Source organism: Megascapheus bottae, chromosome 28, assembly GCF_031878675.1.
Source record: "Megascapheus bottae isolate mThoBot1 chromosome 28, mThoBot2.hap1, whole genome shotgun sequence".
Classification (NCBI taxonomy): domain Eukaryota; kingdom Metazoa; phylum Chordata; class Mammalia; order Rodentia; family Geomyidae; genus Megascapheus; species Megascapheus bottae.
In genome coordinates this window covers 13,944,067-14,088,245 of record NC_143536.1, presented here as the reverse complement: position 1 = coordinate 14,088,245, position 144,179 = coordinate 13,944,067, and the positions used below count along the sequence as shown (strand labels likewise).

The following is a 144,179-nucleotide window of genomic DNA, read 5'->3' as shown; positions in this document are numbered from 1 at the left end:
AGTGGTAGGATACAAAAAATTAACCTTCAAAAGTCAGTAGCTTTTCTGTACACCAACAATACACAAACAGAAGGAAAAATCAAGAAAATGATCCCATTTGCAATAGCCTCCAAAAGAATAAAATAGTTAGAAATTAACCTAAGCAAGGATGTAAACGAATTATTTAACAAAAACTATAAAAGCCTAAAGAAAGAAATCAAAGAGGATACCAGGAAATAGAAAGACATCCCATGCTTATGGATAGGGAGAATCAACATAATGAAAATGGCCATACTGTGAAAATCGATACACAATTTCAATGCAATCCCCATCAAAATCCCAAGGACATTCTTCACTGAAATAGAAGGAGTAATACAAAGGTTCATATGGAACAACAAAAAAATCTAGAATAGCCAAAGCAATTCTAGGAAAAAAGAGTAATGCAGGTCGTATTACAATACCAGACTTGTAACTCTACTATAGAGCCATAATAACGAAAACAGCTTGGTATTGGCACGAAAATAGACCAGAAGATCAATGGAACAGAAAAGAAGATCCAGAAATAAAAACACATACCTATAATCAACTAGTATTTGACAAAGGAGATATATAGTGGAATAAACAAAGCCACTTCAATTATTGGTGTTGGGAAAACTGGGAAACCACATGCAGAAAATTAAAAATTGATTCCAGCCTGTCGCCATGCACAAACATTAACTCAAAATGGATCAAACACCTCAATATCAGACCTGAAACTGCTATACAACAGAGTAGGAGAGACACTGGAACTGATAGGCACAGGCAAAAACTTCTTGAACAGAGTCCCAGAGTCACAACAGATTGGAGAGAGACTTGACAAATGGGACTACCTAAAAATAAAAAATTTCTTCACAAAGACATACCTACTAAAAAAGACAGCCAACCAAATGGGAAAAGATATTTACCAATAATACATCAGACAAATGCTTAATAACCAAGATCTACAGGGAACTCAAGAAGCTAATCCCCCGCAAATCCAACAAACCAATCACTAAATGGGCAAAGGAACTAAAGAGAGACAAAAGAAGAGGTTAAATGGCAAAAAAAAAAATGAAAATGCCCATCATCTATGGTCATAAAGGAAACGCAAATAAAAGAAAGACCATATCTCAAAATAGCCATTTCACAAAAGGAACCGGAGGTATAGTTCAGCAATAGAGCACCTGCCTAGCAAGCACAAGCCACAAACTCAAAGCCTAGTACTACTCCAAAAGTGAAGAAATCAGAGCAAGTTGCCCAAGAAAGTACACATCTACAATCCTAGCTATTCAAGAAGTATAGATACCCATTTTCAACTACTTCAGTCTCTTACTGATACCTACAGCACTGTCCAAGACTGACCTGTGAAAAGTCACAGACCTAACCTGAAAGACAAAAGAAAAAGGGGGCATAGCTCAAGTGGTACATTGCTTGCCTACCAAGCTCCAGGCTCTGAGTTCAAATTCATGAGTCACAAAAAAAGAAGGAAAGAGAAAAGGGGAAATGGGGAAAGGGAAAGAAAAAAGAAAAGGAAAGAAAAATGCAAAAACCAATTAGCAACCACCATCAGCAGGAGTTTCAAAAAGTGATGATTGACAATGATGGCTTAGGTGTGGATAAGTAAACAAAAATACCCTGTGCCATTCAACAGGCACTTGCTGACGTACAGTCCCCACACACCACAGAAAATACTTGCCCTGGAAATGGTTCAAGGGGTATGGCAGTAGCCTTGTGCTGAAGTGCTCAGGGGCAATGCCCAGGCCCAGAGTTCAAGTCCCATGGCCACCAACAACAACAATAACAAAAATAACTGCTGTTGTCTAACCATCCAACTCAAAGATTATAACCTGAAGGGAAACCAAGATAAACCAGTTTTCCAGGACTGTCCAATTCTGGTCCACTTCTCCTAATAACGCAAAGTAGCATAAACAGACATTGTGAATGGGGCTACAACTTGAGAACAAGGGCCCCAGCGTACTAGAGCTGCTTCTTGTAAAACTGATTTGAACTCAGGATGTCATGTTTGCTAAGCAGGTTCTCTATTACTTGAACCAAGGCCTAGTCCTCATTCACCTTAATTATTTTTCAGATGTGGTCTCATGTTATTGTCCTAGCCTAACCTCCGACTGCAGTTCTCCTACCTAGTAGGCCTTTTGTGTAGCTGAGGTAACAGGCCTACACAACACTCAGTTTACTAGCTGAGATGGTCACTGTCATTCTCCCAGTCTCCATCTCCTAAGTAGTTAACATGCATACACCACTCTGCCCAGCCAAATGATCCTTCCAGCAATACAGCAAGACGATACATTTGCACAAAATGGAAAAAGATAGTGGGAGGAAAATAAAGATTTTTCCTACTTCCCTAAGAGATGCTTCAGGATAGAGTCTCTAGCTACCCAGTGGCAAAAGACAAGAAGTAACAGGTGATATCCAGGTACCTGAAATAACTGAGGACTACCTTACCTGATAACTTCTTCCACACCAGCCCAATTCAGACTGCACTCCAGCACTCTGATATTTCTTCCTCGGGATGTCCTGTCCTGCCAGTCACCAGCTTCTGCACAAGTCTGAGAATGGTAAGAACATGCTCCAAAAGCAAGGAGACTGGTTTTAACACATGTAGTCATGGTGTAGCCCTGATAAAACTACAGAGGAAAGAAACCCAGCTCGGTAGACCCCCCCCCCCCAACTTGACCTCAGGGAAATTCTTCTCCTTTGATTAACTGTGATGCAAAATCTCTAGTCTTGAACCCTCTATCTTCCCAAGTTCTACATTCATAGTTTTCTGTTCTATACCCAGCTCAAGCCTCCTCTTTCCATTCTGCACCGGTCCCGGGGCTTGACCTCAGGGCCCAGGCGCTGTCCCCGAGCCGTTAATGCTTTCCCAGAGCGTGCCCTCGTCCCATCTAGCTCTTTGGTGGTTAATGGGAGACGTGAGTCTCTGGGACTTCGCTGTGAACCGCAATCCTCCTATCTCAAGCCTCCCGAGAGGTCAGGGTTACAGGCGTGAGCCACGGACACCCGAATCCAAAGCCTCATCCTCACCTCCCTGTCTCCGCACCTGCTTCTCCTCCGCTGAGCCCGAGGCCCACGTGAGTGACAGCTCTGTCCTCAAGGCCGCCCACCACGGTCCCGCCCGAGTCCCTTCTCCCCGGCCCTCGCTCCTGCGCTGGGGACCCTCCCGGGAAGACACCCCGTGTCTCTGCCCCTCGCCCCCGTCCGGAGGCCTCGGCTCTCGGAACGCCGGCCTCTTAACACCCCAGGCCATGGCCGCCTCCCCAGGGCCGGGGCCGCCGACTCATGGAGGCCCGGGGGGGGGGGGGGGGGGCGCTTCGCGTCACCCCGCACGGCCACGGCCCCCGCTTCTGAGGGGAAAACCGGGGACCCGGGGAAGCGAGGGGACCCGGGGTGGCCCTGCGGCCTGAATTTACCGTCTCTTCCCCACCGTGCCTCGCCACCCTCCACGCCTCAGCTATGGCTGCCGTCGTGGTGGGAACCGGAGGATGATTCAGCACGTTTGCCAACTCTCGCGCGAGATCTCGCGAGATCCCATGGCCGGGCGCCTGGAAGGAGGGAAGCGGGGGAGAAAGCGGGGGAGGGAGGTGGGGTCTGGGTAGGCCTGTGACCCTGCCCACCCCCGTCTAGAGGGCGGGCTTGGAAGGAGCGGGGTGCCAGAGTGGGTGTTGGGGGCACGGAGAGTGGAGGCTGAGGCGGGAAAGAAGGCCCAGAGCCAGGGTGGGGAGTGCGGGGAGGAAAGGGGCAGCGCTGAGGAAGGCAGCTGGAAGACAGGAGGGGGAGAAGCCTGGAGGCGGCCAGGGGTGTCCGGAGAAGGAGGGAGACGCTGTGAGGAGACCGAAGGGCAGGGCTCGGGATGAGGAGGGTGTGGGTAGGGAGAAGGGGGGGGGCTCCTGGAAAAAGGGAGGAAGAGGGCCAGGCCTGGACCCATTCTGCCCTATGGCACTTTCAGTTTCTGCCATCAAGTTAGCACATACTTAACTGTGTATGCCTGAAAACACTTAATATCTATTCTCAGAAAATTCTAAGTATATATTTTCCATGAAATAAAGAGACAATTTGTAACTCTGAATCCAAATGATTCGACACAAATATAAAAAAGGAGAAAGAAAGAGCTAAGCTCTCACCAAGATTCCAGTTCTAGCCTCATAGCAGAAAGTTCATACCCAAAGATTGAGTCTAAATAAGCTTTCGCACCACAGAGATCTGTCAGAGAGGAGAAAGGCAGGAAGCCAGCACAAGAAGACAGCGTGACTCGGAGCTGCCGTGGAGACAAAGCCTCCTTCCAGCACCTGAGCAGACAGCGCTTCTTGGCAACGCAGACCTGTCGGCGCCAGACAGAGCCACATAGAGCCTGCGCGAGCCCAGAGCCGTCCCCTGGACGTGGCGCGGACCTGCCAGCTTCATGGAACCTGAGAATCCAGCAATTTGTGAGTACCTCCAAGGAGACGTTTCCACTTCTACTCAGGGAATGGCATTGGGAAGGAATCCCCTCCCCCACCAGCCAGCAGCAGCGCCATCTTGACTGCTGGCGAAGACCCTGCCAAACCAACTGGAGCCTGAGATGTGGTGCTGGCAGCGCCATCATTCAAAAGGGCAAAAGTTTTCCCAAAGGCAGCTTAGCCAGATGACCGCCCCCCCCCCCACGCTAGCGGAAGTTCCTCCCCCTGGGCGGGGCCGCACTCCTGGTAAACAAAGCCGCTGGTGGCTCCACAGGCTCTTTTTCTGCCCAAGCAAGCAAACTGATCGGAAAAACTGCAAAGCCAAATTGCAGGAGAAAAATACTCCTTAAAGTGTTTGGATCCAGAATTTAGTGGAGACACAGGTTTCTCACTCCCCCCCCCCCAAAAAAATAAACTGAAGAATACCCCTTTTTCTCTACCTTTTTTCATTTGCATTTTTCCATATAATTTTTATTGTAATTAATAGAAGGGTTACATTACATTCGCCAGATGGAAGGTGCATTGCTTCACATACATTGATATCCTTTCTCATGTCTTGGTCCCCATTTTCCTCCCCCCTCACCCCTACCCTCATCTTGTTTTCCCCCTTTCCTATCCAATTTCAAATAACCAAATAGGCATATATCCAATATATCGGACAACAAAGTGAAATACTGTAACAATATGAGATAACCAAGGGAAAGCAAAAGAGATGAGAGATAACATAGTACATTAAGGACAACAATCACTCATTATATGGCTTTTGTTTCTATATCTTCATTTGCATTTTTATGTGTTCTTATTTTTTTGGTCATTTTGCCTCCAACTTTTTCTTAATGTTATTTTTTTTCTTTCCATTTTTTTTTCTTTCGCTTTCCTTCTGCCATTGTGGTCATTCCTAGAAACATAGTGACAGCACTGGGTACAGACTGGATACAAATTATATTGTTATTGATACAGTCACCTGCTTTTTAATCTGTTTGTTGTGAACCATAGTATTTCTTGTTTAAGAACTCACAAGTATGTGGGTTCACCCCCCACCTTTTTATTATTTTTTTTAATTTTTTAATTTTTACTTTTTTAAATTTTTATCATTGATCTCTCCTATGTGTACCTTCCTCTTTTCTTTATATATTTTTCTTATTACTCTTCTCATTTTTTATAAGTTTTATCTTATTTTTTCTAAATGTTGTACTCAACTATTTTACCTTTCTATCACCTTAGGTCAGTTATCCTTATGCTGTCCCTTTCCTTCATTACTATATTAATCTTACATTCCTACATTACTCTTTTCTCACCTCCCATCTTGTCTTTCATACTATTTTTCTATCTCTGGTCCTCTGTTCATCCTTCAACTTTTATAATGCATAGATCTACAGTTGATGGTTGTTGAGTAATACTGTATATCTAGGTGTTCAATTATAATATAATTTCAAAGTTACTTAAATATCATAGAGATTGGATTGTTGGGAGATTTTTGGTCATAAAATGGTGATCGGTGGTGGTGGTAGATTTGTCTGTAAGTGAGAGAGTGATAATACCAATCTAAAATTGTGAACTTCTATTTTCTGGCCAGCTAAAGAGCTCTAGTTTGGTTATATCTGAAAAATAGTAATCTTGTGCAGTACTAGTCTTGCTCCCATTTTCAAATGGGCAGAACAAGAAACTCAAGAAAAATGACAAATCAAGGAATAGCATCTCCCACCCAATATAAACAGGTATTGGAGAAGTCAATGGCAAAACTAGTGGAGAGTCCTCTAAATGCTGCACAAATGCAATTGGTAAACATGATTAATGGAAAGTTAGAAACTACACAGAAAGAGATATGTGAATGAGAGGAAGCCATATCTAAATGAGAGGAAAACATAAATAAGGAGATACATGAATGTATGGAAGCCATAAAGGAGGCCATAAAAAATGATTTACGTGAACATGAGGAAGCTAGACAAAGAAAAATGGATGAATTCACAGAATCTAAAGGCAAAAAGCTAATCAAACTCCAACAAATGTCCAATGAGAGTAAAGCTGCTAAGCTAAACAAGACTTCAAAGAGACCACTCAAATGGAAATCAAGGAGTTAAAGAAGTCTACACAAGATCTAAAACAAGAGATGCAAGGCATCAAAAATGACTAATTGAAAGGTAGGGAGATGAAGAACAAAGTAGAAAGTATTAGCAGGTTAGACAATGCAGAAGAGAAAATAACTGGGGTCAAAGATAATCTAGTTGTAATAAGGAACGGAAAGTAAGTCAAATCAAATCTAGGAAATTTGAGAGAATGCTTCAGGATGTCCAAGATACAATTAGGAAGCCTAATTTAAGGCTAATTGGTATTGAGGAGGTCCTGGAGAAAGAGGTCAGTGTATTGGAAATATACTTCAGGGAATCATCTCAGAGAACTTCCCAAATATCCAGAAGAGCAGGCCCATTCAGATACAAGAAGCTTTTAGAATCCCAAGCAGACCTGACCAGAAAAAGGACATGCCATAGCCACATTATAATCTGTACAGGATCAAAAGAGACCAAAGAAAGAATCCTAAAAGCAGCCAGGGAGAAGAGAACAATCAGAATAACCGGATTTCTCAACAGAGACCATGCAAGCAAGAAGAGATTAGAAGGATATATGTCATGCCCTTAAGACAAATAATTACCAACCAAGAATACTGTACCCAGCTAAGCTCATTCATAACTGATTCCAAGGAAAAGCTGCAACATTACGTAGCAACCAAGCCAGCACTACAGAAAATTCTCAAAAATGTTCTACATATTGAAAACCAATACAAACGTGGTACTAACAAAGAAATAGCACCCAAAACTCATACCAGGTAATTACCACAAGAACTGTCAAGCCACAGGCCCTAATGAAAGCTTTTAAAAATGGCAGGAACTAGTAAATATTTTTCAATCCTAACCCTCAATATCAATGGACTTAACTCTCCAATTAAACGGCATAGACTCTCTAACTGGATCAAAAAGCAAGATCCATCGTTCTGCTGTCTTCAAGAAATAAATCTTGCCCCCCAAAATAAACATTTTTTTAAAGTGAGAGGTTGGAATAAAGTTTATCAAGGTAACGCCCCTCATAAACAAGCTGGAGTTGCCATCCTCATATCAGATAAAATAGCTTTCAAACTAAAGTTAGTGATAAAAGACAAAGAAGGTTATTACATACTAATAAAGGAATCGCTCCTCGAGGAGGACATAACCATCCTAAATATCTACACACCTAACCCCAGAGCACCGAACTTCATCAAGCAAACTTTACTTTCACTAAAACTATACATAGATTGAAACACAGTGATTTTTGGTGCCTTTAATACACCACTCTCACCTATGGACAGATCAACCAGGCAAAAACTCAACAGAGAAAGCTCAGAATTGAACAACTGTATAGACCAACTAGATCTAACAGACATCTGCAGATTATTCCACCCACTAACATTACAATATACATTTTTTTCAGCAGCACATGGAACATTTTCCAAAATAGACCACATTTTTAGAACATAAAACAAACCTGTAGAGATTCAGAAACACTGATATTATTCCCTGAATTCTCTTAGACCACAAGGGCATCAAATTGGAACTGAACACCAATTCCCAGCAACAAAAACCATGTAACTCATGGAGATTGAAAAACGCATTGTTGAATCACCAATGGGTCATCAAGGGGGGAAATCAAGATAAGCGGAGGGAGGGCCACGTCATGAGAAAGGGTATCAACTTTTTTGAAGTTATGCACCTTCTATTTGGTGAATATAATGTAACCCTTCTATTAATCACAATAAAAATTATTTAAAAAAAGAAAAAACCATATTAAGTGAAGTAAGCCAGACTCAAAGGAACATAGGCTCAATGGTTTCCCTCATTTGTCACAATCAATAGAAACCTTGGGCTCTCCTAGCAGAGATTTACAATAGAGCAAAACCTAGATACATAAGCCCATATAGAATGACACTAAATGAAAGGACCTCCAGGATATAGAAACAAAAGCCATATAATGAGTGTTGTCCTTAATGTACTATGTTACCTCTCATCTCTTTTGCTGTCCCTTGGTTATCTCATATTGTTTTGGTATTTTACCTTGTTATCTGATATATTATATATATATATATATGTTTATTTGGTTTTTTGAAATCAGATAGGGAAGGGGGGAAAACAAAATGAGGGGCGGGGTGGGGCGGGGAGAGAAATGGGGACCAAGACATGAGAAAAGGTATCAATGTATGTGAATACATGTGTATCTGGTGAATATAATGTAACCCTTCTATAAATTACAATAAAAATATATGGAAAAAACTCCTTCCTCAGCTCTCTCTGGGGAAAGAATCCCAAGAAATACATTCTTCTAACATAGGGGCATTTTTGTGACTCTAAAGCTTTTGCTTAGTATGCAAATCATTTTCCCTACCAGACTACGTGCCATTCTACTAGTGTGAGAGCACTGAGTCACATTAGTACAAGTTTCTTAAAATGGACAATGGTTCTCTTACCTAAGATTGATTTCTAGATCCCTTGAGGTTCCAGTTGCAGTAGTCTTCCCATCTGTTGGCTTCCTGCTTGCCATGTGAAAAGTATGTGATGTTGTAGCTAAAAACAAAAATGAAGTTTAGCAAATTGAAAAGTGACAAGAAACAAGCAAAAGCCACGTGCACACCCATATTCATTGCTGTATAGGAAAATTATAGAAACAGTTCAGATTTCCTACAGTAGACCAATGGATCCAGAAAATAGGAAGATAGGCGCGCCCTCTGCCTCGTCCAACACTGCCACCTCCTCCAGCCTCTGTGGAGCTGCCTGTGAGCTCATTTGGTGCGGACCGGGGACCCCTCTTTTTTGAAGCGACATCTGAGGAGACTCGAGCACTCGCGATGGCCGATGAAAAGGAAGGAGTCAAGACTGAGAACAACGATCATATTAATTTGAAGGTGGCGGGGCAGGATGGTTCTGTGGTGCAATTTAAGATGAAGAGGCACACACCACTAATGAAAGCCTATTGTGAACGACAGGGTTTGTCAATGAGGCAGATCAGATTCCGATTTGATGGGCAGCCAATCAAAGAAACAGACACACCTGCACAGTTGGAAATGGAGGATGAAGATACGATTGACATGTTCCAGTAGCAGACAGGAGGTGTCTACTAAAAAAGGGAACCTGCTACTTTGCTCCAGAACTTTGTTCTTATAGACCAAGAATACATTCTTAATTAGAAAACTGCAATTTGGTTCCACCACATCCTGCCTACTACAGTATAGTTTTCTCTATTCTTTCATTTTCCCCTTCCCCATTCCTTTATTGTACATAAAGTAACTGGTGTATGTGCACAAGCATATTGCTTTCTTTTCTCCTTTTTTCTTTTTTAACTAAATGGCCAATGGTAGATTTTGATTGACATCAAATGGAGATGGGATGGGGAAAAATACTAGTTCTGTGAAAATATCCCCCTTCTCCATTAGTGGCATGCTCATTCAGCTTTTATCTTTGTATTTCAGTAAGTTATTTTGCTCTCACTGTTTTAACAAAAAAAGAAAAAAACAACAAAAATCCTTGCATACCTTGTTTGATTGGAGAATTTTAATGTTTGCATTTATCATTGTAAAACCAAGGATAATTTTATAACTTTTTGTACATAGCTGTTACATGTAGGGCAAATCTGTCTTTAAGTAGGAGTAAATTACTCTTGAAAAAAAAAAGAATCCTAGATAGTTTTCCCTTCAAGTCGAGCATCTTGTTGTTTAAATAAACTTCTTGTTTAAAAAAAAAAGAAAATATGAAGATATTAGCTGGGTGCCAGAGGCTCATACCTACAATACAAGTTACTCAGGATAAAGCAATGTAGGAATTGCAGTTTGGATCCAGCTCTGGCAAGAAAGACTCAACTCCAGTTAACTACCAAAAAACTAGAAGTGGAGCTGTGGCTCAAGTGAGAGAATGCCAGCCTTGAGCAAAAAAAAAAGCTCAGGAACAGCACTCACCCAGGCCCTAAGATCAAGCCCCAGGACAGGTGAAGGAAGGAAAAACGGAAGGCAGGAAGGCAGGAAGGCAGGAAGGAAGGCAGGAAGGCAGGAAGGCAGGAAGGCAGGAAGGAAGGAAGGAAGGAAGGAAGGAAGGAAGGAAGGAAGGAAAGAAGGAAGGAAGGAGAAAGAAAGAAAGAGAAAAAGAGAGAAGAGAGAGGAAAGGAAGGAAGGAAAGAGAAAGAAAGAGAGAGAGAATAGAGGGAGGGAAGGAAGGAAAAAGAGAAAAGAGAGAAAAGGAAGGAAGGAGAAAGAAAAAAGAAAGAAAGAAAGAGAGAAGAGAGTGAAGGAAGGAAGGGAGGGAGGGAGGGAAGAAAGAAAGAAAGGGAGGGAGGGAGAGGGAGGAAGGGAGGGAGGGAGAAAGAGAGAAAGAAAATGTGAAATTCTTATCCAGCAAAAGGCTAGAAGTGAAGATGTAGTTCAAGTGGTAGAGCGCCAACCTTGAGTAAGAATGTGAAGTCCTGAGTTCAAGCCCCAGTACCAGTACAAACAAACAAATAATAATTTAAGAAAGCATAGTGAATGTATCTACAATATTTGTGTTTTTTTCTGCCAGGCTCTTTATCCTCGTTCTACTTGTCATTGGTCTTCTGTGGGTCCCAGTAGTACAGGTATTTCAAAAGGGACAGCTGTTCCATTACCTAGGATCTATTTCCAGCTATCTCGGGGCTCCAACTGCAACAACATTCCTGCTTGCCATCTTTTGTAAAAGAGTCAATGAACCAGTGAGTGAAATATCTTTTTTTTCTGCCAGAGTGAGAAACCAATAATATATCTTCTTAGAAAGAACAATACCTTCCTCGCCTGGATGTGGCAAACATGCTTGTAGTTTTCGCTTCTCAGGAACCTATAATAGGAAAATAGCTTGTGCTCAAGAGATCAGTACCAACCTAGAAAGCACAGTAGAACATCATGTCAAAAAGAACCCCCCCAAAAAATTCATAGGGCCCGGCGCATTGGCTCACACCTATAATTCAGGACACTCTGGAGCCAAAGATTGCAAAAAGTTAGCAAGACAATGTTTTAAGTGGTAGAGCACTTGTCTAACACTTAAAACCAGTATTATCATTAAACAACAACAACAACAACAAATAATCCAGGCACTGGTGGCTCATGCCTGTAATCCTAGCTACTCAGGAGGCTAAGACCTGAGGATCACAGTTCAAAGCGAGCCTAGGCAGGAAAGTCTATGAGACTCATCTCCAATTAACCGCCAGAAAACTGGCAATGGTCCGATGTGGCTTGGTAGACTGCTAGCTTTGAGCAAAAGAGTTCAGGTACAGCTTCAAGGTCCTGAGTTCAAGCCCCATGACCAAATAAAACCAAACAGTATATTCTTTCCATTAGATATATACAAATCAAAGCCCATTTCAAATTCAGTTATGGTAAACCATGACTTCCGTTCCTCACATAAGTGTATAAATATACAGTCCGTACTCATAAAAAAGCCTTTATGTATATCATAAATTATGTGCACTCATGATATAAAGCTGCAAAAAAAAAAACCCCACTTGGCAGCCAAATGTCCAGATTCCAACTATGGCTCTGTCATATCTTTGTGACCTTAAGTAAATCACACGACTGTAGTATGAAAACAGTGATTGTATCCACTTGAAGAGATTGCTAAGGGGATTGAATTAGCTGTAAAATTCATGAACGAAAATATGCCTCACCAATAATAGCTTCACATATGTTTGTTTCTACTATGATATAAAGAATTAATTAATTGGCATGGACCACTTATGTTTAATACGTTGTTTCTTGTTAAGTTTGCTGGGGGGATTGTTTGTGTTTGGGGGTTTTGAATTTGTTTTGTTGCCAGTCCCGGGGCTTGAACTCAGGGCCTTGGCACTGTCCCTGAGCTTTTGTGATCGAAACTAGTGCCCTACTACTTGAGCCACAGCGACATATCTGGCTTTTTGGTGCTTAATTGGAGATAAGTCTCACGTGCATTCCTGCATGTGCTGGCTGACTTTGAACTTCAATCCTCAGATCTCAGCTTCCTGAGCAACGAGGATTATAGATGGGAGCCACCAGTGCCCAGCTTCTGTTAGTGTTAGTACTCTAACTTTCAGCTGAAGAACTGGTAAAGAGAAGCTACGATCCATGTGCCTGCCACATCTTACTTAATAAGCAGCATGCAGATTCAGTCTTCCTCTATCTGAAGTGGTGCTGTAGCTCAAGTGATAAGAGTGTTATAGCCTTGAGCAAAAGAAGATCTGGAACAGTGTCTAGGTCCTGAGTTCAAGCCCCAGGACTCACACACACAGACACACAGACAGACAGACAGACACACACACACACACACACACACACACACACACACACACACACACACACACGTGCACAATCTGTGTATGATTTTTTTTAAGTCAAAACAAACTGCAGGTTTGACCAGAGACATTACATGTCCTTCCCTTACTCTGGAAAGCTTACAGTCATGGTGAGCCAGTGATCTCTCTGTGGAGAAGACAGGCAGGATGGTAGGAGTTATTTGAATAATCCCACCATGCCCCAGTCCTGGGCTTCAACTCAGGGCCTGAGCACTGTCCTTGGGTTTTCTCAAGGAGAGCACTCTACCACTTAAGCCACAGCACCACTGCTGGCTTTTTCTGTGTATGTGGTACCAAGGAATTGACCCCAGAGCCTCATGCATGCTAGGCAAGCACTCTACCACCAGCCCATGCTCTTGGCCTCCCATCACGCTTTCTAAATGTGGATTTTGTTGGTGTTCCTTTGACAGGGAGCATTCTCTGGAGTGGTGTCTGGACTTGTGACTGGTCTTACCTGTATGATCACAGAGTTTACCTATGGGACAGGGTCTTGCTTGGTTGCCAGTAACTGTCCCAAGATTATCTGTGGCGTGCACTACATGTACTTCAGCATCATCGTCTTCTGGGTGACCTCAGTGATCACCCTGGGAGTGTCCCTGCTCCCAAAACCAATCCCTGATATCCACGTGAGTAATGCATGCATGGCTGCATGCTCTTTTGAAAACAAGAGTCCCATTACGCTACTCGTGGGTGGAGATGGGAAGGAGAGAATGGGAGAGAACGAGGGGACAGATGACACTGTATGAAAGGAAATGTACTTATTACCCGACACATGCAAATGCAGCCCCGCTGAATATCACCTCTAAAATAACAATAAATTTATAAATAAAATAAGAGTCACGCCCATTTCAAAATAGGAGCACCTGGCTCATGCTTGTAATCCTAGTTACTCAAAAGACTGCAATAGGAAGATTGCGTTCAAAGCCAGCCAAGGCAGAAAAGTCTGAGAGACTCTTATCTTCAATTAACCACCAATAAGCCCCAAGTGGAGCTGGCTCAAGAACACCAGCCTTGAGCAGAACAGTTAAGGAACAGTATCTGTGTGCTGAGTTCAAACCCCAGTATCAGCACTATTACTACTAGTATTACTATTAATACTATTAATAAATAACAATTAATTCTTATTAATATCAATAACATAGTAAAACTATATTATATAATAATTTATTATAAATTATGTCATAACAAATGTAATATATATTTGTTTCATGGTTATAATATGATTTATATAATTATATTATTATATATTATATGATTCATTAATCTGCATATATATTACATATAACATTACATCTTATGTACCTTGTTTACATAGTATATTATGTATCATAACTATACATTTTCTTATATATTAGTATGTTATAACTATTATTATATATTAGTACTATTATTTCTTCTTTCTTCCTTTCTTTCATCTCTCTCTCCCTTCCTTCCTTCCCTTCTTTCTTCCTTTCTCTCTTCTTGCCAGTCCTGGAGCTTGAACTCTGGGCCTGGATTCTGTCCTTAGGCATCTTTTGATCAAGAGGAGCACTCTACCACTTAAGCCATAGTGCCACTTCCAGCTCTTTTGAGTTGTTTGTTGGAGATAAGGATCTCATAGAGTCTCCTGCCCGGGCTGGCTTCAAATCTTGATCTTCAAATCTTAGTCTCCTGAGTAGCTAGGATTACAGGCATGAGCCTCTAACACCTAGCTAGTTTCTTTCTTTCTGAAGTTTAAACTAGTATACAAGTCTCAGGTCAATGAAATCAGAGCTAGAGACATCTTGAGAGATTATCTCCCAGACATTGCACTAAGCAACACTTTTTCACCCAACACTCTTGAAATAAAAGTAAAGGATTGGAAAATGAGCTGGAGCTTCAAAAACACTCTGCAGTATAGTTAGGAAGTAAACCTGTACTACTATTATAAGAAAAGGGTATATTAGTCTCTTTGCAAATTAAAACATCATAACATTTCAAGACATGAATTAATTTAACAGTCTCTTGGTTCTTATGACTATTCCTTTCCTAAAAGTTAACCAGAAATTATTTCTATTGTCATATGAATTTAACATTTACATGCTTTCTTTGGAAACTCAAATGTGTTCATGTGTCTTTCTATTCAACTCTCAATGGTTCAAAGTCAGTATTAGATGGTATGGGACATTGTATTTCCCCATCTCTAATAACCTGGTCTATTATCTTGGGTCAGTTGTATCGCTTGTGCTGGGCTCTTTGGAACAGTACAGAAGAAAGAGTTGATATAGATGCAGAAGAGATGAGACAAGAAGTTGATGACCCTGTTGAAGATGGTAATCTCTACCTTACATTTGACTCTGTGTCCATGGTTTGGTTTACTGGTGTTTTAGAAAAATGTTATCAAATTCACCTTTTTAAAAAAGCCATTGTATGTGTGATAAATGAAAGCTTTACAATTTTGCTGAGCACTAGTGGTATGGGAATGTAATTTTAGCCACTCAGGAGGCTGAGATCTGAGGATCACAGTTCAAATCCAACCAAAACAGGAAAGTCTATGAGACCTTTATCTGCAGTTAACCATCAAACAGCCAGAAAGGAAACTGTGGCTTATCCTTGAGCAAAAAAAGCTCAGTGCCCAGATTCTAAGTTCAAGCCCTAGGACTGGCACACAACAACAAATTAAATTAAATTTTTACCTTCTCAGCAACCAAGACATATGAAAATGAAATCCATTTATTTACCTCCTGTCCATTTGTCCATCCTTTAATCATCCATCCCTGAAACTGTGCTAGCTGCTAAAATATCAGTTATTCTGTGTGTGTGCACGAATGTGCACACACATACAAAGGCTGGAACTTGAACTCAGGGCCTTGTACCTCTGCTTGGACTCTGTGAGACTTTTTTTTACCAGTCATAGGCTTGAAGTCAGAGCCTGGGCCTGAGCTTCTTTTACTCCAGGCTAGCACCCTACCACTTGAGCCACAAAGATACTTCTGGTATTTTCTATTTATGTGGAACTGAACCCAGGGCTCTGCGCATGCTAGGCAATCACTCTACCATGAAACCACATTCCCAGCCCTCCATGGCTTATCTTTATAAACTAAATTATCTATTAGCCTATGTTTTATGGGACTATCACAACGAGATTGGAATGGTATCTCCACTCAAATTTTAGCATTGTTCCAACAATGCCATTCATGTACTGAGTTGTGTGTATGTGTATGTATACAAGAGAGTGAGAGACAGAGAGTACAAAAGAACAAAATATAAGTTTCTTAAATATTGAACAAATTTAAATGATGACCATTCAGAGTTTCCATAATGTATTTGTAGATTTGTGTTTAAAATATGTTTGCATTTCCTTCATGTCCCTCAGGTACTTTTTCTGACTTTTCTTTTTTATTTAGAAATCTTATCAAAATCTATATTAATCTTACCAAAAAAACTTACATTTGTCTTTTCTTATTATTATCTCCCTATACTTTATCATTACTTTTGTTCTTATTTGTCTATCCTTCCACTTGCATTATTGGGGTTTATTGTATTGGAGATAGCTTTTCATTTAAGTTGAGTATTCTTTTGGTTTTCAGCTGCTTCATTTCAGTCTTCTTTAAAAACAAAAGTCATATATATAGATAGATATAAATATATATAGATATATAAATATATAGATATTTCTCTTAAAGCAATATTTGGATTGCATCCTACATATATATATATGTATATATATTGCATGATTTTTATTACCATTTATTTGTAAGGATTCTCTTCCTTCATAATTTTCACAAACATTTGACTTGACAGATGGGGTTTATGTTTTTTATTTTCAGCAACAAATAGCTTTTTTTTTTCCTTCCTCTGGGCACCAGTGGCTCACTCCTGCAATCCTAGCCCTTCAGGAAGCTAAGCTCTGAGGACAGTGATTCAAAGCCAGTCTGGACAGGAAAGTCTGTGAGTTTCTTATTGCCAATTGACCACCAAAAAGCTGGAAATGAAGCTGTGCATCAAGTGGTAAAGAGATAGTCTTGAGCAAACAAACAATAACAACAACAAACCTCAGGAACAGCTCCCATGCTCTGAGTTTAAGCCCTAGGAGACACACGTGCGCACACACACACACACACACACACACACCACTCACATCACATCACATCACATAAAAAAATCACACACACACACACACAAATTTTTTTGCCAGTCCTGGGACTTGAACAGAGCCTGGGAACTGTAGTTGGAACATTTTTGCTAAAGGCTAGTGCTCTGCCACTTGAGTCACAGTGCCACTTCTGGCTTTTTCTGTGTATGTGGTAGTAAGTAATTGAACCCAGGGCTTTGTGCATACTAGGCCAGCACTCTACCACTAGGCCATGCTCTTGACCCAACCAATCTTATTTTTACAAGTGAAATATCCATCTTAGAAGAGCTCTCGGGCTTTTGTAAGTTTCACACAATGTGTCAGAACTAGAACAAGAAATCCACATTTCCATACTTCTACATAACTGTCTTTCCACCAAAACAAAAAATCCTTATGGCCTATTATTTACTGTGTGGATCCAGTGTTGACCTCTTCAGTGGAACAAATGGATGAAAGTGTGTGTGTCTATTTCCTCCTAGCGGGAGGAAAAATAAAATTATCATATAACTGACCAGCTATAATTTTGTTTCCTTTAATTCAAAAAGAAAGTTGATAACTAGTGTCTCATACCTATAATCTTACTTATGAGGCATAAATATGAAAGATCAGAAGTGGCACTGCGGCTTAACACAGTAGAGGGTAGCCTTGAACTGATGAGCTCAGGACAGCAGCCAGAGTTCAAGCCCCACTACCAACCATATATATGTATATATAATCATATATATGTTTATATATAATCATCATTCAATGTCAGCCTAGACAGAAAGGTCTAGCAGGTACTAGATTCCACCTCCAAAAACAATCAGCAAAAAAGCAGGGCTAGAGGGTAAAACACCAGCCAAGCAAGTGTGAGGCTCTGACCCTCGTACTATCAAGAGAGAGAGAAAGGGGGGGTGGGGAAGGGAGAAGAGAGAACAGCAAAAACATACTAATCTACAAACAGCACTTCAACCTGTCAAGACCCCTAAGATGTTTAATATTATACATATTATACAACCAAAAATAGTAGTGAATTATATATCTAAAATATTATTTCTAGGTAAGAAATATTATTTCTAGGTTGCCTTATTAGGAAAACTATTAGATTTTCTGAATGTTTAAATTAAGAGAATGTCCTTTTTTTAAGACTTAAAAAAATGAAATTTTCTTTTAGATTCTGTAATAAAGATGTGAATAGAAAAAAAAGAAAGAAACAGGTGACTGATTTAAGTTTCTGTTTCAGTTTTATTGTTGGATTGGATTGCGTGTGTTCAGATGTTAGTAATCAAGTAAAGTTGTTGACTACTGAGCCCTATCTCTGCTTTAGGTCTAGACCTTCTAAAATCTTCAAGGTATTTAGAAGACGAGTGCTACTCTAGGTTCTCCTACCTGTGTACTGATGGTGATAAAGCTCCTTGGTCACAGTTGATTTCCAGGTTAAGGGGTTTTATTTTTGGCAGTCCTGGGACCTGGATGCTGTTCCTGAGGTTTTTCACTCAAGGCTAGTGCCCTACCACTTTGAGCCGCAGCTCCACTTCTGAATTTCTGGTGGTTAATTGGAGATAAGAGTTTCACAGGCTTTCCTGGCTGGGATGGCTTTGAGCCTCAATCCTTAAATCTCAGCCTCCTGAGTAGCTAGGACTACAGGCATGAGCCACTGGTTCCTGCTTGCTTTATAAATATCTTTGGCGTCTGTTTGGTCTATAAGATAATTGAAAATTTTTTTGCCAGTCCTGGGGCTTGAACGCAAGACCTGGACACTGTCCTTGGGCTTTCTCAAGGTTAGAGCTCTACCCCTTGAGCCACAGTACCACTTCTGGCTTTTTCTGTGTCTGTGTTCCTGAAGAATTGAACCCAGGGCTTCATGCATGCTAGGCAAACACTCTACCACTGGGCCACACTCCTGGCCTAAGATAGTTGGAGTTTGTTATTTCCTATTGATCTTGTCTGGATAATCCACTTACCATGGGAAAATGTGGTGTTGAATTCCCAACTATTATTGTAGCTGAGATAATAGGCATGAGCCATGGTGTCTAGCCAAACATGGTCTCTCTTTCAGCGACAATCCACCACTCATCATCTAGCATGGGTCCAGGGCCTGGGCCCTCCTATTTGGACTTTCAAACTCCAAAACTGTGGGTTAAATAATTCTCTCTTTTTTTTAAGTTATCTTACCTGAGGAATTGTATTAAGGGAACAAAGTGATGAGTAATGTACAATCCCCAATGTGCATGCAGAGATGAATGAATAAATAAAATAGGACCTATACATGCAATGATCTATTATTCAGCCTTGGAGCTTACTGTAATTCTACTATATGCTACAACATGGAACTTTGAAAACATTATGCCCCATGTAAAGATGATATGTTAAATGACCATTATTGTACAATTTCATTTTATGAGGTCCTAAAGAATAGATAAATTCAAAGAGAATTAGAGAGGGGAAGTTAGGGAAGTTATCTTTTGGGGAGCACAGAATTTGTAATATGGAAAGCTTCTGGAATAATGGTGTCACAACACTGTAAATGTGCTTCCTGCCACCAAATTGTACACTTACAGTGGATAAAAATGGTAATAAAAGGGTTGTCACATGACTTTAGATTGATTTGCTCATTATCAAAATTGTTTTTTTATGCAAATGTTTTATTTGCTTATTAAGCCATGGTTTCCTTATGTTGCTCTGGATTGCAGCCTATGGGACTATGGCATAGAAGCTGGCACATTAAAGTATGAGAGGCTGCAAGGGGCACTGGACTCCTGTGGGGATATCCTGCAGCCCAGTTACAGTGTTAGGTCCCGACAGGCTGAAGCAGCAGTTCTGAGGTCTCCTTACTCAGGTGACAGTGGATCTCACAAGATACAGAGTCCAGTGGACTTTTCAGAGTTGAGCAGGCGGTAGCCACTGCTTCCTTTACCCAAGAAGGGCATCTTGTCTCAGGTCTCCCTTCTTCACCTCTTGAGGCCTTTGGGAAAGAGTTCCTGTGACTCCTGTGATGGATGCTGCCCTTCCTGGCTCCTCTCTGTGAGCAGTGTCTGATCTGGTGGAGGGAGCCTGCGGGCTCTGCCTTCCTCCAGTTCCCGCAGATCCTGGGGCTTGTTTCTCTGGGACTTGCCAAACTGCTCACTGGAGGGTGGCTGGGCAGACAGGCTGTATGGGCCGGCCAGGGTGATCTGGAGCCGCTCCTTGGCCAGCTGGTCCCCCGCTGTGTTGAAACAGGCTCTGGATTTGCAGTAGCTCAGCAACCTGGAAGATGTAGGCAGATGCTTGCTTGCCACCCAGGCCTCAGTGGGGGCCTGCCAAGGGGGTGGCTCGCTCACCACAGTGGGGTGCCCACCATGGGTGCTCTGGTTACCCACCCTGACTCCAACCACCTGGGCCTTAGCCACTGTTCCCTCTCATCGTGAAAATTTCTTTTTTTTCATATATTTTTATTGTAATTAATAGAAAGGTTACATTATATTCACCAGATAGAAGGTGCATTACTTCACAAACATTGATATCCTTTCTCATGTCATGGTCCCCATTTCCCTCCCCCCTACCTTGATTTCCCCCTTCCCTATCCTATTTCAAATAACCAATTAAGCATACATAAAATATATCAGAGGGGTCAGGAGTTTGGCCTAGTGGTAGAGTGCTTGCCTAGCATGCACAAAGACCCGGGTTCAGTTCCTCCCTCGGTACCACATACATAGAAAAAAAGCCAGAAGTGGTGCTGAGGCTCAAGTGGTAAAGCTCTCGCCTTGAGAAAGTCCAAGGACAGGGCTCATGCCCTGAGCTCAAGCCCAGGACTGGCAAAAAAAAAAGTCAGATAAGGTGAAATATTGTAACAATATGAGATAACCAAGGGACAGCAAAAGAGATGAGAGATAACATAGTACATTAAGGACAATAATCACTCATTATATCGCTTTTGTTTCTATATCCTGGAGGTCCTTACATTTAACGTCATACTATATGGCCTTATGTATCTAGATTTTGTTCTATTGTGAATCTCTGCTAGGAGAGCCCAAGGTTTCTACTGATTATGACAAATGAGGGAAACCATTGAGCCTATGTTCCTTTGAGTCTGGCTTACTTCACTTAATATAATTTTTCCTAAGTCTTTCCATTTCCTTACAAATAGGGCGATGTCATTCTTTCTGACAGCAGCATAGAATTCTGTTGTGTATAAATACCACATCTTGTCGATCTACTGAGGGGCATCTGGGTTGGTTCCATATCTTTGCTATGGTAAATAGTGCTGCAATGAACATGGTTGTGCTAGTGGCTTTAGTATGTCCTTGTTTCTGGATGATTGGGTAAATGCCAAGTAGTGGAATTGCTGGGTCATAGGGGAGCTCTATGTTTAGTCTTTTGAGGAACTGCCATACTGCTTTCCATAGTGGTTGAATGAGTTTACACTCCCACCAACAGTGTGATAGTGATCCCTCCTGGCCACATCCCCACCAGCATCTGTTGTTATTAGATTTCTTGATCCTGGCCATTCTAACTGGAGTGAGGTGGAATCTTAGAGTTGTTTTGATTTGCATTTCTTTTATCATCATGAAAATTTCTAGCAGAGCCCTTACCCCTTCCCTCATCCCTCACCCCTGCTCCTGTCATGTATGAGTTACCAAGGTCCTCGTGTGTCCGCTCACACTACGGATTCCACACAAATGGATGACTTGGGAGCCCTTGAAATGCAATAATTAACATATGTTTTCATCATCCTCTAAATGTTTCTTTTTAAATAAAGTTTTATTGCTGTTGTAGACTTGCTATAGAGAAGGGTTGCAGTTACAGGAATCAGGTAATGAATACAATTCTTCTGGATCCGTATCTCCCTTTTCTTCTCTCCCCGTGTTTCCCTCCCATCTCCAATCACAAGATGCACGGTTCATTTTCCACCTTGTGTCTAGTGAGTACCACTAGTATATTTGTGCACCCTTTGCTCTCCCTTTTCGGTGTCCCACCCCTCCCAAATACAAACAAACTAAAAAGACAAAAGGAAAACAATAACAGCAACTAAAAAAGTGTCTGTGGTTTCCTTTTCTTGGAGTTCATTTCCTAAAATATTTTTTTATATATGTACATAGCTATTGAGCCTTTGTCGACCACTCTTATTTATATCCTCTTTTGGCCTCAGTGTATAAATGTCTACAATTCTATATAATTTATCATGTCCCAGTGCGTGCGTGCGTGCGTGTGTGTGTGTGTGTGTGTGTGTGTGTGTGTGTGTGTGTATACAGACCCAGTCCTGGGTCTGAGCACTGTCCTTGGGCTTTCTCAAGGCTAGAGCTCTACCATTTGAGCCACAGCACCACATTCGACTTTTTCTATGTATGTGGTACTGAGGAATTGAACCCAGGTCTTCGTGCATGCTAAGCAAGCACTCATCGCTAGGCCAAACTCCCTGCCCTATATTTTTTAATATCAGGAATTTTCCAGGTATTAATAGCTCATACCTAGCTACTTGGGGGCTGATATCTGAGGATTCTGGTTTGAGGCCAGGTTGGGTAAGAAAGTCATGAGACTCTTATCTCTATTAACCTTCAAAAGCCAGAAGTGGAGCAATGACTTATGTAGTAGAGCACCAGTCTCGAGTACAAAAACTCAAGGACAGTACTGGGACCCTCAGGACACACACACACAAATATATGTATATATATGTATGCATATAGTATATGCATACATATGTATAGGTATATATGTACACACACAAATACACATGTATATGTGCCAGGATTCTTATCTACCTTGTCAAAAAAAATCCCTCTCTGACCCACCACTTTACTTATCTATTCACTTCTATACTTCTCCCTCCCTCTTTGTCTTCCTTTCTCTCTCCTTCGTCATTAACTGAAACTGGTCAAATCTCCTTCAATGTCTTCCCTTTCCACCCAGTGGTCACCCCACTTTCTGTCTCTAATTCTAACCCTCTCTCTGTCCCCTCTCCAGTTTCTACAGCCCACCAAAGTTGGCACTGACCACTTGAGGGCCTGGGTTTCAGAGCTTGGATTCAGAAGAGGTTTAAAAGTCCACCTGCCAAGAGCTGGCTTTGCTATCTCGCCCCACCTGTTAAGGGGCTAATTATTAATCCAGTGCCAATATTAAGGAGTCTGTTGAATTGAGGAGAGGAGCATCTAGAGCCATGGCCAGCACAGTTCACCCCAGCACCAGTTCTGGAGCCCCAGAGCTTCCTGCCTTGTCAGAGCGCATCCAAAATGCTGCTGACATCTCTGTCATTGTCATCTATTGCATAGTCGTGATGGCTGTCGGGCTGTGGGTATGTGGGACTCTAATAGGCTTTCGGGATGGGTACCAGGATTAGATAAAATGTTGTGAGGGTGGGAAAGGTGCCACGGGACGACAAATGGAGTGACATCAGCAGTTCTCACAAATGTCTTTGCTTTTTCTCTCCGAATCATTTTCTGCTGAGTTTCATAAATAATGCTTGTACCGAGTAAACTGGGGTTCACCTAGTAACCCCAGCATTTGAACAGAGACAAACCAGAACTACACTCACTCTTCTTAGTCTCTCTAGCACCCAACAGAATGAACAAAAATGACTTATTTTTTCCTATCCCATGGCACTTACTTGATTGTTTGCTCAATTCCTTTTATGTACCTAAATCAGTTACATTCTGTTCATTCTTTTATCTCTTTTTATTTTTGAATGATGGGTTTGAGGCTGCAAATATTCTTCCAAGGATGGCTTTAGTGATATATCATGCTTGTTTTCACTGATGGAAATAAACAGCTGTTTATGGCATATGGTTTACTGAAGTCCTTCCATCCATGAGTTGCTATAAAACTTGAATGTTTAAGTCCATCAAAACTTAGTGCAGCTATTTACCATAGGAAAGATATGGAAGCAACCCAGATGCTCCTCAGTAGATGAATGGATCAAGAAAATGTGGTATTTATACACAATGGAATTCTGTGCTGCCATCAGAAAGAACGACATCGCCCCAATTGTAAGGAAATGGAAAGACTTGGAAAAAAATCATATTAAGTGAAGTAAACCAGACTCAAAGGAATACAGGCTCAATGGTTTCCCTCACTTGTAATAATTAGTACAAACCTTGGACTGTCTTGGCAGAGGATTACAACAGCTCAAAACCTAGATAACATAAGGCCATATAAAATAGGCTAAATGAAAGGACCTCCAAGATACAGAAATAAGAGGCATATAATGTGTGATTGTTGTTCTTAATGTACTATGTTATTTCTCACCTCTTTTGTGCTGTCCGTTGGTTATTCTTGTATTGTTACACTATCTTACCTTGTTATTTGTTATATTGTATATACGATTATTTGTTTATTTTAAATAGGAAAGGGAAGGGGAAAAACAAGATGAGGGAAGGGGGTGGGGGACAGAAATGGAGACAAAAACATGAGGAGTATCAAAGTTTGTGAAGTAATGCGCCTTCTGTCTGGTGAATATAACTGTAACCCTTCTATTAATTGCAATTTTTAAAAGAAATGTAAAAAAAAACACTTAGTGCAGAACATGAACTTAAAAGGAGAGAAGGACCTGGGAGAAACAGGAAGGATGTGAATCAGATCAAAACACTTTGGACATATGTATTTTTGATATACCATAATGAAACCTATTCTTTTCTACAGTAAAAGCATAGTACAAGCTGACCACAGTAGCTCATGCCTGTATTCCTAGATACTTAAGAGACTGAGATCAGAGGATTGTGGTTAGAAGCTAGCCTGGGCAGGAGTGTCTGTGAGATTCTTATCTTCACTGAACTACCAAAAAGCCGGAAGTGGAGCAGTGGCTCAAGTGGTAGAAGTTTGAGCAAAACAAGTTCAGGGACAGACAGCATTCAAGGACTGGAACACACACACACACACGAAGCAGAGTGTCTATGTAAGAATGTCTCCCTATAGGAGTGCCAAAACATTCAAGTACCAACAACCAGCCAGGCACCAGGGAAGCTGAGTCTTGCCATCCATTCGTAATGATGATGGCACCTGGCCTGACTCTCACACATCTTCCTTTCTGCTTAGGCAATGCTGAAGACCAATCGAGGCACTGTCCGAGGCTTCTTCCTGGCTGGTCGAGATATAGCCTGGTGGCCAGTAAGTGACCCCATTTCCCATAGATAAATGCCCTGCGTGAGTATGGAGCTAAGAACATTAGAGATATTGGTCGGTTTGTTGTTGTTGTCCTTGTGGCTGTAAGACTGGGACTCAAACTTGGCACCTGAGGCTTTGTTCCTTGGCAAGCACTCTACCAACTGAACCATACCTCCAACCCCAATGTAGATACTTTCTGATGTAGATTTGTTGCCCACTTGCTGGTGGCTCTTTACATAAATCACTTAGTTCATGGCTATGACCTGTCATCATTACAGAAAAATTAGTGTCATCAATTGAAGATAGATTTGGTCTTGGTATTTAAAGAACCTCAGCTGAGCTCTGTCCATGGTTTTCCTCTGATCTTCTTGCAGAACATTCTGTCCTAGCTTCTCTTCATTTTTAGATCTGAGCCCAGGACTCCAGCTGGATACCTAATGCTTCAGCACATTGCCTAGCACTCTACCAACTGAGCCATACCTCCAACCCCTTTAAGGGTTGGTCATTTCTTTTCTCTTCCTTTTTTTCTAATTCCTTTAAGGGTTGGTCCTTCCTTCCTTCCTTCCTTCCTTTTTTCTTTTTTGTCGGTTGTGGGTCTTGAACTTTTGGCCTGAGCTTTGTCTTTGAGCGCTTTAGCACAAGTCTAGTGCTCTACCTCTTTGAACCACAGTGCCACTCTAGTTATCTGGTGGTTAATTGGAGATAAGAGTCTTATGGACTATTTGTACCCAGGCTAGCTTTGAATTTGATTCTCAGATCTCAGCCTCCTGAGTAACTAGGATTACAGGCGTGAACCACCTGCACTCAGCTGGTTATTTCTTTTCTTTTTCTGCCCTAGCATCTTACAAGAATCACACATTTCTTCTCTGCTCCCACTGCTGAGCTAATGTCACTCTTCTTTGTCTTTTAGCCTCCACTTTCTGCTTTCTTCCTTGCCTATCTGGCTCTCTCCCAGATCACTGGAGCCTTGCCCTAAATGGCTTTCTAGTCTATCTAGAACTTGCGTTGTTCACGTGCTAATGAAGTGCTAATGAAGTTTCCCTGTAACTATATTCATGGTAATCCTTTTGGGATGCTTGCCAAGTGGGTGTTGACCTTTCTCTCCATCATGGTTATACTGAAGTAGAGGCCATAACTTCCTCCATGAGCCTGGAGACTATTGAATTGTGTTGAGAATAAGATGTCTATTCAGCAAATTCTTCCTTTCTATATCTTCTCACTTATCTAAATGAAATACAAAAGGACATTGGGAAACAATCTGGACAGGGTGATTGGATCAGACTAACTGCAAACTCAAAATGGGTATTTATTTGGGTCACCCAAATGAACAAACATTGCCTTCTTAGTTCACTTATGAAAGAAGCAAGTCTCAACCAATCGTATAGTCACAAACTAACTGCATTCCTCCCAGCCCCAAATATCTGAATGCAAGTGATTTTAGGCCAGACACAGTGACTCATGCCTGTTATCCTAGGAGTCATTTCAGGAGGCTAATTTGAGAGGATCACAGTTCAAGTCCAGGCTAGATAAAAATGCTGATAAGACTCCCATTTTAACAACAATTACGACAAAAAGCTGGGTGAGGTATTATCTACCTGCCATCCCAGCTACGAAGGAAGCCTATAAATAGGGGGAACATAGAGGGATTGTGGCCCAGGTCATCATCAGGAAAGTAAGATGCCATTTAGAATGTAATGAAAGAAAAAAAAATGAAGGGTGTTGACAGAGAAGCTAAAATGATAGAGCATCACCTGCCTAGCAAGCACAGGTCCTGAGTTCAAGCCCCAGCACCAACAAATGAAGAAAAGATGATAAATCAGTTGCATGGTGGGCTGTACAAATAGAGACAAAAGACACACTGTAGAATCTCACTATAATTCTGTTCTCCAGGATTAATGCCGATTTCATAATGTTCTCTCATCTGTGAATCTTAAGGATAACAGAATCTACAGTGGAAAGGGGAATGAAAGAACACCAAGCCAGGCACCAGGGCTCACGTCTATAATCCTAGCTCTCAGGAGGCTGACATCTGAGGATCACCATTCAAAGCCAGCCTGGGCATAGAAGTCTGTGCGACTCTTATCTCTAATTAAGCACCAGGAAACTGCAAGTGGCGTTGTAGCTCAATGTGGTAGAGCAATAGCCTTGAGCTGAAGAGCTCAGAGACAGCACCCAGGCCCTGAGTTCAAGCGCCATCACCAATAAAACAAAGCAAAACACTAAGTCTCAAAAATGGGAGAGTAGAAGGAATTCTCTGCTACACAATTTCAGGGTCCAAAGTGACTGATTCAAGGGATAAGTAAGTGCTAATAGATCTGGCAGGACTTAGCCAAAGACAAGCTCAACCTAGAGAATCAGTAAAGATTCAAGTTTTCCTGTAGAAGGCCAACTTGTAAGTATTGTAGGGTTTTATCAGCCATCAAGTTGATGCAGCACAAAGAATACATTGTCAGTATACTGAAACAAAATACACAGCTTAATGCCAATAGAATTATTTATGGACATTAAATTTTCATTCATTTAACTTCATTTTTTTACATTTCATAAAATATTATCTACCATTATTTTTAATCATTTAAAAATAGGGGGGATTTCATTTATGAACCAGACAAAAATTGGCAAGAGGTTGCATGTAGTCCATGAACCCCAATTTCCTAACGTCTGTCTAACAAAGTTGTAATTGGAACACTTCAACATCTATCCATTTTCAAAAGTTTGATGTGGATCTAAGCATAGTCTCTCTCTTCTTTTGCCTTCCAGATGGGAGCTTCTCTCTTTGCCAGTAATATCGGCAGTGGCCATTTTGTGGGCCTGGCTGGGACAGGGGCAGCTTCTGGGATTGCTGTGGCAGCCTTTGAATCTCATGTAAGTGACATCAAAACCTCTTCCTTTACGGTGAACCCATATCCAGAGCAGGGCACTAGTGGTTCACGCCCGTAATCCTAGCCACTCAGAAAGCTGAGATCTGAGGATAAAGCCAACACCAGGCGGAAAAGTCCATGAGCCTCCTATTTTGCCCTAACCACCAAAAAGCCAAAGTTGGAGTTGGGGCTCAAAATTGGAGCTGGTAGAGCAAAGGAGTGAAGGGACAGGACAGCATTCCGACCCTAAATTCAAGTCCCAGTACTGGCACATTAAAAAAAAAATACTGTAATTAAACCGTTAATCAGGAGAACAATATAAAAGGTAGTATCCATCATCAGTCATGATACATTGTACTTACAAACTGACTTGTTGAACCCTTTGTGCAACTACTTTAAAGTAATAACAATGTATTTTTTACTAACAAACGAACAACAACAAAAATATCCCAAGTCCCTGACTTCAAAACCCCAGCAGCACCAAAATTTAGAAAAGCAGGAAGGAAGGAAGGAAGGAAGGAAGGAAGGAAGGAAGGAAGGAAGGAAGGAAGGAAGGAAGGAAGGAAGGAAGGAAGGAAGGAAGGAAAGAAAAGAGCGATGGAGGAAAGGAAGGAGGGAGGGAGGGAGGGAGGAAAAGAGTAGTCAGAGGCACTGAGAGATCACGTGATGGAAGGTACATCCATAGTGCAATCACAGCTAGGCTAGGTACAAGTCCAAGGAGCTTCCTGGGGCTGGTATACCAGGAAGTCAAAGCTGTCCATGTGAGCTTGACCTTGGAAGTGAAAGGAGAGTAAGGGAGTAAGTTAGTTGAGAATGTACAAGATTGTAATGGAATTCCAAATTGTTCTGTTACCATTTCAAACAGTAGACCTTTTGTTACCTTAATCAGATCCTAAGTTCTTGGTGAATTGGTATTTATCCACTCTTTATGTCATTTATGTCATCATATCACCGAGCACAGAACTAAGTGTGTGGTGAGAATAGCATAGTTCTTGAGTAGTCTGAGTTGTCTTGGTTTTTTTTTAATCTTTTATTTTACCCATCCTTGGGCTTTCTCAAGGCTACAGCTCTATCTACCACTTGAGCCTCAGCACCACTTCCAGCTTTTTTCTATGTATGTGGCACCAAGGAATCAAACCCGGGTCTTCATGCCTGCTAGGCAAGCACTTTAACCACTAGGCCAAACTCAATATTTTTGAGGTAGGGTCTTATATTTTGCCTGGACCTGTGCAGGAACCACCATCTTCCTATTTGAGATTCCTCCCAGTAATTGCAATAACAAATGTATACCACCAGGTCCAGTCTCTCCCATCTTCATAGAGTTATGAACACTTTTGCCCTAGCTGGCTTGAAACCTCAAACTTCCTCCATCTCAGTCTTCCGTATAGCTAAGATAACAGGCTGCCTCACCTTAGTAGAGAAGGGAGTGGAGGTGGGGGCAGGGTTCCTCATGGACTTTTTACCTGTCTTGTCCTCACTCCATGATCTTCTCAATCTCAGCCTCCAGAGCAGATACTATGCAGGCCTGCATGAATCATTACATCCCACCTCTCTTATCCTTTCCAGTATTTTCTAATATACATATCAGTAAGAGAAAGATGAGAGTGTCCAAGAAAGTTGAGTTATAGCAAAAGTTTAAACTTTGGACTCAAGAAGTGACCTGGGGTCATCACAAATCCCTTTGCCCTTTTCTTGTTGAAGATTCTTTTTGCTGCTTTTACTTCACTATGCATCCATCTAAAGGCCAGAAATGCCCTATGGCCTGAGATTGGCTTATCAGAGACTATGGACTCCAGAATGGAAATAGCCTCTAGAAGCAGAACTGAAAGAATGACCTAAGTTAACGAGCATCATTATCAGGCTGAAGATAACTCTGCTTCTTCTCATTTTGCCTTTGACCTTGGGCTTCCTTAATCTCTCGAAGGCCCAGATTCTACCATAACAACTGATCGCTCGTGAGTAGGACTGCAGAAGTAACATGTGGAGACTTTCTGTAAAGCTTGCATTCAAATATTATATTGTATGACTATCATTGCCTTGCCATTGGACAAACCTTAAAGGGTACTTGGAGTTTTCTTTTAAGTTTACATAGGATTTATTGGGATATTTCCATGCAGGCATGTCACGTATTTTTACCTAATTTATCACCATCTCAATTATTCTTTGTTATCTCTCTTTTCTCTTCCTATGTTTTAATCATGTTAATGAGTTTCGTTATTGTCTTCATATATGCATATAATGCATGTCAGATTCATCCCCTATCACCCAAAACATTCTCACTTATTTACTAATTTGTTTACTTACCAACTTATTGTGTGTGCCATTCCAGAGACTTAAACTCAGAGCCTCTCACTCTTACTTGACTTTTTCACTCATGAGTGGGTGATTCTCTACTGCTTGCACCATGCTCCAATTCTAGCCTTTTGCTGCTCAATTGGCTATCCAAGTCTCATGGATTTGTCTGCCAGCCCTGACTCTGAACCACTATCCTCAGATCTCAGACTCCTGAGAGGGAAGATAGCAGGTATGAGCAACTAACATCTGGCTCTTCTGACCAATTTTTTGTTTCATTCTGGAGATTTTTTTTATGTGTGCTGGTCCTGGGGCTTGAACTCAGGGCCTGGGTGCTATCCTGAGTTTCTTTTGTCCAAGGCTAGAGCTCTTCCAGTTGAGCCGTAGATCCATTTCTGGCTTTTTAATTTTTAATTTATTTATTTACTTACTTACTTATTGGTGGCTAACTGAGGATGAAGGCCTCAGAGATTTTCCTGCTCAATCTGGCTTTGAACTGTGATCTTCAGATCTCAGCGTCCTGTAATTGCTGGAATTAGAGGTATGAGCCACCAGCACCCAAATTCTTCTGACCTTTTTTAACCACACATTCTTTTTTTTTCCTTCAAAACTATTATCCTGATTTGTTATTTATAAGTAATACTATTTTTACTAGATTCCAATATTACTACCAATAATAATAATAATAGCAATAATATGTATTGGTCAGGTACCAATGGCTCACACCTGTAATCCTAGCTACCCAAGAGTCTTTAAGGATCTTTGAAGATTAAGGTTCAAAGTCAACCAGGACCAAAAAGCCTGGCTGTTCTAAAATCTCCAATTAACTACTATAAATCCAGAAGTGAAGTGCTGGTTCAAGTGGTAGAGTACTAACCTTGAGCAAAAAAAAAAAAAAGCTAGGGGACAGCACCCAGGCCCATAATTCAAGCCCCAGTACTGGCACACACACACACACACACACACACACACACACAGTATTTATTGCGTGTTCATAAGGCATCCAGTGGTGGTGTAGCTTTTCTTTTCTTTCCTTTTTTGTGGTACTGGAGGTTGAACTCAGCGCCTGGCACTTGCTAGACAAGTACTTGACCACTTGAACCATAACACACATCCTCCCTGTATTTTCATATGAAACTCTCATTTTGAGTCAGAAGATTCAGAGATGATCAATGACTAAAGATCACCAAATGTAGTAAATATCAGAGCCAGGAAGAGATTCCAAGATGGTCATGGTGCCCCCCTGCCCCTGATCTTTGCAGACTTACCACTCTTACAAAGGAACCCTGCCTTTCTCAGCCATTCCCTCCAGTTGTGCCAGGCACCCTGCTTTACTGTCCGGAGTTGCTCAGCCAGTACTGGCTGTCCTTGGCTCTGAAGGTCATTGTCTGAAGGTCACCTGTCATTGTCTGTCTGCAGGTGATGACTATGCCAGAATATCTCAAGAAGAGGTTTGGTGGGAAACGACTCCAGATCTACCTCTCCATCCTCTCCCTCTTCGCCTGTGTGATTTTGCAGATCTCAGTGAGTTTCGTACCTCCTGGTATGGTAGCTTCGAGGATTTGTGAGATGAAGCCAGAATGCTAAGAATGTAGCCCATTCACAGCATGAATGGGGTCCAAGCACACAGGTGTCTTTAGCTCCCTGCCATCTCCAGAGAGATGAGAGCCCTGCATTCATATAGTGTAACAAACTTCTAAATCATGGGAGCCTTTAAAGTGTAAATCCACTCTCTGTATAAAAAGTAGAGGTTGGAGGCCCACACCTGTAATTCTACTTCCTCAGGAGGCTGAGATCTGAGGAGTACAATGCAAAGCCAGCCAAGGCAGAAAATGTCCAGGAGACTCTTTTTGCCAATCAGCCAGAAAGAACAGAAAATCAGAAAGAACAGAACAGAAAATCAAGTAATAATTGTGCAAGTAATAATCACCAGTTGGTAGTAAAAATTATTTCTCTTGACTTTTTCTCTGTCTTTTTGCTTGTGAGTGTGTGTGTGTGTGTGTGTGTGTGTGTGTGGACTCAGGATCTCTTTTTCTTGCTGAACTTTTTCAGGGAGGCTGACAGTGTACTACTTGATTCACAGCCCCACTTCTCCTTTTCCCTTTTCCACAATAACTGTCCTGTACTTTCTCCAAGCCAGTCCATATTGACATTATCATTTCCTATTTCAGTCTCAAATATCTGAGCTAAAAGTCATCCTGTGTTACATAAAATAAGTCCCTGTAAAACAGTATCATAAATAAATATTAAAGCTGGGTGTGGTGGCTCACGCCTTGTAATCCTAGCTACTCAGGAGGCTGAGATCTGAGGATCACGATTCAAAGCCAGCCTGGGCACTAAAGAAGGGAGACTCATCTCCAATTAACCACTAGAAAATGGGAAGTGGCACTGTGGATCCAGGGGTAGGGCACTAGCTTTGAGCTGAAGAGCTCAGGGATAGTGCCCAGGCCCAGAGTTCAAGCCCCATGACTGATCAAAACGAAAAGAAAAGAAAGAAAGAAAGTTAAACTAATTACTCCTAAACTGCTGAGTTCTATAATTTTAGCTATTCAGAAAGCTAAGATCTGAGGATCATAATTCAAAGCCAACCCATGCAGGAAAGACATGAGACTCTTAGCTCTAATTAACCACCAAAAAGCTAGGAATGAAGGAATACCAGCCTTGTGGAAATTTTTTAAAAATAGCTTAAATGAGCATGAGGCCCTAAGTTTGATTCCCAGTACTGACCCCCAAAATTATTGCTATTATTATTCCTTAGAGAAAAACAATGATGAAAGAAGATCTGAACTTCAGCAGCACGTGAAGTTTCCATAGCAAGTGAAGAAAACAAGGCAGGAATAACAGTTTTCCTTGTGTATCAATGACTTAAGAAAATCTCCCCAAACTTGCAGTCCAGGAGAGCTTTCCCAATGTTCATGAAAGAAGAGCTAGCCCTCACAATTGCTTTTCTGTTTGCAAGTCAATCAACTGCTTCAACTGGATGCCATGAACTTTCCATATGCAAAGTGAGCATTTTCTAGCAGGTCCTTACTCATTAACCTCTGTGTTAAGGTATCAAAGATTCCTGAACCACAGCAATTCACCTGACAACAAAGTGATAAAAGATTAGAAGGCTGCACATGAAGTAATTAGCCTGTAGGACAACATGTACAAGTATGCTGAAATACTATCTGAAACAGAGTATGTGAGACAAGCACAGGAGACATTTTATGCCCAGTCAGAAAAGGGCTTGCTCTCGCCTAGGTGGAAATGGGGGTGATCTCTCCAGCAGTTCCCCGGATGGAAAGATTAGGAGCAGAGGAGCCCCTGGATTTCCATAACCTTTGTTGCTTCACATGTCTTCCCCAATGAGGTGAACTTGACAAACTCCCAGCTCTCCTCTAGCTCTGACCTCTATAGCTTTTACGGCTCAAAAGAGCGAGCATGAACACAGTTAAAGGCATAGCTAGCAGCTAAAGGAGCCATTGAGCCAGGCACTAATGTACTAGTTACTTATTAAATTGATCTTATTAAACTTTATGTATAAGAGCTAAGATAGGAAAGATTTTAGAATTGTCCTCTTCCCAGGTTGGAAAAAAAATCCTTATTCATAAACTCTCAACACTCCAATAACTATTAAAAATGGGCTATTCCTGGGCTGGGAGGTTAGCCTAGTGGTAGAGTGCTTGCCTAGCATGCACAAAGACCTGGGTTCAATTCCTCAGTACCACATACATAGAAAAAAGCCAGAAATGGTGCTGTGGCTCAAGTGGTAGAGATCTGGCCTTGAGAAAGCCCAAGAGCAGTGCCCAGGCCCTGAGTTCAGGGTCCAGGATTGGAAAAAAAATGGGTTATTCCAGCCCCCAGTGGCTTACTTTTGTAATCCTACATGCTCAGGAGGCTGAGATCTAAGAATCAGTGTTTGAAACCATCCAAGACAGGAAAGTTTATGAGACTTTCAGCTCTAATTAACCACCCTAAAGCTGGAAGTGGAGCTGTGTGGTTCAAGTGATAGAAAACCAGGCTTGGGTGAAAAAAGCTCTGTACTGGCACTGGGAGGGGGAGGAAGAGAGAGAGAGAAATAGAGAGACAGAGACAGAGGGACAGAGAGAGACACTGAAAGAAAGAAAGGAAGGAAGGAAGGAAGGAAGGAAGGAAGGAAGGAAGGAAGGAAGAAAGAAAGAAAAAAGAAAGAAAGAAAGAAAACTGTAGATATGAAGTATTTAGGGGTTAAGGGTAATCTCTGAATATTTCAGTGTACATTTCCTAAAAACACTTTTTTTTTAGCAAACCACATTGCAAATTTTGAAATCAGGAAATAAACATTGATTGGAACTATTGCCTTATCTTGACTCATTTTCAAATAGTGATAGTAGTTTTAACCTCATCTCTAGTAGCAAAAGGAAACCTTGGGTCACTGCAATTCCTCTTTTTTTTTTTTTTTGCAATTCCTCTTTATGAGAATAAAGATGATATATCTTCATTGTTGTGAATATACCACATTTGAGCAGTTAAGAATCTTCTCATCATACCCATAATCCTAGCTACTCAGGAGGCTCAGATCTGAGAAGTTCAGTTCAAAGCCAACCAGGGCAGATAAATCCAAGAGACATTCCAATTAACTATCAAAAAGCTAGAAGGCGTGGCTCAAATATCCTCCTTCCCAACAAAAACACCATGACTAGTACTCTACTTTTGTTGTCATTTCTTCTACTAACAATTATGGAAATTAATTTGCACAAAGTAGACTAAACACTTTACCCTCTCCATCTACTTGCTGCCAATACTGAGTCCAATAATGGATTCTTGGAAATCTTGGATCTGACTTTCAAGGACTTCCCAGTAGGATTTCAGAGATGACATGTGGAGTAGAGTAAACATTGGTGAGAGATCATCTGAGCTTTCCAGTACAGGCAATGTGTTGGGGAGAAATTAGGCATGAACCACTATTTATGTATATGTATGCATATGCACATGTGCATGTGCACGTGCGCGCACACACACACACACACACACACACACACACCACACTCCAGGAAGTTCTTGGACATGACCTGTTAAATGTAGATTTAGTCATAGATTTTGGTGTTGTCTGGTTTCTTTTCAACCTTACATTCTTATGCATAGGTAATAATATTTTATTGTTTAATAGGCAATTTTCTATTTCCAGTGGGATTAAAATTTTTAATGAATATCTCCAGTGCTTATTGACCAGGTGGCTAGATTCTTTAGAAAAGCTTTTTGCAAGTTTTTCACTTCCATTTCATCTCTTGCCTATGGCTGGTTCTCTACCATTTCAGCTATACCTCGACTCCATAATGTGCTTAGGTATTGTATATATTTGTATGTGTGTGTTTGTGCATTGATACTGGGGCTTAAACTTAAGCTTAGAGCTTGTGTACTCACTAACAAATTCTTTGCTCACAGCTGGCTCTCTACCCTTTGAGCCATACCTCCAGACATGCTTTTTGTTCTTGTTGTTGTTGTTGATTTAGCTTGTCTTTGTGTAGGTGTGTATAAAATCAGTCCTGGGACTTGAACTCGGGGCCTGAAAACTGTCTGTGAGCTTTTTTTTTTCACTACCACTTGAGCACTCTCACTTGAGCCACAGCTTCACTTCTGGCTGTGTGTGTGTGTGTGTGTGTGTGTGTGTGTGTGTGTGTGTCTGTGTGTCTGTCTGTCTGTCTGTGTGTGTGTTTGTGTGTGTGTCATGGAGCTTGGACTCTGGGCCTGGGCACTGCCTCTGAGCTCAAGGCTACTGCCCTACCCCTTGAGCTACAGTCCCATTTCCTGGTTTTCTAGTGGTTAATTGGAGATACAAGTCTCTCAGTCTTTAGTACCGAGGCTGGCTTTGAACCTTGATCCTCAGATCTCAGCCTCCTGAGTAGTTAGGATTATAGGCATCAACCTATAATTCTAACTGCACCCAGCCTTCTGGCTTTTTTAAGTAGTTGGAGATAATCTCAGGGATTTTTCCTGCCCCATCTGACTTCAAACCATGCTCCTCAAATCTCAGCCTCCGAAGTAGGTAGGATTATAAACTTGAGCCACTGGCATCTGACAGTTTGTCTCTTTTTAATTTATTTGTAGGTATTCTTTACCTATTTTCAATCGGAACATTTATTGGCTATTGTGTTACAAATACCTTGCCCTGGTATGTGGCTTACCTTTGGATAAATAGTAGTTTCTAATTTAGATTAGTCAAATCCAGCAAGTTTTCGAAGTATGCTTGTGAAAAGATTTGCTTCCCATCTGTACCTAAGTGATATTAACTTGGATTATCTCGCCAAAGTCTTGCCCAAATTCTCTACTATGTAACTACTGGGTGTTTTTTCTGATTACTAAAACGTCCTGGAGAGATAACTTTCAACCACTCCAGTATCCTATTCCTCTTCCTAACTTTCCATCAGATTTCACATTCATAAATGAGAGTCATCTAATCCCAGAGTCTGCTGTAACGATTGCCAAATGATGGTTTTCGAATTTCAGAACTCCTTCCATAGTTACCAGTAAGCATTCAGCATGCTAAGTGAAAGAGTCACCCTTCCTCCATCCACCGAGCTAGGTGATTAATGTGAACTCCTAAACTGCTATTTGTTGCTGGTTTACATGGGATTGTTATGCATAGTGTGATATTCATGTCATATCAGAGTTGATCTACAACTCTGATTTACAAGTGGTCCTCAAATTGGCTCTTATATAAATAATTCAATCCTCATAATTGACAAAAAAAATGGGTTTCTTTGTTTTTTGTTTTTCATCAGTCATGGAGCTTGAACTCAGGGTTTGGGTGCTGTCCCTGAGCTTTTTCACTCAAGGTTAGCACTGCACTACTTTGAGTCACAGCGTGCTACTTCCAGTTTTCTGGTGGTTAACTGAAGATCAGAGTCTTCTAGACTTTCCTGCCCAGGCTGGCTTCAAACTGTGATCCTCAGATCTAAGCCTCTTGAGCACTTAGGGTTATAGGAATGAGCCACCAGCGCCCTGCTCCAAAAATGTCTTCATGTGGGCCTAGTTTAAGAATTCCTACCTATGGCATTTACCCGATCGTTCAGAAACAAAGTCATACTAAATCCACTAGCACAACAATGTTCATTGCAGCACTATTTACCACAGCAAAGATATGGAACCAACCCAGATGCCCCTCAGTTGATGAGTGGATCAACAAGATGTGGTATTTATACACAATGGAATTCTATGCTGCTGTCAGAAAGAATGACATTCCCCCATTTGTAAGGAAATGGAAAGACTTAGAAAAAATCATATTAAGTGAAGTAAGCCAGACTCAAAGGAACATAGGCTCAAAGGTTTCCCTCATTTGTCATAATCAGTAGAAACCTTGAGCTCTCCTAGCAGAGATTTACAATAGAACAAAACCTAGATACATAAGTCCAGATAGTATGACACTAAATGAGAGGACCTCCAGCATATATAAACAAAAGCCATATAATGAGTGATTATTGTCCTTAAGGTACTATGTTATCTCTCATCTCTTTTGCTGTCTCTTGGTTATCTCATATTGTTACAGTATTTTACCTTGTTATCTGATATATTGTATATATGCTGATTTGATTATTTGAAATTGGATAGGAAAGGGGAGAAACAAGATGAGGGGTGGGGATGGGGGGAGGGAAATGGGGACCAAGACATGAGAAAGGGTATCAATGTTTGTGAAGTCATGCACCTTCTATCTGGTGAATATAATGTAATCCTTCTATTAATTACAATAAAATATATGAAAAAATTCCTGCCTAGCAAGCACAAGGCCTTAAATTCAAACCCCAAAGCTGCCTATAGATATAGACAGATAGCTAGCTAGCTAGCTAGCTAGCTAGCTAGCTAGATAGATAGCTAGCTAGCTAGCTAGCTAGATAGCTAGATAGATAGCTAGCTAGCTAGCTAGCTAGATAGATAGATAGATAGATAGATAGGAAGGCATCCTCATTGGCAAATAAGAATGTAAATTTTCAGACTATAGTTATTGCTTCATCATAGTCAAGAGGCTTCCTGTATGCATTTAGCCTCATGGTATGAAAAATATTCTCCAGATATATCTCTTCATTAGTCAGGAGGCTGAGATCTGAGGATCATGGTTCAAAGCCAACCAGGGCATGAAAGTCTGTGAGACTCTTACCTCCAATTAACCACCAGAAAAGTTGGAACTGGTGCTGTTACTTAAGTGGTAGAGCGATAACCTTGAGCTGAAGAGTTCAGCAGAGTTCAAGGCCCACATGCACCACCACCAACAACAACAAAATAAGTACTTCAATCGAGCAATGATCTAATAACTATGGACATACACAAGGAATTAACAGCTGCTGTTTGAGGCTTTATAAAAGATCTTGCTACAGGGATTAGTCTGTGGTGTCTTGAATGATGAGTGAGAGTCTAGCAGGAAAAGATGGAGCATGTGTACCACCACTGCAGAAGAGAAACCATAGGTCTGAAATACATTTCTCTCCATCCTGACGGGTCCCTGTTTAGGCAGACATATTCTCTGGTGCCGTGTTCATAAAGCTGGCTTTAGGATTGGACCTTTACCTGGCCATCTTCATCCTTTTGGCCATCACCGCTGTTTATACCATCACAGGTAAGTCTGCTGTGTGTGTTACCAAGTCATTGTCTTCTGCTGATCACACACACACACACACACACACACACACACACACACACACACATCACACCACAGAAAGCATAATAAATGACGAACTCTAGTCTTCAATTCACACATTCCCAAAGCTGGAGTGAAAATGGGTTTTGCCAAATTATGGATGATTTTGCTCAGATAGCTATGCTAAATGGAGGAAATGGCAAGATCTTTTTGTTTTCATATATTTTAAATTATCTTTAAGTAGTAATACAATGAACTGAAGTTCAACAAATCAGTACAGTAAAATCTTGATCAATGTCACTCACCCCTTCCATCATTCTCTTCCATCTTTCCCTAAAATGCTCGAATTACATTTATTTGACTGTTTAATTCTGCTAATATTAATATATGCAAATCAAGTGAACGCTGTGTTTCTCTTTTCCCTCTGATTTTTACTCCAGCTGCCCTTGAAATTGAGGGATTAAGGGAACTTTCCTATTAAAATTTTGCCCCTGTCTCGAAGGCAATTTTATTTCTAATTATATTTTTATTATCTTTGAGTAGTCAAAGGGGTTATCTTTCAACATAGCGATTTATAAGTAAAATGTGTCTTGATCAATATGATCTGAATTCCCTCAATTTCCCTAGTTTCTAGACTATGCATTGGATATTCTGACTGAAAATGCACACACACAATGAAACCCCGCTAGAACAAGACAAGGGAAATAGAAGAATCGTGTGCTGAGGAGATATGATATCAAGACAAGTTCGTGGCTCAGGAGCTTTGGCTGTGATTTCTCCTGACTTATTTAGATGATTTGAAGGAGGAAAACCCAGACATGACAGCAGATACATTGATTCGTATGGATAAAAATCAAATGCCCTGGCCCTTTCTCTCTCTTCACAGGGGGTTTGGCCTCAGTGATTTATACAGACACACTCCAGGCCTTCATCATGCTGATTGGATCTTTTATCCTCATGGTATTTGGTAAGAAATGACAATTTGGGCAAAGCATTAGATAACAGTTTCTCTCTGGCTACTTTTTTGCCAGTCTTAGGGCTTGAACTCTAGGCCTGGGCACTGTCCTTGAGCTTCTCTGAAGGCTAGCCACAGCACCACTTTCAGCTTTTTCTGTGTATGTGGTACCAAGTAATTGAACCCAGGGCTTTGTGCATGCTAATCAAGCACTCTACCACTAGGCCACACTTTTGGCCTGTCTGGCTACTCTTGAATATTGCTCTCAACTGTATTGGGCTACATTTCCCTACCATTTACCTAATTCCCATCCATGAAATAATCTGCCTGGCTTTTTTTTTCTTGCTCTGTTACCTCAGCACAAAGAAATAGGACCCGATATTATTTGCTTGGAAAATAATGATTACTTACATAAAAATATCTTCTTGCTTAACATCAACATTCTTAAGTGTTCAGAATGGATAAAATCAATACCATGAGGTTAATAACTTTACAGAAATATTGTGGTGCATTCAAACCAAAGCACAAAAACCCCTCGAAGTTATACAGTTTTGTAAAATGAAAAAATTAATATTTAAACAACTGAAATGTAATTGTGGCAGCATGGAGTGGAAATCCATTAAAATATATCATTTAACTTTTACAAGAATACATAAGCATAGGTTAGATTTCCAATTGTGGCTCTCATTTATCTGTGTCATTAGCTAGCTCCATTTCTTAAGTCATGCTAGCAAGCAATATGTCATATTTTTACTCTGTTATGTATTTATCTTTGAATAGATAGTTAATATAGTAAAAAGGGTAGAGCCTGAAAATAAACATCTCTCCTGGTCTGTTGCCATTACGTCCAATCCACTTGAGCATCATGAAATACAACAATGCACAAGATGTATGCACCTAATCACATAGCTTGAAGACACATGAAGCAAAACCTGAAAGCATTGCAAATCCACAATGGTTGTTGGTACAACACACACTAGGGATGTCATTGGCCACCTGACCCTACCAAATTAAAATTCATTTGCTTATCAGTATTCCAAGTATCTAATATAAAGCTAAGTGAGTGGGAGTTTTATGGAGAGCACAAATACAAACAACTCTATCACTGGAGAACATTTCCATCACAGCATGTTGTAGAGATTAGAACCAGTTCCTGTGTACATTCCATATAGTTATCTAGAAATGTTATGCTTGTTTTTCTCATTTTTCTTCGACAATGAATCTCTGCCCTTGCGTTCTCCTCAGCCTCGCTTTTCTTATATCTTTCGGGTCAAGAGAAATAAGACATTCTTATATCTGAGGTCTTCCAGGTATTTTGTTATGAATCATTTTTACTCAATAAAAGCAAATCCCTTTGTATTGTCTGGCCTTCTTAAACTCATTTTTCACATAATCCCAGCATGATATTTGTGGAAACATATATGTCCAATGAAATAACAAAGAGGAAGAAAGCAGAACTGTATGGCTCAAGTGGTAGGGTGCTAGCCTTGAGCACAAGAGCTAAGGAAAAGTGCCCAGGCCCTGAGTTCAAGCCCCAGTACTAGCACTAATTAGCAATAACAATAATAATAAAGAATGTTAACTCTGTAACTACATGATACTCTAATAAAAAATGCATCCTATTAAACTAAGTTATTCTCAGATGACTGAACTATAATTCTTGTTCACATGTGATTGGCCATTTCTCCTCATCACATACAAATCTGCTTCCTCCAATTTCCCCCTTCTATTGTCCCAACTTTCTTTTCTAATAGTTAAAATAAAGTTTCACACCTGACAATCAAATTGTGAGTTAGGGGCGGGGAGTTTTGCCTAGTGGTTAAAGTGCCTGCCTAGCATGCACAAAGACCCGGGTTTGATTCCTCGGTACCCCACATACATAGCAAAAAGCTGGAAGTGATGCTGAGGCTCAAGTGGTAGAGTGCTAGCCTTGAGAAAGTCCAAGGACAGTGCTCAGGCCCTGAGCCCAAGCCCAGGACTAGCAAAAAAAAAAAATTGTGAATCAGGTTCTGACCAAGATCTGAGTCAGGAAGAAAGGCCATTGCTTTCTGCTTCTTTTTCATAAGAGTTGTAGTTTAAGGTGACTGATTCCATCAGGATTGCTCTGTGGGCTACCATCAGCTTTGACTTCTGCTTTGGAAGACAGAGACAGCAGTATCAGTCTGTTGATTAACATAACATATATATATATACTAAAGTACTATAAATTATAGTATATACTGTAGTATATATACTATATACTAATATATACATATTTATATATAGTGTTTTGTGCTCAAAGCTAGTGCTCTACTACAGCTCTACTTCTGGCTTTTTTTGTGGGGGTCATGGGGCTTGAACTCAGCCTGGGCACTGTCCCTGAGCTCTTCAGCTCAAGACTACAGCCCTCCCATTGAGCCAAGCCCTACTTCCCATTTTCTAGAGTCTTAGCTGGAGATAAGAGTCTCAGGTCCTTTTGTACCCGGGCTGTCTTTGAACCTTGATCCTCAGATCTCAGCCTCCTGAGTAGCTAGGATTACAGGCATGGGCAACTATGCCAGCTACTTCTGGCTTTTTAAATGGCTAATTGGAGATCAGACTCTCAAGAACTTCCTGCCTGGACAATCCTCGAATCTCAGCCTACCAAGCAGCTAACGCCTGTGGATATTGGCCACCCATGCCCGCCTTTAAGAAGTTAGATTTTCACCACGTATTTTCGCTACACATGAAACCAGAAATGTAAAGGGTATCATAAGGAGGAAAGAAGTTTGTTGTTTTGTATACTTTGTGAAAGTCAGTCTGCTACCATGGCTGATGCTAATGAGGTTCTAGAGTGTGGGTAAAGGTCATGAAGAATTTGACCAGGCTAATGGGGTGCTTTTATGCACACCCCCTTAACACAGAGGAGGAATCATACACATTAGATGTCTTAGAATTTCATGGTATTTTATTTTTAGCATTCATTGAGGTTGGAGGCTATGAGAGCTTTACAGAGAAGTACATGAATGCCATCCCATCCGTGGTTGTTGGGGACAACCTGACCATCAGTCCCCAGTGCTACACTCCTCGGCAGGACTCCTTCCACATTTTCCGTGATGCTGCCACTGGAGACATTCCGTGGCCAGGAACTGTATTTGGGATGGTCATTACAGCTGTGTGGTACTGGTGCACAGACCAGGTAAGTGTGTGTGTGAGGAGGACAGGGAGAGAGGGAGGTGAGGAGGGTGTCATAGAGGGAGGGAAGGAAGGAAGGAGTACTTGGACTCAACGAGGTAGAGCAAAAGAGCTCAGGGATAGCACCCAGGGCTCAGGTTCAAGTCCACCACCAAGAAAAAAAGAAAGGAGAGAAGGAAGAATTAAACAAAAAAAGAAAAGAGGAAAAGGAGGAAGGAATAAAAGAAGGGAAGGAGAGTGAGGAAGGAAAAAAGAGAAAGAAAAGAGAAAGGCAATTTGTGGTATCCTTTCCCATCTCATACAAAATTAGGACCTTTTGCCAGAAGCCAATAGCTCATGCCTTTAATCCTAGCTACTCAGGAGTCTGAGATCTGAAGCCGAAGCTAGCCTGGGCAGGAAAGTCCTGAGATTCCTATCTCTGATTAACCACCAAAAAGCTGGAAGTGGAGCTGGGGTTCAAGTGGTAGAGCACATACAAAAAATCAAGGACAATGTGCAAGCCCTGAGTTCAAGCCCTGAATTTAAGCCCCAGGAATGGCACCAAAAGAAAAACAGTACTAATACAATACTGCTGTACCACTCCCAAGCATATATCTAAAAATTATATGAATGCAGAACTATTCATAATAACACACTATGGAATCAGCCTAGATGTTCATCAGTTGATGAAGATGATTGTATGTGTGTGTGCTTAGTATTATCAGTATAATATTATTCAACATAGTATCAGTCAATCATAAATTCAGTTATAAAGAAGAACAAAATTACGTTGTTTAGGGGCTGGGAGTTTGGCCTAGTGGTAGAGTGCTTGCCTAGCATGCACGAAGACCCAGGTTCGATTCCTCGGTACCACATACATAGAAAAAAGCCGGAGGTGGTGCTGAGGCTCAAGTGGTAGAGCTCTAGCCTTGAGAATGTCCACGGACAGTGCTCAGGCCCTGAGCCTAAGCCCAGGACTGGCAAAAAAAAAGAATTACACTGTTTTCAGAAAGACGAATGGAACTCGAAATCATCACATTAAAGGAAATAAACCAGATTAAGAAAAAAACAGATATGTTCACGCTCATAAGCATAATCTATATGTAGAAATGATGAATGACATAAGAGTCTGAAGAGTGTCAGGATGGGAGCCAGCAACAGAGAGTATACAGAGCGGGCGAGGGATGGGAAGGTGATCCTATTTCTCCTTTGTAGTACAGGAGTTTGAACTCAGGACTTAGGGACTTGCACTCGCTAGGTAGGCACTCTACCACTTACACCATGCCTCGTACACAGAATAATATCTTTTTTTTAAGTACAGAAATTGCAGGATGAATTTGATTGAAGTATTTAGAAAGTACTTCCCACATATGAAAATACAAGCATGAAATCCATTCTAATGGTTCTTAAGAGAGGAAAACCAGGTGCCTGCGGCTCATACCTGTTATTCCTGGCTACTTAGAAGGCTGAGATCGAAAGACTGCAGTTCAAAGCCAGCCCCAGTGGGAAAGTCCAGGAGACTCTTATTTCAATTAACTATCAAAACTAAAACAAAGCAGGAAGTGGAGCTGTTGCTGAAGTAGTTAAGCACTTAGCCTTGAGCAAAACACAGCACCCAGGACAACACCCAGGCCCTGAGTTCAAGCCCTAGGACCAACACACACACACACACACACACACACACACACACACACACACACACTCTTGAGGGAAATGATAGAGTAACAAAGAGAGTCACTTTGATCACTATCATATATACATGTGTGGAGATGCCACAATGAAATTAATGAATTAATGTATGCTAATCAAAAAGAGGGAACGGGGAAATGCTGTGTAAAGAGATTAATTCAGCTTCTCGTCTTACTCCAAAGCCCATTACTTCCTGCCTCACCACATTATTGATTATTATTATAACTTGAACTCCTGAAAAAGCCTGCTCACGCTTCTTCCAATCACACTTTCCTGGCAGGTCATTGTACAGCGCTGCTTATGTGGCAAGGACATGTCACACGTGAAGGCTGCTTGCATCCTGTGCGGCTACCTGAAGCTTCTGCCCATATTTCTCATGGTGATGCCAGGAATGATTAGCCGAATTCTCTATACAGGCAAGCTCCATAGCTCCTCCCCTTCAATCTTGAAATGTGAGAGAAGTTGTGTGAGTGTGGTGTGTGTGTCTGTGTCTGTGTGCCAGAACTAAAGCCTGGGCAACTGACCCTGATCTTTTTCACTCGAGGCTGGCACTCTACCACTTGAGCCACAATTCGACTTCTAGATTTTTGGTGATTCATTGGAAATAAAAGTCTGACAGACTTTACTGTCTGGGCTGGCTTTTGAGTCGCAGTCCTCAGATCTCAGCCTCCTGAGGTGTCAGGATTACAGTTGTGAGCTACTGGCTGCTAGCTGAAGCATTTTCTTTTTTTAATATTTTTATTGTAATTAATAGAGGAGTTACAGTTATATTTGCCAGATAGAAGGTGCATTACTTCACAAACATTGCTACCCCGTCTCAAGCTTTGGTCCCCACCCCTTCCCCTCATCTTGTTTTCCCCCTTCCCTTTCCTATTTCAAACAAACAAATAAACATATATGCAATATACCAGGTAACAAAGTCAGATACTGTAACAATATGAGATTAACCAAAGGGCAACAAAAGAGAAGAGAAATAACATAGTACATTAAGAACAACAAGAGAAAGCTCTTGTCCAGTCTCACTAAAAACTTGATTTTGGTAGAAAACCCATTGGGATTGAAGGAAAAACAATATTCCAGGCTAAGAGGATAGTTTCTGCAGCGGAAGTGAGAGGCAGGATGATTTTGGCCCAATTCCTACTGTTTCCCCTATCTTTCTTCTTCTGTTTATGGGAATTTGAGAGTATGGGTCATGTTTTGGTTGCTAATTTCATTTAAAAAAGTCTAGAAGCTATGGAGGAGGGCATTGGGGGACGAGGTAGAATTTGGCAAGTGAGAATTGGATGAGGTGTCCTGGTTGGTGGTGGTGGTATCTTTGAGAACATGTCAGAAAGTATACGTACTTCTTGGACCCTCTGAAACTGGAGACCTGAATTTGAAAACAACAACAGCAACTTTATTCTGGAATCAGATTAGAGGGGATACATTAATTTCTGAACCAGCTGAGCATAACTATCAGTACTGAAACTTTTCCTGGCCAGGAGTTTGGCCTAGTGGTAGAGTGCTTGCATGAAGACCCGGGTTCCATTCCTCAATACCACATACATAGACAAAGCTGGAAATGGTGCTGTGGCACAAGTGGTAGAGCTCTAACCTTGAGAAAGCACAGCGACAGTGCTTAGGCTCTTGAGTTCAGGCCCTATGGGCTGGTAAAAAAGGGAAAGAAATTTCCCTTTGTGAAAATGTATCCTCTTAATTATGAAAAGGAAAGGAAATATAACCAATCTTTCTTGGGGGCTGAGAATGTGACTTAGTGGTAGAGTGCTTGCCTAGCATGCATGAAGCCCTGGGTTCAATTTCTCAGTATCACATACACAGAAAGAGCCAGAGTGGCTCTGTGGCTCAAGTGATAGAGCAAAAGAAGCTCTGGGACAGTGCCCAGCCCCTGAGTTCAAGCCTCAGGACTGGCACAAAAGGAAAAAAATCTTTCTTGGCCAATCAGAAAACAATGAATCTATACTTTTTCTCCATGCAGAATTGGTTTATTTTACTGAAATCTTATTAAGATGAACTTCAAAGTTGTTTCCTTAACTTCATATGGCTACATTGCAGAATTATCCAGAACTGTAAAGAATACATAAATACACATCAAGTAGGGAACAGCCAAATATTTATCATATTAACCAGGTTCCCGTGGCTCATGCCTGTAATCCTAGCTCCTTAGGGGACTGAGATCTGATAATCATGGTTCAAAGCCAGTCCTGGCAGAAAACATTCAAGAGACTCATCTCTACCACAAAGCTGGAAATGAAGCTGTGGCTCAAGTGGTAGCAGCCAGCCTTGAGGAAAAACGCTAAGGGATAGCATCCAGGGCCTTGAGTTCAAGCCTCAAAACAAAAACAAAAAATTGTATGTATATGTATCCTTTATTTTAAAAAATACACAATAGATGTCAAACCACTGTTGCATTCATTATGGAAGAGTCACATCAACTGACCATCGCACATGACCCATCTCCGTGGATGTAGAAAAGAAAAAGTTGATTCTGACTGGACACATCACTTTCTGCTGTGGGGCTGCTGCGGTTTTGCTGTGTGCTGATGTCTCGTGGTTTTAGAGGATGGAATCAGCTACTTCTGTTTGCTGTAAAACTGGGCCATATCCCAAGAGAGTTTCATTCCAAGAATCACAACATGCAATTCCATGGGGATGAGATGCTTGGGTCCTTTTCTGGGCAAAGAGACCCAATCTATCATATCAATTACCAATTTCAATCTTCAGCCACATCACTGCTCACTAACTCACCCATCTGCATTTTCTCTCAGACATGGTGGCTTGTGTAGTGCCTTCTGAATGTGTAAAATACTGTGGTGTGGATGTCGGCTGCACTAACTATGCGTACCCAACACTGGTACTGGAACTCATGCCAGCTGGTAAGTTCACTACAACCCTACAGGCCATTTTTTTTTGCCAATCCTGGGGCTTGAACTCAGGGACCAGGATGTTGTCCCTGAGCTCTTTTTGCTCAAGGCTAGCTCTCTACCACTTTGAGCCACAAGGCCACTTCCGATTTTCTGGTGGTTAATTTTCTGGAGATAAGAGCTTCATGGACTTTCTTGCCTGGAAACCATGGGCCTCAGATCTCAGCCTCCTGCGTAGCTAAGATGACAGACATAAGCCACAGTGGCCCAGCTTATTCAATGAATTTCTTGAGGAACTTTTACAAGCTACTAGCCATATACATTGGGTCTGGAGATGGCAGATGCAGATTCTGGCAGAAGAACCCCTATTCCTTCAGGTTCAAGAGTAACATCCAAGTTCATCAAGAACATTCAGATGGTCTATTTGCCAAGAAAAGACTTACGGTGCCACAAACATATACTCCAAAGCTTAGCGGTTACTCAACTCAGAGAGCTCAATCTATTGACTATGAGTCCGCTTGGGTTCTTAGAAAACATCAGTGCATGAGGAGAAAAGCCCCTTAACTCACATTCAGCTTCATGAGATAGAAAATAAACTACACATATGAAATAAGGAAATTATTAGGATGGCAGGAGGTGACTATGAGCAAGGTACAGAGCTCAGAAACATTAGTTAACCTTTCTCTGACACACAGGAACATTTAGAGGATGAAATGAACCTTATCCACAAGCATGACACCAGATATGCTCTCTTCCTTCTCTGTTCTAAAGCTTCAGAGCCATTACTAATAATGAGGCATTGTGTCTGTTTTTTTTCTTATTAAATAGGATCTCACTTCCTGCTGAGACAGGACTTGAGAGACTGAGATGAAGAGAATCAGGGTTTGAAGCCAGCCCAGACAGAAAAGTTCATGTGACCCCCCCTTCTCAACCAACAGTGGGGCTCTGTGGCATATGTCTGCCATCATCTTAGCTACGTAAGAGGCTGAATGTGGTAGACTCCCGATTCCACCTCGACCATGGCAGGAAATTCCAAAAGATTCCCTCTCCACAGAATAAGCCCAGTGTTGTGGCACATACCTGTCCAATAACTGTAGTGCAAAGCCAAAAGCCGGAAGTTCATAGCCCAGGCAGGAAGTAAGACCCTATCTTTAAATTTTAAAAAATAGACAGCATGCGGGGCCGGGAGTTTGGCCTAGTGGTAGAGTGCTTGCCTAGCATGCACGAAGACCCGGGTTCGATTCCACGGTACCACATACATAGAAAAAAGCCAGAAGTGGTGCTGAGGCTCAAGTGGTAGAGCTCTAATCTTGAGAAAGTCCAAGGACAGTGCTCAGGCCCTGAGCTCATGACTGGCAAAAAAAAAAAAAATAGACAGCATGCCTCATGTCTCTTGGCTCTGCTCCAGTCATCATGGCATCTTACTTCAGCTTTCCACCGGAGCTGATTTGTTGGTATTGTTTTCCTACTCTCATGGCTCAGTCTTCTAACAGTTCTCTGGGTTGGTCTGGCCCTCATAGACCATGATCTCCAGTCCCTAACCAGTACTTACTCCTCTCCTGGCTCCAGGGCTTCGAGGCCTGATGCTGTCTGTCATGCTGGCCTCTCTCATGAGCTCGCTGACCTCCATCTTCAACAGTGCCAGCACCCTCTTTACCATCGACCTTTACACCAAGATGCGGAAGAAGGCATCGGAGAGAGAGCTGCTGATAGCTGGACGGTGAGGGAGCCCCAATTGCTAGTTAGAATGCCTGCAGGAAGCACAGAGGTAGACCTCGTATGGAGCTCCCAGCTCAGCCTTCGGTTAAAAGAATCATGGAGTTCTACAGTGCGAGGAGGGAAAGCAAAGGGCATTTAGTTCTACTTCCCTCTCTCCACATAAAGAAACTTTTTCATGAAATAATTGCTTTGTCAGACTTTCCAGGGCCTCTGATTCTATATCTTTCTTTCTTCTTTCTCTTCTCCCTTCCTTCTTTCCTTTCTTTTCTTTTTCTTTATATGTCCTGGTAACTAAAGGTTGAACTCGGGGGCCTTGAGCTCTTCTTCAGCTTTTTCCATGCATGGTTCGTACTCTACTACTTGAGGCACAGCTTCACTTCTGGCTTTTTGGTGATTTATTAGAGGTAAAATTCTCATGGACTTTCCTGCCCAGGCTGACTTTGAACCTCAATCCTCAGATTTTAGCCTCCTGACTAGCTAGGCATGAGACACCTACCTACACTGGGATTCTACTAGCTTTCATATACTAGAGTACTGAGAGAGTAAAATGCACAAATTACTATTTCTTGTCTATTCACCCAACTATCTACAATATATAACAGCTGTTTTAATTCTTACCTGTACAAACCATGTCCCTCAAGCAAGGAAAAGGGCAAAAATGGAAGTCTGTTTTCTTTTTTATTCAAATAATTGCTTCATAATAAAACTAATATGCTGTTGATTTCTAAAAATATGCTTCACTAGAGTTGTTCACAGGTGGCATTTGAGCTGTTTTATGAGTGGGCATTTATCACAGATGAAGTCATTATGATTGTGATAGAAAAGCAATTGAACAGCTGGACACTGTTGTCTCATGCCTATAATTCTAGTTACTCAGGAGGCTAAGATCTGAGGATCACAGTTCATGAGGATCACAGTTCAAAGCCAGCTCACACACGAAAAGTCCGTAAGGCTCTTCTCCAATTCACCAGATTCTTTTTTGTGGGCCATGGGGCTTGAACTGTGGGCCTGGGCACTGTCCTTGAGCTCTTCAGCTCAAGACTACCACCCTACCCCTGGGCCTGGGCATTGTCTCTGAGCTCTTCAGCTCAAGGCTACTGCCCTACTCCTTAAGTCACAGGCTTACTTCCAGTTTTCTAGTGATTAATTGGAGATAAGAGTCTTATGTTCTTTAGTGCCTGGGCTGGCTTTGAACTGAGATCTTCAGATATCAGCCTCCTGAGTAGCTAGGATTACAGGTGTAAGCCACTGCACCCAGTTTTGTTTTTGTTGTTGTTGTTGTGTTTGTTTGTTTGTTTGTTTAGGTTTTTTTGCCAGTACTGAGGCTGGATCTTAGGGTCCCAGCACTGTCCTTGGACACTTTTTTTTTGTCAGTCCTGGGCCTTGAACTCAGGGCCTGGGCACTGTCCTTGGGCTTTCTCAAGGCTAGAGCTCAATCACTTAAGCCACAGCACCATTCTGGCTTTTATTCTATGTGTGCAGTACCGAGAAATCGAACCAGGTCTTCATGTATGCTAGACAAGCACTCTACTACTAAGCTAAACTCCCAGCCCCCTTGGACACGTTTTGCTCAAGGCTAGTGCTCTACCACTTGAGCCACAGCACCACTTCTGGCTTTTTCTGTGTATGCGGTACCAGGGAATCAAACCTAGGACTTCATGCATGCTTGTGAAACAGTCTACCACTAGGCCACCCTCCCAACCTTTGATTTTTGTTTTGAAACCAATGAATGACACAAGAATAAATTCGCAAACTAACATCCACTGGTGATACATGTAAATGTTTCTGTTTCACACTGAAATCATTTTATTTTCTTCCCAGGGTATTTGTCATTGTATTAATTGTCACCAGCATCTTCTGGGTCCCTTTAGTAGAGGTCTCTCAAGGTGGGCAGTTGATCCATTACATGGAAGCAATTTCTAGCTACCTCGGGCCTCCCATTGCAGCTGTCTTTCTGCTTGCCATCTTCTGCAAAAGAGTCAATGAACAGGTAAGTGAAAACTGGGGAACTTTCCCTACTGGAGTGAGATTTTTTTTTATAAAAAATCATCTTCGCTACTAAGGGTAGCCACATAAATACTTTCTGCCCTACTTCTGCCATTCAAGTCCTATCGCAACACCAGCTGTGGCCACCACAGTTCCTTGTTCTTACTAAAGTGTGAGTGTTCTTTCCATTTCTACTACACCCTTTGTGTTTCTTCCAAAATATTAAGTCCACAGGCATAACACCGCAAGTTCAGGAGATAAATGATCAGGCTGAATGATGCGTCTGCCACCTAACCATGTGATGTTCCAAAACAAGTAACCTCACTTTCAGTTTAATGAAGATAATTGTAGCAGTCCTTCCTATATGGGTAGGTAATCTTACCTATGACTTTTCTGTGAGGACTAAGAGAGAGAACACATAGGAAATGCTGAGAAGAAAATCTGCGCCACAAAGATTCCAAATGCTAATTGCTATTGCAATTAATAATAGGTCAGTTAATTAATCTATAAATAGTTGGTTGGTGTTGGCCACATATATTTAATCCCTTTATTATCTCTGGATATGAGCCTTATTATGATCATTTTCTGATGAGATAACAGATGCAGAGTCATTCTTATCTATGTGCATGCATGTGTTCTTTTTTGTGTGTGTTATTTTAACAAGTGGAGTCTGGTGAATTCCTTTAACAAAGTTATATAGTTAATCTCCATGCAATAGTGTTTGCCTAAGTACAATGTCTTGTACAAGGCAACAAAGGGACACATGTTTCCAGATACCATAGTTTCTTTTTTTTTAGGTCTGAGACCAGGGCTCGAACTTGGTACCTGATGCTTTCCCTTACTGACTAGGAAACTACCAACTGAGCCACACCTCCAATCCCAACCACCATTGTTTCTTAGAGAAAATAAATATGCATCATTACAGACTTCATAGAACTCTCAAAACTACTTGATAACAACTCTACAAGTTGTGTGACATAAATCATAGACTTCTATAAATTCTACAAAATAAATCGCAAGAACCAGGCACCAATGGCTTAGTCATGTAATCCTACCTACTGAAAAGATTGGGATCTGAAAGTTATGGTTCAAGGCCCAGGCAGAGCTTATCTCCAAATAATCACCAAAAACACTGAAGTGGAGCTATAGCTTCAGATCACCAACCTTGAACAAAAAAGCTATGGGAGAATATCCGGGCCCTGAGCCTGGCCCCCACACCAGCACACACACACACACACACACACACACACACACACACACACACACACACATACACACACACCCCTAATATAATTACTATAATAAGAATAATTAAGAAATATGTGTTTAATCTCCAAGCACTGGTGGTTCCTTCTGTGCTACTCAGAAGGCTGTGATCTGAGGATTAACATTCAGAACCAGCCCAGTCATTAAAATTCATGAGACTCTTATTTCCAATGAACCACCAGAAAGCTAGAAATGACATTATGGCTCAAAGGGGTAGCCTTGAGCACAAAATGTTCAAGGACAATACCCAGGCCCTGAGTTCAAACCCCAGATCTTGTACTAAGTAAATACATACATACGTGCACGCATACAACACACACACACACACACACACACACACACACACACACACACACACAGACACTGACACACACGTTTTTATTTGGGCACCCGAGGCAGCCACTTTCCCTAGCTCAGTAACTTGTTCTCTAAGATCCACCATTTCTTCATTTTTAGCTGAGAAAGCAGGCACGGTGACCACTGTGACTTAACCAGCATGATTTTTCTTGTCTTTCCTAAGCTCTCTGGCTTTGTCCTTGTTTCTCTTCCCAGGGAGCATTCTGGGGTCTAATGGTCGGACTTGTGATGGGCCTGATTCGAATGATCGCAGAGTTCTCCTACGGAACTGGGACTTGCTTGGCTGCCAGTAATTGTCCCAAGATCATCTGTGGAGTGCATTATCTGTACTTTGCCATCATTCTCTTTTCTGTGTCCACACTCGTCATCCTGGGAGTCTCTCTCCTAACAAAACCCATCCCCGATGTACATGTAAGTACTGTCTATAACTAGACGTTCCCTCAGAACTCAGAGTTATTGGCCTTCTAAAGTTGCAGCTGGCATGGGAGTGCAGGTCAGTTGGGCCATGGCAACTCTCAGAGTTAGAAGATCCTCAGGGATCAGAATCCAGTCAATCCACTAGACAATTTGTACCTGGTATCTGGGAAGCAACAGTGAATTAAGAAATGTGCCAGAGCCAGATGCCAGTGGCTAACGTCTCTAATCCTAGCTACTCAGAAGGCTGAGATCTGAGGTTCACTGCCAGCCCGGACAGGAAAGTTTGTGAGATTCATCTCCAATTAACCACAAGAAAACTGGAAGTGGAGCTGTGGCTCAAAGTGCTAGAGCACTAGTCTTTAGCTAAAGAACTCAGAGACAGTGCCCAGGCCCTGAAAGCCCCATGACTGACCAAAAAAAAAAAAAAAGGAAAAGTGCTAGCTGGGTGCTAATAGCTCATGCCTGGAATTCTAGCTACTCAGGAGGCTAAAGATCTGAGAATCACAGTTTGAGCAGAAAAGTCTAGAAGATAACTCCAGTTAATCACCAGGGGAAAAAGTCAAAAGTAGAGCTGTGGCTCAAGTGGTAGACACTTAGCTTTGAGCAAAAAAAAAAAAAAGAAAGAAAAAAAAAAAACTAAGAGATGGTGACCAGGCCCCAAATGTAATCTCCAGTCCTGTTTAAATAAATAAATAAGTAAATAAATAAATAGTAGTAGAAGCTACTAGTCACTGGAGGATAGATGAGGAAGTGGGAAGGAGTTCGGATAACAGATACCAAAACTAAGTTAACTTCAGTTAGTCCACAACAACTTACACTACATATTTCATAAAGAACTAACGGAGAGGCGATTACAATTGGAAGGCATCCAACATGGAGAAGAACTGACAAAATGGCTAAGTGCCATGATGATATGTTTATACCTATCATCTGAATCAGCACTCTATAACCCAGAAATGTATACAATTATCATTTGTCACGTAAAATTTTAAATGAAAGTAGTCACTAAACAAACAGAGTAATCATGAAATTGCTACTATTCATTGGATGACAAGAACAATTAGTGAGTCCAGAGCCTTGTATGGGTTAACTACATCTTCAACTTGTCTAAAATTATAAATCCAGAAAGTAGGAGATTGCAGAATTTTGTTTGGAAGCCTTTTTTTATTATTTTTCAAAAGAAGCTGGTATCAATGGCTCACACTTGTAATCCTAGCTACTCAAGAGGCTGAGATTTGAGGACCGTAGTTTGAAAGCCAGCCCCCGTGGGAAAATCCATGAGACTCTTGTCTCCAAGTACTCAGAAAAAGTGATTGTGGCTTGAGCAAAAGGAGCTCAGAGACAGCACCCTGGCCCTGAATTCAAGCCCTCAGGATTGGGAAAAAAAAGTCAAAAGGATTAAAAATAGCGATTATTTTAAATACTCAGTGCATTTTTGGTACATGAGGAGAGTCCAGGGAAATGTTTTCCTTATGACCCATACTCTGTGGTCCAGTTTAATTTCATAAATGATACAACAACATTACTATTTGATGATTGGGCACATTTGCTTTTCATTTGTGTACTATGCATGGTCTCTGGTCAGTTGTACCGCCTGTGCTGGGCTCTTCGGAACAGTACAGAAGAACGAATCGATTTGGATGCAGAAGAGGAAAAGGAGGAAGAAGCTGCTGGTGACACTGAGGAAGGTAATAACTTGGCTTGCATTTTGGTTTTCATAGCTCTTATGCCATCACTGGCCTCTGACCACAATGCCATCTATCCCTTCCACCATAGATAGGAAGACAGATAAACACTGTTGCCCAACTTTTTCTGATGGGGTGGAGTTTCATAGACTTTGTTTTTTGCTTGAATGCAGGGCCTGAAGCACTGTCCTTGGGCTTTCTCAAGGCTAGTGCTCTACCACTTGAGGCACAGCACCACTTCCAGCTTTTTCTGTGTATGTGGTACTGAGGAATCGAACCTGAGTCTTTGTATAAGCACTCTACCACTAGGCGAAACTCCCGGCCCCTCATAAACTTTTATCATGAGACTCACGCAATAATCCTCCCGACCTCAGCTTCCCATGTAGCAAGGATTACAGACTTGAGTCCAGCACTGAGTAAATCATTTACAGAACTAACTCTGTAATAGGATCCATTTTTCCCATTGAATTTTGCCAGTTATATGATTGTCTACAGTCTTGGGAGCAATAAGCATATCTTCCATACTGATCAAATTTATGCAGTGACTACCTTCCCCAAAGAATCAATTTTTTAACTTGCTTTTATGATTACACCACTTTTCTTTATTCCCACACTTTACTAAGCATCAGTTAGTGGTATGAAAGGCATATGGTTCTTTATATACGTTTATTTATGTATATATCTATCTGTGTGCCGATATTGGGGCTTGAACTCAGGACTGTCCCTGAGCTTTTTTGCTCAAGGCTAGTGCTCTACCACTTTAGCCATGGCTCCATTTCCTGGCTTTTCTGAGTTGTGCATTAGAGATAAGAGTCTCATGGCCTTTCCTGTTTGGACTACCTTGCAACTGTGATCCTCAGATCTGACTCCTGAGTAGCTAAGATTACAGGTGTGAGTTACCAGGCACCAGCCACCAGCACAGGCTTTATTTTGACCTGCTCGTATATACAATAGCAGCTTTTGATCAGACTCACTCCTTCCTCCGACCCCGCCCCGACACACACACACACATCTCCTCTTCCCTCCTAAACCAATCTCAGCAAGCTTCAGTGCTCCATGTTCACACATATTTATAAACTGTTTTCATCATATTCATTCTCTTTCATTGTTTCTAATCATCCTGTCCTTTCACACTGGTTCTCACTGTTTAAACTATATTCCCGCCATGCTTTTCTTTAGTATATGTCAATTGTCCAGAGGGATTACTGTAGTGTTTCTCACAAGCATATACAATACTCAAAACAGATTGACAAATACACATGCACTCACTCTCTTACTCTCACTTTTACCATAATACATACTTCTACCCTCTGTTATTCAATAGCTTTCAAAGAGCTTCATTTTGTTATTTTCATTCACAGATGCAAAGTAATTTTTTATGTATTTCATTATCCTTTTGGTCTCATCTGTTTACCTTTCTATTTATATTATTTGGATGTGTCCTGGGGAGGGGGGAATTGGTTAATTTCTACTCTTCTCTTCTAAGCAAGTAACCAAGAATCTTTAAGAAATTTTTTTCTAAGTACAGTCTTACTCTTACTATGATTTTTTTCCCCTAGATATCTGCATTTAGAATGTAGTTTAGTAGTAGAGTGCTTGCCTAGCATGTACAATATCTGGGATCAGTTCCCTGGTACCACATACACAGAAAAGCCAAAAATGGTGCTGCTTCTCAAATGGTAGAGTGCTAGCCTTGAGAAAACCCAAGATAGTGCTCAAACCCCAGGACTGGTAAAAAGAAAAGTTAGGAAAAGCCCTGGCGACTCACACCCATAATCCTAGCTACTGGACAGGCTGAGTTCTTGAGGATCATAGTTCAAAGCCAACCCAGGTAGAAAAGTTCCAGAAGTAGCTTTGTGGCTCAAAGAAAGAAGTATGCCTTAATTTTCCAATGTTACAGCAAATACACACATATATACATATATATATGTATATAGTTTTCTTTTGCTGTCTTTTTGCCCACACATGACTTAGGCATTGATTTTGAGAAGTTTGATTGGTGGATCAAATAATTAATGGCTAACTGAGCAAAGTGGCTCATGCCTGTCATCCTAGCTGCTCAGGAGGCTGAGATCTTAGCCCGGGCACTAAAGACCGAGAGACTCTTAGCTCCAATTAACCACTAGAAAAGCAGAAGTCTCACTGTGGCTCAAGGGGTAGGGCCATAGCCTTGAGTTAAAGAGCTCAGGAACAGTACCCAGGCCCAGAGTTCAAGCCCCACAACTGTCTAAATAAATAAATAACAAGCAAAGCAAAACGAATTAATGCCTACATAATTTTGCTGTATACTTCAAATTCCCCTCTGTAAGACCTGAATCCTGTTTTCCATGTAACAGTGGGTACCAGTGCCTATTTCCATACAGACTCTTTAACATAGTAGCTTCTAAAACATTTATATTTTTTGCTCTGATGAAGACTGATATTTTAGTATCATTTGAGTGTAAATCTCTTCCTTAGTAAGCTTAAAAGCCATTTGCCCTCCAGCACTGGAGACTTAAGCCTGTAATCTGAGCTACTTGAGAAGCTGATAATGGGAGAATTTCAATTAAAAGCCATCAGGGGCCGGGAGTTTGGCCTAGTGGTTAAAGTGTTTGCCTAGCATGCACGAAGATCCGGGTTCGATTCCTCGGTACCACATGCATAGAAAAAAGCCAGAAGTGGTGCTGAGGCTCAAGTGGTAGAGCTCTAGCCTTGAGAAAACCCAAGGACAGTGCTCAGGCCCTGAGCTCAAGCCCAGGACTGGCAAAAAAAAAAAAAAAAGCCATCCAGGTCCTAAAAGTTTGCGAGACCCCCTTCTCAACCCACAGATGAATGCTGTAGCACACGCCTGCCATTCTAAAGTACATGGCAGGCTGAAAGGGGAATAACTGGTTCCAGGATGACCTGGGCAGAAAGGAGGGGGAAGTTCAATGCAGTGGTGTGTGTCTGTCATCCTAGCAACAAGAGGAAGCCTAAACAGGCAAGGAGCATGGCCCTGGTGCTCACCCAGGCAGGAAACGAAATTCTATCTCAAGAATAATGGCACAAAACAGGACTGGGAGCATGACTCCATGGCAGAGCACCTGCTTAACCAGTGCAAGACCCTGGGTTTAACACTCCGAAAAAGGAACCCTTTGTCCTTTTCTTATGTTTCAATTTGTTTATCTTTTCAGTATGCTCAAATGGGGTTGTTGCTGGCCTTTTCTTTCTTGTTTCCAAAAATCCATCATATTTTAAAGATATGAAGCCCTCTGGGATAGAGGGTGTAAATCTTTGGCACATTTCGATGCTTTATGCCGTGCAAGTTTTTTTTTCATTGGTGCCATTTCTGGGGCTGGAACTCAGAGCCTCAGAGTTGTCTCTGAGTTTTTCTTCCTTCTTTTGCTCAAGGCAATCACTCTACCACTTGAGCCACGGCTCCACTTCCAGCTTTTTGGCAAATTGGAGCTAAAAATCTCACTGACTACTGCTCAAGCTGGCTTGGACCCCCAATCCTCAGATCTCAGCCTCCTGGGGTGCTAGAATTACAGGCATGAGCTCCTCAGTTCCCAGCTTTTTTTTTTTTTTTGCCAGTCCTGAGGCTTGAACTCAGGGCCTGAGCACTGCCCTTGGGCTTTCTCAAGGCTAGATCTCTACCACTTGAGCCACAGCACCACTTCCACCTTTTTCTGTGTGTGGTACCAAGGAACTGAGCCCGGGTCTTTGTGAATGCTAGGCAAACACTCTATCTCTAGGCCACACTCCTGCCCCCCTCTCATCTTTTTTTTTAAATATTTTCAATTGTATCTATATTTTCCCCCAGAAGTCCTCTGTGTAGCCATTCTTCAAGTCTTCTGTGACTTCCCATTTCCCATCTGTTGTCATGACTTATTTTTCCCTTGTTTCAGATCGTCCTGAGAAACCTCGTGGATGTCTCAAGAGAGGCTATGACTTATTCTGTGGCTTACAGAAGACAGGACCCAAGCTGACGAAAGAAGAGGAAGAAGCCTTGAGGAAAAAGCTCACGGACACGTCTGAGAAGCCTCTGTGGAGAAATGTGGTGAACGTCAACGCCATCCTCGCCCTGGCTGTGGCTGTGTTTTACTATGGCTACTTTGCCTGAAGTCTTGTCTCAGCCACCGCAGTGTGGGACCAGTATCAGATCACTCTGCATTTTTGTTGCCTTACAACGACAGACTAGCCATTCGATCATGTGATCTAAAGAGGTGACTTCAGACTTGATTGCTTTTTTTTGCTTTTGTTGTTTCTTTATGTCAATTAAAAAAAAAATCCCAATGTGGATAATCTAAGAAATCTAGGAGAGTGACTCCTTACGAGTGGAGGCATAAGTAGCAAATAACAGCTTGTATATATTTACGGTGGGCGATGTGATGATTTGATATGTGTAAACACTGAGAAATGGTTACTGCAATAAAGAAAATTAACACATCCGTCAACTGACTTACCTTCTTTGAAAGAATGCTTAAGATCTACTCTCTCAGCACATTTCAAATACATATAGATTTATGCATATATAATATAATATCGCATATTATATATTTGTAGGTCACATATTAGATTACTTTATATATATCATGATATATGATCATCTATTTCTATTATACATAAACATCATAGTAACATGACATATAATTGTGTTGTTTATAGCATTTGATTATAGTTAATATTTATATGTAATAAATATGATTTGGTCACAAGAAGAATGGACTTATATTGTGCACTGGGAAATGAATGGATCTAGGAGCCATCATATCCAACAAAATGACCTAGACTGTGAAGGGCAAAAGACACATGTTTTTTTAAACACATATACATATATATATATATGTTAACCTGATTAAATTATGGTGTATATATATATATGTGTATGTGTGAGATACCATGGCAAAACCCCTCTGACCAATTAACCTGCACAACTCACATGTAACCAGAATGAATGTTAGGAAGGTGGAGGGAGTCATCTGGGAGGTGAGTGCTGGATGAAGCGTGGAAAATATGATCAAATAGTTTATGCACAAGTGAGAAATGAAACTTGTTGACGTTGGTTTGGGAAGGGAGAGAAGGAGAGAAGGATGAGAGTGGACAAGGTGACTGTATGGAGGGACCGGGAGTGTGGCCTAGTGGTAGAGTGCTTGCCTCGCATGCATGAAGAACCAGGTTCGATTCCCTGGTACCACATACATAGAAAAAGCTGAAAGTGGTGCTGTGGCTCAAGTGGTAGAGCTCTAGCCTTGAGAAAGCCCCAGAATAGTGCTCAGACCCTGAGTTCAAGCCCCAGGCCTGGCAAAAAAAAAAAAAAACATATTGTATGGAGAGACAAAGGTGAACAGCAGTGGTAACCCACTGAACACTAAGTTGAAAACAAACTATACAACTTGTTGGGGGTGGGAGAGAAAAACTGGGAGGGAGAGGAAAGGGGTAACACTGTCCAAAAAAGAAATGTACGCATTATCTAACTATGTAGCTGTAATCCTTCTGTACATTACCTTTATATAAAGTGAGCCAGTGGCTCACGCCTGTAATCCTACCTACTCAGAAGGCTGAGATCTGAGGACAGCAGTTCAAAGCCAGCCCATGCACTAAAGTCCATGAGACTCATATCTCCAATTAACTGCCAGAAAACTGGAAGTGGCAGTGTGGTTCAAGGGGTAGGGTGGAAGCCTTGAGCTGAAGAGCTCAGAGACAATGCTCAGACCCAGAGTTCAAGTCCCACAACCAACCAAAAATATATATATATACATGTATATATACAAATATATATATATATATATTCATGTCCTTTGTCAGTTATGGGGCTTGAACTCAGGGTGCAGCGTTATGTTTGAGCTTTTTTGTTCACGGCTAGAACCCTACCACTTCCACAGTACCACTTCCAGTTTTCTAGTGGTTAATTGGCAGTTACAATCTCACAAGGACTTTTCTGCCCAGGCTGGCTTTGAATGACAGTCCTCAGATGTCAGCCTCCTGAGTAGCTAGGATTATAGGCATGAACCACAGCACCCGGCCAGAAAGTATCCTGTTTTCTTTAATGGGTCAGAAAATGTTGCCTGGGCAGAAGGAAACGTGCAGAACATGTGAGGAATGGGAAAAGTGCAGGTGGCTGGATCACTGGCAGCAAAGAGAGACTAAAAGATGTGGGAAGATGAACAGAAGTGTAGGATCTCATGAGCCTGGCCAGAAGACAGTTGAGTTCCACCCCAGTAGCAAAGGGAAAGCTTTGGACTCTCTAAAGCAGAACACAACCAAGCCATGTAACCTCATCTATTTCTCTTCCATATTTTCTATTGCCTTTAGGTCTTCAATACTTACATAATGATACATACAGGTTCAACTACAACTATGCGTTGAGAAGACTGTTAACTGCCTTTCTTGATCAGTCTTGTTGAAGGCAGAGCGATCGAGTCTGAAGCATGTCCGTACTTATGCCACTAAAATACAATCTTGATTTCTGTAGCTTTGTTCTGTAGTTTGTTCTTGTTATTGTGATTTTGTTTGTTTTTGTCAATCCTGGGCTTGAACTCAGGGCCTGGGCACTATCCCTGAGCTTGAAGCTAGTGCTCTGCCACTTGAGCCACAACTCTGCTTCTGGCTTTGTGTGTGTGTGGATTAATGTGGAGATAAGACTTTCTTGCCTGGGCCGGCCTTGAATCACCATCCTCAGCTCTCAGCTGAGTAGCTAGGATGACAAATATGTGTTACAGGGCAATGGGCTTGTGGGAAGTTTTGAAATCAGAAGTGCTTGACTGTTTTGGCTATCTGTAGCCCTTTGGAATTCCACGTGCTTGCTCACCTGGTACTCTACCATTTGTGCCACAACGCAATCTGGCTTTTTGCTGCTTATTGGTGAGAGGCTCACATGTTTTTCTTCTGGTGAACTCTTCTTGTCTTAAGTTATATTCTCAGTCTTGTGGTTTTTGCCCTGGTGTCAACTTTGGACTGTGATGGTCCTACCTCTGACTCCGATGTTTCTGGGATCACACACTGGTCCCTCAACACCCCGCATATTGTTTGAAATAGTCTCACTATCATTTTATCTTCTTCCCGCCACCTTTTTTTTTTTTGGCGCTGAGTCTGATTTTCAGAAAGGACATTGGACCCCTTTCCTCACACCTTATTTTATTGGTTGCTTTGTGATGGTACTGGGGCTTGAACTCAGGGCCATGTGCTCTCAATTGGCTTTTTCCACTCAAGACTTGAAGTGACCATTTGAATTCATCTGCATCTCCAGGAGCCAATCAAACAATGCCAGCACCCTCCTCCCTACCTTCCTAATCCCACCCCCTACCAACCTGCTAAGAGAATGGCATGTCACTCAAACAATATCATGTCCCAAATAGGATCTAGAGGCCAAGTAAGATTTTCCTAGAGTGAATGGGAAGAAGTATTAAAAATTGCTCCTCCAATTAATCACCATATATGGTTTTTCTCCCAAGATTTGCTTTTGTAAAGGGAAACAAGAAAAGCATAAGCTGCAATGTATCCTTTAGGAGATGGTCAGTTCAGCACTGGGAAAGAGCAGACGCCAGCAGTGTCCAAAAGTAGCATTGTCTGTCTCAAGGAAGTCAAAGGCACCAGGACCCACTTTGTTCTATGGTGAATCATACTTGTCTTTTCATTTTAAGGTATTTCTTTTTCAATTTTAAATAATTATTTGCATTTTAAAGGACCTCTGTGGCCCTATAAAGCATCCTTTTTCATTGCTAAAATCATTTTTTCATGTTTTTCAAAAGCCTCAGAACCAGGTCTTGAACTCAGGACTTTCCACTCTCAAGCAGTTTTCTTGCTCACAACTAGCCCTTTACTATTTGAGCCATGCCTCTGGTCCAGTGCTTTGCTGGTTCTTTAGAGGTAGAGTTTCACAGACCTTTCAGGCTCACTCTAACTCTCCAAGTCACAGATTCCTGAGTAACTAGGTTATTATAAGCATGAGCCCCTGACACCCAGCTACAAACTCAGTATTAATATTCTGCTCCCTATGTAATATTACTTTTAACTTGTATAATAGAACAGCTTTATCTTGTACCTCTAAAATTATTCTAATATTACATATCATTTCCTGGTCCCAATTACCAAATTGGTTCTGCATATTCTCAAGGAACTTTATGCAGGTAGGAGCTACTCACTTAGTAACTTAGCAGACATTTTGCCATTGAAACTCATTCCCAAACTTAGCTACATTTTTTTTGGAGATGGGCTGTGGAATGTTACTCATGCTGGTTTCAAGCTGCTTGGCTCAAGTGAATTTCCGAGTACCCAGAACTACAGGGGGCTCCATGTTACATGTTAGCTGGGTTCAGCTACGTGTGTGTGTGTGTGTGTGTGTGTGTGTGTGTGTGTGTGTGTGTGTCCTGGATCTTGAACTTAGGGCCTAAGCTCTGTTCTTTAGCTTTTTTTGCTCAAGGCTAGAGCTCTACTACTTAATATTTTATTATTATTTTTTGTTTATGTGCTGAGGAATCAAACCCAAGGCCTTATGTGTGCTAGGCAAGCACTCTGCCACTAAGCCACATTCCCAGCTACATCTACCACTTACGTCACAATCCCACTTCCTGCTTTTTGGGTGCTTAGTTAGAGATAAAAGTCTCATAAACTTTCTTCCCCATGTTAGTTTTGAACCACAATCCTCAGATCTCAATCTCTTGGAGCTAGGATCCCAGATATGCACCATTGGTTAGCTAGCTTACATTTTCATTTTTAATTGTTTGAGATGCTCTATTCTATTCTCAACTCTCTTAATCTCTTGCATCCTAATCCATACCTTGTGCTAATTCCAGTTGAACATTTAGATATAATTTCTGCACATTTGAATTTTTAATATGTTTATTAATTTTACCAAAAAAATACATTTTAATTGTTGGCACTTAATATAGCTTAATATGGCAATTTTCTTTTTTTCACATATATTTTATTGTAATTAATAGAAGGGTTACATTATATTCATCAAATAGAAGGTGCATAACTTCACAAACATTGATACCCTTTCTCATGTCTTGGTCCCCATTTCCCTCCCCTCAGGCAATTTTCATGTATATGTCTGCTATCCCTTTTAAAAATGTTCTCTCCGTGCCACATGAGGTAGACCAGATGCCACAGGGGCCAGGGTTCTCCATGCTTTAGAGAGGAAAATTGCACAGTTGAGACAAAATAGCTTCCAATCATGTACACAGCAAAGTCAGAAACTGACCCCCAAGAAATCTATGTAATTACATTTCTTGTTCCATACACGGGTTTTAATACTCTCCCTTTATCCTCTAAAGGCCCCAAACCTACCATAAACTCCAGAGAAGACAGAGCTCTCTGAGAAATACTGGCCATGTGAAATTTTCCGCTTTTCCCTCTTCTCTGTCCTGCATCAAGAGAATGAGTTTAATAGTACTCTCTGTAAGAACAAAGGCCAGGGGCCGGGAGTTTGGCCTAGTGGTTGAGTGCTTGACTAGCATGCACGAAGACCCAGGTTCGATTCCTTGGTACCACATACATAGCAAAAAGCCAGAAGTGGTGCTGAGGTGCAAGTGGTAGATTGCTAGCCTTGAGAAAGTCCAAGGACAGTGCTCAAGCTCTGACCCCAAGCCCAGGACTGGCAAAAAAAAAAGAAGAAGAAGAAGAAGAACAAAGGCCAGACACTGGTGGCTCACACCTGTTGTCCTAACTACTCAGGAGGCTGAGATTTGAGGATCACAATTCAAAGCCAGCCCAAGCAGGAAAGTCTGTGAGATTCTTACCTTGAATTAACTACCAGACAACTAGAAGTGGCACTGAGGCTCAAAGTGGTAATCTAGCCTTGAGCAAAAAGAGCTCGGGATACTGCTCAGGCCCTTAGTTCAAGCCTCACAATTGACCAAAAAAAAGCCATTCCTCTTCCTGCTGAGCTATTTCTATACCAAGATTCCCTCTCAAGCTCATTTCTAAACTAACCTGAAATCACACTAAGCATCTTGATTTTTCTTACTTCAGTGGGATCATGTTACAATATCATTAAGATTTCATAGACAGAAATCGTACTTAATTAAATTGAAATTGAAAAAAGAAAGATTTCTTCTTATAAAATTAGTCCAACAAAACATGTACTCCTAGCTGGGCTCCGGTGGCTCACACCTATAATCCTAGCTTTTTAGAAAGCTGAGATCTGAGGATCACAGTTCAAAGCCAGCCAGGGCAGGGCAATCCATGAGACTCTCATCTCTAATTAACTCCCCCACAAAAGTGGAGATAGTGCTGAGGCTCAAAGTGGTAGAACACTAGCCTTGAGCATAAAAGCTCAGGGACAGCATCTAGGACTGGTACAAAAAAAACGTAAATAAATAAAGCTGCTCCTTTTTGGCTAAAAGACCCAAAAGAAAGAGATTTGCCTTTGTCAATGATGGTTATTAATTTTTTTAAAAAATTCTTGAAAAAAAAAACCGCTGTGTTCCACCAAACATTTGGGAAGAGGACCTCTAGCCAATCAGTTCAATGTGTCTCCGAGAGTGCAGCTGTGCTGAGACGATGTGTCTGCAGGTTCATTTGCTCTGTCAAATGACATGGTGTTCACGTCAAAACCCAAATATCAACATTAATATCACACAGGAGGCAGAGTTGCCGCTGGAAAATGTGTTCCCATTCATTATGGCACCACAAAGCTATGCTTCATTTAGCCACCCTTTAAAATTTAAAAAAAAAAGATTAACAAAGGACCAGGCAAATATCTATAAATAATGCCTTTATTAGTCATTTAGGCAACCATATTCCCTGAGTGACAGAGGTGTCCCAGGCACAGCAAATGCCAAAGTGGATGAACTCTCAAACATGGGATAACATGGACTAGGAAGTGTTTAAGAAGACCAGAAAATGTCCTGGACTCAACATTATGTGCTTCTCCCACTGGCCTGAGATAAGATAAGATCCTGAGACTTGGACTTTGGGCTAAGTAATTCCTTCCAGAGACCCCCGCTACTTCCAAGATGAAATGGCCTAGACCAGCTCACATCTTCAGCATGCACGTGTTCATGGATTTATCAAATTGACTTTTCTTGTTCTAAAGAAAAATAACTTGGAAAGGATGTGACAATGGGGAAAGGGAGAGAGAAAATGAAGGAAAGAAGGGAGGAAGGAAAGAAGAAAGGAAGGAGGGAAGGAAGGAAGGAAGGACAGGAGGGAAGGACAGGAGGGAAGGAGAAAGGGGAGACAGAGAGACAAAGACAAAAAGAAAAAAGAGAGAGAGAAAGGAAGGAAAGAAAGAGAAAAGATGGACTAGGGAAAGTGGGAATGGGAGAAGAGAAATCAGAGATAAGAAATCAGATCAGTAAAGTGGCAAGAACCAGGGAGACAAAATTATAAAAGCAGTATGTAAGAATTAACACCTGGAGCTGACACACTTGGTCTGTCTGAGACCAACTTAGATTGGACAATGGCAAGACTTCTGTTATGGCTCTTTCTGGAGTGACCTGAGTCCATGTTTTCTTCTGCAGCTCTGGTATATATACACATACAAATGACCACCTCACATTCATTTCACATGCCTACGTTAACAAGGGGGAAATAATGAAGTCGGTTTGGTGTTTTTTAATCTTCCAACTAACCTATAATTACACATGTACATGGTTCTCCAACCAGGAAACATTTACAACAGACTGATTTCCCTTCCAAACCACAGGACGGAAGTAAAGGGAGGTGGACGGGAGCCCAGCGTCTGGAGCCTAGAGCTGGAATCAGGCGAAGTAGGCATGGCAGAAGACAGCCACAGCCAGCAGGATAATGCCGTTGACATTCACCACTGTCCTCCACAGGGGCTTCTCCGACGTATCTGTCATCTTCAGTTTCATGGCTGCCTCCTCTTCCTTCGTCATCTTGGGTCCTTTGTCCTGGTCCAGCCCACAAAACAGGTCATAGGCTCGCCGGAAGCATCCTTTTCTTTCTTGAGGAACTTCTGTGTTCAGAGAAAGGCAGGAAACGAATTATTAGATACAAAAGCCACTGGAAACCAGAAACAAACAAACAAAAAGCTTCCAGGCCTATCACGCTGCACCATGGAGCAGCTACCCTTTAGTAGAATTCTCCCAACTTCACTGTACTTTCAAAATATTCATATTTTTCCCAATTCAAATATCCAGGTGAATATATGCCATACTCAAATGACCTTCAGTACAAGACAATGTCATGAGATGACCCCTGTAGCCTTGTGATCAGCAAGCCTGATGCCATTTCTTTAAGCTTTTTGGAATGTATGTATGTGTGTGTGTGTGTGTGTGTGTGTGTGTGTGTGTGTGTGTGTGTGTGTGCGCGCGCATGCGTGCGCGCATCAGTCCTAGGGCTTGAACTCAGGGCCTGGGTACTTAGCATTTTTGCTCAAGGCTAGCACTCTACCACTAGAACCACAGCTCCACTTCTGGCTTTTTTTTTCTTTTAAGGGGTGTTTAATTTGAGACAAGAGTCCCAGGAACTTTCCTGCTTAGACTGACTTTGCATTGTGATTCTCAGATCTCAGCCTCATAAGTAGCTAAGATTACAGGCTGAGCCACCGAGGCCAGTCCAGTTAGTTTTTTGTTCATATGTTTAAGTAGTTGTACACAGGGTTTTCATTTCATTTTATCTATTTATGAGTAAAATGCATCTTTGATCAATGTGACCCCTCCCTCATTCTACCCTAGCCTGAGAGAGGGGGGGGGACAGGAAAGAAGGAAGGAAGGAAGGAAGGAAGGAAGGAAGGAAGGAAGGAAGGAAGGAAGGAAGGAAGGATAGCTCATACTTATAATCCTAGCTACTCAGGAAGCTGAGATTTGAAGGTTAAAGTTCAAAACCAGACCCAGGAAAGTCCACGAGACAAGATATCTTAACTCTAATTAGCCACCAGAAAGTAGCTGGAAGTAGAACTGTGGCTCAAAGTGGTAGAGTAGTAGCCTTGAGCAAAAGAAGTTCAGAACAGCACCTAGGCCCTGAGTTCCAGCCCCAGAAATGGCACAAAAGGAAAGAAGGGAGGAAGGAAGGAAGGAAGGAAGGAAGGAAGGAAGGAAGGAAGGAAGGAAGGAAGGAAGGAAGGGAGGGAGGGAGGGAGGGAGGGAGGGAGGGAGGGAGGGAGGGAGGGAGGAAAAGAGAGTATGATACAAAAATGAATTGGTAAACTAGAGAAAGGCATTTATAAATAAAATATGGTCATATCATTATCAATTTGACAAAGAGAATAAGGATGCTTGTATAGCTTTCAGTCTCCCTCATGCTTTGATTTAGCAGAGAATGCCAATGGTAACAGCCATGGTTTCTCAAGAGAAAATCTGTGTTGTTCCTTAATAGACTAGGATATCAGTTCACCATGAATTCATTTTAAAAAAATTAGAATTCAAGTGTTACCATGAACTTCAGAGGTCACTAAGCTGATTCTCCAGCCTGATAAGATGCCCACTTATCCCTGACCCTTTTCAGGCCAATGTAATTTATAAACTCTGCCCTGAAATCAATCATGACCATGAAAATATGGCCAGAACATAGTCTGGCAGAACATTAGTTCATCCAATGTTTCCAGCAGTATTGTGAGATATGCATTCTCCTTTAGAATAGTCTTACATCAAGAACCTCAGCTTTAGAGAAAAAAATAAACTCATTTGCCCAAAGTTGTGAGAAGAAAAGTTGAAATTTAATTCCAGTACTATCTGATTCCAAACACCACAATTCTACCTCTAAACTACTCTGGCTCTGCATTGCATTACAATTGGATGCACTCAAAGTTCTGGTCACATTATAGCTCAGTGGTAAGATGCTTGCCCAGCATGCATGAGGCCCTGGGTTCAATCCTAGGTACCATAAAAATAATGGAGGGGTTTAGTCTGTCCGTTTGTGTTTAAAGAATAACTCTTCTTCTAGATTAATGACTATCAACTCTCAAAATACTCCTCTGTGATACTTTCACTCACTAGAAGGATGTGTGTGTATGTCTATGCACATGCGCGTATCAGTCCTGGGGTTTGAACTCAGAGTCTGGGCACTGCTCCTGAGCTTCTTTTGCTCAAGGTTAGTGCTCTACCACTTGAGCCACAGCTCCACTTCTAGCTTGTTTTTTAGCAGTTTATTGGAGATCCAAGCCTCACAGACTTTCCTTCCCAGGCTGGCTTTAAACGGTGATTCTCGGATCTCAGCCTCCTGAGTAGTTGGGATTACAGGCGTGAGCCACTGGCATCCTGAAGATACATTTGAAGTTCAAAGAGGTAGGGGGGAGAGAGAGAATGAGGGAGGGAGAGAGAGACACAGAGAGAGAGAGAGAGAGAGAGAGAGAGAGAGAGAGAGAGAGAGAGAGAGAGAGAGAGACAGAGACAGAGACAGAGACAGAGACAGAGACAGAGACAGAGACAGAGACAGAGACAGAGAGACGGGGGTGGGGAGGGCTGTTTTCAGCACCATGGTCAGCTGCCTACGTCTCAACATTCCTCCCTTGCTCAGAGAGTTTCCAAGTTTGGGAACTGACAAGTGCTTAGCAAGCATGAGTAGATTGTAGCAGAGCTGAGGCCATCCACAAGGTTTCCCCCTCAACTTATGTGTCTGTAAAGTGGGGTGATCATATCAAATGATCCCTAGGCATTTAGTGGATCCAGAACTAGGAATGGATGGCATGCCTAATGGTCACATTCAGAACTTGTTCTGCCTCAAGAATGAATGGCAAGCCCTTTATCCCAGTAAAGGATAAACCTGAGCTCCCAGACTGCCTCATGCTCCAGCCATCCATCCTCCATGTGGGCAAGAAAAGTTACAACCCTGAAGCTAAAACAAGGATTGATTTTGCCAGGAGTTTGGCCTCGTGGTAGAGTGCTTGCCTAGCATGCACGAAGACACAGGTTCTGTTCCTTGTTACCACATATGTAGAAAAAGCCAAAAATGGTGCTGTGGTTCAAGTGGTAGAATTCTAGCTTTGAGGAAGCCCAATAGCAGTGCTCAGACCTTCTGTTAAAGCCTCAGAACTGGCAATGAAAGAAAGAAAGAAAGAAAGAAAGAAAGAAAGAAAGAAAGAAAGAAAGAAAGAAAGAAAGGTCATCGAGAGAGAGAGAGAGAGAGAGAGAGAGAGAGAGAGAGAGAGAGAGAGAGAGAGAGAGAGAGAGAGAGTGTGTGTGTGTGTGTGTGTGTGTGTATGCCTAATTGGAAATAAGAGTCTCACAGACTTTCCAGCCCAGGCTGGCTTCAAACTGAGATTCTCTGATCTCAGCCTCCTGAATAGCTAGGATTACAGGTGTGTGAGCCTGGCAGAGCAAACATTAATTTCTAAGTAAGCACTGAGCTGAACGTGCAGCTAAGTAATCACATGTACTAAGTCCTAAGGTCGATCCTGAGCACAACAAAAAAATAATAAAGGGTAAAAGTTTTTGAGTACTAGCTAGACATCATTCTTAGGCTTTCTAAAAAAAATTTTGCCAGTCCTGGGCTTGAGCTCAGGGCCTGAGCACTGTCCTTGGACATTCTCGAGGCTAGAGCTCTACCACTTGAGCCTCAGCACCACTCCGGCTTTTTTGTACATATGTGGTACCGAGGAATTGAACCCGGGCCTTTGTGCATGCTAGGCAAGCACTCTACCACTAGGCCACACTCCTGGCCCAGCTTTCTAAATCTTTTATGGCAAGACACAGGATCTTGAGAACCTCTGTCCCACATACCCAGGGTCATGAGAACTGAAACCATTTTAGTTCCACCATGTCTCCATTTATCATCTAGCCCCTGGCTGTGCCTCAGATCAAAGCAAGGTGGCAACTTCCTTTTCCACTCACCAGTTCACTGAGCAAGGTAAAAATGCGAGAGGTGAGGGAGCTCAAATGACCTGTACTTGGTCTGACTGAACCTCACCATATCCTTTTCTCCATCTCATCCCCACCTGCCCTTTCACTCCCTCCTGGGAGAGAGAAATGGCCAATGATGAAAGCATTGAGTGAAGGCATCGCTAGAGTCTTGCTGTGATTGAAGTAACTTATTGTAGCTTGGAAAATTCACCTAGATCAATGGTCTCCTTCGGGGGCTCAGGAATATCTTCCTTCTCTTCTGCATCCAGGTCAATGCGCTCCTCTTTGCTGTTGCGTAGGGTCCAACACAGACGATAGAGCTGGGGAGAAAACACAAGAGTTTTCTAGAAAGCTCCAAATGAAGTCTTAAGCTAAGAAGTGAGGCGAACAAAGAGATAATGCATCAAGAAATGCCTGTCATCATAGCTACTCAGGGAGCTGGATCTGGGACTCATACATAGTTCAAAGCCAGCCCAGGCAGGAAAGTCGGTGAGACATTTATCTCCAATTAACCAGGAAAAAGCCAGCAGTAGAAGTGTGGCTCAAGTGGTAGAGTGCCAGCCCAGAGTGAAAAAGCCAAATGGGAGTGTGAGACTCTGAGTTCAAGCCCCAGTATACACACACACACACATACCCCACAGCCAAAGACATCACTGCTGAGAACTATGATTCTCCAACTATAAAAAGCAGTGTTTGTTTAAGAAGAATGTTTGTCACAGATCTTTAAATGTAACAATAAAGTTAAAGGTCTCAGGAATCCCATAGGCCTTGTAGCTGTGTATGCACGAGTAAAATGCTAACTGAACCCCTCCCTCTTCCTAAGACTAAATATGACTTTGGATTCGCTTGCTAGCTCTGCTCCCTTGAAAAACATTTTTTAAGAGAGATGGGATGAGCCCGGGGCTAGTGAGTTACAACTATTAAGCCATACTTAACTCAAGAGGATGAGATCTGAGGATCTTGGTTCAAAGCCAGTCAGGGCAAAACAAAAAGTCCATAAGACTCCAATTAACCACCTAAAAAGCCAGAAGTAGCACTGTGGCTCAAGTGGTCGAGTGCTAATCTGGAACAAAAAGTGACAGCGCCGAGGCTCTGAATTCAAGCCCTAATACTAATACAAAAAAAAAAAAGGCATCTATATTGGGTTACCAGACTATGTGCTAAAGGTAACACAGGCCCATAATTGGTCATCTTTACATGGATTGGTAAGGTTATAAAGAACCCTAAACCAGTGATCTATCTAGAGTTAAATAAGAATGGGGAGGGAGGGAGGGGAGGGAAATGGGAACAAAAACATGAGAAGGGGTATCAGTGTGTGAGAAGTAATGCGCCTTCCATCTGGCGAGTATAACTGTAACCCCTCTGTGCATTAAAATAAAAAAGAAGTATACTCACAATTCTTAAAGAGTCTGGTTCAATTGTACATAGATGTTATACTAGGCTTTCAATATCCCCCTCATAAACTCACGTTGAAATGGTGCTGCCATTTTGCCAGTATTAAAAGGTGGAACCTTCAAGAAGTAATTAGTTCATGAGAGCTCTGCCCTCAACACGGCACTTAGGAAAGTGCTATTTGGGTGTTTTGAGGTGTTCAAGGCTGTTATGCTATCACTAAGACCATAGCTCCACTTCCTGCTTTTATGATAGTTAATTGGAGATAAGAGACTCAGGGACTTTCTTCCTCAGACTGGCTTTGAACCACAATCCCCAGATCTCAGCCTCCTGAATAGCTAGGATTGCAGGCGTGAGCCCCCAGCTCCTGGCAACATGGTTCCTTTCGAGGTCCTGTGGAAACCTTGGCCATGGCACCATCACAAGAAATACTGGTGTATGGCTGGTGTGGTAGAGTGCGTGGCTTAACAAGCTCGAGCCCCAGAGTTCAAACTCCAGTAACACACACACACACACACACACACACACACACACACACACAACTTCCAGCAAAGGGAGTTTGTCCACTTATGAGCTCTCATTCTCCATGTGCCTGGACTGGATCTAGAGAGAAGTCCCTCCATAGAGCGCTGGATTATGAAGACTTCCATCTGCCTGATGTCATTTGGCTAGCATGCCCAGTTTCCTGCCTTGAACCTGTCTACATGAAACCAAGCAGACACCACACTGAATGTGTATCTGTGTGATTGTCTTACTGAGCTGCGGCCAGCCAGCAGTGTCACGGCCTGTACATGAGAGATGAGCAGGAAAGGTCTCCAATGTGTATACTCACATGCACATCTGGAATGGGCTTGGTGAAGAGAGAGACACCCAAGACAATGATGATAGTGATGACGAAGAGGATAATGGCAAAGTACAGGTAGTGGACCCCACAGATGATTGTGGGGCAGTTGCTGGGCTCCATGCAGCTCCCAGTTCCGTAGGCAAACTCAGTTATCATCCGGGAAATCCCGATCAGAAATCCAAGCATCAGTCCCCAAAAGGCTCCCTGTGAACGAGAACCTCACGATAACTAACACCCAATCCACAAACAGCTAACAAATAGCCAATCCACTAACATTTCCCAGGAGAGGGGCAAAGGAATAAATCAGGAGAGGGAAATAGGCTCCAGGCCATTCTGAAACCAGAAGAGCAGAGTCAAAATGTCCAGTGAAAGCAAGGGACCCTGAGTTCAAACCCTACTGACAGCACATATACTTACAAATCGAATCTAGCATTTAGAAATGCATTAATAAGGAAAAATAGACTTCTCATTCAACCCTTGTACAGTTATTCCTGCCAATAAAATCTTGATTTCACTTGATTTAAATAGTATCATAAACTTTGTTAAGGATTTCCTTTCTTTCTTCCTTTCTTTCTTCTTTTTCTCTCTTTTCTTTTCTGTCTTTCTTTCTTTCTTTTATCAGTTGTAGGGCTTAAACTCAGAGCCTGGGTGCTGTCCCTGAACTTTTCTGCTCAAGGCTATTTGAGCAGAAGGCTATTCTGCTCCATTTCCAGTTTTCTGGTGATTAATTGGAGATAAGAGTCTAAGGGATTTTCCTGCCCAGGCTTGTTTCAAACCACTAACTGCGAGCTTTAGATCTCAGCTAAAATTACTAGCCAGAGCCACCAGTGCTGGCCATTTTTTTTTCTTTTACGTATTTGTTGATTTGTTTGTTTTTGTGCTGATCCTGGATTTTAAACTCAGAGCCTGGGCACTGTCCTTGAGTGTTCAAGGCTCTACCACTTGAGCCACAGCTCCACTTCAGACTTAGGGGAAGGAGTGCGTGTGTGTGTGTGTGTGTGTGTGTGTGTGTGTGTGTGTGTGTGTGTGGTTTTCGTGGAGATAAGAGTATCACAGACTTTCCTGCCCAGACTGGCTTTGAATTGGGATACTCAGATCCTAGCTCCCTAAGTAGGTAATATTATAGGCTTGAGCCACTGTCACCGGGATCCTCTCTGGTTGGGAAATTAGTCTATTTTTATTCCTGTAGTCTTTATCCTGAAGAGGGCCTTGAAAAATCTAAACACCTTTGACATTTTCCTCAAGACCTGGTCGATACTTGACCCCTCCTGAGAGTTTTCCTGCAATCTCAACCTGCTAGACTGGGCTCCAGTCTCCGGAGCCTCTATGTAGCACTGTATTTGAACGGGCTAGTTCTTTGGGAGTGTCATTCTTTGCCCTAGGATGCTCAGTACAGCTGCAACTCCAACCCATGAGCCTCCGATAGCATTATCAGAACTATAACAAGTGTGTTTCCAGATGTTACTAAATGTCCCCTTTGAAAACATGCCATCACACCCTGCTGTGACACAGTCTTCTTTTTTAATGCTTTTATTGCCTTTATTGTCATTGCACAAGGCACTTCAGTGCAATGTGTCTGTGCATGAATGTAGTGTCTTGATCAGCATCACCCCTTTCCTCATTCTCCCTCATTCTTCCCCCCCCATCCTCTCTAATTTCCTGGCTCCATTTTCATGTATGTACATTTAATATCATGACTGGAAGTGACTCTATGGCTCCAGTGATAGAGCACTAGCCCTGAACACAAAGAGGCTCAGGGACAGTGCCCAGGCCCTGAGTTCAAGTCCCACAACCAACAACAACAACAAAGTTACCATGAATATAATGACTATACTGACCTATTCTTCCTCTCTTCATGTATCTGCCTTCCTTCTAGACCTCCCTACACACACACACACACACACACACACACACACACACACACACACACACCACAACACATATTGTAGGAGTATTCATTTTGTTAACCTGTAAGTTCGTTGTTCAAAGGAGTTATACCTTCACCATCCCCCCACCTTGTGTAGACCATACATTAGTCAGTTTTGTGTATGCATAGAACCCTGTGTGTGTGTTCCTATATGTATAAAATTTAGATCTAACTTTCCCATATGAGGGGGAGAAAACAAACAAACAAACAAAAAACTATGTCCTTCGTGAACCTAAATTCTGTAACCTGGCTTTCTCTTTGCCTTGACCTTCCAGCTGTATCTTTCATTATTCATGTCTATCAACTCACTCACAAGGCAGGTAATATTACTCCTTATAAGCCCCTTACCTTATTTCTATTTTTCCATTTTTACATTTGGACAAGGCTAGTCTCTCCACCTTGAATTCTCTCTTTCTGCTCCAGCTTTAAATCTCTGCAGTCCTATGGCTTCTCAGAAGCTTTCTCTGTCCGTTGGGGCACACAGTCCTTATTCCATGTACTTTGTGTCATATGTTATGACCCCCCTGGCTTTCTATCTTACTTCCTTTCCCAGATAAACCACTGAAGCACAGGACCGTGCCCTTCGATGGACCTGGGAAAGTGTCAGGTAGCAAAGCCAAGGTCACTGCTGAGCTACTGGGAAGTCTGGACTCAGGTCAGAATCACCAAGACGGGCTAGAAAATGTACAATAGCAAATACAACAGGAGCATCCGAGAGAAAGTGGATCCATTACTAACGCTGGGGGAGTTCACGCCAACTCAGAGGGCCCCATGGTTCCTTAACCTTTCTCATACAAAGTTTTAACAACACATATGTGTCTGCTAGGAAAGCCTGGTGCCAGTGGCTCCTGCCTGTAATCCTAGCTACTCCGGAGGCTGAGATCTGAGAATCCAGATTCAAAGTCAGCCAAGGCTGGAAAGTTCATGAGACTCTTACCTTCCATTAGCCAGCAATAAGCCAAAAATGGGGCAGTGGCTCAAGTGGTAGAGCACCAACCTTCAACAAAAAAGCTAAGGGATAGCACCCAGGCCCTGAGTTCAAGCCCCAGAGTGCTCACACACACACACACACACACACACACACACACACACACACACACACATTTTAAAAAGGAAAAAAATAAAAAAGCAAAGAAGACCTCCAGGAGATAGAATCCTCCCCAAGAGACCATGCAAATCTCCAGAGGAATTTCTGTGGTAGACTGGCTTTTCTGGACACATGAGACTGGTACCTACTGGCTCATTGACTCTCTTGCAGAAAATAGCAAGCAGGAAGACAGCCGCAATAGGAGGTCCCAAGTAACTGGTGATTGACTGGATGTAATCAAATAGCTGTCCACTCTGCGCTGTCTGCACCATCGGGACCCAGGCAATACTAATGCCAATCAGCAGGAGAATGAACAACCTGAAATCAAAACAGCACAGTACACTATCAGCAACCACCACAACCAAATCCACAAAACTGGTGCTGCACTCCTGTAATCCTAGCACTTAGGAGACTGAGGCAGAGAGATTGTGAGTTTGAAGTCAACCTGAGGAACATAACAAGACCTTGTCTTTGAAACTCAGACAAACAGGTGGCTCACACCTGTAATCCTAGCTACTCAGGAGGCTGAGATCTGAGGATCACAGTTCAAAGCCAGCCTGGGCAGGAAAATCCGTGAGACTCTTATCTCTAGTTATCCACCAGAAAACAAGAAGTGGTGTTGTGGTTCAATGTGGCAGAATGCTAGCCTTGAGTAAAAAATGCTCAAGGACAGCACCAATGGTCTGGGTTCAAGCCCCACAACTGAAAAAAAACTTGAACAAGTCCTTCAAGGTAATAAAAATATAATTTTTAGCTGGGTACCAATAGTTCACACCTGTAATCTTAGCTACTCAGGAGGCTGAGATCTGAGGTCACAGATTGAAGTTAGCCCAGGCAGAAAAGACACTGTAAGACTCTCTTATCTCCAATTAACACCAGAAAACTGGAAGTGGTGATGGGGCTCAAAGTGGTAGTGGTTAGCCTAGAGCAAAAGAGCTCAGGGACAGCACCCAGACCCTGAGTTCAAGCTTCACAACTGACAAAAATAATAATCATAATAATTTTTAAAACTTAATCACAGGGGCCGGGAGTTTGGCCTAGTGGTAGAGTGCTTGCCTAGCATGCATGAAGACCCAGGTTTGATTCCTTGATACCACATACATAGAAAAAGCCAGAAATGGTGCTGTGGCTCAAGTGGTAGAGCTCTAGCCTTGAGAAAGCCCATGGACAGTGCTCAGGCTCTGAGTTCAAGCTCCAGGACTGTCAAAAAAAACTTAATCACAAATTGAAAAGGAATACTGTATGGGGAGTTTGGCCTAGTGGCAGAGTGCTTTGTGCTAGCATGCACAAAGACCTGTGTTCAATTCCTCAGTACCACATACATAGAAAAAAGCTAGAAGTGGCGCTGTGGCTCAAGTAGTAGAGCACTAGCCCCCTAGGCTTCAATATCACACACACACACACACACACACACACACACACACACACACACACACACATCTAAACATATCACAAGCAAATGCATACACATATATGTACCTTTACAAATACAAAGCTGTATAATGGAACCACGGTAACAGAAAACAAGAAGCACATTCATTCAAGCAGTAGAGTATAAGCCAAACAGTAAACTGAATAAGTACAAGACCTTGAATTCACACCCCAGAGAACTGGAAGAGAAGAAAAAAGGAAAGAAAAGAGGTTCCATAGGGCCATACCCCCACTTTGAGATTTGAGGAACAAAGATCACTCAATCAATAGTTTAAAAGAAACAACTATTATTATTATCTTCTCATTCTTGCTCCTCAATGAGAAGGTCTAAGTGAAGGTATCTACTTTGGAGTTTGACTTCAGGTCCTAATAATTACTGGAGATGATCCAGCCAGCTCTTACGGCAGGAGGAAGGCTCACTTACCTTCCCGCGATCATGAGCTCTTTCTCGCTGGCTTTTTTCCTGAGCTTGGTGTAGATGTCCATGGTAAAGAGGGTGCTGGCGCTGTTGAAGATGGAGGTCAGCGAGCTCATGAGAGAGGCCATCATGACAGACAGCATTAGGCCTCGAAGCCCTGGAGAAGACATGAGCTCTCAGTGCCATGGCCAGACCCCAGGACTTGGTATTTTTTGAATTAATTGACTTTATTATTATTAGAGGGGTGATGTACGGAGGAAGTGAAATGGCATGTCTCCGCCCGTGCACTTTCCTCCACGTCCCATGAGCCCCACTGCTGCCCTATGTCACCCTTTTTTCCCTCGAGTTCTGTGCCCTCCCTCCACCCTCCCGAGCGTGGATGCTTGAATACACCATGCGTTAGGGAAAGAAGATAGAATCATCAAAAACTCAAAACTAAAAATAAGGAAGTAGATAAGCCCTGTGTTTCCATAGCTTCGAGTTCGTTTCCGTGTGTGTATTATTTTATATAAAGGCATGGTGCCTTTGGGTTTCTCTCTTTTGGTCTCACTGGGTGTGAGTATCTAGAATCTTGTATAATGCATCACATTCCAGTGCATTTTAATCTATCTTCTAAATATGAGGACTCAGCCTTGTTTGCCTTCCAAAATCCTGTCATAGTCTCCAACTTATCCTTTCTAGAATAGATGTGTAAGACATGAACTGTGGATATAAAGGGGTTTCAGTTCAATATGTGAGTTTGTGAGCACCATGCACCTTGGTCACGATCACCCCATTCATCATTCTCTCCCACCAGCCCCATCCGGCCCCCTAATTTACCTCATTCCATCTTCACATATGTACATTGAATATTATGACTGCATCTGAACCCCTTTCCTGTCTCCATTAGTCTGACGCCCCCCACACATACACCACAAGTTGGAACTTTGTATTTATTATGCTAAACTTTATTCAAAGGAGTTCCACTGGGGCCTGGAGTTTGGCCTAGTGGTAGAGTGCTTGCCTAGCATGCACAAAGAGGTTCAATTCCTCGGTACCACATACAGAAAAAAAGCTGGAAGTGGTGCTATGGCTCAAGTGGTTGAGCCCTAGCCTTGAAAACAAGCCAAGGACAGTGCTTGGGCCCTGAGTTCAAGCCCCAGGACTGGCACAAAATATGTATATGTGTGTGTGTGTGTGTGTGAGAGAGAGAGAGAGAGAGAGAGAGAGAGAGAGAGAGAGAGAGAGAGAGAGAGAGAGAGCCTCCAGTGCTCCTCTTGAATTTTTTTTACATTAGCAGAAAAGAAGAAACAAATGTCTCTCAACTAAGGGGTAAACACTGGGCAACAACTGTTTATCCACTGGACATCTTTTTTTATGAGTGAATAGTATTCCCTCATGGATGATCATAAAATTGAATGGAATGGAATCATCACTGTTCATTCATTCATAAAAAGGAATGGTGCGCAAACAGATGTTACAAAATGAATGAACCTTGAAACCAATCCAAAGCAAAGAGGCCAAACATAAAGAACCAATTATAGGTGTAATTGTTTCTCTCTGCCTATGTACAGCACAGGTAAATCTATAGAGAATGTATTATCAGTGATTGCACAGAGTTTCTTCTTTTTTTTAATTTTGTTCTAGAGTTTGAACTCAGGACCTTGTAATACACTAGACAAGTACTCTCCACATAAGTCATACCCTCACCCCCCAACCCTGAGCCCTTTTTTTCCTTTATTTTTCAAATAGTGTCTCATGCTTTTTGTCTGGCCTCAGACTACACTGTCTATGTAGCTGGGATTATAAAGATAAGATGCCACCCTGGGCCTTATTTGTTGAAATGGAGTCTTGCTAATATTTTTTTTGCCTAGGTTAGCCTCAAATCTTGATCCTCCCCCATCTCTGCCATCCAAGTACCTAGGGTTACAGGTAGGGTGGCAGATATGAAGCCTTTACGGGATGATGAAAACTTCTTTGTAGTTGATCATACAATGGTAAGATTCTGCCATTCTTTCAGTTTTATATCTATAAATAAACTTTTATGGGCTCATCTAAAGCTTTTTGCGATAAACTATAAAGACTTCCTTTTCTGATTTTCTGGAAACTCTCATCTCCAGTTAATCAGTTATCATGAAAAAGCCAGAAGTAGAGCTATAGCTCAAATGGTAGAGCCTTGAACGCCAGAAAAGCTCAGCAAAAGTCCAGTACTGACAGAGAGAGAAAGAGAGAGAGAGAGAGAGAGAGAGAGAGAGAGAGAGAGAGAGACAGAGAGACAGAGAGACAGAGAGAGACAGAGAGAGACAGAGAGAGACAGAGAGAGAGAGAGACAGAGAGAGAGAGAGAGAGGATTCTAGATGGAGCCCAAATCAAATCAGCCTCCGATAACGATCCTTCCAGCCTTCCAAGAAATACTCACCATTGGGCATGAGTTCCACCACCAAGGTTGGGTAGGCAATGTTGCTACAGCCAACTTTAGTGCCACAATATTTCTCACATTCAGAGGGGACGACACAGGCGATCTTATCTGGAGAGGGAGAGAGGAAATATGACGTCAGTAAGCAGACACTGGGAAAAGCATCCCAAAGTTTACTTTCAAAAAACGGGCTTCCAACAAGGCATTCCTACACAAGGCCCTCATAACACCATGAATCTGTCTCCCAGCTGAGTCCTTCCATGCCCTGTCTCTGCCTTTGTGGCCTCCATAGTCCCCAGATGCCTGCCTACTCAGAAGGAAGGCAGAGGAGGAAAAGGAAACAGAAATCTCAGGGTGAGAGGGAGGAGGTACAATCTTCAACCTTAGCTAACTGTCTGCAACTCAACAGTAATCATTCTCTTCTTTTCTCCCAAAAATAATGGTGATTTTGCAACTCCTCATTTTGAGGCTGTGTATGTGTGTGTGAGTGTGTGTGTGTGTGTGTGTGTGTGTGAGAGAGAGAGAGAGAGAGAGAGAGAGAGAGAGAGAGAGAGAGAGAGAGAGAGAGGAGACAGAATTCTATAAATATGTATCAAATGGAGATAAGTATTTATTAAGCATTTACTACAAGTGCATCTCATTTAGTTTTGATTCGCTCTCCTTCTAGTTCATTAAGTATACGTAATGAGCTATTGAATGAGCTAGAGTCACCTTTCCGTGTCCCTCGAGGACAGATTCCAGGACACCCCTCCAGGTACAAACCAGTGTCTTCAAATTCATGAGACTCTTATATATAACAGCATAGTGTCTTATATATAGCCCAATGCTTGTGTTTCTGTATGCTTTCAATCAGCTTATTTTTTAAATGCCTAATTATCATGTATAATTATTGCTTACAATACCCCATAGGATATAAAGTGCTATGTAAATAGTTGTTGGGTTTTTTTTTTAGGGAAAGATGACAAGAAAAAAATGTCAAAACCAGGCACTAATGACTTGTACCTATAATCCTAGCTGCTGCTCAGGAGGCTGAGATCTGAAGATCATGGTTTGAAGCCAGCCCAGGAGACTCTTATCTCCAATTGGCCAATACAAAAGAGCCAGAAGTAGAGCTGTGGCTTACGTGGTAGAGTGCTAGCCTTGAGTAAAAAAGCCCAGAAAGAACACCCAGGTCCTAAGTTCAAACCTCGGGACTGGCACCAAAACAGAACCACAAACAACAGCAAAAGTATAGACAGAGTCAGTAAACATACAAATCTTTCTGCATATTCTCAAATGTGCACTTGGTTCAATCTATGAATATGAAAGTCCAGAATGCAGAAGGTGACTACATTTTTCTTATAACTAAAGAGCCAAAAGAAGAGGAGGAGAGCCAGTAATGACGAACCAGGGCCAGGAGGTCTGGATGTCCTGACTTTATGTGGAAGGGCACCACCCAACTGTCTCATTTCACTACATCGTTTCACGTTTCAGGAAATTATTTTGACTCATGATGACTAACATTCTCCTCCTTCCCATCATCATCATCACCATCATCACCATCATCACCATCATCATGTAAATGGCCACTCTGGAAAAATCACTAAGGACCAAGGAAGACTCAAGGCACAAGGCTCAGGGCACCTTTAACCTTCAAAGTACAGGAAACCAGGGCTCACAGCCAGAGGCAGGTAGAGACTGACTGGGCCCTTTGACAGTACAACTATCAAACAACATTCTAGACATCCCTAGAACTTTGCAGTAGGAGAGGGGAAAGAACTACTACTACTGTAGCTGGAAGAGACAACCTGGAGGCATGTTGTGTTTTTAGAAAGTTTGGAGAGTGAGACAGAAGCAAAGAGAAAGGAAAGAAAAGAGGGAGAGAGGAAAGGAGGGAGAATGGATGGGGAGGGATGAGGGAGAGAGGGAGGCAGGGATAGAAGGAAGAAGAGAGATGAAGAAAAGAAAAAGGAAGGCTGGGCACAGAGGCTCACGCCTGTAATCCTAGCTACTCAGGAGGCTGAGATCTAAGGATCAAGGTTCAAAGCCAGCTGGGGCACAAAAGGACCTGAGACTCTTATCTCCAATTAACCTCTAGAAAATGGGAAGTGGGGCTTGGCTCAAGGGTAAGATGGTAGCCTTGAGCTTAAGAGCTCAGGGACAAGGCCCAGACCCAGAGTTCAAGCCCCATGACTGACAAAAAAGAAAAAAGAAAAGAGAAAACAATTGCACACTTATTAAAACAAGGAACTAGCCATGCACGGTAGCTCCGGCCTGTAATCCTAGCTACTCAGAAGGCTGAGATCTTAGAATTGCAGTTCAAAGCCAGCCCAGGCAGCAAAGTTCATGAGTCCTTTACCTCTAAACTTTAACCAGCAAAAAGCCAGAAATGGGGGTATGGCTCAAGTGGTAGAATGTCAGCTTTGAGTAAAAAACAACCCAAGTAAGAGTGTGAGACTCTGAGTTCAAACCCCAGCAACAATACACCCAAAATAAAGAAGAGAGGAGACAAGGAAGGAGGAAGGGAAGGAAGGAGAGAAGCCAAGAAGGGAGAAGAGAGGAAAAGAGGAGAGGGAAGGGAAGAGAAAAGAACAGAGAAACAGTTAAGAGGAGAAAAACAAACTAGGAAAGACAGCTCCAAGAGCCCTCTCAACTTGCCCCTTGTCTCAAAAGCTACCATGATGCCTCGTCACTGGGGCTTTACGAGGCGAAGCTCGCCAGGCCTTTCAGGAATCACCTGTGTAGAGAATTCGGCTAATCATTCCTGTCATCACCATGAGAAACATGGGCAGAAGCTTCAGGTAGCCACACAGGATGCAACCGGCCTTCACGTGCGTCATGTTCTTGGCTGAGAGACAGCGCTGCACAATGACCTGTCCCAGAGAAACCCAGTGAGGAAGGGGTCCAGCCTGCCCCAGGCCCGCCCCCTTAACCCAGATTCCCCATCCTGGGTCCGTGGCCTGTGGACATGGGACTGGAACTCAGGGAACTGAGCACTGTCCTTGAGCTCTTTTATTCAAGGCTAATGCTCTACCGCCTGGAACCCTAGCTGCACTTCTGGTTATCTGGTGGTTAATTGAAGAGAGAAGACTCCCAGGACTTTCCTGACCTGGCTAGCTGTGATCCTAGATCCTCGGATCTCAGCCTTCTGGGTAACTACAATGACAGGCGTGAGCCACCCGTGGCCTGGCTCTCTCCCAGTTTTCTTCACCTCAACAAACCAGGGGAGAGCCCGTCCACCACGTCTGTCCCACTCCAGTACCTGATCTGTGCACCAGTACCATAAGGCAAGGATGGCTAGTCCGAAGATGAGTCCGGGCCATGGGATGTCTCCCTTGATGGGATCACGGAAGATATGGAAGGAGTCCTCCCTTGGGGTGTAGCATTCTTCCTTGATGGTGATATTTCCATCCGTAATCAAGGTGGGGATGGCATTCATATACTTCTCCATGAAGGCTTCATACCCTCCCACTTCATGGAAAGCTGGAGAACGTGGTACAAACACAAGTATCGTAAATACTTTCAAACACTCTCTCCCCCCCCCCTCTCTCTATATATATACACAAACTGGTTTTTTCTGTGGGTGTCTGAGACACTGAGACCCTCAGCATCTAAGAGAGTTTTTTTACTGTGTGGCCTTGAACAAGTTGCCTACCCATCCCGGGCCTCACATTTCTCATCCATCAAATGGGATTCTGAACTACTTTAAGCCCTGCTAGGGGCTCTTTTGAGGCAATACCTTGAGGGGGAAAAAAAAGTTTCATTTATAAACCATTTCACAAAGAGGAAGCTGTTTTCACTCTTTCAAGGAAGATTTTGATGCTGAGCCCTGTAATCAAGAGGTTGAGATCTGTAGACTATGGTTTCAAAACCAGCCCAGGCAAGAAAATCCATGAAAGTCTTATCTCTGATTAACCTTCCAAAAGCCAGAGGTGGAGCTATGGCCTGAGTAGTAGAGCACTAACTTTGAAGGAAAAAAAGACCCTCAGGGACAGTGCCCAGGCCCTTAGTTCAAGTCTCAGGACCAATACAAAAACTGAATAATAATAATAATAATAATAATAATAATAATAATAATAATAATAATAGAAGGCTTTGGTTTTAGACCATATGCAAAAGATTCTACTGTTTATTTCTCCCTCCTTGTCAGCCATGATCCTTGGAATTCAGAACATAGACTGAGGAGCCTGGAGGCAGAGCTGTCACCAGCAATGCAGCAGATGGCTGAGGAATGAATGAGGAATTTGGAACCCTGCCACCCGTCAGCTCTGCATCCTTGACTAAGTCAGCCAGCCTCCTCCTTGCTGGTATGGATCTATGAGGACAAAACAAATGCAAGCTATAGAAACCTGAATGGTAGCAAGTAGGAAAGAGTCTTTGCAGGTCACCCAAGAGGGTCTTGTGTACCTAAAAATAAAAGGTATTTTGAGCAGGACACTAGTGGCTCACGCCTGTCATCCTAGCTACTCAGGAGGCTGAGATCTAAGGATCCCAGTTCAAAGCCAGCCAGGCACAAAAAGTCCATGAAACTCTTATCTCTAATTAACCACCAAAAAAAAAAGCTGAAAGTGGATTTGTGACTCAAGTGGCTGAATACTAGCCATAGGTAAAACAGCTCAGGGATAGTGCCAGGCCCTTAGTTCAAGCACCAAGACACACGCACACTCACACACACACATTTTTTTTGGGGGGGGGGGTCGGGTCAGACATGGGGCTTGAACTCTAGGCCTGGTTGCTATCCCTGAGTTCTTCAGCTCAAGGCTAGTGTTTTTCCACTTAAGCCACAGCACCACTTCTGTTTACTGGTGGTTAATTGGAGATAAGAGTCTCACAGACTTTTGTGCCCAGGCTGGCTTTGAACCTTGATCCTCAGATCTCAGCCTCCTGAGTAGCTAGGATTACAGGCGTGAACCACCAGGGCCTGGCTCCTCTCTCAACTTCATTTCTGTAGACAGGAGCACAATGACCCAGGCTACACAGAACGGCAGGAGTCGAGGTGCTCCCTACTCCTGTCCCAACCTGAGTCCTCCCATACCCACCACCATGGCTCCCTTGGAGGAGCAGAGAGCACTCAAGTTCACTGCCCGGGCCTGTGGCAGCTGGAGGGATTGAACTGGCTTTTCTCTCCCTAGCATCTCAAACGTCTGCTGCCCTAGCCGTACTTACCGAAGCCAGTCAGGATGATAGAGCCCACGAGCATGATCGCTGTCTGCAAAGTGTCTGTGTAAATGACAGCCGCCAGGCCCCCTAAGCAGGAAAGAAGGCAACAGACAACAGGGCTGACTTCGTGTGTTGGCCAACCCACACCCCCATCACTTAGCCCTCCCCCTCCCTCCCCTTCCATCCCCTTCTCAATACTTGCTACTCAGGGTACCCAGCTTCGGATTTACATGCAGATGGTTTTGAGACCATGGAGAAAGAAGATTTCTCCATTTGTTTGTTTGTTTAATGCCAGTTCTGAGGCTTAAACTCAGGGCCTCACTCTCTCACTTGGCTTGGTCGGTCATGGGGCTTGAACTCTGGGCCTGGGCACTGTCCCTGAGCTCTTCAGCTCAAGGCTATCGCCCTACCCCTTGAGCCAAGTGCCACTTCCCATTTCTTACTGATTAACTGGAGATAAGAGCCTCACGTTCTTTAGTGTCCAGGCTGGCTTTGAACCTTAATTCTCAGATCTCAGCCTCCTGAGTAGCCAGGTTTCTCACTTGGCTTTTACCACTGGAGTTACACCTCCAGTTCTGGCTTTTGGGTAGTTCGTTGGAGATACAATTCTCATAGACTTTCCTTCCCTGGCTTGCTTTAAACTGTGATACTTCTATCTGGTTTCCTCTATGCATTACTTGAACTAAAGGCCTTACGCTCCATACCCCCTCTCGTACCACTTCCCCCCAACCACCATCATCCAGCCAAGCTTGTCTGCTAGATCACCATATCTCCTCCTGTGCCAGCTCTGCCCCTGCTTCCACCCCCTAATCTCACTTCTTCCTGCACCTGAGTCCAGCTCCCCCTAAGCTCCTAGAAGAAGCTGCCCTGGCACCCATGGCTCACACTTGTAATCCTGATTACTCAGGAGACTGAGATCTGAAGGTCATGATTTAGAACCATCTTGGGCAGACAAATGTAAGAGACTCTTATCTTCAATGAACCACCCAAAAGCTGAAAGTGGCAGAAGGCCAGCCTTGAGTGAAAAAGCGCATGAGGCCCTGAGTTCAAACCCATTACTGTCACACACACACACACACACACACACACACACACACACACACACACACACAATCAAAGCTGTCCTGACTGTACCAGTCACCATTGAGCCTTTCTGGAAGCAGTTATTGATGTGACTTAGAGAACAAGCAGACACTCATTCTCCAGCGATGTCCTTAGGGTATCTCTCTTCCTCAAGACAAGGCCCCACACTGCTTAAGTTCTATTTATCCTGGGCTTGAACTGCCAGTGCATTTGAATGGACTTACCTGTAATTGTGTAAAGGCCGGTGATTGCTAATAAGATAATTATGGCCAAGTAAATATCCAGACCCAAGGCCATATTGATGAAGATAGCCCCAGAGAAGATGTCTGCCTAGAAGGCGAGGAGAAACAGAGTTAGGGGTGAGAAGGGCCAACAAACAACAGGGCCTGTTCTCCATTTCTAAGCTCCCAAGCAAGTGTGAGTCAAGGTGATAATTGGGTCTTCATGAGGAAAAAAAGATTCCATGACCAAAAAGACCTGTGATCTAATAAATGTAAATCATATTCTTTTTCTTTTTCTTTTGCCAGCTCTGGGGCTTGAACTCAGGGCCTGAGCACTGTCCTTGGGCTTTCTCAAGGCCAGAGCTCTACCACTTGAGCCACAGAACTACATCTGGCTTTTTCTATGCATGTGGTACTGAGGAATTAAACCTGAGTTTTTGTGCAAGCACATAAGCCAGCTTCTTTGCTATATAATTTCTCCAATCCTTTAGTGTAGATCACAGACTATAAATCTCTAAAAGGATAGTATAGGATGCTTCTAAACTTAACTATGAAGGTCTTTTTTTTGCTGTACATCAGGTGGCTCATGCCTATAATCTTAGCTACATAGGAAGATCTGAGGCTCAAGGTTGGAATCAAAAACTTTTAACTCCAAGTAGCTAGCAAAAAAACAGAAGTATGGCCTGGAGTTTGGCCTAGCAGTAAGAGTGTTTGCTTAGCATGCATGAAGACCTGGGTTCGATTCCTCAGTACCATATACATAGAAAAAACCGGAAATGGTGTTGTGGCTGAAGTGGTAGAGCTCTAGCCTTGAACAAGTCCAAGGACAGTGCTCAGACCCTGAGTTCAAGCCCTAGGACTGGCAAAAAGAAAAGTTAAAAAAAAAAAAAAAAACACCAGAAGTAGAGGTGTGGCTCAAGTGGTAAAGTACTAGCCTTGAGAGAGAGAAAAAAAAAAAAAAAAAACAACTAAGGAAGAGTGCAAGGCCCTGAGTTCATCAGTAATATCACAAAAAAAATTCAAAAAGACTTTTGCTAAGGAACAATAATCAATACCTTATCTCCAACCCACCTATAGACTTGCTAGTAGTCACTCACGGTGGGGAGGGTTTGTTGTTGTTGTTGTTGTTGTTGTGTGTGTGTGAGTCCTGGGTCTTGAACTCAGGGCCCGAGTGCTATTTCTGAGCTTTTATGCTCAAGGTTAGCACTCTACCATTTGAGCCACATGTCTACTTCCAGCTTCTTGGTGATTAATTAGAGATAAGAGTTTCGACAACTTTCCTGCCCTGGCTGGCTTTGCCTCGATCCTCAGATCCCAGCCTCCTAAGCAATTATGGTTACAGGCATGAGACATGGCGCCCAGAAAATGTGGGTTGGTTTTTAAGACTGTAGTGAACATAGTTTATCAGATCAGTTCCCAAAAGCAAGTCTCATTTCTTCTGGACCGATGAATAGAAACTCAGCACCATTACCACCACTCCTGGAGTGGAGAGAAACTTCAGCATGATTCAGAATTGTATTTTCCCAACCCACAAAGGGTTCATCTTAACTCAAACACACCCAGAACGTCACCAAACCCCTCTGACATGGTAGGCTTTCTTCAGAAGTGATTCTAACTAAATGATCTCTCTCCTCCAGGCACTTGTTCCCTCTTTGCTCCTGAACCCACTAATTATGCTCTTAATGCAATCCTTATACCATCTCTCTTTCTTCTCCCTGTCCCATAAGGAATCTTCTACTTGGCAGGATGGGCTAGTTGCTAATGTTGACCAGCAGATGGCGCTAGGGTCTCCCAAAATCAATGTTCATGGTCTCTTCAAAACAATCACACCAGCATAAGAAAGGGTAGTATTCAGAGATGGTCATGGTGAATTTTCTCAAGTCTTCAGCTGGAGAATAAACTAGACTTTCCCTGAATGGGATGTATGAGGTTTTATGTTACACAAAATCTAATACAGTTTGTTTGTTTTTTAACTCAGATCGGTTATAGCTCCTCTCTATTCTTCATCCCTCCCCTTCCTCTGCCCCACTCTGGCTCCCCAGAGCTCTCCAGTAGCTCAGGTCCCCCCAAACTAGATTCCTTTCCTCTAGAGTTTCAGTGGATATCCCCAAAAGTTCACGCATCGGAACCCCAGTTCCCAAATCCATATTGTTGCTAGTACTTGGAGCTAGAGACCCTGTTTGATATTACTGGAGAGAGAGGGGAGGGAGGGAGGGAGGGAAGGAGAGGGAGAGGGAGAGGGAGAGTGTCAGAATGAGTACCAGTGTTTCATACCTGTAATCCAGCTACTCAGAAAGCTGGAGTCAGCCAGCAGCTGACCAGGTAGGAAAGAGCCAAAAATGGAGCTGTGGCTGAAGTGGTAGAGTACAAGCTAAGGGGCAACACTGAGTCCTTGAGTTCAAGTCCCAGTGTCAGTACAGAGAAAGGAAATGAAAGGGAAAACAAGGAAAAGAAGGGAGGAGAGAAGTGAGGAGAGGAGAGGAGAGGAGAGGAGGAGACGGGAAAGGAGAGGGGAGGGAGGGGGAGAGAGGAGAGGAGAGGAGAAGAGAGGAGAGGAGAGGAGAGGAGAGGAGAGGAGAGAAGAGAAGAGAAGAGAAGAGAAGAGAAGAGAAGAGAAGAGAAGAGAAGAAGGAAGAAAGGGATAGAGGGAAGGAGGGAGGAAGGGAGGAGGGAGGGAGGGAGGAGGGAGGAAGCTGAGCTTTCGAGCTTCCTCTCACTGTGAGAGACACACAAAGCAGCCCTCATGGTTTGAACTATGGGACAAATCAGTTTCTAAAACTATATGGAATAAATCTCCATGCTTTTGTAAATTAACCAATTTTCAATATTGTTATAGTGATATGAAAGAGATTGAGAAATCCTTCCAGGCCCTGCCTCTAGTATTTGATCTAATAACAATTCGATGCTTATTTCTTTATGTTTGAGCCCTGGAGAGCAAATCTGCCCCCTCTCTTGCTAGAACTTTTGAGGACCCCATGCCTCTGCTGCAGAACCCCCAACCCTCCCCTCTGACCCCAGGAAACCAAACGTCATCACCAGCTGAAGGACAGGCAGAGCTAGCCAATAAGAAGAGAGATGGTGACTTGGGGAAAAAAACAAACAAACAAACAAAAAACCCACTCCATTCCCAGGACTGGTGCTCAGAGAACCTGAGATTTAAGTCTGGCCACTGTAAGCCTGCAAGGCAAAATATTTATCCTCTCTACTGCTTCTCAGTGTACTCATCTTTAAACAGGAAGTCTTAACTCCAGAGGCTTTGGGCTCTCAGTGGCTGGGAGTGGGAAAAGCTGGTAGCCCCAAAAACCTCTAGATTCTGCAACAGCCAGAGGAAGAGAGTCCCCTGCTGGGCAGGCACAGCTTGCGTCCTGTAACCCTATCTCACCAGAAAGCTGAGACCTGCGGTTTTGAAGCCAACCCTAGTAGAAAGGTTCTTCAGATTCCATTTTTCATTAACTGGCAAAATGCCTGACTGGAAGCACAGCTCAAGTGGTAAAGTACCAGCTTGTGAGCACAAGCCAAAGGAGACTGTGAGACCCTGAGTTCAAGCCTGGTAAGAAAAGAACAGCCTATAATTTTTCTTTCCAGGTATATTTGATTGTTGGCACTAGGGACTTAACACAGAGTCTTCTACATGCAAGACAAATGTTCTAGCTCTAAGCTAAATCCCCCGCTGGTTTGTGTGCTTTCATTGTGACCCTAGAATACACACTATTGGGTATACAAGCAATGCCAAAATAGAAAAATATTGTATTAAAGTTATAAGATTCTGAGTATTTTTCTACCCTGAGATCTTCTTAAATATCGTTGATATATTTTCCTCAAAGTTTCAAAAGTAGAGCAGAAATTTTAAAGCACAACATATTCATAAAGGATGCATAGCCATATATCTATATCAAACATAAAATATCGGCAAGAATAATATAAACCAGGTTTAAGTCAGTAGTCATCTTTTGGGAAAGAGGAAACTAGGATCAAAGGAGATTTAGAAAGCTGGGTTCCAGCTCGTAACTACTCAGGAGATGATCTGAGGATGGTGGTTCAAAACCAACCAGGGCAGGAAAGTCCATGAAGAAGAGAGAGGAAAGAGAGAGACAAGGATGGAGGAATGGAGGGAAAGAGGAAGGATGAAATCAAGAGAATGAAATGAAAAGCGGTAGAAAGGAAAGGAAAGGGAAAGAAGAAAAGGGAGGGGAAGAAAGGGACAAAGAGGAGGAGAAAGGAAAGAAGAGGGGAAGGGAGGAGAAGAAAGATGTGGGAAGGGAAGGTAAAGGGAGGGAAGAAGAAGAGAGAGAAGAGGAGGGGAAAGGAACTTGTCCAATGCTGCTACGCAAAACCACCTTAAAATGAGGTTTGAAAAGTACATTCCTGGAGGTTAAGGAGCATACTTTTGACAAACTTTTTTCTGTACAGAGTCAGGTAGGAAATGTTTTTGGCCTCTTGGACCAGGCCATCTCTGACCAACAGCCATGGCAACATAAAAGCAGACACCGAGGAGAGTAAACAAATGGACTGGGCTGTGTTCCAATAAAACTTTATTGACACAGCAGATACTAAGGTTGGATTTTGACTCAAGGCATGGTTCCCATTGTTTTGCAAGTTTGGATGAGCCATGTCCAGGGCACTCTTAAAGAACAATTAAAGTATAGTGTAGAGGGCATCCTCTCCCCAGTTTAAAGATTAGGGCCTCAACTGGAAAACCTCTAAAAGCAGAGCCTCTACTTGCACTGAGTCCCAGATTCCTTGTTGAACCTCCACTCTGATGTGTTAAGATGCTGTGATTTTTCTCTCTGTGTGTGTGCTCTCTGCCCATTTTTGCCCTAACCCACATGTATCTGAGCCTTCCAGTAAATCCTGCTTGAGGCAAAGAAGTTTCAGGCAGCAAAAGCTCATGGCTCCCATTTTCTCTTTCCATTTGTGAAAGTGAACGGACAGGCAATTTAATAGCCAAACCTTCATCAAAAGCCAAAGCTTTTTATCTTGACCTAAGGCTCCAAAATGTATGGTAGAATTGCCATAAAAGTTTATTGCCCTCATGATCTCTGATAATTGCCCAGGGGAAATATGAACAGGGACATTTAGCTGTCACGTGCAAAGCATAAAATAGGACGTATTATCTCAAGTGATTTAGCATATTTGACTAAGATACACTGTGCTCGGATATCTTGAAGAACAGAATGCTTCTCAGAACTTGATAAAAGCAGGAGTTCGTTCACAAGGGTCAATAAAATTCAGGAGTTTAAGATGTGCATTGGATCTTAGAACTCAAGACCACAAGATGGCAGCCTTTAGGTTTTGCTTGGCTTTTGGTATGGCTTTTATTTTTATGTTTAAGTAGTTGTACAAATGGATTTCAATTCAACAAGTCAGATTTATGAAGACAACATGTCTTGATCCATATCACCCCTTTTATGAATCCTCCTCAGCTTTTCCCATCCCATCCCTACCCTCAAATTATATGACTCCATTTTCCCCTTGCTATCTGGCTCTCACCCATGATGCACCTGTTAGAGTCTCATATTCTGCCAAAACTATCGGATTGCAGCTCTTCAGTCCTGAGGTGGCTCTCAAAGGCCTTTCCTCTTCTCATGTATTGCAAACCACACACACAATACTTTATTAACAGGTTTTCTTTATCTTTCTTTAATCCACGATCCTGTATTCCTGTATACTGAGCTCCTGGCAGATTCAGCTAATTCAGTGTGATTCTTTTTCAATTTTTCTGCTCCATGACTCATGTTGAATCAGTGGAATTTACAAGCATAATTTACCAGGATCCTAGATCCTTCCCATTCCTTATTTTGGGAACTCACTTATAATGTCAGGTTCAGTTCGCTAGCTCTGTTTTCCTGAGATCTACTCTGTACTTGGGGAATATAAGACCTGGAAGACAGCAAAGGCTGAGTGCCAATGACTCACGCCTGTCATGCTAGCAACTCCAGAGGCTGAGATCTGAACATCACAATACAAAGTCAGTCCAGGTAGAAAAATCTGTGTGCCTCTTATCTCCAACTAACTAGAAAAGTAAAGAAAAACAAAAACCTGGAAATGGAGATTAACAAGTGGCTCAACTAGTTGAGTGTTAGTTTTGAGGTGAGGGGCACGGGGGGGGGGGGGGAGGGAGAGAAGCTCAGAAACAGTACCCAGGCCTTAAGTTCAAATAGAAAGAAGGAGGGAAGGAGAAGGGAAGGGAAGGAGGGAGATTTTAGGGTGGGGGAAGAGGAAGAAAGATTTCCCTGAGTATATTGACTTTTTAGACATGTTCCTTTGTGTGTGTGTGTGTGCCAGTCCTGGGGCTTGAACTCAGGGACTGGGTGATGTCCTCGAAGGATTTTGGGGGGCAGCATTTTTGGGGGAGTTTGTTTTGCTTTTTGTTCAAGGCTAGTGCCAAAAAACATAGAAAAAAAAAACAACACATCCATATATGTACACATGGCCACGTGTGCACGTGCGTATGCGTGGACATCTCCGTGTGTGGATGCAAATGGATGATGTTAATCTGTGATTCTGTTTCACAGGGGGGTGGGATGACACTCACAATCCCCAGTGAAGAATCTCAGTGGGGCCAGAGTGGGGCCAAGTGGTAGAGTGCATGCCTAGCATGCATGGAGCCCTGGGTTCAATTCCTTGGTACCCACATACACAGAAAAAGCCAGGAGTGGTGCTGTGGCTCAAGTGGTAGAGCACCAGCCCTAAGAAAGCTCAAGGAGTTCAAGCCCGAGGACTGACACCAAAAAAAAAAAAAAAAAAACCCTCAGAAATCAAGTGCAATTCAAATCCAAAATCGGGGGGGGGGGGAGGAAAAAAGAAGAAAAGCTGAGACTTCCGGAGAATAAATCAGAATCTAAGCCTAAAGACACTACCCCTCAGTTACTCAGAAAATCTCAAGTCCAAGGGAGTTTAATCAGTAACCCGAAAAACAGATGAGGTGATGAAAAGGGCAGGAAGAAGGATTGGGCACTGGTTTAATTATATGACCAACCCTATTGCCAGCTCCCAGGGAAGAGACTATCCTTTCCATGGTAACTGCAATTAACAGACCTTCCCCAGCTTGACCTGTGGACCTGGAGCATGCTTGCCTCTGAAAAAGGAAAGCCCTTCTCTATATGCTCATTAAATACAAACCCAATGGAGGAACGGCTCCCTCAGCCTAGAGTTCCTTCTAGTAATCAGTCCCCACCCTTCTACCTACATTTTGTGTTCTCTTCTTACATCAATGCCCTTCCCTCTCTCATGAAACCATGACTTGATTTCTGGTTTTGGTTTTGGTTTTGTCCGTCGTGGGATTTGAACTCAGGGCCTGAGTTCTTTTGCTCAAGGCCAGTACTCTATCACTTGGAGCCACAGCACCACTCCCCATTTCCTGGTAGTTCACTGAAGATAAGGATCTCATGAATTTTTCCACCAGTGCTGGCTTTGAACAGTGATCCTCAGATCTCAGCCTTTTGAGTGGCTAGGATGGTGGGTGTGAGCCATCTGCGCATCCTGCAGAACCTGATTCCTTCAACTGTCCCAGTACTCACTTCCCCAAAGTATCTTAGGTGGCACCTTTGGGGGTTGTTAGGGTTGGGTGACATCATCAGCTAGGGCCCTCAGAGTAGGACTGAGAGATCTGATATGGCAAACTTCCAGCTTTGGGTTAGCAGAGATGGGGAAAATGAAAGGGATGGCATCAGTCAAGATGCATAATATTCATAAAACCAATTTGTGGAGTGGCAATTCCTTTGTACAACTATTTAAAGATAATAAATACCTAAGTTAAATTTTTTAAATGGCTAGTAAGTACATGAATGGACTAAGATACCTACCTACCTCAAACAAAATATAAAGAAATAGGAATAAGCAAATAAATTAGCCCAGCAGTCCCTTTCAGGGTTGGCACTGGTTGGACACATTTAAGAGCATCAAAAATATCACATGGAATCAGAGCACAAAGATTGTCTTAAGACTGAGGCCAGCAGCCAGACACGGTAGCTCACGCCTGTAATCCTAGCTACTCAGGAGACTATGATCTGAGGATCGAAGTTCAAAGCCAGCCCAGGCACTAAAGTCCATGAGACTCTTATCTCCAATTAACCACTAGAAAACTGGAAGAGGTGCTGTGGCTCAAGGGGTAGGGTGGTAGCCTTGAGCTGAAGAGCTCAGAGACAACGCCCAGACCCAGAGTTCAAGCCCCACGACCAAAAAAAAAAAAAAAAAGATTGAGGCCAGGGTAACAATGTTCAACAAGAATTGTACTCATTTCATTTCCTTACTTATGTAACTATAGCCCCTCTGTACCTCACCTTTACAAGAAAAGAAAAGAAAAAAAAAGAAAAGAAAAAGATTGCAGCCAGCTCATATAAATCCTTAATTCTTTTTCTAAATTGACAAAGAAAATGTATGTATATTTCTCATATATAACATGATGCTTTAAAAAGTGGATTTATTGTAAGCTGGGCACAGGGGCTCACAACTGCACTCTACTCAGAAGGGTGAGATCTGAGGCTCCTAGTTCAAAATCCAGCCTGGATAGGAAAGCTTGCTAGACTCCATCTCCAAATTAACCAGCAAAAACTGAGAAGACTGCAGGTGTGGCTCAAGTGGTAGAGCACTTGCCCAGAAAGTTAAGGCCTTGAGTTCACATGCCTAGTATCTCAAAAAATAATAATAACAATAATATAGATGTGTGTATACATTACTGAAGGGCTCAATTGAGCTAATTATCTCTCATACTTGAATGTGTGTGTGTGTGTGTGTGTGTGTGTGTGTCTGTGTCTGTGTCTGTGTCTGTGTATGTGTGAAAACCTCCGTGACTTTCCAAATCGAATCCTTTGTTATTAACTGGGATCATGTGGATACCCAGAAGCTCTGCTGAGCTGATTTTTCTCCTACCTCTCTGGCATTTTATACCCATGGACCAACATCTCTCCAGCCTCCACCCATCATGCCAGCATCTGATGATCATTATTCTATTTCTATATCTAATCTTACTATGTAAGTTAGACCAAGTGGTATTTGTTGTCCTGTGTCTGATTTATTTCATTTACTATAAAGTTTTCCAGATTCACTCACATCATTGCAAATGACAAGATTTCCTCCCTTTTGTAAACCTTAATAGTACTCTATTGTGTATACAAACCACACTGGTTCCCTATCTTGGCTGTTGTGAATCTTGCTACAATCAACATATGGGTATGTCTTGGAGAAGCTAATTTCATTTCCTTTGGTTCTACACCCAGTAATAGAAATGCTGGATTACATGAGATCCTAACTACCTTGATTCTGTGTGTTTATGCTGGTACTCAGGCTTGAACTCAGGACCTTGTGCTCTTGCTTGGCTCTTTCACTCAAGGCTGGTCCTCTACCACTTGAACCTCATTTCCACTGCTGGCTTTCTGCGTGTTAATTGGAGAAAGGAGTCTCTTGGATGTGTCTGCCGGGGCTGGCTTCAGCCAGTGGTCCTCAGATCTCAGCCTCCTGAGATCTGAGGCCTAATGGCATCTTAATCTTCTAGTAAGAACAGCTCTGACTGAGCCTGCATAACCCGGCTATGGTTTTACCCCATATGACAGAGGCAAACAAGCAATTCCTTTGAAGGCCACTGCCTCCTTGATGCATGAAATTGAGCTTTGGCCCGGGGAGCAAGAAGGCTTTCAGGCCAAGTTTGTGGAAACAATCGAGCTGTCGGTGGGTAGAGAGGCCCTGCTTGCTGCTTGCTAGCCAGTGAGAGTGGGGAAGCTGCAGAATCCCGGCCCCCCATGCCAGTGTACTCACGGAAATCTTGGTGAAAATGTAGAGCAACAGAGACAGAATGGAAAGGTAGATCTGGATCCGCTTGCCTCCAAAGCGCTTGCGCAGATATTCGGGCATGGTCACCACCTGCATGGGGGGTAAGAGGGGTGATGGCCAGCCACAGTGACCGGGTCACCAACAGCGGGAGCCTCCCGGAAGGTGGAAGCCGACAGAAAAACGGAGTCCCTCCTGGTGTCAGAGGCACAGAAGTGTGGCTCAGAAAGTGTGCCATGCAGCCAGATGGGCCCCAACCTCCAGCCCATGTGTGCTTTCAAGTCCTCTGCTAAAGAAGTAGCCGATGTTATCCTAACACACAGAAAGTGTGTGCTAAAACACCTTCCCTGAATGAACATGTGACGACCAAGGAAGCAGGCCCAGAGAAGGGGGAACATAAATAGAAATATAGACACCCATTGTTTATAAATATACACATTTATTATATTATCAGCTATTATTTATTATACTATGTTTTATGTTTTATATTATATATGACATACAGTATGTATAATTATGTTCTATATTATGCATCACATAGCATATGTTGTATACTAAATAATATATTCTTTATATTATGTTACATATTTTAAAGATATGTCAAGTATATTAAATAATTTAATATTCAAATGATATTTAAAACATGGCATTTAAATAATTAACTCTACATTATTTAATATATGGTAGTTAAATGATGTATTATATGCCACATGTGATATTAAAATATAGAATATGCAATGTGTAATAGGATATTATATTATGTGCATCATGTATGTGATCTAGTATAAAAGTATTTAATATATCATATGATATATATGATGTATTATGTAATATAATATATGTATGTACTGTGTAACAAATTATATGTAATTGTAGAGATGACCCTAGAGATCACCTCTGCAAACAAGGCAAGGATATTGATATCCTGCCGGTGGACCAAACAAGTTGGCCACGCCTGAATCTGACCTCTTCCAGCACTCTCCACTCAGGCAGTGTGACAGAATGTGGCCGCGGGCCTGCCCAAAGCTGCTTCTAGGTCCTTTCCGCAAAGTCCAACCTCACTTCCAGTCTTGCTCCCTCCACACTAAGCCCTTGTCCCCACTATGACATCTGTTATCCACCACCTGGGAACTTCCAGAAGATGAAGCATCTGTCCTGAGTGTTCCCTACATTGCCTTTGGCTCCTGAAGTGTCAACTTAGGCCTGGGAGATGCCACATCCATGTCAGAGACAGAGAACCAACCATGCATTTGACAGTTGAGTTCCAGCTGCATTCTCAAGGTATAAGGTCTACTCATGTGCATAAATGAAGGGGAAATAGAATGCTTTTTCTGCATCTGCTCCTCTTCTAAGAGTAGAAATTAAAGACATTACACATAAGTAATTCAAGGAAGCAAAGGGTCCGAACAGAACAGAGCTGCTCAAGGGACCATCTTGCAGGTCACACGCTTGAACTTGAAGCCCAAAGAAGCTATGTTTACAACCTGGCAATGGAAGCCAACCCACTTGACCTCTCTCCTTGGTCCCACGTTTATGAGATTTTTTTTTCTCTGCCCTCCTTACAGATATACAGATAAGGGAGAAGATACTTACCCCAGCCTTAATGTAAATGGGGACAAAAAGCCAGCCCAGGACAACCACAAGAACCAGGGCCTGAAACAAAAAGAAGAGGTAGATTCCAATCAAGAAAAACTAACTCATCCCTGAATGATCCCTTGCTGCTTGAGGCAAATCAACCAGAATTTTCTTCTAGGAAACTCTGTCCGTACACCCAGGAGACTGGAGGAGGGCTCTGCTGCCAGGGTGGCCCACAGAAAGTTTGGAAGCTACCCACAAACATGACAATTCCCAGGGGTGTCAGCCAGAGGTGTGAATTCCCCTCTACCTCCTTTCTGGTTCACAAATAGTGAAACAGGCACTGGAAGCTCACGCCTGTAATCCTAGCTACTCAGGAGGCTGAGAGCTGAGGATCCAATTGTAGTCTAAAACCACCTCAGTCAGCTAAAGCTGAGAGACTCTTCTCTCCTATTAACCACCAAAAACCCTGGAAGCAGGGGAGTGAGTGGTAGAATGCCAGCTTTGCATCAAAAAGCTAAGAGAGAGCCAGAGGCCCTGAGTTCAAGTTCTAGTACTGGCAAATAAATAAATACATTGAGAGAAAAACAATAAGGGAAAAAATGGTGATAAGCATTTCCAAACTGGCTAGAATGGTACTAGGGTCTTCGTCTTCTTAACAGGGAGGGGAAACGTAAGAGGCCCTAAAGGTAGCTATCTCATGCTACTGGGATAGTAGAGAGGCAGGGCTCTGAGCTTGCTTCCATCTCCCCTTTCCTTGACCCTCCCTCTCTACCCCAGCGTAACTTTGAGGGGCTCCCTGACATTTCCATGGCTTCTACTGACTAAACTGGCTAAGTGCTAAGACACTGGTTTGGATCTGATCTAACACATGTCCATACGAGGTTTTACATCTTCCAGACCTGTTCCTTAGTCTAGTGGGAGATGATGGGTGCTTTAAAAGATGGGGCATCACGTTAGGCCTTTGGGCCATGGAGAACACTGCCAGGTGGTTCTGGAAAGGGAGGGTTGTCATAAAAAGAAGTCTGAGCTTCAGCCTGGCACAGGGGCTCATGCCTTTAAAGTCTTAGCTCCTCAGCAGGCTGGGATCTGAGGATTGCTTATTCAAGCCTGTCTGAGCAGGGAAGTCTGTGAGTCTCCAATGAGCCACCAAAAAGCTGCAAGTGGAGGTGTGGCTCAAGTGATAAGAAGAGTGCCAGCCTGAAGAAAAAATACAAAGGCGCTGTCCAGGCCCTGAGTTCAAACCTGGGTGACAACACAAAAAGATTTAAGGAGGGGGGAGGGGGAGGGGGAGGGGGAGGGAAGGAAAAAAGCCCAGATCTAGTCTCACCCAACTTCTCGGGCCCCCTGTACATGGGTGCCCTGCTCCCTGCCTCTAAGGCGCACCACCATGGCCTGGGGTATTTTGTGGTAGTAATGAGGAGGCCCTGTGGGGATGTTACTCACGTTCCACTCGAAGCCCCCCATGGCAATGCCAGAGGAGGCGCCCGTCCCGGCCAGCCCCACGAAGTGTCCACTTCCGATGTTACTGGCAAACAGGGAGGCTCCGATCTGAAAATGCAAACACCCAGGCCGGTGAGGACGCTAGGCCTCAAGGCCCTCAGGAGAGGCCAAAGCCAGAAGAGATGCCAGGCTGGGAACTTGGCTGCGGTGGCTGTATGTTTAGGTCCCTTGTCCGCCCCCCCATCTCCTTCTCCCTGTCCCACCCTCCCCACCACCCCAAGCAGTGCTGGAAAATAGTGACGGTGTAAACAGAGAGGATGAGAGAAAGGGCGACAGGATGTGTCCCTAAAAAAGATCATCAGGGAGTCTCCTGTGAACCCCAAACTAAGTCATGAAGACACAGGAAGACCCCCCCCAGCCTTCCATGTGCTGTGGCCCTGGGCCAGTCATGCTTCCAGTAAATAGTAGGCAAGGTTCTAGAAAGGAGCCCTTGCCAAGAAATTCCTGGGCCTCAGCCACTTGGCCTGTGGAGGAAAGGAGCATGTCGCCAGCCACCGGGGGCTCACGCGCGCCTGTAATCCTAGCCACTCAGGAGGCTTAGATGTGAGAATCACGGGTTTGAAGACATCCAGGCAAGAGTAACTCATGAGACTCTTACATCCACCTAACCAGCAAAAAAAGCCAGAAGCGGAGTTGTGGCTCAAGTGGTAGAGCCCTAGCCTTGATCATAAAAGCTCAAGAACAGTGCCTAGGCATTGATTTCAAACTCTAGTCCTGGCACAACACACACACACACACACACACACACACACACACACCCCACAACACCTATTAAATGCACCTAATCTACCAATACCATGGCCTTAGTCAAGCCAACATTAAGATCTGTCAGAACACTTTAACAGGAAAACTCATCTAACACAAAGTCTGTTCTATAGAAGGGTGTTACATAACTCAGTGATAATTATGTTCTTAGTAGTAAGTACAGCATTAGCTGTAATTGTTGCTCGAGTGAAAGGTGACAAATGAGAACTCATGCATTTTGATATTCTCAAAATGGAATGGCTGCCTTGGTAAGCTTTGACATCATCATGAAGTTGAAGAACTTTATGCTTAACTCAACCCTAGTAGGTTAGGGATACATTGTATAATTGCTACTGTGTTTGCCAAAGAGATGGGAAGAGGCTTACCGGTTCTTTTTCTAATTTGTCCTTGTTAATTGATTTATTTAAACATTCTATTAGCACATATTAGTCACACAGGAGGGTCTGTGGTGGCATATGCAATGTACCCTTATTTAAAGCACCCTTGGGGCCAGGAGTTTGGCCTAGTGGTTAAAGTGCTTGCCTAGCATGCACGAAGACCCAGGTTCGATTCCTCAGTACCACATACACAGAAAAAAGGCGGAAGTGGTGCTGAGGCTCAAGTGGTAGAGCTCTAGCTTTGAGAAACTCCAAGGACAGTGCTCAGGCCCTGAGCTCAAGCCCCCCTATCACTCTCTCCCCTCCATCCCTACTTCCTACACAATTCCAATAGATTTCACTGTTTTATTTTCATGCATGTACTTTTCTAATGTCCCTAAGAAGGTTCAAATCTAAAACAAAACCTGTATTTCCCAGAAGACAGATTACTCCAAGAAGCTTCTGAAAGCTACCAGCCCACCTGCTCTGAGCCATTCTTTTTTTATATATATAATTTATCACCTTTCGCTTGATCAATTATTAAACCTAATGCTGTACCATTAGAAACATCATTATCAGAAATGATTAACTGAATTAGATTAATATTAAATTCAACAAGCCTTCTCCCATAACCCCCCCACCCCAGAGAGAGGGAGACATCCTTGGACTTTAACACATCTCAGGCAGTCCTGACACCTTCCCCTCATCCTCTGAGAAGGGAACAGAATGGAGCCAGAGAGTTGTTTGTTTGCTTGTTTTGCAATACTAGAATGCATAGATCCATTTCTCTCAGGCACCACCTTGAACTCATTCTACTCTCCTTCCCTTTACTGCATAAACTGTACACTCTCATTCACCCCAAACCCTAATTCTACCTTCATGATGTTTTGGCTTCTAGAACTTTCTACATCACCCTTGGCTGCCTGTCTAGCTCTAGACAGAACAAGAATTGGATGACCTCAAGTTTCACCCTCCTATCAGTCACCCCCACAAACTCACCCTCATAAGCTGGTGACCTCCTCAAAGCACAAATGGAATTGTGTGCACAAATGGAATTGTGTCCGGGCCATCACCCCCTCCTAGGGACCTAGCGGGCAACCTTTCTGACAGCTCCAGGCTTTAAAGCTCTAAGTCCTAAGAACTCAGCAAGATTTTAAAGCAAAAGCAAAATTCTCTCTACTACAAAAGCAGCAGGAGCTTAAAAAAACAAACCCTCATTTGAGACTGGCACTGGTGGCACCTGAGTGTAAACTTAACTATTCAGGAAGATGAGATCTACAGGATTGTAGTTCAAGGCAGAAAAGTTCGCTAAGCTCCATCTCCAAAATAGCCCGCAAAAAGCAGGGCTAGAGGTGCAACTCAGATGGTAGATTGCCTTTCAAACAAGTGTAAGGCCCTAAGTGAAATATATATACATATGTTTATATACGCATATGTATTTACAAACACACATATGTAGATATGTTAGAATGCTTTCTAGGCCTCTTACTATCTGGGTGCTTACACTTTAGGGGCCTCCCATCTCCTCTCCGACAGATTGTACAGGCCCCCAAAGAGATGAGGAACCTATAATGACTATTCCCTCACTGGCTAACCTTACTTAGCATCCCTTTGCTCCAGGTTTAAAAAAAACAAAACCATTATTTCACCTTTCACAGAAATTCAAGAAAGCCAAACACCAGTGAGTGGCTCAAATCTATAATCCTAACTAGTCAGAAGGTTGAGACTTAGAGGATCATGGTTCAAAACCAACCCAGACAGAAAAGTCTGAAGAACTCCATCTCCAATTAACCAGGAAAAAGCTGGGCTGGATGTCTGGCTCAAGTGGTAGAGCATCAGACATAATCAAGGAAGCTGAAAAAGAGTGCAAGGCCCTGAGTTCAAGCCCCCCCAGTATCAGAGGGGAACAAATTGTTATAAAGCCTATGTGTGATTACAGGTGAGCCACTGGCACCCAGCTTTCTGCTGATTATTTTTTTATGCACGATAAAGTTTAGACTCTATTCAAAGTCATCATTTCCTCAACTTAGTTTTGACCGGTCTTAGAAGTAGAACTACTGTTCCTAACTATAAAGTCAGAGTTCTGAGATCTAGATGACAAAAAGATTGGGATGAAATAGTCAAATCCGTGTGTGTGTGTGTGTGTGTGTGTGTGTGTGTGTGTGTGTGTGTGTTCGCCCTGGGACTTGAACTCAGGGCCTGGGCTCTATCCCTGAGCTTTTGTGCTCATGGCTAGCACGGTACCACAGCTTCACTTCCAACTCTTTTTTTTTTTTTTTTTTTTTGGTGGTTACTTTCTGCAATCCTCAGATCGCAGCCACCTGAGAAGCTAGGATTATAGGCGGGGGCCACCAGCGCCCAGCCCCAGCCATTTTTGTTCATGCCATTTCCATCTTGCAAGTGGACTCTACATGGCAAATGAGAGCAAATCTTTTTGTACTTCTCTCCTGGTCATCAGGACCTCTGGTAACTAAATGCCTTCCAGCTGCCATTTCTCCTTCTGGTTGCATAGGGTAGGGCCATGCCAGGAAGGATTGTGCTGAGAGCAGTTGGGGTGTTCAAGGATATGAAGGAGACTCCAGGCTGCAAAAGCTCATGGAGCAGGTTCTTCCTCATAGGTGGGATCTAGACTTCAAAGAAAACGAAAAGCCAGGCACCAGTGGCTCACACCTATAATCCTCGCTACTCAGGAGGCTGAGATCTGAGGATCAAGGTTCAATGCCAGCCCCAGGTAGGAACATCTGTGAGACTCTTAGCTCCAATAAACTACCAAAAAAGCTGAATGTAGGAGCCGTGAGTCAAATGGTGGAGTGCTAGCATTGAGCAAAAGAAGCTCAGGAACAGCACTGAGGCCCCAAGTTCAAGCCCCAGGACTGACACAAAAAGAAATAGAAAAAAGAAAGACAGGAATGTAAAGCAGAAACTGGGTTTTTGTTTTTGTTTTGGGGTTTTGGTTTTTTTGGTTTGGAGGTTTTTTGTTTTTTTTTTAGGGAAGATAGGGACATCAGAGGAGAAGGGAGGTAAAAGGGGGTGAATGTAACTGAAGTATTTATTCACATGGACAAAATTGGAATCCAAGTCATTAAAGTTGTTTTTTTAAAGGAAGAAGGTAAGAGGGACAGAGATATGAAGGGACAAAGGATGAACAAATGCATCCGTGGTACATTTCAACACTGTGTTGAAAATGAATTCTATAACTTGTGGGTGGGGACGGGAAGGAAAAACAGGAAGAGAGCAAAGGAAGGGTTGTTTTTTTTTTTTTCAACACTGGCCTCACGTTTGCCAGGTGGGTGCTTTACCACTTGAGCCACTCCCACAGCCTTCTATGTGTAAGTTATTTTTGAAATTAGGTGTTGCTTTATGCCAAGGCCACCCTGGACTACCATCTACCCATCTGTGCTTTCCCTGTAGCTGAGATGATAGGTTGGCATCCCCATACCCAAGCACTGGTTGAAAGGGACTCTCAAACTTTTTGCCTGTGCTGGCCTGGAACTGTGATCTTCTGCTTAAGTAGCTAGGAATATAGGCTTGAGCTTTAGTTCCTGGCCTGATCTTCCAGTACTTAAACACACACGCATATGTATGTGTGCATCTGTGGTGAGAAAATGCTCTACTATAACAGTGTTTATCTTTCAAGATGAAACTAGTGGAATCAGGCAATCTATGGCTCATGCCTATAGTCCTAGCTGCTCGGAAAGCTGAGATCTGAGGATCATAGTTTGAAGCCAGCCCAGGCAGGAAAATCCATGAGATGCTTATCTCCAATGAACCACCAAAAAACTGGAAGTGGGTCTGTGACTCAAGTGAGCAAAAAAAGTTCAGAAATAGAATCCAGGCCCTGAGTTTAAGTCCCATGACTAACACCAAAAAGAAAAAGAAAAAAAAGAAAGAAATTTATTTTTGCACTTTTCCCAGTTGTACTTTTTCCAACATTTCATAGTAGGATTGTATAATTTTATAATCAGAACACAATTGTTTAAAGCCTTTGGAAGAACAATTCCACAGCTCTCTCTGACTCACCTGGTAGAGCCTGAGCTCTAAGAACAAGACTAGCAGGAAAATTAGGTGCTTGTATTGATGTTACCGAAAGACATGAAACTGTCACTGCCACTAACTGCAATTAGGTTTGTGCAATGCGAAACAGAAAACAGTTACTTTAACCCCGCCCATTTCATATGAGAGCTGCAACTGCCTTGGAAATGATTAAGCAATCATGTTATTTTCAAATGAAAACAAAATTAGAGCCCCAAAGGAAAATGATTAGAATTGTACACAGTAACCTTAAGAAATAAACATTCTATGCACAAACAGGATCAGAAGCCAAAATTGTCCAAGGAAGTTGATAAGTTGCACTTCAAAATCAAAGCCAACCAATAAATTTGAAAAAAAAATTGTGAGACTGGGAGTGTGGCCTAGCGGTAGAGTGCTTGCCTGCCATGCCCAAAGCCCTGGGTTCACTTCCTCAGTACCACAGACAAAGAAAAAGCTCAAAGTGGTATTGTGTCTCGAGGGTAGAACACTACCTTGAGAAAGCTCAAGGACAGTGCCTCGGTCCTTGGGAGCTCAAGCCCCAAGATTGGCAATTTAAAAACTGAGTATTTCAAAATAGGTATCAGGGAGGATTTTGAAAGTTCACAAATCAAGGAAATGAACATTGAAGTAATTGAATATTCTATTTATCCTGATCTGCTCATTGCATATTACATACATGTATTGAAATATCATACTATTCTCCGTAAATGTACCCAATTAGTCCATGTCAATTGTAAAAATACATTTTAAAGTGCCCTAAATCAATAATCATACTTAAAACACCATTCAGTGTACTGACTTTCTGTGTGTGTGTGTGTGTGTGTGAGAGAGAGAGAGAGAGAGAGAGAGAGAGAGAGAGAGAGAGAGAGAGAGAGAGAGAGAGAGAGAGAGAGATTCTTGCTTGGTTTCTTTAATCACTGCTGGTGCTTTACTCCTTGAGCCACATTTGCAGGCTAGCATTTTGCTCATTAACTGATCACAGAATATCACGGACTTTTCTTCCCAGGCTTGCTTTGAACTGAGATGGTCAGATCTCAGCCTCCTGAGTAGCTGGATTCACAATGTAAGCCATCAGTGCCTGGAGATGTTCCTTTTCTTTCCTGCATATGTATCTTGGAAGCCTTCCACTCTGCTTGATTTCAGCCCTGCTATGTGTGAGCTTAAGCCAGTCATTTTGCTGCTGTGAGACTCAGGTAACCACATCTTGAGAGCTACATCTGGGGAGAATGAGAGAGAGGATAATTGCCAAGTCCTCCTCCTTCTCCTCTCCGTTCTCCTCTTCCTTCTTCTTTGTTAGTACAGAGGCTTAAACTCAAGGCCTTATGTTTATTCAACTTCCTTGCTCACAACTGGTTCTCTGCCACTTGATCCATATCTCCAGTCCAGCTTTTTGCTGGTTATTTTGGAGATGGAATCACTCAGACTTTTCTGCCTGAGCTGGCTTCGAAACTCAGTCCTCTAGATCATAATCTATTGAGTAGCTAGGACTACGGGCACAGGCTGCCTGCACCTGTCCATGCCTTTGTCTTATTTAATGCCCAACAATAGTTCTGTACAGTTTGTATTATTCTCATCTTTATAGTACAGATGAGGAGATTAAGGATCAGAGGAGAGAATCAATCACTTTCCTGAAGTCCCACAGAAAGATATCTGAAGGCCATGGCATCCCAGACCTTCCTCCTGCTTCTTAAATAGTCTCTCTTATCTTTCCCTAAATGGGAACAGGGTGGTGAGAGCTGGCTACTCATCTGACAATAACTCAAGTACAACATGTGCCCAGCTTCTTCCTTCACCCTCTGATGAACTGGCCTTTGGTCCTTTTTCTTACTTTATTTGTTTTATCTTCAAGTATCTCCATGTCTGAGCACACTGCATCTTGATAATCATCACCTGCTTCCATCATTCTCCCCCATCTCTTCCAACCTCATCCATCCTCTAGTTCCTGGTTCCATTCTCACATATGGACATTGCCTCCATCCCCCTTCCCCTCCCATTCCTCCTTCCCTTGGCCTCACCCCTCCCCCTCCTGACAACACATGCTTCAGCCTCCTGGCGTGCATTTCCTTGAACTAGAAGTCCGTTCTTTGAAGGACTTTCCCTGGGATGACCACACTTTTGGGGTCTTTGGCTTTAATTAGCTTCTTTCCCTTTCTTCAGGTGTATTTTGTCTTTGGTTTTGGTTTGGTTTTGCCAATCCTGGGGCTTGAACTCAGGGTGTGAGCACTGTCCTTGGACTTTTTTTTCTCAAGGCCAGGGGTCTGCCACTTGAGACACAGCACCACTTCCAGCTTTTTTCTATGTATGTGGTACTGAGGAATCGAACCCAGGCCTTCAAGCATGCTAGGCAAGCACTCTACCACTAGACCAAACTCCCAACTCTCTTTAGGTGTGTTTTTAAAAATGGGGGAAGGGGTATTGGAAAGGTTCAGTGTTTGAAGGTAGCCAGTTTCATCTCAGAGACTGGACTTCCTGGATTGGAACAGAAAGGAGGGTGGGGCCCGTGTGATGGGAATCTGTTACTCCTGAGACTCTGGTAAATATTTAGACTTAGCTGAGCAGGAGCATTCTCTCAACATCCGTTTGGTTTGTCAGCTCCTACCTCACAGACAATAGCAGTCTTTCATTTATGAGCTCCAAGTACATCTCTCCCTGCCCCACAAAGCAAAATGACAGCAAATCATGCCAAATCCATATTTTCCCAATGATTTTTCACACACACACACACACAATTTTAAGCCAGGGAAGTCTTGTGGTGGCATTTAGAAGTCAAGGTTCCTAGACTAAACCCACCCACCCACCAATTCTAAATTAACCCATCTTTAGAATCACCAACCCACCAAAAGAATCTAGTCTGGAGGATCGCTCTGGCCGATCCATTTTCAGTGCTTCCCCTATGTCAAGTTCCTTTGTAGCTCGGGGCCTTTGACTCTCCTGTTTCTTCTGCATGGATTATGTGACTAGCCTCCGGCTCTCCCACAGCCTACCTCTTCCTTTGTTGGTTTTGACATGGAAGAATTAATTATCCACACTTCTGGGGTACAGCATGATAGATGGCCATGATGGGGTAGTCAGGTAGAAAGGGAAGACCAACCCCACCAGTTTGCCAGGGAGCCAGGGCGCAGGTCCAGGGCTCTGGCCCAGTACATTTACTCGGCGTCCTGTTCCACCGCAGTTCTGGTGAAATGGTTGACTACACTGGAAGTGGCTTCTTCCCACGGGGATTTGTCCACCCCGAGAAATGATCTGAAAGCCTCATTTCCTTCTCATTACACTGGGGGTTCACACACACACACACATCTCCATCTAGGCTCTGAGGATAATGTGTCATCAGAGAAACCCACTCTCCAATCCTGCTCTTGGCCATGCTCTCCCAGTCCTTGGAAAGCTCCTAGATGCTGTGTGTATCCTTAGCATGCTCATTCGCATATCTGCGAACCCCTGTCCTACACCAGTGCCTGAGAGCAGGGGAGCTGGGGGGGAGCACACCTTCATGCTCTTATAGGGGTGCTCTATTGCTTTATAATCAGGCCTGCTGTAAGAACATGCTGGCTTTTGCTTGGAGAATCAGCTCTCTGGGACTCCTCTGTGTCTGACCCTGAAGACTTGGCCACCCATCGCCCCATCCATCCATCTCTTCAGGACACACCTGGCTCCTCCCGCCCCATCTGTCTTAGAAAAGGCCCTCACTGACTTGCTTTTGGAGGTTAAGGAAGTCTCTGCTCCTCTTCCCACACGCCCTTCACTCAAATGTATTTCTTCCCAGATACTTCCTGAAAATAATAGCTGTAAATATATATGATATCTCATACAATATATAATTATATGCAATAGAGTATAATATGTAACAGAGTATAAGTATATATAGTACAGTATATTCTATATAATGTAATCTATATAAGGCAATCTACATAATATAATATATATTGTACAGAATATAATGCATATTATAGGTAACATGTATCATATAATATATAACATGTTATAGATTATATATACTACATACTATATTATATATCATATAATTATGTATGTAATATTATACATTGTTATATATTATAATGTCTAATATATTACACTATATAATACATGTATAATATATCAATATGTGTGTATTAATGTAATTTTAGTGATATATGATATGTATGTTTCATGTATATGATATATTGTATAATATTAAATTATATGTAATTTTGTATTATATATGAGTGGTTTACAGATATCTGCACAGAGGTACGTGAGCATTTCTCACAGGATCTGGCACATAGTAGATAATTACCATGTAGTTATAGAATGAAAGAACAGCCAAATGGATAAACAGGTTCATTAATGATTTGGTTCACAGCTAAAGGGAGAGCCTGGAGATGAGATAAAAATGATTGGGATAACCCAGGCATGGGAGTACAGGCCTGTAATCCCAACACTTGGAAGGCTGAGACCAGAAGATCATGAGTTTAAGGCCAGCCAAGGCTACAGAGTAAAACTTTGTCTAAAATAATAACAAACAGAGCACTAGTGGCTTACACTTGTAATCCTAGCCACTCAGGAGGCTGAGCTCTGAGGATTTGGGGCTCAAAGCCAGCCCAGAAAGGAGAGTCTGTAGGAATCTTATCTCCAATCAAACACCAAAAAGCCACAAGCAACTACTGGTTTCTCCTTCTCACTTCTTTCTGGAGCTTTTTCCCCCGCTGTTTTCTGCCTCTCCTGTGTCGATTTGCACTGGGTGTCTCTCGTCCTTTCTCTTTCATGAGCTCTGCCTAGCTTAGACCTTCCAAAGATGCTCTCCCCTCCCCCCGTGACATCATACATGGCTGCTTTCCTGGTGTGTGTGTGTGTGTGTGTGTGTGTGTGTGTGTGTGTGTGTGCGCATATGCACACCTGCACACAGGCACATGCTAGTCCTGAGGCTTGAACTCAGGCCCTGGTATTTTTACACAAAGCTAGCGCTCTAACACTTGAACCTCTGATCCATTTCCAGCTTTGTAGGTGGTTAGTTTGCAGTGAGAATCTCATGGATTTTCCTGACCAAGTTGCCTCCAAATCACAGTCCTCAGATCCCAGCGTCCTGTGTAGCTAGGATTATAGGCATGAGTCACAGGTCCCTGGCCAGTTCTTTAGGTTTTAAAACTCAAGATTAGGGCTGGGAATAAGGCTTACTGGTAGAGTGCTTGCCTAGCATGCATGAAGCTCTGGTTCAATTCCTCAGTACCACAGAAACAGAAAGAAAAAACAAAAACAGAAGTGGGGTTGTGGCTTAAGTGGTAGAGCTCTAGCCTGAGTAAAAGAAGCTCGGAGACACTGCCTAGGCTCTGAGTTCAGGCCCCATGATTGGCAAATAATGAGAATAATTTTTTTAAAAAAAACCTCAAGATTCATTTTCAAACTTTGAGAAGCTGCCTATTCACTCAAGAATTATTTTCAGGCCGGGAGTTTGGCCTAGTGGTTAAAGTGCTTGCCTAGCATGCATGAAGACCCGGGTTCGATTCCTCGGTACCACATGTAGAAAAAAGCCGGAAGTGGTGCTGAGGCTCAAGTGGTAGAGCTCTAGCCTTGAGAAAGTCCAAGGACAATGCTCAGGCCCTGAGCTCAAGCCCAGGACTGGCAAAAAAAAAAAAAAGAATCATTTTCATTCGGGTTTCTGAACATCCATAAATAATAAAGAAGTTCTTGATTTTCTTCTTAATCTTTAAGCTACACCTATTAACCTCATACATTTCCATTTTGAAGAAGGAAAAGAAAGAGACCTAAACAATCAGAAGAGCAGAGAGAGTCCCAGCTCTGTCTGTATCTTTGTACTTGAGCAGGCTATCAAGTTAGTTATCATCCTCTTTACTGTACTTAGCAGCTAGAACACTGAGCCTTCAATCAGGTAAGGGGTGTGACTGTCTTTCAAAAGGTTCCATTTGAAAGCAAAAAGAAAGAAGAAGAAGAAAAAGAAGAAGAAGAAGAAGAAGAAGAAGAAGAAGAAGAAGAAGAAGAAGAAGAAGAAGAGGAAGAGGAAGAGGAAGAGGAAGAGGAAGAGGAAGAAGAAGAAGAAGAAGAAGAAGAAGAAGAAGAAGAAGAAGAAGAAGAAGAAGAAGAGGAAGAAGAAAGAAGAAGGAGGAGGAGGAGGAGGAAGGAGAAGAAATCTGAGTTTCCTGCTCTGAGACTGAACATGTATCTTCATATCAACAAATCTGCCAGGCATCCATGCCTCACACGTGCAGTCTTAGCTATTCCAGAGACTTAGATCTGAGGACCACAGTTCAAAGCCAGTCTAGGCAGGAAAGTTTATCCAGTCTGATTTCCAGCTAACTAGCAGAAAGCTGGAAGTGGAGCTGTAGCTCAAGTGTTAGAGTACAAGCTTGAGCAAAACAAAAATAAGGGACTATGTGCAGGCCCAGAGTTCCAGCCCCAGTACCTGCACAGAAACATCAAAATAAAACAAGTTAAAAAAAATCAAACAACAACAACAAAAAATCTGCCAGGTACCAGTAGCTCATGCCTGCAGTCCTAGCTACTCAAGAAGCTGAGATGTGAGGATGAAGATTCAAAGCCAGCTAGGGCAAGAAAGTCCTTGAGGTTCTTACCTCCAATGGACTACCAAAAAGCCATATGTGAGGCTGTGGGCTCAAGGGATAGAGTGGCTAGACTTGAGGGGAAAAAAAGTTCAGGAATCATGCCCTGATCCTGAGTTCAAGCCTTAGGACCAGCACCAAAAACAGAACAAAACAAAAATATCTGGTTTTTGCAGATAACATTTGATCAGAAGACAAACCATATTCATCCGCTTCCTGTGGATATTTTTATACCCTATCGGCACAGTTGAATAGAGAGTAAAGGCTACCACTACAGGCTGAGAGTGTGGCCTAGTGGTAGAGTGCTTGCTTAGCATGCATGGAGCCCTGGGTTTGATTCCTTGGTACCACATACATAGAAAAGGCCAGAAGTGGTGCTGTGGCTCAAGTGGTAGAGCATTAGCCTTGAGAAAGCTCAAGGACAGTGCCCAGGCCCTGAGTTCAAATCTCAGGGCTGGGGGGCGCGGAATCTTAAACCACAGCAATATGTTGTTTTCAGATAATTGTTTGGTAATAAGGGGAAAAAAAGTACTTCCAGCTGTCGTTCCAGTTGTTGTTCCAACTGGAACACAGCTGTTCCAGTTGTGTTATACTTTGTTGCATTGTGTTTTGTTTTGTTTGAGACTCTCTGTAGCTCCTTTGATCTTCCTACTTCAGCATCCTGAGTGTGGGGATTCTAGGTATAAATAACCACATTTGGTCCATGATTTCTTCAAGATCCTTGCTGGTAAGAGACTGAGTAGGTAGCATGGCTGTATTCATTTCTGTGTTTGTACCTCTGCCCTGCCACCTAGAATCTAGGAACTTTAGTTCTGAAAAGAGCCTTGGTCATTTCCTCCTCTGACTATTTCCCATTACAGAAGAGCTGCTCTTGAGTTTCAGAGAGGTTGAATGAATTATCCCAGTGTCACAAAGTGGGCAAGGCCAAATCCTTTGGCTCTTTGCATACTTCTCACTCTTCTCCCTCTGGAACGCTTGCTTCTGAGTCCCAGGGGATTATGGGTGGGTTGGCTCAGCCCTGTGGAAGCTCACATTGCTATGGAGCCAACTCTGCCAAGGTGAAAATATCACCAGATTCCCTTCTCAAAGCCCGGCCCTCCTCTGGCCTGAGCTGCATGTGTGATTGAGTCCTGGCTTCTTAAGTTACTTCTGCTGCCAAAGAGCGGGGAAATCCCCTCTGCAGGGCTGGGCTGTGAACTTCCTGCTCTCCCATTGTCCTCTGACACTCCAACAGCAATCAGTACAAGGAGCCAAACCACAGAGCCACAGACAAGGAAAATCCTGACCCCCACACCATTGCTCTGTTACGTCAGTGGCATGTTGTCGTTGCAGGTGAGTCAGCTGGTGGAGTTGCCTTGACTCAAACTCAACTGAGACTATTGCCAAAAGTTCATTACTCTTAAAATTTCAGCCCCAGAGCCCCTCTTCTGACCCACAGATTGTTCCTCACTTTTGTCTAAGGTATAACCTCTGTCTTTAAGGCTCACTAACTTTAGGAACAAGGCTTTTTTCCTGAGCTCCTGGATTTTCACCAGAGCACAATCCCCCCCACCCCCCACCCCCGCAAAAGAAAATCAGGGACTGACTACTGCCTCCAACCTCTCTCCTCTGTCAAAGCTCTCTCCAGAACTTTCTACCTTCCCCTAAATTCCCTGGAACTCTCTTCTGGAAGTTTATCTGTCTGTCTACTCCCCCTTCCCCTGGAAGCCATTGGGTTAAGAGCTGATGATGCTACTTGTAATTCTAGCCACTCTGAAGGCTGAGATCCGAGACTTGAGCTTCTAAAGCCAATCCAGGCAGACTGGAGACTCATCTCCCATTAGCCAGCCAAGAACTAGACTAACCGCATGGCTCAAGTGCTAGAGCACCAGCTGTGAAGAATAAAAATAAACACAAAACAGCCAAGCGAATAGGAGTTCCAGCTCCAGTAAATACAAACACACTTGATTGTGTCTAAGATACTCACTACCAGAAAGACATATCACATGGAGAAAATTTATTTTGAAGGAAACAGCACCCACTACCTGATGAATGTAACTGTAACCCCACTATACATCACCCCGACAATAAAAATAAATAAATAAATAATGCAGACCAACAAAATAGAAAAGAAACATTGCTGTTTGTCCTGTAGAATGCCACTGCTTGGTTATAAGAAATCCCCACTGTGTCACACCTGTAATTCTAGTTACTCAGGAGGCTGTGATCTGAGGATCATGGTTCAAAGACATCCTGGGCAGAAAAGTCCAATTAACCACTCAAAAACTGGAAATGGTGCTGTGGCTCAAGTAGTAGAGTAAGGACAGTGCTCAGGCTCTGAGTTCAAGCCCCACAATCAAGAAAGAAAGAAAGAAAGAAAGAAAGAAAGAAAGAAAGAAAGAAAGAAAGAAAGAAAGAAAGAAAGAAAGAAAGAGGGAGGGGCGGGAGTTTGGCCTAGTGATAGAGTACACAAAGACCTGGGTTCAGTTCCTTGGTATTACATAATAGAAAAAGCCAGAAGTGGTGTTGTGGCTCAAGTGGTAGAGTGCTACCCTTGAGAAAGCCCAAGGACAGTGCTCAGGCCCTGAGTTTAAGACCCAGAACTGGCCCAAAAAAATGAGAGAGAGAGAGAGAGAGAGAGAGAGAGAGAGAGAGAGAGAGAGAGAGAGAGAGAGAGAGAGAGAGAGAGAGCGTCCCAGGTGAGCTCTGGTGGTTCACATATATAATCCTAGCTATTCCAATATCTAAAGATCTGAAGATTGAGATTCAATGCTAGCCCAGGCAGAAAAGTCCATGGGACTCTTTTCTCCCATTAACCAGAAAAAAACAAACAAACCTGGAAGTGGTGGTATGACACAAATGTTAGAGCATCAATCCATAGCATTGATAGCCAAACAAAAGTGCGCTGAAACAAAGAGGGGGGGGAGGGAGAGAAGGAAGGAAGGAAGGAAGGAAGGAAGGAAGGAAGGAAGGAAGGAAAGTGAAGGAAGGAAAAAAATTAACATAACTTCCGTGTATATATCTACTTATCCATTTATATTACTGTAAATGATTGTTTCATTTTAAAATGTGGACGGTGTATAGCTGGAATTAATGATTTTGCAGTGGTATAAATAGATCACTCCTATAAACTGTGTTAATTTATTCACATGATCAATCAATCTGAAAGTTAAATCCACACAGCTCGATGGTCATGGTTTCAGGTACCATCACTGAAGGCTGCTAAGTGCCGTGTACCACAAAGAGTTGTGCTGGGGAAGTTGCCTTGGCAACTTAAAGGAAACATCCCCCTCTCATTTCTTGGCAGTCCATTGCCTAGCTGCTGGCCAGACACTGAACCATGTCTAGTATTCTTATGTTCTGTGGTTCGGAGACCTGGTCAAGCTTCAGAACCCATTTATATAATGACAAACTATCTCTGGCAAAAGAAGCATCAAATGTCACCTTCATTAAGGAAGCAGTAACTTCTGCATGAAAGAAGAATAGTAGCCTGTTTTTCTATTGATTAGAATAATCCAATCCTGAGCCATGCATAAAGGAAAATAAACCCATTGGAAACCCCATTAAACCACTGAGCCCAACCTGCTCATGTAATGCTAATCTCTCTCATCAACCAACCCTCAATGGCCAGCCAGACTCAGGCACTAACCAGAAGAAAGACAGCACTGATGGCCATGTTGTAATGTGTTGTCCGGTGCCAGTGGCTCACACCTGTAATCCTCGCCTATCAGGACGCTGAGATCTGAGGACCAGAGTTCAAAGCCAGCCTGGGCAGGAAAGTCCATGAGACTCTTATCTCCAATTGACCATCAAAACTCCAAAACTGGCTGGGCATGGTGGCTCACGCCTGTAATCCTAGGTATTCAGGAGGCTGAGATCTGAGGATCGCAGTGCAAAGCCAGCCCAGGCACTAAAGTCCATGAGATTCTTATCTCCAATAAGCCACTAGAAAACCAGAAGTGGCACTGTGGCTCAAGGGATAGGGTGGTAGCCTTGAGCTGAAGAGCTCAGGGACCATGCCCAGGCCCAGAATTCAAACCCCACAACCAACAACAACAACAAAGTCCAAAAGTGGAGCTGTGGCTCAAGTAGGAGAATGCTAGCCTTGAGGGAAGAAAAAAAAAAAAAAGAAAGAAAGAAAGAAAAAGAAAAAACTCAGTGATTGTGTCCAGGCCCTGAGTTCAAACCTTAGGACTGGCAAAAATAAAAATTGAAAAAAAAGTTGCAATGTATTCTCAGAGCTTGTGTAACAGACAAATCTCCTAAGGATGATAATACCCCATATCTCTTCCCTCAGAACCCAGAGATTAGGCATTCAGCCTTCCCTCTCCCCCTAGTGAGTCAGCCTTAAATTTTTACACAGAGATATAATTTCAGCTTGATTATAGTCAATAGAAGGAAGCATAGTTATCTGAAAATGCAATGATTTATCTTGAAAGTCCTATTTCTTATTGTGGGATAAGGAGGAGAAAAGGAGGTTCAGTACAAACTGAAGTGTTAGATGTTACAGGAGGGCACTGAAGCATTAGATTGGATGCTCTCCTTTCAAAATAAAGTAAACTGGGTGACAGCAGCTCATGCTTATAATCCTAGCTACTCAGGAGGCTGAGATCTAAGGATCACAGTTCAAAACCAGCCCGGGCAGGAAAATTTGTGAGACTCTTACTTTCAATTAATGAGCAAAAAGTTAGAAGTGGAGACAGGGCTCAAGTGATAAAGCACCAGCCTTGAGAGGAAAAGCTAAAGGACCGTGCTCAAGCCCTGAGTTCAAGCCACAGTATAAGTACAAAATAAAAAGTAATAAATAAATTTAAACCTTAAAAGCTATAACAAAATGGCAAGGTCCTGTTCCATTCTAAGTCATCAAATCTCCCATCCACTAATTCATGATCATTTTACATCTCAAATCCATACAGTAGCCCTGTGCAATCAAACCACAATAAAGAAACATTCTAGATCTGCACTGCCCACTATCCACAAATAGCTCGTAAGCACATGAAATGTGGCTATGTGTTCGAGGAAGGCAGTTTTCCTTTGTATTTTCTGTAATTTTAACTTTGTTGTATTTATCTGTTTATTTCTTGTTAATTGTGGGAACTGAACTCAGGGCCTGGACGCTGTCCCTAAGCTCTTTAGCTCAAGGCTAGTGCTCTACCGCTTTGACTGGTTAATTAGAGATAAGTGTCTCGTGGGGACTTTTCTGTCTGATCCTCCAATCTCAGCCTCCTGAGTAGCTAGGATTATAGACATGAGCCACTAGTGCCCAACTTTAACTTTGTTTTAAATAGCCCGTGGTGCTAGTGGCTATAATATCAGTGGCATAGCTCTAGACTCCCCCAGTTACCTTGAACTTTAAGATGGGAGCTGGATCCTCAGTTTCTGTGGTCAGGAAAGTAACCAAGTCCAGAGCCTGACACAGAACTGAAAGGAGGCCATCCAGGTGTGACAGAAGACCTTCATGAGGGCCTCACCACCATCCCCTCAGCATCAACTCTGTACTCTTGGCTAATTTAAGAATAGAACATGATGCCTGGGCACTGGTGGTTCATGCCTGGAATCCCCACTACTCAGGAAGCTGAGATCGGAGGATTGCTGGTGAAAGCCAGCCAGGTAGAAATGTCCTTGAGACTCTTATCTCCTCCAGTTGAGCACCAAAAAAACCAGCTGGAAGTGGAGCTGTAGCTCAAATGTTAGAGCAGTAGCCTTATGCACAAAAGCTCAGCAATAGGATCCAGATCCTGAGTTCAAACCCCAATACTGGCCAAAAAAAAATGTAAAGCATGAAGGAGCCAGACACTAATAATGACTCATCTCTGTAATCCTAGATACTTGGAAAGATGCAATCAGGAAATCATAGTTTGAAAAAATTTTGGATGAATCCTAGTTTAGCATTGGTGACTTATGCCTGTAATCCCAGCAGTTCAAGAGGCAAAAATCAGGAATCTGGTGGTTTGAGGCCAGCTCAGAAAAAAACACAAGACCCTATCTGAAAAAAAAAAGGGTGGGGGGAGGAAGGACTAGAGGAATGGATTAATAGAGTGCCTGCCTAGTAAGTACAAGGTCCTGAGTTTTCCCTTTCTAAAAAAACCAAAAGATATCTTCACAGGCCAGGAATGTGGCCTAACATGCACGAAGCCCTGGGTTTGATTCCTTGGTACCATATACACAGAAAAGGCCAGAAATGGTACTGTGGCTTAAATGGTAAAGCACAAGCCTTGAGAAAGCTCAAGGACAGTGCCTAGGCTCTGAGTTCAAGCCCCAGGACTAGAAAAAAAAAACTTTTAAAATGTAAATTTCAATCCTTTTTTTTTTTTTTAACATACCATGATTTAAACTCAGGATCTTGTTCAGGATCTCACTCAGCCTTCTTTGCTCACAACTGGTACTCTACTTCTTGAGCCATGACTTTTTGCAGGCTAATTAGAAATGAAGTCTCTCTGACTTTTCTGCTCTGGCTAGCTTGCAACCTTGATCCTCAACTCTCTGCCTCCTAAATAGAAATGATTACAGGCATGAGCCATCAATGTCTGCCTAAATGGAAAATCAGATTCATTCAAAATTGTTCTTTTTGTTTCTCCTATCTCGCCCACTTTGTCTTTATTTCTCCTCTCAATGAGTTTAAACTTTATTTATCCACAGGTTAATATAATAAATTAAGGATGTAGGAGAGAGAGAAAAGGAGAAAATGAGAAAAGAGGTAGCACTGTTCAAAAAGAAATAACTCAATACCTGACTTAAGTAACCATAACCCCTCTGTATATCACCTTTACAATAAATTTTGGTTTAAAAAAATATTATTTGGAGCTATTCTCTACTGAGAATAGCTGAAATTTCTAAAATAAGCATATATTGCTACAGATTACCATCTTAGTACTGCTTTAGCTGCACATGATATTTTTAATTTGTGTATATGATCATGTTTATTCAGCTCAGTGAATTTCTTCAGTTCCCCTTAAGAACTTTTCTCTCTGGGTCATGGGTTATTTCAAAGCATATTTTTCACTTTCTAAGCATTTAGAAATTTTTAAATGATGTATCTTATTTTTAATTATCTTGCTCATTTTTAATAAAATGTCTTTAGTTATAGGTCAGAAATTATGCCAAGTAAAATTAGACTAAATAAAATGAAACAAAAAAATCTTTACTTCAAGAAGGGTATATTTAAAATATTAAAAGAAAAAAGAACCAGGCACAATGACTCATGCGATAGCTACTCAGAAGGCTGAGATCTGAGGATCAAGGTTCAAAGCCAGTGTGGGTACAAAAGGGCCTGCGACTTTTATCTCCAATTAAATTAATTCTAGAAGAAGACGGGAAGTGGGGCTTGGCTCAAGGGTAGTGCTGTAGCCTTGAGCTGAAGAGCTCAGGGACAGCACCCAAGCTGAGTTCAAGCCCCATGACCCACAAAAACAAAAGAAAAGAAAGGAAGAAAGAAAAAGAAGGGAAGGGTGCACTAGAGACCTGCTGAGCACCTCCGTTTTCAAGTGTCCAGGTGAGAAGAAAAAATCATCACCACCCAATGCCAAGAAGAAAATGAATCCCTAAAGGAAGTCTCAGAGTCAAACAAACAACATCTCCAAAACAAAAACTTACCGGCCACCAAACCATACTGCGGCCTGCCAAGAAGAAACCTCCAACTGTTCCTCGGTTAGTGGAAAACATAGCCTGAGGAAGAAAGAATCAAAATTTTAATAGAAAACCAGAAAAGTGACCTTGCCAGGCAAAAGGACACACCTCCTCACCCACTGGTACTTTCTGTAACCCACTCTTGTTTTCTGAAACATTTGAATGTCTTCATTTCCCTGAAGATTCCACAATAATCAGCTCCAGGAGGCAGAAGCCCACAAGGAACCTGAGCTTCAGGAATCTTGAACAGTTTGCGGGACAGCTGGCAGTGTGATTGGCTGACTGTGGGGCTTTAAGTCAGTCATTTCACCTCGTTCTGTTTGTTCACAGTGGAAATGAACTATAAGCATATCAAAGAACCTAATGAAATAACATATTTTTAAAGGTATTAGATGGTGCTGGATGTAATCCCAGGTATTGAAAGGCAGAGCCAAGAGGTTTGAGAATTTGAAGCCATTCCTAGGTCACATGAGCAAAAGCCTAGCTGAGAAGCAAATGGAAAAACAGAAGGGCTTGGTAGCATGGCTCGAATGGTTGAGCATAAGACTACCATGGATAAGGTCCTGGGTGCAATATCCAGTACCACCCCCTCAAAAAAATGCTAGATGGTAGGTAAATTATATCTCAACAAAGCTGACATAAAAAAAAAAAACATGAAAATGGCTAGGTGCTATTTTTCTCATGCCTGTAATCATATCTGCTCAAAAGGCTGAGATCTGAGGGTTGGGATTAAAGATAGCCCAGGCAGGAAAGTCAAGGAAACTTTTTTTTGGCCAGTCCTAGAGCTTGACTCAGGGCTTGGGCACTGTCCTTGGACACTTTTTGGTCAAGACTAGCACTCTGCCACTTGAGCCACAGCACCACTTCCAGCTTTTGTTCTTTTCTGTATATGTGGTACCAAGGAATCTAACCCAGGTCTTCGTGCATGCACTAGGCTGTGCTCCCAGCCCATCAGTGAGACTCTTATCTCCAATTAGCCACCAAAAATCTGGAAGTGGAGCTGTGGCTTAGGTTGTAGAGAGTACTAGTCTTGAGAGGAAAGGCTAGGGGACAGCACTCAGGCCCTGAGTTCAAGCCCTGGTACAAAACAAAACAAAAAGTGAAAAATACCATAAGAATGCAAAGGGCTTATATAAATATCACTTAAAGGAGCAGACATTCCAACCCCAATTCAAAATTTTTATCCTAAGAATATAGTAGGAACTTGCAGGAATCCTTACTCCGCAATTGATTATAACTAATATAAGAGTGTTGGTAGAATGTCAGCCACTGGAACTGGCAGTCACACAAGAGTGAAGAGGCAGAGAAGTGACACTGCATGCAGAACCTTTAATACTAAGCTACAAATAAAAGTGCAGGCTGTTTTCATAGGCCACAGGGAGCCACTGAAAATCTGGTCATCAACACATGATGACCAAAACTTCTCATGGCGCCTATGGAATTGTAGCCAATCAGCCTGCACTTTACTCCTGATCTAAGCCATACTCAGGCCCAGGCTCAGTGCTCCAGGACCAAATGGGACGAGGTCTCTGCCTTAGTTCTCCTGTCTTCTTCCCCTCTCTTTGTCACTAACTATTCTTTAGCAATTGACTACATTTGTCATTAGCAGGCACTCAAGAAGGTTCTTGAAAGACACTGGTAATATGACCCTATCAGTGGTGTGTGTATTTTCCAAAGGGACCACAGAAGCCAGTGGTGACATTCCAGGCAGTTACAATGTCTCATTCAGCAAACTGTATCTGCAACAGGTAGCAGATCTGCTAGAGTTCAGATTGCAAAGCGCTATTAGACATATTCCCTCACAAAGCAGAACCTTTCTGCACACAATCAATCAACAGATCTGCTAGGTACCCTTGAGTCCTAGAAAGTGCAGGGAGAGCATAGCTCAGCACTTTCTGAATGCCTAGCAGACTTGTCCCTCCCTCAGGGTGTATTCTGAAGGCTCTGTAATAGTTTTCCTGGGAATAGCAAGATGACCAAAACATCCAAGAAGTAGACAAGGTAGTTAGAGAAGAAACAGAAACCCTAAGAAGTCGGTCTCCAGTAGTTGGCAGTGGAAAGGTCATTCCAAAGTCCAAGAAGGTTGATTAATACCAGACATGGTTGGAAACACAGAAAAAAATATGCTAAGGACCCATATGCAAATATTTCTCAGCTGATCTCAGTAATGTAAAACTTGGGGAAAGATGGAACAGCAGAGTTTGGAGCGTGGAGCTGGAATCATTCGGGAAAGAAGCTCAAGGCTGGGTGCTGGCAGCTCAGGTCTAGAACCCTAGTTACTTACAAGACTAAGACCTGAGGATCAAGGTTTGAAGTCAGCTCTGTCAGGAAAGTCCATGAGACTCCTCTCTCCAATGAGCCACCAGAAAACTGGAAGTAGAGCTCTAGTTCAAAATGGTAGAATGCTAGCCTTGAACAGAAATGTTTAAGGATATGCGTAGAAAAAAGCCAGAAGTGGTGCTGTGGCTCAAGTGGTAAAGCACTAGCCTTGAGAAAGCCCAAGGACAGTGCCCATGCCCTGAGTTTAAGGCCAAGGACTGGCAAAAATAAAAATAAAAAATAAAAACAAATAGAAAAGGCCAGAAGTGGTGCTGAGGCTCAAGCGGTATAGATTAGCCCTGAAAAAGCCCAAGGCCATTGCCCAGGCCCTCAGTTCAAGCTCCAGTACTGGCCAAAAAATAGAAAGGAAGGAAGGAAGGAAGGAAGGAAGGAAGGAAGGAAGGAAGGAAGGAAGGAAGGAAAAGCGAGCAATGTAATGGAGCTAAAGGAAAGAATTTCAAAACTCTGTTTAAATGAAAAACAGGTTAAGAAAGAGATTAGGCCTGGAGAAGACTCTGGTATGGTCATTGACTTCCAATATATAAAGTGAGAGAGCCGGCACCGGTGGCTCACACCTGTAATCCTAGCTATTCAGGAGGCTGAGATCTGAGGATCACAGTTCAAAGCCAGCCCAGACACTAAAAAGTCCATGAGGTTCTTATCTCCAATTAATCACCAGAAAACCAGAAGTGGTGCTGTGGCTCCAGGGGTAGGGTGGTAGCTTTGAGCTGAAGAGTTCAGGGACAGTGCCCAGACCCAGAGTCCAGGCCCTATGAACCCCCCCCCCAAAAAAAAGAGCAGCTTCCTTGGCCTCCTAAGGCTTCAGTTTGAATCCCAGCTCTGACATTGATTCATCTGAATGCCTTCTGGTCACTCTCTCTCTGGTCCTGACAGTCACTTGCAAAGGGAAAGGTCAGTGTCCCCTAGAAGCAATTCAATGTTCATATTGATTTTACCGTATTCATCTGGGCCTCAAGAAAAGGGATCTCATGGGAAATACTTTCGTTTTTGTGGGATATAAAAAAAAATCTCTGCTACATATTTACTATTCGTTTTATTTTGTTGGTGTTAAAAAAAAAAAAACTTTTTTAAGCCTGTGAGACATCCAAAAACTGTGGGTCAGACTTGGACCATGTCAAGAGTTTTAAACAACTCCTATCATAAGGAGATTACAAGAGAGCTTAATGAAATACCTCAGCAAGAATAAGTTCGGGCCAGACGCTGGTAGCTCACACCTGTAATCCTAGCTACTCTGGGGGGTGAGATCTGAGAATCCCAATTCCAAGCCAGTCCTGGAAGGAAAGCGATACTCTTATCTCCAGTTAGCCACCAAAAAGTCAGAAGTAGAGTTATAATAGAGTGACAGAACACTAATGTTGAGGGGGAAAAAGTTCAAGGACAAAGCCGAGGCCCTGAGCTCAAGTCCAGGATCAGGCAAGAAGAAGGAGGAGGAAAAGCAGGAGCAAGAGGAGGGTAGCAGGAGAAGGAGGAGGAGGAGATGGAGGAGGAAGAGGAGGAGGAGGAGGAGGAGATGGAGGAGGAGGAGGAGGAGGAGGAGGAGAGAGAGAGGAAGAAGAAGAGGAGGAAGAAGAAGGAGGAGGAGAGGAAGGGGAAGAGGAAGAAGGAGAAGGAGGAGGAAGAAGAGAAAATAAGGAGGAGTCCAGTAGCACACACCTATAATCCTAGCTATTCAGGAGGCTGAGATCTGAGGATTGCAGTTTGAAACCAGGATGAGCAGACAAATGTAAGAGAATCTTATCTCCAAATAACCAGCAAAACGCCAGCAATGGAGCTATAGCTCAAATGGTAGAGCACCAGCCTTGAGTAAAAAAAAAAAAATCTAGTGAGAACACAAAGCCCTGTGTTCAAGCCCTAGTACTAGCACCCAAAAAAAGAAAGAAAAAGGACTGTTGCTGGACACCAATGACTCACGTCTGTAATCCTAGCTACTCAAGAGGCTGAGATCTGAGGATTGTGGTTCAGAGCCAGCCCAGGCACTGAAGTCTGTGAGACTCTTATCTCTGGTTAACCACTAGAAAACTGGAAGTGGCACTGTGGCTCCAGTGGTAGGGTGGTAGCCTTTTGCTGAAGAGCTCAGGGACAGTGCCCAGGCCCAGAGTTCTAGCCCCACGACCAACAAAAACACAAGCTTATCCAGGAGTTTGGCCTAGTGGTAGAGTGCTTGTCTAACATGCACAAAGACTCAGGTTTGATTCCTCGGTACCACATATACATAGAAAAAGCCAGAAATGGTGCTGTGGCTCAAGTGGTAGAGCTCTAGCCTTGAGAAAGCCCAAGGACAGTGCTCAGGCCCTGAGTTCAAGGCCCAGGACTGGCAACAAAAAAAACAACGAGCTCAGAGACGGTGTCCAGGCCCTGAGTTCAAGCCCAACAACAACAGCAAAAAAAGGGGGGACTGTTGACTGGAAGAAATCCAACATTTAAATAATCAAGGTCAAGAAATACTGGCTAATGGAGAAAGATCAGATATAAACAAATCCTAGCAGGCTCATTAAGGAGCATTTAACAAGACAAGTGATACTGATTTACAGATATTTCCAAAGTGCAAACACCATAAAAAAATTAAGCACCAACAGGCTTAGATGAAAATGAGATTGAGAGAAGTAAGAATATCAGAGATTGTCCGGGAAATGTGTTAGCAAGTGATGGCTTTGTAACTTGGCTCCAGGACATATGAACTGGAGTGGATGAAAAAAGAAGTAATGTGGCAGAAAGCCGGTGTTATTGAAAACCATGGGTTAGCCGGGCTCTGGGAGTTCACACCTGTAATCCTAGCTATTCAGGAGGCTGAGATCTGAGAATCCTGGTTCAAAGTTAGCCCAGGCAGGAAAGTCATGACATTCTTAGCTCCAGTGAACCACCAGAAAACAGGAAGTGGCACTGTGGCTCAAACTGGTAGACCCCTAGCCTTGAGCAAAAGAGTTCAGGGAAGTACCCAGGCCCCCTATCACACACACACACACACACACACACACACACACACACGCACGCACATGCGCGCACACACACAAAACCAAGGGTCATAATTCCTGAGCTCTACTGCAAAATCTAAGGCAAATAATAAGGGTTTAACTTCTCCATCTAATAAATAGAGGCTCACACTCCTGTCTTTCCTGTCTTGTGGTGTTGTGTGACAATGCTGACTGCTGACTGATGTTTCCCATTTTACTTAAATTGACAACAGTTATTCGGCCTCCAGAACATACCCTGGAGGTAAATGACAATCATTCTTTGTTTCGATTTTTTGTGTTAGTACTCAGACTTGAACTTAGGGACTCACATTCTTCTTGTTCCTTTCTTTCTTTCTTTTCCTCAAGGCTGGCACTCTACCACTTTAGTCACACCAATTATTTAATTGGAGGTAAGAATTTCACAGGCTTCATAGGAACATAGGCTCAATGGTTTCCCTCATTTGTAATAAATTGGTACCAACCTAGGACTCTTCTAGCAGAGGATTACAATAGCTCAAAACCCAGATACATAAGGCCCTATAGGATGAGGCTAAATGAAAGGATCCCCAGGACATGGAAACAAGAGCTCTATATTATGTGATTGTCGTTCTTAATGTACTTTGTTATTTCTCTTTTGTTGCCCTGTGGTTAATCTCATATTGTTACAGTATCTGACTTTGTTACCTGCATATTGTATATATGTTTATTTGTTTATTTGAAATAGGAAAGGGAAGGGGGGAAAACAAGAATATTGGGAGGGGTGGATGGAAGGAAATGGGGACAAAAACATGAGAAGGGGTATCAATGTGTGAGAAGTAATGTACCCTGGCGAATATAACTGTACCCCCTCTATACATTACAATTTAAAAAAAAAGAATTTCATGAGCTTTTCTCTTCAGACTGGCTTTGAACTATAATCCTCAGATCTTAGCCTCCTAAATAGCTAAGACTGAAGACAAATATGAGCCACCAGAGCCTGGCAACAATAGTTTTGTTGATGATAGTAGCTGGTTGGTTGGTTGGTTGTGAATTTTAATTCCTAGAGTTCAGAAAAGATTTTTTTAATCCATCTCTAAAAATTCTTGTAACTTCCTTGGCAAGTCCTAAGAATCTAGGCAATAGTGACTACTCACACTTGGGTAAACAGAGGCTGCAGAAAGTGACTCTTCATCATAAAATGTAAGTCCTCTTACTGGACCCTGGTGGCTCACGGCTATAATCCTAGCTATTCAAGAGGCTGAGATCTGAGAACCAAGGTTCAAAGTCAGCCCAGGCAGAAAAGTTTGTGAGCCTCTTATCTCCCATGAAACACCAAAAAGCCAGAAGTAGAACTGTGGCTCATGTGGCAGAGAACTAGTCAAGCACAAAAGCTCAAGAACAAAGCCCAGCTCTTGAGTTCAAGACCACATAGACACACACACACACACACACACACACACACACACACACACACACACAGCAAATAGTCTTGCTCCTAGATGGACATTTTCGACCATGTCAAAAAAAAAACAAAACTGAGAATACTGATAGAGTCTGCCGAATACTTCCACACCTCCATAGCATTTTATCCTTGAAAATAAGCTCCGTGGCCACGAAAGGGTTAAAGTCCCCCCCCCCCATCCTCTCCTCTAAGGCAAGAGTTCAATGCACCTCTGGCTATCCCAGCAACCTGTCTACCTGCTGCTCTCTCCTCCATGATAACCTCTGGAATATTCACACCTGTTTTCTAGTGGTTGGGTGTGCCACGATCTGTCATTAATGAGCGTTCTAAGTCCCCAGTGAATGAGAACAAGTTTCTCAGGTTTGGTATGTCCCAAGTCCCAAGGGAGACAGAAGGAAATGTGGATACTTTCCTCTCTCTCTCTCTCTCTCTCTCTCTCTCTCTCTCTCTCTCTCTCTCTCTCTCTCTCTCTCTCTCTCTCTCTCTCTCTCTCTCTCTCTCTGTCTCTCCCCCCTCCCAGCACCTGGCCATCCTTAAGTCTTTCTTCTACTTCTAGTACTCCACCCAAGTTGCCTCATCTTTAATTTAACTCCAGGCCCTGGGACAGCCCCCACCCCCCAGCATTCTTCATAAGCTGGCTAAGGCTGGGACTTGGAGACTGTACAGCTGCTTCTCTCACCTGGGAAACTGGGTTTCTGTGATAGGAAACAAGGGGACCTTCCCTGCAGGTTAAATCTGTGCCCCTCTTTCCTCTCTCTCCCCTGTAGGCAATTTTCTGCCTGTTGGTCTGTCCCCCTTCTCCAGAACCCCTTCATGGCAGGCTCCCCTCGGCACTCTTAAACCATCTGTTCACCTCTCCCCAAAGTAATAACACATTGGCTGGACACTCGAGGCTCACGCCTGTAATCCTAGCTACACAGGAGGCTGAGATGTGAGGATGTCGGTTCAAAGCCAGCCTGGGCAGGAAAGTCCCAAAGATGTTTATCTCCGCTTTACTCATAGTAAGCAAAAAGAGCTCAGGGACAGTGCCCAGGCCCTGAGTTAAAACCCCACAACTAATAATAATTACAACAACAACAACAACAATAACAATAATAATAATAATAACAAATCCTTCCTTTACCCCATACCCTTTGCTTCCTCTCCGCTTTCCCAAGGCTTCCTCTCCACAAACCCCATGAATGCCTTACAGCTCGGCCAGGCCACAGCTTCTCCCTGACACCCCTGACCCTCTCCACACCCCCCCCTCACGCTGCATCCCGGGGGGCCCTCTACATACCCATAGTCCCACAGCCATCACCACCAAGAAGTAGATGACAATGACAGAGATGTCAGCGGCATTGCGGATGCGCTCGTGGGTGGGGATCGGGGCAGGGGTGGTCGTGGGGCCCCAGGTGCTGCTGTCCATGGCGGCGTGCGGGTGGCAGATCCTTCCCTGTCCACCCCTTCAAGCAAGCTCCTTACACAGCCTCTCGGTTAATGATCAGCCCTGGACCCGGGCAAGAGAAGGAGGAAACCCCCCCCTACAATAGGTGGGAGCTGGGGAGCTGCCCTGCAGCTGCTGCTCTGGAAGCAGAATGAGGCGCCCGGGCAGAGCTGCAAGCCGAGAGGTGTGAGAGGTGGCAGAGGCCGGGCAGGTAAAGGCTGTGCCTGCCAGCGGGGAGGGGCCTGCCCCGGGGGTGGTGCCAGCCAGCCTGGCACAAAGGCCCTGCTGTGCTCCTGAAACCCTGTCAAATGCTCCCACCCTGGGGCAGAAAGGAAATAGCCCTGTGCAGAAGGACCTGAGGGGCCCAGACAGCCTCCAGTCACCTGTCAGCTGCCTTGGAACCAAGTCCCAGGATCTGAAAGGACTGCAGGCGTCTCCTGAGAAACTGGCCCACGTTCTTGATCTCTGAAGCAGAAAGGAAATCCAGAATGATCTCTTTTTTTTTGTTCTTTTTGATTTTTATTTCTTTTTAATGTAAATTTTATCATCAAGGTGATGTACGGAGGGTTTATAGTTACATAAGTCAGGTCAGCCGTACATTTCTTCCCCACTCCTCCTTGCCCAGCCAGACCTGGGGATTGAGCTCAGGGTGTGGACTTTCTCAAGGCTAGAGTTCTACCACTTGAACCACAGCACCATTTCTGGCTTTTTTCCTATGTATATGACACTGAGGAATCGAACCCAGGTTTTGATGCATGCTAGGCAAGCACTCTACCACTAGGCCAAACTCCTGGACCATGAGTACATTTCTTTTTGAATGGTGTTAACCCTTCCCTCATTTTCTCCCACCTTTTCCACTCCAATCCCCTTTCCCCTCACCAAGTTGCAAAGTTCATTTCCAACATAGTGTCTAGTGAGTATCACTGTTGAATTGGTTCACCTTTGTCCTAGTGTTTCTGGGATTCCTGCTTCCCTTCCTCACATCCGATAAACTTATATTTAAGGCAAAGGGGACAGAAATCAAAAACAGTAACAACAGGGAATAAACCAAAGAAAATAAGCCAAGATGACTGGGAGGGAATAGGGGGAGAGAAGTGGAGACAAAAACATGAGAAGAGGTACCAGTGTGTGAGAAGTAATGTACCCACTACCTGGCAAATGTAACTGTAACCCCTCTATACATTACCCTGACAATTCAAAAAAATAAAATAAACCTCAGTTGGGCTCAGTGTCTCATGCCTATAATCCTAGCTACTCAGAATGCTGAGATCTGAGGATCTCAGTTCAAAGCCAGCCCAGGCTCTAAAGACCATGAGACTCTTATCTCCAATTAACCACTAGAAAACCGGAAGTGGTGCTGTCTCTCAAGGGGTCAGGTAGTAGCCTTGAGCTGAAGAGCTAGGGGACAGCACTCAGGCCCAGAGTTCAAGCCCCATGACCAACAACAACAACAACAACAAAAAAAACTTGTGTTTCCATTTCTTGAAGTTCATTTTGATAAGCATCATTTTTATGGTCATTTGCACATAGCTATTGAGCCATTGTGATCCTCTCCTAAGAATGTCCTCCTTTGTTCTCACTGCATGAATGCGTAGAGTGCTGTTTAACTAATCACGTCCAAGCGTAACTATTGGTCTTTTATTACCGACTGGATTAACTTGTAGATTTATAGACATATACTAGTTATTTCAAATGAGGGAAACCATGCAGCCTATGTTTCTTTGTGTCTGGCTTACTTCACCTAATGGGTCTTTCCGTTTCCTTATGAATGGGACAATGTCATTCTTTCTGATGGAAGCATAGAATTCTATGGTGTATCTACACCACCTTTTCTTTCTTTCTTTCTTTCTTTCTTTCTTTTTTTTTTTTTTTTTTTTTTTTTTTTTGCTAGTCCTAGGGCTTGAACCCCAGGCCTGGGCACTGCTCAAGGCTAGCGTTCTGCCACTTGAGCCACAGCACCACTTCCAGCTTTTCCTGTATATGTGGTACCAAGGAACTGAACCAGGGTCTTCATGCATACTAGGCAAGCACTCTACCATTAAGCTATGCTCCTGGCCCCTTATACCACATTTTCTCGATCCATTCATCCACTAAGGGGCATCTAGGTTGATCCCATATCGTAGCTACATTTAATAATTCAGCACAATTATAGTCAGCCATCTACCTACAATCTTATCCACAGTCTGAATTCACTCCCTCCAGGAATGTTACCCATCCCACACCCATCCTCTGTGAGGAGGAAGAAGAGGAGGAGGAGGACGAGGAGAAGGAGGAGAAGGAAGAACCTGGGACTGGAGGGAAGAATGGTCCCCTAGGAGGCTATAGAAAGGCCCCACTCACTTCCAGGTCTTTCATCTTTCCATATCTGTGGGTTCTGCATTTGCAAGATCCAATCATCAATGGACAATACACACACACAAAAAAAAAAAACTCTATCTGTTCTGAACAAGTATAGACTTTTTTTTCATTATTCACAGAGAAATACAGTACAATAGCTATTTCCATGCCCTGTATATTGTATTTAGGTATTATAAGTAACCTAAAGATGACTAAAAACATACAGGAGGGTATGCATGGGTTATGTGCGTATTATATTCAAAGAGTATGCCATTGTATGTAAGAACACCTGCACCCTTGGTGGTTCAAGTGATAGAGTGCTAACCCTGGAACAGAAAAACTCAGGGACAGTATCCAGGCCCTAAGTTCAAGCCTCACAGCAATCATCACCACCAACAACAACAAAAGAAATGTTTGAATCTGCCCCCCCCAGGACTGTTACTCACTCCACACCCACCAAGAGATAAACTATATTGAGCTTTGAGTCCCTTCTAAAACACACATGATAGTTCATGCCTATAATTCTAGCTCTATAAAGTCTAAGACAGGTGTTCAATATACCAGCTTGACTCCATACCAAGACCTTGCCTCAAAAAACATAAATACTTTGTACAGCTACTTAATAATATTTTTTTTCAAAATAAAAATGTTTCATGTTTTTAGTAGAGCATGTTTAAAAAGATGACCATGGACTTCTGTCAAGGAGCTTACCAAGCGTCAGTCCTTTCCTCTTACTCATCCTGCCCATCTGGAAACATATATCTGAACCACGAGCTCCTAGCAGAGATAGCTGGTGGAGGAAGCATGACTCTGCCCAAGGTCACACACTGGCTGAGCCAGTGACAGCACTGGCCTCGTCTCTTCAGCCACAGCATCCTGCAGAGTTAGGACGTCTGGAGGCTGCAGGGTTCTGGGAAAGGAGATCTTTGCTTCCATGAGTTGCTAGGAGGGGACCAGATAAGATGCTAGGACCCTCTCCTGTTTTTTTAGACCCTCCCTACCCCTCACCAACAACAGCCGTGAGCCGCCTGTACCTAGCTAAGAGCGGACATTTCTTGGAGGCTCTCTGAGAAATACCTCCAGACACTGGAAGCCCAGCTGTCAACTCTAACATGAAGCCACTCCCCTGGGGTCTATGTTGCCAATGGTTTCTTCATGCATGTAAAGCCTTTGTACTTGGCTCTGAGTTGGCAGAGTTCTTCATCTGTCTTGACAGCCCAAGAGCCAGCTTCTCCTAGGCCGCCAAAGAGTGGCTGTCACACAAGAAATCAACAGCCTAGGGGTAGAGGGGGGGCCCCTGGTTTCCAAAAGTGAGTATGAAGAAGGTTCTCCATCTGGAAAACTAATCTATGTCATTTGCAAGAAAATAGATGGCTGGAGACAGGGGAACTCAGGAGGCTGAGATCTGAGAATCACGATTGGAAGCCACCCAGGCAAGAAATCCCATGAAATTCTTTTTGTTGTTGTTGTTGTCAGAAGTGGGGCTTGAGCTCCAAGACCTGGGTTCTGGCCCTGAGCTCGCTAGCTCACGAGATCAGGGCTAGTATTCTACTACTTTGAGCCACAGCACCACTTCTGGTTTTCTGGTAGTTAATTGAAAATGAGTTTCACAGACTTTCCTGCCTAAGCTGGCTTTCAACCACAATCCTTGGATCTCAGCCTCCTGAGTAGATAGGATGACAGGCTTGTTGGGCTTTCTCAAGGCCAGAGCTCCACCACTTGAGCCACAGCACCACTTCCAGCCTTTTCTATATATGTAGTACTGAGGAATCGAACCCAAGTCTTTGTGCATGTTAGGCAAGCACTTTACCCCTAGGCCAAACTCCTGGCCCTCTGACTTGTTTCTTTTTTCTATGTATGTGGTACCAAGGAATCGAACCCGGGTCTTCATGCATCTCTAGACAAGCACTCTACCACTAGGCCAAACTTCCAGCCCCAAGGACATTACTTTTTTTACTTTTTTGTCGATCATGGGGCTTGAAATCTGGGCCTGCATTCAGGACTTCTAGCTTGCTAGGCAAACATCTAATTACTAAAGGCACATTCCCAACCTTTTTCTTCTTCTTCTTCTTCTTTAACTACTTTAGCAGGGCATTAAATTTTTACCCAGGCTAACACCACACCTTCAGCTCAAGGCTAGTGCTCTACTGCTTTAAGCCAACAGCACCACTTCCCTATGAGATTCTTATCTTCAATTAACCACCAAAAAAACTGTGACTCCAGGGCCAGGAATTTGACCTAGTGGTAGAGTGCTTGCCTAGCATACATGAAACCTTAGTTAGATTCCTCGGTACTGCACACATAAAAAAAACTAGAAGTGGTGCTGTGGCTCAAGTGGTAGAGCACTAGCCTTAAGGAAAGCCCAAGAACATTGCTCAGGCCCTAAATTCAAGCCCTAGGATCAATATAAAATGAATATAAATGCATGAATGAGCACATACAGAATCACACACATGTAAACACAAACATTCACTAAAGTACAGTATTTGCAGCAGAGAATTTTTTTTTTTTTTTGCCAGTCCTGGGCTTGAGCTCAGGGCCTGAGCACTGTCCTTGGACTTTCTCAAGGCTAGATCTCTACCTCTTGAGCCTCAGCACCACTTCCAGCTTTTTCCTATGTATGTGGTACCAAGGAATCGAACCCAGGTCTTCATGCATGCTAGACAAGCACTTTAACCACTAGGCCAAACTCCCGGCCCCATGTAGCAGAGAATTCTAATGGTGTGATTCCTTTGAACAGCTAACTTAACAAAATGAATACAAGGAAGCAGGAACTTGGTATCTTGGTATGCTGGTTGGGAGTGGGTTGGGTGGAGCTAAGGGAAAGGGTGGCCCATGAACAGAATGGAGACGAGTGGGCCAGAACAGTCACAATGTTAGACGTCTTTGTGGAAATGTAACAGGAAAGCCAGGGAGACAGGGAAGAGTGGAGAGTGATGAAAGCAGTCACATAGTTCTGGATGCACTGAACTCATGAAGTTAAAACCCCTTGGTCTCTTTTTCTGTTGTTTGATTATTAAGCTGTCTTTGTAAGCACAGGAGGATGACAGAAATAGTGTGAACAAATATAGCAGGGGCTCTCACTAGATACTCTGCTGAAAATGAACTTGTAATTGAGGATGGGTGGGGAAAACTGGAAGAGACATTGTTCAAAAAAAGAAATGTACTCATAGCCAGGCAGGGGTGGTTTATATCTATAACCCTAAGCCACCCAGGAGGCTGAGATCTGGGGATCAAAGTTCAAAGCCAGCCTGGGCAGGAAAATCTGTGAGACTCTTAACTCCAATTAACCACTAACGTCAGAAGTGATGCTGTTGCACAGGTGGTGGAGTGCGAGCGTTGAGCAGAAAGGCTCGGGGATATCACCCAGGCCTTGAGTTCAAGTCCCAGGACCAGAACACACACGCATACACACACACACACACACACAGCATATGTGTCTGTCCTATCATGTACAAAGGCCCAATGGCCCGGTGATCTCCATCCCTGCTATAGAGAACCTCAGAACAAGGTACCTGAGTTTGGGGGGACCTCATTTTCCTCACTGATGTAAGAGGGATAATAACATCTAAGGTGATTCAGAGAATATATGGAAAATATGTCAGCATTCTACCAAGCACATACCTAGTACTCAATAAAATGGTTGTCATCTTCATTAATGTTACTTTATCTGGATTTAAAGATGATCAGGGAAGCTGGGAATGTGGCTTAGTGGTAGAGAAGCCCTGTGTTCAATTCCTCAGTACCACCACATACACAGAAAAAGCCAGAAGTGGTGCTGTGGCTCAAGTGGTAGAGCACTAGCCTTGAGCAAAAGAAGCTCAAGGACAGCGCACAGGCCCTGAGTTCAAGCCCCAGGGCCACACACACACACACACACACACACACACACACACACACGACTAGGTGGTGTGTGTGTGTATTGACAAGTTGTCACTAGGTGCCTTCATGGTGTTTCAATTGTGTGGAAGAAGCATTGAGACTCAACAAGTAAAGGATAGGGACTGGGATCTGGGCCTAGTGGTAGAGTGCTTGCCTAGCATGCACGAAGACCCAGGTTCGATTCCTTAGTACCACATACATAGAAAAAGCCAGAAATGGTACTGCGGCACAAATGGTAGAGCGCTAGCTTTGAGAAAAACCCAAGGACAGTGCTCAGGCCCTGAGTTCAAGGCCCAGGACTGACAAAAAAAAAAGTAAAAGATATTGCTCTCTTGGTCCTTCTGCCAGTCAACAGCAAAGATGGTGCTCAAAACACCAAATACCGGTGCAATAGTGCAGAGAGGAAGAAAGAAGAGTGTCAAGAAGCCTGCCAAGCACCAGTGGCTCATATTTGTAATTCTAGCTCTAAGGAGGCTGAGGTCTGAGGATTGTGATTTAGAAGCCAGCCTGGGCAAGAAAACTCCATGAGACTCTTCTCTCCAGTTAACCTCCAAACATCCAGTGGAGATGTGGCTCAAGTAGTAGAATGCCAGCCTTGGGTGAAAAAGCTAAGAGATAGCACCTAGAGCTGAGTTCAAGCCCCAATACTGGTGGGAAAAAAAGAAGAAAAAGAAACAGTACAGCATTAGTCTAAGCATTATAGGCACAAAGTAAACAAAACAAACAGTTCTTATGTCTGTTTATTTGGGACTGAGGTTTGCATTCAAGACTTCTGGCTTGCTAGGCAAACATTTAATTACTAAAGGCACATTCTCAACCTTTTTTTTTTCTTCTTCTTCTTCTTCTGCCATCAGCCACCATACCCAGCACATTCATAGAGATGAGGTCTTACTAATTTTTTTTGCCTGGGCTAGCCTCAAACCATGATCTTCCCAATTCCTGCCTCCTGAATAACTCTCCTGGGTAATGTCACATCCTATGAATCTCATCTCCTTTGAACAATGAAAGGAAATGCTGAAAATATAAAACACTTGTGTTGCTTCCTTCTTCCTACAGTTATCATTGAAGGAAAATCCGTTCTCCCGAATCAGCATCACCTGAGATTTCAGGTGCATGCCAACTGTGGTGTGAAACTAGTCCACTCATCTTTATAAATATTTTGAAACTCCCTGTAATTCAGTAGAAAAGCCATTGTTACAATTTCTGTGAAGACAATAGCCCTCTTCCTCTTATCCACACTTCACTTCACTTGCCCCTGGCAACTACTATTTATTTTCTGTCTCTATGAATTTGACTGCGTTTGGTATCTCACAGAAATGGAGGCAGATTGGATTTATTATTTTGTTACTTTGGCTTCTTTTGTTCAACATAATGTCCTCAAGTGTCACTCTGGTTATACGTAGCATCTGCAAAAATATTCTCCCATGATTGGTTTGGTTTGGTTTGGTTTGGTTTTGTGCTGCTCCTGGGGCTTGAACTAAGCTGTCTCTGAGCTTTTTTTTTTTTTTCCAGAGAGCTAACATCTTACCACTTGAGCCACAGCTCCACTTTCCTACATTTTAGTGGTTGATTGGCGCTAATACACTCATGGACTTTCTTGCCCAGGAAAACCATGATCCTCAGATTTCAGTGTCCTGAGTAGCTAAGATTACAGGCGTGATCCACCATGCCCTGCACTATTCTTTGATTTTCAGACTGAATAATACCTTTGGTTCATTTGTCCATATTTAGTCTGTTCCCAGATTATGTAAATATACTACATTAATCATTGAAAATTACTACTATGTAGAGCACTGGACTTGAGCATAAAAACTCAGGGACAGCACCCAGGCCTTGAGTTCAAGCCCCATGACTAAAAAAAAAAATTCTTTTTAAAAGCCAGGCACTGGTGGCTCATGCTTGTAATCCATGATTAGAAGTCAGCCTGTGCAGAAAAGTCTGTGAGACTGTTATCTTCAATAAACTACTCAGAAAAACTGGAAGTGGCTCTGTGGCTCGAGTGGAGTAGAGAGCTAGCCTTGGAAAGAAAGAGCTTCAGGAACAGTACCTAGGCCCTGGACCCACAGAAGAAAGGAGGGAAAGAAGGAAGAAGGAAGGAGAGAAGGGAGGAAGGAGGGAGGGAAGGAAGGGAGGGAGGGAGGGAGGGAAGGAAGGGAGGGAGGAAAATTACTACTGTGAACATAGTATGCAAGTGTTGTCAATTTTTTTTTTAATAAAGACTAGTCACTGTGGCTGGGGAAGTAGTTCAGTGGTTCAGCATATACTCAGCATGTATGATATCCTAAGCTCAATCTCAGCTACTAAAAAAATAAGTCAGGCTGGGAATATGGCTCAGTGCTTGTCCTTGCCTAGCATGCATGAAGCCCAAGGTTCGATTCCTTAGTGTCACATAAACAGAAAAAGCCAGAAGTGGTGTTATGGCTCAAGTGGTAGTGTTATCCTTGAGCAAACAGACACCCAGGCCCTGAGTTCAAGCCCCAGGACTAGCAAAAAAAAAAAAAGGCACAAAAATGGGTGAGTGAATAGATTCCTAGATAATAAATAGAGATAATGTATATAACAAATATCAATGGTGTTAAAATAATGTGTATAATAATAATGTTAAAATGTTAAAGAGTAAGGGTTGGGAGTTTGGCCTAGCAGTAGAGTGCTTGCCTAGCATGCACAAAGACCAGGGTTCGATTCCTCAGTACCACATACATAGAAAAAAGCCAGAAGTGGTGCTGAGGCTCAAGTGGTAGAGCTCTAGCCTTGAGACAGTGCTCAGGCCCTGAGCTCAAGCCCAGGACTGGCAAAAAAAAAAAAAAAAGAGTAGAGGGGGCTGGGAAATCTAGGAACAGAGGGGGATGGGTGGGTGAGAAGTGATGACACAGGTAAGTGCTCAGAACTGGAAAGAGAACTCATCTCTAGCTTGGCTTGATATTTTCTGCCTGTGTGACACTCCAGGCATGAGAGCCACTATGAAGTAACAGTGCTGCCATGTAACAATAATTAGCATTGAACTAAAGGAAGTTTTGACATAATCACAAAGATAAGTAATTGTGCTTGCTTAAGATCGCAGTTGGCCTGCGCCCATGCTGAGGTGTTGCTGACTCAGGAGAATGGGGTTTCCCTGCCTGGCAACCCCAGCCAAGAAGGAAGTCTTTCATGTTGAGTGAAACCAACTTGAGTTGGCACAATCAGAACATCAATCAACACAGCCAAGCTGTGATAGATGAAAATTCAAATGCTTGGGCCACAAAGGATGCTGGCTGTGAGTAGGTTACAAATGCCAAAGTCCTGTGTGTAAGCTAAGAGTGAGGAGTAGCTGCTAGTGACAGCGCATGCGTGTCGTCTCAGCTATGCAGGATGCTGAGATTTGGAGGATTTGTGATTCCGAGCAAGGGAAAAAAAGAGACTCACAAGACGACAATTCAACAACAACAACAAAAAAAGCAAGGTGTGATGAGTCTGCCATTCTAGCTTTGTGGAGAAGCATAAATAAAAGAATCACGTTCCAGGCCAGCCCAGGTCAAAAGTGAGACTCTATTTCAAGGTAAAAAGGGCTGAGAGTGTACACCCTCTAACAAGCATCAAGCCCTGAGTTCAAGTCTCAGTGGAAAAAGAGAGAGAAGGGGGGGAAGGGAAGAAAGGGAGGGGGAGGGAAAGGGAAGGAGGGAGAAAGAAAGGAAAGGAGGAGGGAGGGTAGGTGGGAGAAAGAAGAAAGATTTGGAGCATATCTAGGGTCTGCTCTGAACTGTCCAACAGATTTTTATTCATACATAGTTTGTATCCATAGTGAAAATTAATCCCCATTAAAAAAAGAAAAAAGGATAAAAAGTTATAAAGCTGGTTTACATAACAGGAAATGGAAAGGGTACATACACATATTAAAGACCCATCAGAAGCCACGTGCTGGCGGCTCATGCCAGGAAGCCTAACTACTCAGAAAGCTGATAGCAGAGCAGCACAGTTCAAAGCCAGCCTGGCAGGAAAGTCTGCAAGACTCCATCTCTATTTAGCCAGCAAAAAAAGTGATAAAACCAATACCAACTATGAGTAAGAAAGCTGAGGAAGACTGCAAATCTCTAGGGCAAAACCTAGATACATATAGGATGAGGCTAAATCAAAGGACCTCTGGGATATAGAAGCAAGAGCCATATAATGTGTGACTGTTGTTCGTAATGTACTATGTTATTTCTCATCTCTTTTGTTGTCCCTTGGTTATCTCATATTGTTACACTACCTTACCTTGTTATCTGATATATTGTATATATGTTTGTTTATTTGAAATAGGATAGGGAAGTGGGGAAAACAAGATGAGGAGAGGGGGTTGGGGAAGGGAAATGTGGACAAAAACATGAGAAGGGGTAGCAATGATTGTTAAGTAATACACCTTCTATCTGATGAATATAATATAACCCTTCTATTAATTATAATAAAAATATATTTTTAAAAAAGACTGTAAGTCTCTGAGTTCAAGACCCAGTACCATATAAATAAATAAACAAGTAAATGTATGTCACTAAAATTGTTTAAGAAAATCAATGTAGGTGGTTCCTCAAAAGGCTAAACATAGAGCTCCCCTATGACCCAGCAATTCCATTCCTTGGCATTTACCCAATCATCCAGAAACAAGGACATATTAAAGCCACTAGCACAACCATGTTCATTGCAGCACTATTTACCATAGCAAAGGTATGAAACCAACCCAGATGCCCCCTTCAGTAGATGATTGGATCAACAAGATGTGGTATTTATACACAATGGAATTCTAGGCTGCTGTCGGAAAGAACAACATCTCCCCATTTGTAAGGAAATGGAAAGACTTGGAAAAAAATCATATTAAGTGAAGTAAGCCAGACCCAAAGGGACATGGGCTCAATGGTTTCCCTCATTTGTAATAATTAGTACAAACCTAGGACTCTCCTAGCAGAGGACTACACTTGTTCAAAACCTAGATACACAAGGCCACATGAGGCTAAATGAAAGGATCTTCAGGATGTGGAAACAAGAACTTTGCATTATGTGATTGTCGTTCTTAATGTACTATGTTATTTCTCTTCTCTTTTTTTGCCCTTTGGTTAATCTCATATTGTTACAGTATCTGACTTTGTTACCTGGTATATTGTATATACACTTATTTGTTTATTTGAAATAGGAAAGGGAAGGGGGGAAACAAGATGATTGGGAGGGAGTAGGAGAAGGAAATGGGGACAAAAACATGAGAGGGGGTGTCAGTGTGTGAGAAGTGATGCACCCTCTGTCTGGCGAATGTAACTGTGACCCCTCTATACATTACAATAAAAAAGAATGAAAAGAAAAGAAAATCAATGTAGACGTGTGTGATAATAACTATCTATAATCCTAGCACTCAAGACAATAGAGGCAGGAGGATTAAGAGTTTGAACTCAGGGCTGGGAATGTAGCTTAGTGGTAGAGTGTTTGTCTAGCATGCACGAAGCCCTAGGTTTGATTCCTCAGTACCACAAACACAGAAAAGTCTGAAAGTGGCGCAGTGGCTCAAGAGGTTAATATATTGTACTGGTACAAAATAGTTTTAAATTATTTTGAGAAGCTCCAAAAAAAAAACCCCGCATCTAGCTGGGAGCTTGTGCCTCATGCCTGTATTCCTAGCTACGCAGGAGGCTAAAATTTAGAGGATTTTGATTCAAAGCAACGTAGGGCAGAAAAGTCTATGAGACTTTAACTGCCAATCGACCACCAAAAAGCTGGAAGTGGAGCTGGGACTCAAGTGACACAGGGACAATCTTAGTGGAAAAGGCTAAAGGACAGTGCATAGCTCAACTCTTATTACTGGTGCACTCATGTGCATGCACGTGCGTGCACACACACACACCACATCTAATAAATACCTATACAAATAGGAAAAGGATCCATAAAACTCAACAATCTTAAAATTACCTGTGAAGAAGTAGACAGTGTCGAAATACAAGATATCTAGGTATGAAAATGACATAAGGAATCTTAGGTTCTGTCTGAAAACTGTTGAATAATAGGAGCAGGCATAGAAAGAGAGAGAACAATGCAGGGGGCGACATGGTTAAGATGTAATATACGGGTGTGTAAAACACCATGCTGAAACCGTATGGTGCACTTAACATAGCCTAAAAAATAAACAATAGAAAAGTAAAACAGCCTCTGGAAGGGAGCAGGTACCAGTGGGGAGAAGAAGGGAAATGGAGATGAAAACGGGAGATGTGGTCCAAGTACTTTCTTTGCATATACGAAAACAGGAATCCAGGTGCCAGTGGCTCACACCTGTAATCCTATTTACTCAGGAGACTGGCATCTGAGAATCTTGGTTCAAAGCCAGCCCAGGCACGAATGTCTGTGAGATTCTTATCTACAATGAACCACACACACACACACACACACACACACACACACACACACACACACACAAGCCAAAAGTAGAACTGTGGTTCAAGTGATACAGCATTAGCCTTGAACACAAAATCTCTGGGACAGCGCCTAGGCCCTGAGTTTAAGCCCCAGGACTGGCACCAAAAACAACCACCACCAGAATAATAGAATGATAGAGAGCATATGCATGTATGGAAATGATGCAAATGCCAGAGTTCCAACTGCCAAGGGAACATAAATAAAACCAGAAACAACGTATTGAGAACGACATATAGGACACTCTAAAAGTACATTCTTGTTTATATAAATATAGTTTGTTTGTTTGTTTGGGTGTCTCTAGGATACACAAAGAACTGAATAAATTGCCTTCAGGGAGAAAATGTGGATGAGTATGGAGTTTATCTCGAGAGATACAAGCTGTGTGCCACAAGAATCACCCGAGCATATTAGTCACCAGGTAGATAATAGAAGGGAGGAGAAATAAAGGTAAAAGTGAGCACACTGAGGACGAGCGCGCACACGACTGCACACGATCTGACTCCCAAGCCCGTCTCCTGACTCAGGTCCTTAACAGATAGCAAGATGTAGAGATATGAAAGCACAGCTATGAAAGGATGGAAGACCTCACAGTTTATCAGAAGTGAGAAAGAACAGGCTTTGGCCCAAGTCATGCAGAAGGTTGGTGGGAAAGAAAGAGCTGACCCCTGAGCTGTGCAGGGTTTCCTGTTTTGTTTTATGAGCCACCTTTAGACTTAAAGTACAATGAAAAAACAATGGAAATGGACTATGAACTTGTTCAAGAATAACCATAACTGAACCACTAAACTAGCTTTTCCAAAAAGGCTGTCTCCTCCCCGGCTTTCTAGTATTCACTGACACTGGGAGACCATGGAAAGATGGACCAATACTACTTCAGCCCCCATCCCATCTGTGCAAACTATTATTGAAGTCATTGTAAAGGAGAATGGCTGGCGCATGCGCACACGTACGTGCATACTGCACATGCGCACACATCTACCTTTCTAAAGCATGTCTCCTTTGTTTCAGACCCCAAAAATGCTAAGATAAAGTAGATAAGGTGGAGAGTCCACCAAAGAAAGACCATCTGGGAGCTAGGTACCAGTGCCTCACACATATAATCCTAGCTCCTCGGGGCTGAGATCTGAGGGTTGTGGTTCAAAGCCAGCCCAGCCAAGAAAGCCCATGAGATGGATAGCTCCAAATTTCTCACAGAAAAAGCCAGAAGTAGCACTGTGGTTTAACTGGTAGAGTGCTAGCCCTAAGCAAAAGGAGCTCAGAGACAGTGCCCAGGCCCAGAGTTCAAGCCCCAGAACAGTCAGTAAATAAATAAATAAATATCTCCCTGAATTCCCTGCCCTTGTTGGCTTTGAACCGTGATCCTCAGATCTCAGCCTCCTAGAGTAGCTAGGATTACATGGATGAGCACCTGGCAGAATCCAAGTTTGGACATGGTCTTCAACCATAGCTCCAGAGATAGGGCCACATTTTTCCTAGAAGCCCACTATAAGGCCCATTTGTTCTCTCCAACCAAAGAATTTCTCTGGCCACAGCCTCCTCACGTGCTCTGATTCATCTGAGAAATTCCCGGCTTGCTCCTTACTCCCAGTTCTTGAGAAAGCACTTGGGCTGGGACAGTTTCCTTTGGTGCAAAGTGTATTCCAAAGTCACGGTTCCATGTGAAAATGTTGTGATCCAAAGGGCAAAGGCCTCTTTAGACTACAGCGGTTGTTAATGAGGTGATTAGGTGAATAGCCTTGATAGGGAAGGAATGCAGTGCCTCCAAGACCACAAAGGACTGCTGAGAAATGCCCTGGAGAGGCCGCTCCTTGCTGCCTGAATAAAACAGTGTCACGTTTTCTATTTCTTTAGTTGGTGGTGGTGGTGGTGATGGGTTTCAGGGGCTTGAAGTTCAGGGCCTGGGGCTGTCCTTGAGCTTTTTTGTTCAAGAGCTAGCACTCTGCTACTTTGAACCACAGCCCCACTTCCAGCTTTTTTTGGGGGGGGGTAGGGGCGGGAGGGAAGAGCCTCACAGACTTTCCTACCCAGGCTGGCTTTGAACCACAGGCTTCAATCCTTGGCCTTCCAGATCTCAGCCTCCTGAGTAGCTTGGATCCTATTCGTAAACTGCCAGTGAATAGCTATGATTTTCTTTTTCACCTATGATCTTTAGATGGCCACAGTTCCAGGGCTGATGAGGTGACAAGAAAATGACCATCCACATACTTGATTCATGGGTATATACATTCTTATGGGACTTAAACAAGTATCTATCAAATATCACAGTCTCTCCGATTCCATAATCTCAACTTCTTGGTGGCTGGCCTGTACAAGTATTCACACCAGTAATCAAAAACACACTCGATATTTCATTATTTCAATACAGTGAAGAGCTAGAACAATTTAAATCTCCAAGACTATGAGAGGCAAGTTAGAATATGGGATCCTGTGTAGCTTTTTTTATATACCAAGCTATTAAGGAAGACTTTCATTGGTAACTGTTTCCTATTTTTCCAATGGCCATGAGTATTCTGCAGTGCTGGTCCTGGGACTTGAACTTACGACCTGCATGCTGCCCCTGAGCTTTTGTGTGAATTAGGCAACTCAGGTTTCCTCCAGGTGATTTTCTCTCTTTTTTTTTCTCTTGTGGTAGTGGTAGGTTTGAACTCAGGGCTCAGGGCTTTGGGCTGGCTCCACTTACTCATTCAGCTGGCACTCTATCACTTGGGCCATACGTTGAGTCCCAACATTTTGCCAGTTCTTTGGAGATGGAGTCTTGCAGTCTTTTCTACCCCAGCTGGCTTTACGCATAATCCCCCAGAGCTCAGCTTCTTGATAGCTAGGATGGCAGGTACCTGGTTGTACATGGTCCTTATTTTAAATGAGAGCCAGCTCTCAAAGAAAAGAATGAAAAGAATACTTTTATTAAATTGCTGTGAACTGAGCTAAACCAAACTGAACTGTAATTCTAGCTACTCAGGAGGCTGAGATTTGAGGATTGCAGTTCAAAGCAAGCCAAGGCTTGTGTGTGTATATATTATATATAATATATATAATATATATTATATATACTAGCAAATCTGGCTACTTGGGAAGCTAAAGACAGAAGAACCACCGTTCGAGACTTGCCTGAGCAAAAATAATAAAAATCAGAAAATCCCCATCCAAAGTTCAACAATTTTTATAAAAACCGATTATGTTGGGGCTGGAACTTTGGCCTAGTAGTAGAGTGTTTGCCCAGCATGCACTAAGACCCAGGTTCAATTCCTCAGTACCACATATATATAGAAAAAGCTGGAAGTGGTGCTGAGGCTCAAGTGGTAGAGTACTAGCTTTGAGAAAGCCAAAGGACAGTGCTCAGACCCTGAGTTCAAGTCCCAGGACTGGCAAAAAAACTGATTATGTTGACACATGCTTGTCATTCCAGCTATGCAGAAACATAAACAGGAGGATCACAGTCCAGGCCAGCCTTGGGAAAAAAACAACAACAAATAAAAAAGCAAAAGAGGTTAAGAATATGGGTTAAGGGGTGAAACGTCTGCCTAGCAAGCACACAGCACTGAGTTAGCGTCATTAACCATTAGAGAAATGTGAATCCTGACCAAAATTATATTCTTTTTCACGCCCACCAGGATGGCTAGTCATATTCTAAGTATTTCAAGGATGTAGCGAAATAAGAACCTTTGTAAATCAAAGTTCTGCAAAACAGAACACCAGGAAGCAGGTACTCAAAAAGGGAGAGGTGAGGCCTGGAGAAAAGGGATAGATGAGGGGCCGGGAGTTTGGCCTAGTGGTTAAAGTGCTTGCCTAGCATGCATGAAGACCCGGGTTCGATTCCTTGGTACCACATACATAGAAAAAAGCCGGAAGTGGTGCTGAGGCTCAAGTGGTAGAGCTCTAACCTTGAGAAAGTCCAAGGACAGTGCTCAGGCCCTGAGCCCAAGCCCAAGACTGGCAAAAAAAAAGGGATAGATGAATGAAGAGGAGAAGGGGGTGGGGGGAATGCAATGAGAAGCCAATGCATATTCTACAAATTAGGAGTGAGGGAAGGGGTGGGGAGTGAGGGATGGGTGAGGACATTCAAAGGGTGACATTGGTCAAGACATAGTTTTCATAAACCGCTTTGATAAATGGCAAGTCCTTTATATAACTACCTAAAGATAATAATTTTTAAAAAAAAAACAGAAAGAAAGAAACTGTATATTTCCTGGTAAGACTGTAAGATACAGCCACTCTGGAATTTTAAAAAAGCTAGGCACTGGTGACTCACACCTAGAATCCTAGCTACTCAGGAGGCTGAGATCTGAGAGTTGCAGTTCAGTCACCCCAGCACTAGAGTCTGTGAGACTCTTATGTCCAATTAACCACTAGAAAACCGGAAGTGGCACTGTGGCTCAAGGAGGAGGGAGGTAGCCTTGAGCTGAAGAGCTCAGGGACAGCGCTCACACCCAGAGTTCAAGTCCCACAGCCACCAAAAAACAAAAAAATTTTTTAAAGGAAAAACATGCTGGGCTGGGAGTTTGGCCTAGTGGTAGAGTGCTTGCCTAGCATGCACAAAGACGCAGGTTCAATTCCTTGGTACCACAAACATAGAAAAAAGCCTATGCCCATTCTTTACCCATTCACATTAGCTCTAGATGTATAATACCTAGCACATAAATATAAATATTATCTGGGGAATCATGACAAAGGAAAGGGTCTGAACAGTCAGTGCCAATGCGATTTCCTCAGTGGTTTTCATCCATGCTTAGTTGAACCCCCGGCCTCAGAACCTGCAGCTCTGGAGATTTAACTGCACACTATATGCCAAGAAGAAAAAGAAAATGGAATACATTTGCTAAAGGAAGCCAGGGAGAGGAAGGGT

The 144,179-nt window shown here is 42.9% G+C and overlaps 3 protein-coding genes and 1 pseudogene across 3 annotated transcripts in view; 2 read left to right on the top strand and 2 right to left on the bottom strand.

The window, feature by feature from the left end:
• Positions 1–8,034, bottom strand: part of LOC150045245 (melanoma antigen preferentially expressed in tumors-like) — a 15,119-nt gene extending 7,085 nt beyond the window's left edge. The window contains exons 1-3 of the mRNA XM_090320535.1: positions 7,971–8,034; positions 3,429–3,560; positions 2,461–2,564 (exon numbers count right to left, since the gene is read on the bottom strand). The gene's annotated coding sequence lies outside the window, so the exon portion shown is untranslated. The remainder of the gene's footprint in view (positions 1–2,460; positions 2,565–3,428; positions 3,561–7,970) is intronic.
• A 1,290-nt stretch (positions 8,035–9,324) lies between these two features.
• LOC150045244 (small ubiquitin-related modifier 2 pseudogene) lies at positions 9,325–9,780 on the top strand (annotated as a pseudogene).
• Positions 9,781–31,505: 21,725 nt separating this feature from the next.
• Positions 31,506–59,100, top strand: LOC150045243 (solute carrier family 5 member 4). The gene is made up of 11 exons (XM_090320536.1): positions 31,506–31,622; positions 38,562–38,667; positions 39,575–39,655; positions 42,580–42,800; positions 44,745–44,880; positions 47,230–47,337; positions 48,895–49,045; positions 50,866–51,034; positions 52,849–53,064; positions 54,656–54,758; positions 58,622–59,100. Exons 1-11 carry the CDS (start codon positions 31,521–31,523, stop codon positions 58,834–58,836), a joined length of 1,608 nt encoding a protein of 535 aa, XP_090176662.1. The 5' UTR covers positions 31,506–31,520; the 3' UTR covers positions 58,837–59,100.
• Positions 59,101–65,971: 6,871 nt separating this feature from the next.
• On the bottom strand, positions 65,972–126,694 carry Slc5a1 (solute carrier family 5 member 1). The gene is made up of 15 exons (XM_090320150.1): positions 126,566–126,694; positions 118,522–118,593; positions 99,186–99,290; positions 97,758–97,817; positions 96,153–96,257; positions 86,403–86,508; positions 85,102–85,182; positions 83,198–83,418; positions 82,673–82,808; positions 79,960–80,067; positions 77,568–77,718; positions 75,862–76,030; positions 72,687–72,902; positions 70,674–70,782; positions 65,972–66,639 (listed from the first exon to the last, which is right to left on the bottom strand). The coding sequence occupies exons 1-15, from the start codon at positions 126,692–126,694 to the stop codon at positions 66,422–66,424; spliced, it is 1,986 nt and encodes a 661-aa protein (XP_090176276.1). The 3' UTR covers positions 65,972–66,421.
• Positions 126,695–144,179: the final 17,485 nt, after the last annotated feature.

What these genes read in the sequence shown, in the direction of transcription:
- LOC150045243 (XM_090320536.1), top strand. Translation starts at nt 31,521, where the DNA reads ATGACTATGCCAGAATATCTCAAGAAGAGGTTTGGTGGGAAACGACTC. An exon ending in GGTACTGGTGCACAGACCAG is followed by an intron (nt 42,801 to 44,744) that starts GTAAGTGTGTGT and finishes CTTTCCTGGCAG; the next exon opens with GTCATTGTACAGCGCTGCTT. An exon ending in GCAAAAGAGTCAATGAACAG is followed by an intron (nt 51,035 to 52,848) that starts GTAAGTGAAAAC and finishes TTCTCTTCCCAG; the next exon opens with GGAGCATTCTGGGGTCTAAT.
- Slc5a1 (XM_090320150.1), bottom strand. Translation starts at nt 126,694, where the DNA reads ATGGACAGCAGCACCTGGGGCCCCACGACCACCCCTGCCCCGATCCCC. An exon ending in GGTACTGGTGCACAGATCAG is followed by an intron (nt 82,809 to 83,197) that starts GTACTGGAGTGG and finishes TCTCTGGGACAG; the next exon opens with GTCATTGTGCAGCGCTGTCT. An exon ending in AGCCCATTCCAGATGTGCAT is followed by an intron (nt 70,783 to 72,686) that starts GTGAGTATACAC and finishes TTTTCTCCCCAG; the next exon opens with CTCTATCGTCTGTGTTGGAC.